The 144,179-nt window shown below is 43.2% G+C and overlaps 2 protein-coding genes and 1 long non-coding RNA gene across 5 annotated transcripts; 2 read left to right on the top strand and 1 right to left on the bottom strand.

Annotated features, from left to right (window-relative positions):
- The first annotated feature begins 10,482 nt into the window (after positions 1–10,482).
- On the top strand, positions 10,483–19,080 carry LOC130144898 (uncharacterized). Its single transcript, XR_008820280.1, has 3 exons — positions 10,483–10,681; positions 11,028–11,199; positions 18,604–19,080. It is a non-coding gene; the product is annotated as an uncharacterized LOC130144898 (long non-coding RNA).
- Positions 19,081–42,421: 23,341 nt separating this feature from the next.
- Positions 42,422–108,576, bottom strand: UMODL1 (uromodulin like 1). Its single transcript, XM_056329097.1, has 23 exons — positions 100,024–108,576; positions 99,267–99,635; positions 93,734–93,976; positions 85,590–85,751; positions 85,095–85,201; positions 82,754–82,946; positions 81,677–81,817; positions 80,747–80,866; positions 78,749–79,003; positions 77,188–77,300; positions 74,844–75,063; positions 71,128–71,265; positions 69,854–70,576; positions 66,552–66,664; positions 59,649–59,862; positions 58,015–58,152; positions 55,856–56,319; positions 55,094–55,236; positions 53,712–53,948; positions 52,760–52,919; positions 49,679–49,763; positions 46,737–46,944; positions 42,422–44,436 (listed from the first exon to the last, which is right to left on the bottom strand). Exons 2-22 carry the CDS (start codon positions 99,325–99,327, stop codon positions 46,757–46,759), a joined length of 4,218 nt encoding a protein of 1,405 aa, XP_056185072.1. The 5' UTR covers positions 99,328–99,635; positions 100,024–108,576; the 3' UTR covers positions 42,422–44,436; positions 46,737–46,756.
- An 11,530-nt stretch (positions 108,577–120,106) lies between these two features.
- On the top strand, positions 120,107–139,935 carry ZBTB21 (zinc finger and BTB domain containing 21). Of its 3 annotated transcripts, none has more exons than XM_056327616.1 (2): positions 120,107–120,142; positions 131,622–139,935. In XM_056327616.1, exon 2 carries the CDS (start codon positions 131,635–131,637, stop codon positions 134,803–134,805), a length of 3,171 nt encoding a protein of 1,056 aa, XP_056183591.1. In that variant the 5' UTR covers positions 120,107–120,142; positions 131,622–131,634; the 3' UTR covers positions 134,806–139,935. The 3 variants fall into 3 exon arrangements, with proteins under 3 accessions (XP_056183591.1, XP_056183590.1, XP_056183592.1); XM_056327615.1 differs by lacking the exon at positions 120,107–120,142 and adding an exon at positions 120,698–120,820; XM_056327617.1 differs by lacking the exon at positions 120,107–120,142 and adding an exon at positions 130,786–130,808.
- Positions 139,936–144,179: the final 4,244 nt, after the last annotated feature.

Genomic DNA, 144,179 nt, shown 5'->3' with positions numbered 1-144,179 from the left:
AGCCGTCATCTCGTGGCTTGACACAGAGGCTGTTGCCGCGTCAGGCAAGGGGCTCCCCATGGAAGATGTAGTGTCCCCCACCTGCACAGTGGCCTGCCCGTGCATGACGACCGTAGAGGCGAACTGTGCTGCTTGCGTCTGCGCACTGCCAGGCGACGTGGGCGAAAGGCTTGTACCAATGGTATCTGAGGTGTCTGCGTTGGGGGACGTGCCGGCAGTGGAATCTGATGGCTGGGGAGTGGTTGTGTCTGAAGCTGGGCTGTGTGTCGCGGAATCTGCTTTCTCAGCGCCCGACCCAGCACTCGTCACAGCGGGAGGGGATGAAGAAGTGGAGGATGCAAGTGCCATGGGTGGGTGGGACGTGATGTCCACGTCCATCCCAGTGATGCCGCTGGCGCTGCTTTGCTGTGGGCTAGGAGTGGCACGTGAGGAGCCCACAGGCAAGGAGGTGGGCCTGAGAGGCAGATTGGCAGCACTGCCACTCGCTGTGCCCACAGCGGTGTCAGTGGTGTCGCGCATCATCGTTGTGACGGCGGGGCTCTGCCCTGCCCTCGCGGCAGTCACTCTGAGGGAGCTCCCATCGCCACTTGGCGTCATGGGCACAGTGTCTGTGCTGCCTTCTCCGCCTGCCATGCTCGACATGGAGGCGGTCACCAAAGCTGTGGCCGGGAGATAAAGGGAGGACTTGGCGTCGGGCTGTGTGCTCGTGCCACTCCCCTGCATTGTGGTCGGACTTTTGCCTTTGCCGGGAGCCGTCATCTCGTGGCTTGACACAGAGGCTGTTGCCGTGTCAGGCAAGGGGCTCCCCATGGAAGATGTAGTGTCCCCCACCTGCACAGTGGCCTGCCCGTGCATGACGACCGTAGAGGCGAACTGTGCTGCTTGCGTCTGCGCACTGCCAGGCGACGTGGGCGAAAGGCTTGTACCAATGGTATCTGAGGTGTCTGCGTTGGGGGACGTGCCGGCAGTGGAATCTGATGGCTGGGGAGTGGTTGTGTCTGAAGCTGGGCTGTGTGTCGCGGAATCTGCTTTCTCAGCGCCCGACCCAGCACTCGTCACAGCGGGAGGGGATGAAGAAGTGGAGGATGCAAGTGCCATGGGTGGGTGGGACGTGATGTCCACGTCCATCCCAGTGATGCCGCTGGCGCTGCTTTGCTGTGGGCTAGGAGTGGCACGTGAGGAGCCCACAGGCAAGGAGGTGGGCCTGAGAGGCAGATTGGCAGCACTGCCACTCGCTGTGCCCACAGCGGTGTCAGTGGTGTCGCGCATCATCGTTGTGACGGCGGGGCTCTGCCCTGCCCTCGCGGCAGTCACTCTGAGGGAGCTCCCATCGCCACTTGGCGTCATGGGCACAGTGTCTGTGCTGCCTTCTCCGCCTGCCATGCTCGACATGGAGGCGGTCACCAAAGCTGTGGCAGGGAGATAAAGGGAGGACTTGGCGTCGGGCTGTGTGCTCGTGCCACTCCCCTGCATTGTGGTCGGACTTTTGCCTTTGCCGGGAGCCGTCATCTCGTGGCTTGACACAGAGGCTGTTGCCGCGTCAGGCAAGGGGCTCCCCATGGAAGATGTAGTGTCCCCCACCTGCACAGTGGCCTGCCCGTGCATGACGACCGTAGAGGCGAACTGTGCTGCTTGCGTCTGCGCACTGCCAGGCGACGTGGGCGAAAGGCTTGTACCAATGGTATCTGAGGTGTCTGCGTTGGGGGACGTGCCGGCAGTGGAATCTGATGGCTGGGGAGTGGTTGTGTCTGAAGCTGGGCTGTGTGTCGCGGAATCTGCTTTCTCAGCGCCCGACCCAGCACTCGTCACAGCGGGAGGGGATGAAGAAGTGGAGGATGCAAGTGCCATGGGTGGGTGGGACGTGATGTCCACGTCCATCCCAGTGATGCCGCTGGCGCTGCTTTGCTGTGGGCTAGGAGTGGCACGTGAGGAGCCCACAGGCAAGGAGGTGGGCCTGAGAGGCAGATTGGCAGCACTGCCACTCGCTGTGCCCACAGCGGTGTCAGTGGTGTCGCGCATCATCGTTGTGACGGCGGGGCTCTGCCCTGCCCTCGCGGCAGTCACTCTGAGGGAGCTCCCATCGCCACTTGGCGTCATGGGCACAGTGTCTGTGCTGCCTTCTCCGCCTGCCATGCTCGACATGGAGGCGGTCACCAAAGCTGTGGCCGGGAGATAAAGGGAGGACTTGGCGTCGGGCTGTGTGCTCGTGCCACTCCCCTGCATTGTGGTCGGACTTTTGCCTTTGCCGGGAGCCGTCATCTCGTGGCTTGACACAGAGGCTGTTGCCGCGTCAGGCAAGGGGCTCCCCATGGAAGATGTAGTGTCCCCCACCTGCACAGTGGCCTGCCCGTGCATGACGACCGTAGAGGCGAACTGTGCTGCTTGCGTCTGCGCACTGCCAGGCGACGTGGGCGAAAGGCTTGTACCAATGGTATCTGAGGTGTCTGCGTTGGGGGACGTGCCGGCAGTGGAATCTGATGGCTGGGGAGTGGTTGTGTCTGAAGCTGGGCTGTGTGTCGCGGAATCTGCTTTCTCAGCGCCCGACCCAGCACTCGTCACAGCGGGAGGGGATGAAGAAGTGGAGGATGCAAGTGCCATGGGTGGGTGGGACGTGATGTCCACGTCCATCCCAGTGATGCCGCTGGCGCTGCTTTGCTGTGGGCTAGGAGTGGCACGTGAGGAGCCCACAGGCAAGGAGGTGGGCCTGAGAGGCAGATTGGCAGCACTGCCACTCGCTGTGCCCACAGCGGTGTCAGTGGTGTCGCGCATCATCGTTGTGACGGCGGGGCTCTGCCCTGCCCTCGCGGCAGTCACTCTGAGGGAGCTCCCATCGCCACTTGGCGTCATGGGCACAGTGTCTGTGCTGCCTTCTCCGCCTGCCATGCTCGACATGGAGGCGGTCACCAAAGCTGTGGCCGGGAGATAAAGGGAGGACTTGGCGTCGGGCTGTGTGCTCGTGCCACTCCCCTGCATTGTGGTCGGACTTTTGCCTTTGCCGGGAGCCGTCATCTCGTGGCTTGACACAGAGGCTGTTGCCGCGTCAGGCAAGGGGCTCCCCATGGAAGATGTAGTGTCCCCCACCTGCACAGTGGCCTGCCCGTGCATGACGACCGTAGAGGCGAACTGTGCTGCTTGCATCTGCGCACTGCCAGGCGACGTGGGCGAAAGGCTTGTACCAATGGTATCTGAGGTGTCTGCGTTGGGGGACGTGCCGGCAGTGGAATCTGATGGCTGGGGAGTGGTTGTGTCTGAAGCTGGGCTGTGTGTCGCGGAATCTGCTTTCTCAGCGCCCGACCCAGCACTCGTCACAGCGGGAGGGGATGAAGAAGTGGAGGATGCAAGTGCCATGGGTGGGTGGGACGTGATGTCCACGTCCATCCCAGTGATGCCGCTGGCGCTGCTTTGCTGTGGGCTAGGAGTGGCACGTGAGGAGCCCACAGGCAAGGAGGTGGGCCTGAGAGGCAGATTGGCAGCACTGCCACTCGCTGTGCCCACAGCGGTGTCAGTGGTGTCGCGCATCATCGTTGTGACGGCGGGGCTCTGCCCTGCCCTCGCGGCAGTCACTCTGAGGGAGCTCCCATCGCCACTTGGCGTCATGGGCACAGTGTCTGTGCTGCCTTCTCCGCCTGCCATGCTCGACATGGAGGCGGTCACCAAAGCTGTGGCAGGGAGATAAAGGGAGGACTTGGCGTCGGGCTGTGTGCTCGTGCCACTCCCCTGCATTGTGGTCGGACTTTTGCCTTTGCCGGGAGCCGTCATCTCGTGGCTTGACACAGAGGCTGTTGCCGCGTCAGGCAAGGGGCTCCCCATGGAAGATGTAGTGTCCCCCACCTGCACAGTGGCCTGCCCGTGCATGACGACCGTAGAGGCGAACTGTGCTGCTTGCGTCTGCGCACTGCCAGGCGACGTGGGCGAAAGGCTTGTACCAATGGTATCTGAGGTGTCTGCGTTGGGGGACGTGCCGGCAGTGGAATCTGATGGCTGGGGAGTGGTTGTGTCTGAAGCTGGGCTGTGTGTCGCGGAATCTGCTTTCTCAGCGCCCGACCCAGCACTCGTCACAGCGGGAGGGGATGAAGAAGTGGAGGATGCAAGTGCCATGGGTGGGTGGGACGTGATGTCCACGTCCATCCCAGTGATGCCGCTGGCGCTGCTTTGCTGTGGGCTAGGAGTGGCACGTGAGGAGCCCACAGGCAAGGAGGTGGGCCTGAGAGGCAGATTGGCAGCACTGCCACTCGCTGTGCCCACAGCGGTGTCAGTGGTGTCGCGCATCATCGTTGTGACGGCGGGGCTCTGCCCTGCCCTCGCGGCAGTCACTCTGAGGGAGCTCCCATCGCCACTTGGCGTCATGGGCACAGTGTCTGTGCTGCCTTCTCCGCCTGCCATGCTCGACATGGAGGCGGTCACCAAAGCTGTGGCCGGGAGATAAAGGGAGGACTTGGCGTCGGGCTGTGTGCTCGTGCCACTCCCCTGCATTGTGGTCGGACTTTTGCCTTTGCCGGGAGCCGTCATCTCGTGGCTTGACACAGAGGCTGTTGCCGCGTCAGGCAAGGGGCTCCCCATGGAAGATGTAGTGTCCCCCACCTGCACAGTGGCCTGCCCGTGCATGACGACCGTAGAGGCGAACTGTGCTGCTTGCGTCTGCGCACTGCCAGGCGACGTGGGCGAAAGGCTTGTACCAATGGTATCTGAGGTGTCTGCGTTGGGGGACGTGCCGGCAGTGGAATCTGATGGCTGGGGAGTGGTTGTGTCTGAAGCTGGGCTGTGTGTCGCGGAATCTGCTTTCTCAGCGCCCGACCCAGCACTCGTCACAGCGGGAGGGGATGAAGAAGTGGAGGATGCAAGTGCCATGGGTGGGTGGGACGTGATGTCCACGTCCATCCCAGTGATGCCGCTGGCGCTGCTTTGCTGTGGGCTAGGAGTGGCACGTGAGGAGCCCACAGGCAAGGAGGTGGGCCTGAGAGGCAGATTGGCAGCACTGCCACTCGCTGTGCCCACAGCGGTGTCAGTGGTGTCGCGCATCATCGTTGTGACGGCGGGGCTCTGCCCTGCCCTCGCGGCAGTCACTCTGAGGGAGCTCCCATCGCCACTTGGCGTCATGGGCACAGTGTCTGTGCTGCCTTCTCCACCTGCCATGCTCGACATGGAGGCGGTCACCAAAGCTGTGGCCGGGAGATAAAGGGAGGACTTGGCGTCGGGCTGTGTGCTCGTGCCACTCCCCTGCATTGTGGTCGGACTTTTGCCTTTGCCGGGAGCCGTCATCTCGTGGCTTGACACAGAGGCTGTTGCCGCGTCAGGCAAGGGGCTCCCCATGGAAGATGTAGTGTCCCCCACCTGCACAGTGGCCTGCCCGTGCATGACGACCGTAGAGGCGAACTGTGCTGCTTGCGTCTGCGCACTGCCAGGCGACGTGGGCGAAAGGCTTGTACCAATGGTATCTGAGGTGTCTGCGTTGGGGGACGTGCCGGCAGTGGAATCTGATGGCTGGGGAGTGGTTGTGTCTGAAGCTGGGCTGTGTGTCGCGGAATCTGCTTTCTCAGCGCCCGACCCAGCACTCGTCACAGCGGGAGGGGATGAAGAAGTGGAGGATGCAAGTGCCATGGGTGGGTGGGACGTGATGTCCACGTCCATCCCAGTGATGCCGCTGGCGCTGCTTTGCTGTGGGCTAGGAGTGGCACGTGAGGAGCCCACAGGCAAGGAGGTGGGCCTGAGAGGCAGATTGGCAGCACTGCCACTCGCTGTGCCCACAGCGGTGTCAGTGGTGTCGCGCATCATCGTTGTGACGGCGGGGCTCTGCCCTGCCCTCGCGGCAGTCACTCTGAGGGAGCTCCCATCGCCACTTGGCGTCATGGGCACAGTGTCTGTGCTGCCTTCTCCGCCTGCCATGCTCGACATGGAGGCGGTCACCAAAGCTGTGGCAGGGAGATAAAGGGAGGACTTGGCGTCGGGCTGTGTGCTCGTGCCACTCCCCTGCATTGTGGTCGGACTTTTGCCTTTGCCGGGAGCCGTCATCTCGTGGCTTGACACAGAGGCTGTTGCCGCGTCAGGCAAGGGGCTCCCCATGGAAGATGTAGTGTCCCCCACCTGCACAGTGGCCTGCCCGTGCATGACGACCGTAGAGGCGAACTGTGCTGCTTGCGTCTGCGCACTGCCAGGCGACGTGGGCGAAAGGCTTGTACCAATGGTATCTGAGGTGTCTGCGTTGGGGGACGTGCCGGCAGTGGAATCTGATGGCTGGGGAGTGGTTGTGTCTGAAGCTGGGCTGTGTGTCGCGGAATCTGCTTTCTCAGCGCCCGACCCAGCACTCGTCACAGCGGGAGGGGATGAAGAAGTGGAGGATGCAAGTGCCATGGGTGGGTGGGACGTGATGTCCACGTCCATCCCAGTGATGCCGCTGGCGCTGCTTTGCTGTGGGCTAGGAGTGGCACGTGAGGAGCCCACAGGCAAGGAGGTGGGCCTGAGAGGCAGATTGGCAGCACTGCCACTCGCTGTGCCCACAGCGGTGTCAGTGGTGTCGCGCATCATCGTTGTGACGGCGGGGCTCTGCCCTGCCCTCGCGGCAGTCACTCTGAGGGAGCTCCCATCGCCACTTGGCGTCATGGGCACAGTGTCTGTGCTGCCTTCTCCGCCTGCCATGCTCGACATGGAGGCGGTCACCAAAGCTGTGGCAGGGAGATAAAGGGAGGACTTGGCGTCGGGCTGTGTGCTCGTGCCACTCCCCTGCATTGTGGTCGGACTTTTGCCTTTGCCGGGAGCCGTCATCTCGTGGCTTGACACAGAGGCTGTTGCCGCGTCAGGCAAGGGGCTCCCCATGGAAGATGTAGTGTCCCCCACCTGCACAGTGGCCTGCCCGTGCATGACGACCGTAGAGGCGAACTGTGCTGCTTGCGTCTGCGCACTGCCAGGCGACGTGGGCGAAAGGCTTGTACCAATGGTATCTGAGGTGTCTGCGTTGGGGGACGTGCCGGCAGTGGAATCTGATGGCTGGGGAGTGGTTGTGTCTGAAGCTGGGCTGTGTGTCGCGGAATCTGCTTTCTCAGCGCCCGACCCAGCACTCGTCACAGCGGGAGGGGATGAAGAAGTGGAGGATGCAAGTGCCATGGGTGGGTGGGACGTGATGTCCACGTCCATCCCAGTGATGCCGCTGGCGCTGCTTTGCTGTGGGCTAGGAGTGGCACGTGAGGAGCCCACAGGCAAGGAGGTGGGCCTGAGAGGCAGATTGGCAGCACTGCCACTCGCTGTGCCCACAGCGGTGTCAGTGGTGTCGCGCATCATCGTTGTGACGGCGGGGCTCTGCCCTGCCCTCGCGGCAGTCACTCTGAGGGAGCTCCCATCGCCACTTGGCGTCATGGGCACAGTGTCTGTGCTGCCTTCTCCGCCTGCCATGCTCGACATGGAGGCGGTCACCAAAGCTGTGGCCGGGAGATAAAGGGAGGACTTGGCGTCGGGCTGTGTGCTCGTGCCACTCCCCTGCATTGTGGTCGGACTTTTGCCTTTGCCGGGAGCCGTCATCTCGTGGCTTGACACAGAGGCTGTTGCCGCGTCAGGCAAGGGGCTCCCCATGGAAGATGTAGTGTCCCCCACCTGCACAGTGGCCTGCCCGTGCATGACGACCGTAGAGGCGAACTGTGCTGCTTGCGTCTGCGCACTGCCAGGCGACGTGGGCGAAAGGCTTGTACCAATGGTATCTGAGGTGTCTGCGTTGGGGGACGTGCCGGCAGTGGAATCTGATGGCTGGGGAGTGGTTGTGTCTGAAGCTGGGCTGTGTGTCGCGGAATCTGCTTTCTCAGCGCCCGACCCAGCACTCGTCACAGCGGGAGGGGATGAAGAAGTGGAGGATGCAAGTGCCATGGGTGGGTGGGACGTGATGTCCACGTCCATCCCAGTGATGCCGCTGGCGCTGCTTTGCTGTGGGCTAGGAGTGGCACGTGAGGAGCCCACAGGCAAGGAGGTGGGCCTGAGAGGCAGATTGGCAGCACTGCCACTCGCTGTGCCCACAGCGGTGTCAGTGGTGTCGCGCATCATCGTTGTGACGGCGGGGCTCTGCCCTGCCCTCGCGGCAGTCACTCTGAGGGAGCTCCCATCGCCACTTGGCGTCATGGGCACAGTGTCTGTGCTGCCTTCTCCGCCTGCCATGCTCGACATGGAGGCGGTCACCAAAGCTGTGGCCGGGAGATAAAGGGAGGACTTGGCGTCGGGCTGTGTGCTCGTGCCACTCCCCTGCATTGTGGTCGGACTTTTGCCTTTGCCGGGAGCCGTCATCTCGTGGCTTGACACAGAGGCTGTTGCCGCGTCAGGCAAGGGGCTCCCCATGGAAGATGTAGTGTCCCCCACCTGCACAGTGGCCTGCCCGTGCATGACGACCGTAGAGGCGAACTGTGCTGCTTGCGTCTGCGCACTGCCAGGCGACGTGGGCGAAAGGCTTGTACCAATGGTATCTGAGGTGTCTGCGTTGGGGGACGTGCCGGCAGTGGAATCTGATGGCTGGGGAGTGGTTGTGTCTGAAGCTGGGCTGTGTGTCGCGGAATCTGCTTTCTCAGCGCCCGACCCAGCACTCGTCACAGCGGGAGGGGATGAAGAAGTGGAGGATGCAAGTGCCATGGGTGGGTGGGACGTGATGTCCACGTCCATCCCAGTGATGCCGCTGGCGCTGCTTTGCTGTGGGCTAGGAGTGGCACGTGAGGAGCCCACAGGCAAGGAGGTGGGCCTGAGAGGCAGATTGGCAGCACTGCCACTCGCTGTGCCCACAGCGGTGTCAGTGGTGTCGCGCATCATCGTTGTGACGGCGGGGCTCTGCCCTGCCCTCGCGGCAGTCACTCTGAGGGAGCTCCCATCGCCACTTGGCGTCATGGGCACAGTGTCTGTGCTGCCTTCTCCGCCTGCCATGCTCGACATGGAGGCGGTCACCAAAGCTGTGGCAGGGAGATAAAGGGAGGACTTGGCGTCGGGCTGTGTGCTCGTGCCACTCCCCTGCATTGTGGTCGGACTTTTGCCTTTGCCGGGAGCCGTCATCTCGTGGCTTGACACAGAGGCTGTTGCCGCGTCAGGCAAGGGGCTCCCCATGGAAGATGTAGTGTCCCCCACCTGCACAGTGGCCTGCCCGTGCATGACGACCGTAGAGGCGAACTGTGCTGCTTGCGTCTGCGCACTGCCAGGCGACGTGGGCGAAAGGCTTGTACCAATGGTATCTGAGGTGTCTGCGTTGGGGGACGTGCCGGCAGTGGAATCTGATGGCTGGGGAGTGGTTGTGTCTGAAGCTGGGCTGTGTGTCGCGGAATCTGCTTTCTCAGCGCCCGACCCAGCACTCGTCACAGCGGGAGGGGATGAAGAAGTGGAGGATGCAAGTGCCATGGGTGGGTGGGACGTGATGTCCACGTCCATCCCAGTGATGCCGCTGGCGCTGCTTTGCTGTGGGCTAGGAGTGGCACGTGAGGAGCCCACAGGCAAGGAGGTGGGCCTGAGAGGCAGATTGGCAGCACTGCCACTCGCTGTGCCCACAGCGGTGTCAGTGGTGTCGCGCATCATCGTTGTGACGGCGGGGCTCTGCCCTGCCCTCGCGGCAGTCACTCTGAGGGAGCTCCCATCGCCACTTGGCGTCATGGGCACAGTGTCTGTGCTGCCTTCTCCGCCTGCCATGCTCGACATGGAGGCGGTCACCAAAGCTGTGGCAGGGAGATAAAGGGAGGACTTGGCGTCGGGCTGTGTGCTCGTGCCACTCCCCTGCATTGTGGTCGGACTTTTGCCTTTGCCGGGAGCCGTCATCTCGTGGCTTGACACAGAGGCTGTTGCCGCGTCAGGCAAGGGGCTCCCCATGGAAGATGTAGTGTCCCCCACCTGCACAGTGGCCTGCCCGTGCATGACGACCGTAGAGGCGAACTGTGCTGCTTGCGTCTGCGCACTGCCAGGCGACGTGGGCGAAAGGCTTGTACCAATGGTATCTGAGGTGTCTGCATTGGGGGACGTGCCGGCAGTGGAATCTGATGGCTGGGGAGTGGTTGTGTCTGAAGCTGGGCTGTGTGTCGCGGAATCTGCTTTCTCAGCGCCCGACCCAGCACTCGTCACAGCGGGAGGGGATGAAGAAGTGGAGGATGCAAGTGCCATGGGTGGGTGGGACGTGATGTCCACGTCCATCCCAGTGATGCCGCTGGCGCTGCTTTGCTGTGGGCTAGGAGTGGCACGTGAGGAGCCCACAGGCAAGGAGGTGGGCCTGAGAGGCAGATTGGCAGCACTGCCACTCGCTGTGCCCACAGCGGTGTCAGTGGTGTCGCGCATCATCGTTGTGACGGCGGGGCTCTGCCCTGCCCTCGCGGCAGTCACTCTGAGGGAGCTCCCATCGCCACTTGGCGTCATGGGCACAGTGTCTGTGCTGCCTTCTCCGCCTGCCATGCTCGACATGGAGGCGGTCACCAAAGCTGTGGCAGGGAGATAAAGGGAGGACTTGGCGTCGGGCTGTGTGCTCGTGCCACTCCCCTGCATTGTGGTCGGACTTTTGCCTTTGCCGGGAGCCGTCATCTCGTGGCTTGACACAGAGGCTGTTGCCGCGTCAGGCAAGGGGCTCCCCATGGAAGATGTAGTGTCCCCCACCTGCACAGTGGCCTGCCCGTGCATGACGACCGTAGAGGCGAACTGTGCTGCTTGCGTCTGCGCACTGCCAGGCGACGTGGGCGAAAGGCTTGTACCAATGGTATCTGAGGTGTCTGCGTTGGGGGACGTGCCGGCAGTGGAATCTGATGGCTGGGGAGTGGTTGTGTCTGAAGCTGGGCTGTGTGTCGCGGAATCTGCTTTCTCAGCGCCCGACCCAGCACTCGTCACAGCGGGAGGGGATGAAGAAGTGGAGGATGCAAGTGCCATGGGTGGGTGGGACGTGATGTCCACGTCCATCCCAGTGATGCCGCTGGCGCTGCTTTGCTGTGGGCTAGGAGTGGTAGTTGGGGATCCATCTTTATAGGGGTAAGGGCTTCTTGATGCTGAGCTGAGGCTTTTGTAGGTTAAGGCAGCACGTCTATTTACTGTGACTTCTTTTTTGGTAGTGGATTCTGGCTTCATTTTTGGAATGGCGGTGTTGTTCACCTGGCTCTTGGCAGACACTTTAATTGAGGTCCCTTTACCACGTTGTGTCATGGTCATAGTCTCTGTGCTCCGTTCTCCATTGAGAGTCCTTGTAGTGGAGGAGGTCACCAGTGATGTTTCAGGGTACGAAAGGTATATCTCCATATTTTGTTCTCTTGTGATTTTATTTGAGCTGTGTGCTACCAGGCTTTTTGTGCCTTCTGGCTCTGTATTCCTAGGTGTATTTACGTAGTTCTGAGTGCTGTTATTTGTTACGCTTGTTGCTTCTGTCAGTGCCATAGTAGTGTTTGTACCTGTTCACATTTTAGAAAGAGGGCTGTGGATATTTGCATTGTAATTATGTGAAGTACTTTATTACTCTCTCAGGTATAATTTTGTTCTTGTTTGAAGATTTCATTAATCTTTCTCATTTTCTTTTCTTTCCTTTTCTTCCTGTTTTCCAGTGACATATATTTTTTTCTATTCCTTAACTACCATGAGATTTCTATTCTATTTTTTTCATCTTCATAGATTTAAGGAGCTCTTTACCTTACTTATTTCCTGATAATATTTTTTTCTGAGTCATTTTAGAGATTTAAATTACCTTATTATATGCTTTACTCTTTCTACTCCAATAACCTTTAATTTTTTTATGTTCTTTTTTTCTTCCTAATGTGATCTCTTGTACACTTAGATATATGTTTTATTGGTGGATGGACTTGGTAGTGTTAGGTTTGTAGTTGAACTCGATGAATTTAAAGGTCTTTTCCAACCCAAATTATTCAATGATTCTATCATCTCTCTAAACTATCTAGAAAATTAATGAGGGAATATAATAATGAATGGGATGCATTTTTTTCAGCATCAATTTCTCCTCAGCTCTTTGTGTGTATTCTATTATTTTTATTTCTGTGTTTTGCAAGGCAGTTATGTCTTTCTTATTTACTAGCTGTCAGGCAGGAGAGAAAGATTTTTCTGTGTGTATCTTTATGTTGATGTTCCAAATCATTATAAACATGTGAGAAAATTAATTGTTTTCCTGTGTTTACCTGTATCTCTAACTATGAATAAATTGTAACTAGTTTATTTCAGAAGTATGAGAATGACAACGTTTCTAACACTCCTGAAGTTTCTTTGAACGTAAAATCAGATCCTTTTCCCTTTGTGGTTATATACTCTGGCTAATTTAGGCTCATTTTATTTACTTCAACAAGCAATCTAACCTTAATTTTGAGGAATGGTTTTGTTCCTACTAAAACCACAAGCATAGTCTTCTGTCTCATGTTAATATTACTCCTCAGCAAGAATTAGTTATAATACTGGGTCTTTAGTTTTGTCTATAAAACTTAAAGTATTCTCAGAGAGGATATACTGGAGTAGCTCTACCAAATTCTTAAGAACTACATTAACATCTTTTGACTCTACTTACCTGTAAAACCAAAGTGGTATTTTTCTGTCATTTGGTGCATACATAAAAGCCTGTAATGTAACAGTACATATTTTGCAAAATTCCTCCTGCAGACTGATACATTTTCTACATCCCAACACAGCTTGAATTGTAAGACCTTGTGCTTGTATCCCTCGGATTATTACAAAAAATACTGATCACTCAAGAAACTTACACTCATCTGCATTGAGTGACGTAAAACTAGACAGTAAGAATGAAATAATGCAGCCCTCTGAATTTCTGCTATTTCAAAAAACTTTTGCAGTACCATGAGAATACAACATAATTAATACAATCTAGTCCGTGCTGTCTTACGAGTCTTTTCCTGGAGAGTCTCTTGGGGAGGGGGGGGTGGGGGGCTGGAAATTGGCAAAGCAGATCTTTCATTGGTTCATTGGTCTCATAACTAAGCCTAAGGGTAAAAAAAACTTAATAAAATCTGGTCAGATACTGCACGTTTCATCTTTTAGATGAGAGCTTTCCAAACATTTTGCTCTAGTTCTTTTGTCTACTTACAGCTTTATGTCCCTACTAAAATATCTGCTGAAATACTACATGTTCAAGAGAGATAATAATAACAAAAAAGTAACTGTAAATATTGCATGTTGTTACATTTTATATTGATTTTTAGCCATCCAGTCCCCCCTGCCCTATTATTGTTTCAAATATATCTCAAGGACATCCTCTAAATATGTATCAATGGTAAATAATCAAATAGATTTTAACTTACACAGAAAAGAAGAGAAAATGAAATGCCAAAGGTAATTCCAAGTCCCCATGTTGAGTTTTCACTCCTTGCAGTACTCTTTCCATTTGTAAACTGACATTTTGAATTGAAGACTTCAGTAATTTAAACAGAGGTGAGGCTGCATTGTTACATCTTGGCCTCAGCTAATCCCTCACGCCAGTGGGATCACAGCCAATGTAAGGAAATTCTCACACCTGACCCGTAGTATAATAATTTCCAAAGTTTTCTGATGAAGTATGCTTGCTTTTCTATAGTGGAAAAAAGTCTGAGTGTGATCCAAGGTCTAGTGAGTCAAAAGGAAAGACAGAATTCAGTGAGTAGTGCATCACACCCGAACATCTTTTTGTTCAGGGTATTCAATAAGCAGAATATTCTAACAACCCTGGGCCTAGGCAATGCATGGCTAAGATACAGAACTGAGAGGCCTTGAGTCCAAAAGTCTTGCCCTAATCAGGAGATACAACTTTTTTCCTCCACATTTTCCTGTACTTTTAGTTATTTAGGAGTAAATACTTAAGTATTCAGTTCTACCTTGTATTTTTATTGTATTAGAATGCCAAATTGCTAGAAACATACCAGACATCAGCCTTTGGTTTTCCAATACTGTAAAGAGCCTGGAGTGGTGATAAATCTCTGCTACTTCACCTCTTTAAACTAGGTAGAAAATACTGGATCAACAGGCCTCTCATTCTTAGCTGAGTTTCTCCACATTTTCTTTAGCAGTTAAGTTCCTCTTAGCCATAGGCAGTTGATGTGGACAGTCACTGCTGGTTGCCTGCTTTGGGTCACAACTTTACCCCAATGATATCACAACCGCCTTCCTTCTTTTCTGTGACAAATCATTACAGAAACCCCAGACCTCTGGGTGCCTGTGGGCTCATCAGTAACTTCAGTATTTACATTATGTCATATTTTTAATGCCCTTCTCTGCCTGAGGTTTATGCTGATAAAAGCCCTTATTAAATTATTTTTGGTGGGATTTTTTTTCAGCCACACTGTGTGCAAAGGAATGCTGCTAAACAGACAGCACTTGTGGTCCTTTGCAAAGGGAAAGGGGTCCCTCTTACTCTGCAGGACACCAGGACTTAATATCTGCCTCTCTGGGGGGTGCTACCAGTGCTGGCACAGCAAGAGCAGTGAATGCACTTAAATTTCCTACCTTCCCTGTCTGGAGTAGAGTGGAGTGGAGCAGGGTAAGGCCTGAAGAAGGAAGACCATTACTTATCTGAACTTTTTGCAAGTTTTTTATAGATATGTCAAGACCTGGCATATCTATAACTACCTAAATTCTAGATTTTGCTCCTGCAGTTAAGTTTTCTGAAAGTGGTTTCATTTTCATTTTAGTTTGACAGGGAAGTAAGATGAAGGCAAATAGTCCTTTAAATGAACCCAGTAAAGGGTACTGTTCTCTGGTATGAGGTAGCAGATTTCAGCTTTGTGCCTTGTTTAATGTAGGAACTCCTGATGCCATCAGATGTTTTCTTAGCAATTGCTTATTTACAGCTTTAGCTGAAATGCTTAAAGAATGCATATAAGCTATTTCCTCTTGTATAAGTAATTGTAATTCCCATCTTCCTTTTATTTAGGAGGTCAATGTCTTCAGGATCCTCCCTCTCTTGGACTCCTATTAGTCTAACACCAGTCTTTAACTCGTACTCAGCTTGGGCACTCTAATGACATTACCATTCCACACACAAGGGTGGTGTTTGGACCTATGATTGTTTGGACAAAAAACGTACAAGCAACAATGCTCCTGCAAACTAGAGCCTTCTGTCCTTATCAAGGAATGGGCAGGATATGCCACTCCCTACCTTTCTTAACCAGGATCTTCTATGAAATGAGAGACATAGAAAATTGGCTGCAAAGTCTATTGTCAGGTTTTAAACTACCTTGGAAGTAGCACCACTGTTTTTTAGTATACAAAGACACTTACCTTGTATGAAAATAAGTCCTTTATGAATGAAAAGAACAAAGCACGTTCAAATTTAGTAGTATAAGCATATTTTCACTAACATACAGCAAATGACATATTAACTAAAAAAAAAATAAATTCTTTTTTCAGGGGAATAGATACAGCAGGGTGACTGGTTGCTTCGTTACAGCCTGTCACCAGAGCTGAGGTTTGGGTAAGCCTCTCTGTTAAGCAGCCTCGATTCCACAGTTTCTCTTTTTACACCTGTAACAATCTATGCCCCAAAAGTAAACTCACTTCTAATTCAGCTTGCTATATATTTTATGATAAAAGTTGCTTTCTGGCAAATACAGAACAAGTTTTACCACATGCCTCAAAGATATGAGAGTTCCCAGTATGAAATTGGTGACCCCTTACAAATTTTTTAAATGCTTGTTGACTGATCTCACCAGCCTATGAACTCAAGACTGGACTGGTCACCTACTTCTTACATATATCTTTCAAAGCTTGTGAGCAAACTCAGGTTACACCTAGAGGCAGGAGATGAAGATAAACAAGGAAATAACAAGATTGCATTGCCATATAGTTCACTTGCTAAAACCTTGGCATTCCTTTGAGATGTTCAGAGACTCTGGACTTTACATTGCAAAAAAACCCTTAAGATATTGATTTCCATCTGCTTAAGAATACGTCATCAGAAACCTATGTTTACCAAGGCCTTAGCTTCTCAAAAAAAGGATGAAGCTAAAAGAAATACCGAGGGCAGCTGAATTGGCAGAGGCAGTGTCTTTTATTAAGTCAAAGAATAAAATGAGGAGAAAAACAAAATTCTTGTGGGCATCTAAGACCCTCAGCCAACTTGAATCACAAGCAGCAAATATTGGGGAGAAACACTAGTTACTTCACAGCTGAAAGATAAACAACCATTTTGAGGTACTCAGTTTTTGAATGCTCCCTTCTGCCAGCTCTCACCAAACACTTCCAAACTCTCACTTGCCCATTTATTACTCAAAGATGAAATTTCTTGGGGAAATCACAGTTCAGGGGAGGAGGATAGTACTGTTTTTAACTTCTTTTATTGCGTTGTAATACCAAACTAACATATCCAAGAACCTCCAAAACTGTGTCAGTACTGTCAGTGAGGATGTGTATTGCTCTGTGGGTGTTGGGAGTGAAAGAAAAAGGGGGTTTTAGGTAAGAACTGTATTTTCTACAGGTATAAGGGTGTCTGTGAAGCCACATAACTGTTAATAATCATAATCTGTTCCACTATGTTCTTATAATAGTACTAAAGGAGCTCTGTAACCAAACTGTTCCCATACAGTAATGCCTGTAAATGAAACAGCCTCAGTCAGAAGCAGAATCTACCTGCACTGTCACAAAGTGCAGCCACAATACGGATTTCAGACAGACAAACCCTCTTGCCTTCTGCAGTCACTCAAGAGGTTTCTGCTGGAGAGATAAATGATTTTTTTTTTTTTAATACTAGCTGTGGTTCAGTGACATTTCCAGCTCACATTCTGTATCATTTTACAAGTACACTTGTCTAAGAATTGCTCTATCATGGAAATTTTTTTTCAGCTATTTAATATGTGAACTTCATTCCAGAGAATTCAGCCCACCTGAACAATGTAAAACTGCATTATTCAGTGGAAATCACTGAGTTTGTTCTAGTATCGGCCTATTATATATTAATTCAAGACTGTCTCTTAGGTTTTTTATTTTATGTTTTCTTTCTCATTAATCATGCATGGAAGTGAGGTTCTTCCCTGTCTAAAACTGCTTCCAGAAGAACTGCCTTCTCATTTTGCAATTTCAGCGCCAGAGAGAATATGGGTTTTTTTTCCAACAACTCTCCTAATTGCAACTGATTCAAGCATTTCTAATTCAGCAAATTTCTAGTTCTTGTGACTCCAAGAAGCACAGATATGATATGTATTTCCTACTGGTCCCAAAAGTCCAAGACCATTCAAAGTGTATAAGTTTAAATGTGCACTCAAACCTTACTGGTCATGAGGCTTTGAAGTGTTCTAGAGAAAAGAATAATGCTGAGGAGCATTAAAAGTTAATCAGATATAAGGAAATTAGATGGTATTAGCACTAGGCATTCAAAGGAAATAAACTGTTTTGACCAGAGATCCGAACAGCACAACATGTTCCAGCAGGGTCCCTGCTCCTACATTATCCATACTGAAGACCTGATTGAAACAAGCTGGATTTCCCCCTTGTGTCTTTACATTTGGTGAGAAAGCAATCTGAGGGAGGTACAGGAGTATTCTTGTCCCTCACCCCAATAGGAAATCAGTGTTCAAGGGGCATTTCGTAGAATATGGGAACCATGTAACTCCCCCACTATAGATATTGTGCACATAGGTACTGATATAACTCTGTGAAGCCACTTGTTTTTTAACACACCATGTGAGCTACGTGTTGTGAGACCTCTTTTTCATAGACAAAGTGAGGGCTGGGGGCATTTATTTACTCACAGCATGATTAAGAGAAAAATTTCCTGTCAGGCTCCTGAACAATCCAGTTGATAAGAAGGAAGGAAATTTTTCTCTTGTGCTACACAGGACTTCCAGATACCTTTAGAAGGTTTCTATTCACTAAGGCTTACCTATACTTCACTAAAGACATGCCTGTGCCTGCAGTCCTCCTGCTCATGTGTGGAGGAACTAAGGAAACCCAAGTCATTTATGGGCCCTGAGGCCATAAACCATGCTACCATTTCTGAAATACTCAGTCAGTACCCCTTGACGATAAATCACAGTGGGCTTTATGCATGTGCATATTACATAGATGGTGAGACAATTCTAAGGTATGCTTCGTGACGACACTGACCCACTAAAAAGCAGCACATTGCATGTATCTTAGTCATTTGGGTCTCAGTACAATATGAAGGGAGGGAAGGGGAAGGATGCTCCCAGGTGGCTAAAATGACTTTGTGGTTCCCTGACCACAAAATCACACAAAAACCCACTTAATTCAGGGAAACAATTCACAGGAGCCTTGAACTCTTTCAGCTTCCATCTCCTCATACCGAACTATTTGAAGCTCAGCCCAATCAGGCTAAGAAAATTCATGATCTTGGCTTGAAAAAAAAATGAGAGAAACCAAAAGGAAACAAACAAGAGCAAGAGGTGGCCCTATTTGCCTTCTAGATTTGGGGAACTTTAAAGTTCATGTCAAGTACTTTTTGCTGCATTATAATTATTGAAAATATAGGACAGCTTGAGGCCTAAAAAAACCCAAGTGTCATCAAACAAGAAGTACCAGTCTTGCAATGAAAGAAAATGGGTTTCCTAGAAAATATTCCTGTTTAAAGTTGGCAAAGCATAGTTACTTTTGTGGAGGGCTAATGAGGCATGGGGCTGAGAGTAGAGAGCCACAGAGGTAATAAGTGTTCTTCAACTAGCTCTGATGAGATGAAATCCACATTTTCCTTTACAGACTTGCATTGGATTATCCCAGAAAGAGCAAATGGAAGAAAAATCAAGTACAAAATACCAAGACAATAGTAAACAGCATAAATAAAGAATCAGAGATACAGCTGAAACAAACCCATACCCAGAGTTCACAATCTAACTCAGAAACTGCGGCTTCCAAACAGGGATCTCATGGACTGGTCAAAATGCTCTACTCCGGAAATAAGAATAGCAGAAAATAGAGAGAAGCTTTCTGTGCAGGAGAGGAGGTATGTCTTCTAGGAGAGAGGAGGTATGTTCTGCATCTGAGCAGGGCACAAAAACAAAACCACACCAACATCAGAGAATATGTCTGCCTCACCCAGTAGCACGGCACAGAAAGATCCTTGAGACAGAACCAGCCAAGGTGGCTCTGGAACCAGAATCAGAAAAGCCCTAGTAATCTTGATGTTCCACCACAGATAATTAGACTAGTTAGAATAATTAGAATAATAGGTAGCACTGTGCTAATGAGACTATGCTGCTTCTGTGATTTCATTAGCAACTTTTCCTGACTTCCTTCTATGATGTGCAGATGCATCAATTTGCTTATAGCTATATCAGGGAATTTGTAACACAGCACTGCATAAAGCTGTGTAGTCCCCAAAAGTCCAGTTCTCCGCCAAGCAGCCTCACTGTCAAAGCTTCAGAACCACATTCAAATCGTCCACTGCCAGACAACAAATATCCATGTTAATCATAAACCACAGATGAAGATTAAGAAATTAGCTGCGGGTTCCAGGGTAGAATTCAAAGGACAGCACTCGGCCAAGGATTATTGGCAGCAATGACAATATAACTTCATTACGTAGAGTAAGCGTCCAAAACTAAAACAGTGATTCCCAAGGAAGATACTCCTGGCTTGGAGGCTTGCTGCATGGCATCTAATGCCTTTCTTACAAACTAACAGATCAGAATTCTCTTAATGTGGCTACTGACGCTCACTACCAGCAGTTCTGTTTCCCTCTTCACGTTTTGCTCTCCTGATTTCAAAATCTTTTCTTTTTTCTCCAAAATAGGGCTTCCTAGCATCGCTGAGATATTTCCCATATATAGAAGATCTACATTCTGTAGCATAACAGTTGTAACTCTATGTAGCATGTCAAACCTCCTACGGATGCAGACATAGGTGTCATGGAGAACCTCAGAACCACTTCTTGATTAAAACATCAAACAGAGCCTCTGTGAAATTAGCTCTTTTTCCAGGTGTGCTACAACCATCTTTTGAAACCCTGAACATATGGTCCCATCCTCTGTCTGCAAAATGAAGATTTACTTTATTTATATGGGCTACTTAAATTGGTATTCTTTGAAGAAAAGATAACTGCTGGGACTACTGCTTCCATGCGTAAACATGTATACATTCTGAGATTGTGACTTCTTATTGGGGGGCAACTGTTTTATGCTGCTAAGATTAGCAGACAGGAGATTTCTTGCATTTAACAGGTGGTTTGAGGCTATAGCAATGCTGAAATTGTTGTTGAGAGGGGCTCTTTGCTCACTCCCCTGCTGTCTGGTTTTGCGTTGGTTGAATAATACAGCCACAAGAGACAGCTGACCAAGTTAGCTCATCTATCAGAAAGCTCTTTTCAACAATTTTTCATCTTCTTTGAAGGATCCATTTTACCAGTATCTGCCAGCCACCAAATCCTGGAATTTGAAACAACTGCTGAGTACATAAGGCATATGGTAAGAGAATAGGGTGGAACAGCTCTTCTTGGCAGCTGCCAGGTATTAGATTGACAGGGTTGTCAAGTCATGTTGCAGCTTCAGTGCTTTCTGTAAAACAAATCCTGGTGCAAAACCAGCAACTGCGTAGAAACATTTTTGTCCCGCCAACATAGTCCAAAACCAGACCTCTGATACAGTATATCTACCGTTATGATCAATTGTTTTATTTCACCTACCACACACTGGAACAAAGAATTCTTTCAATAAGCACCTTTTTCCTACAAATAGTGTTTCGTGATATTTTCAAGAAGCGTATTTTGTAACTCAGTTTCTCCTCTTACCAGCCTTAGTCCATAGAAGTGAGCGACACAATTTTGAAAATTCTTTGGGCTCAGCCTGGGTGCAGCAGGCATGAGAGCCACAGGAATCACTGTGTTCTTTCAAGACTTTAAACTTTTACCTCATATTGACTCAGAACTCAAAATGTCACCACTCTCCAAATAACTTCTGAAACAAAATGTTCTGAAAAAACTTTTCAGTCTTAAGGAAACTTTTGATTGCATTATGACTGAATGGTCTGGTTTTGACTCTTAATCCGAGTCTAAATGCTTTGATTTCCCAACTGTATAAAATTGTAATGTTATCTAAAAATCAAAATTATAAAGGCAAAATAAAACCTATTTGACAGTGTTTTGGAAATAAGTGTTGTGATAACTTCTCCCTGGTAATTTCAGTGAAATTAGTGTGCTTCTCAGAGAGAGTTTCTTTTCACATAAACAAGATTTTTTTCAATAGTGCTGTTCTCAAATCAGCAAAAAAAAAAGTGAAAGACCTTTCAATGGAGCAGTTTTTGTCAAGGATTCCTCTATGTTCATAATTTTCTTTTAAATAATTTAGGTAGTGACTATGCAAGAAAACCTTGCTCCATCTTAGGTTACCCTTTTCCATACCTACAGACCTTTCATTAGAAAGCATTAGCTCTGCTACAAAATGATGCAGAGTATCACCACAGCCAGGATCAGGATTCCATTGCCTTTTTCCTAAAGAGCTATGATTAGCTTCATGTGGCTGCACAGAAGGCACAAGGTCAAGGTTTTATGGAAAAAGAGTGTCTTCATCTAGAAATGGGAAGTGAAAAAGAGGTGCCAGAAGATCATTATCAACACAGATATTGAAAAATAGAAGCTATGCTCCTGGACCCCAAAGCTAGAGACAACAGCTGGCTCAAAATTACAGTGCTTAGAGCTCATCCCTCTAAAGCAGGTGTCTCTTGGAGAGAACCAGAGAGTGAGCTAACAGTTGAGTACTGCAAAAGATCAGAGGTTTAGTGAGTCAGCTCTCTCCCTTATCTCTTTTTGTTCAGAGAAGACATTTGTGGAAGCTTTTCTCTGATTTTTCCATGGAGGCTCCAATCATGCCTTCTCCATTGCCTTACTGACGTGTGCCAGATCTAGAAGATTTCAGGACTAAAATCAGAAGATGAGACCATGAATAAAACATACTTATGCTAAGGGTATGTGGGGATCTCTTTTGGCTGTGGAATAAATGCTAAACATTAATTAGTTGCTGTGGTAAATAAGTGGTTTCTTTCCAAGAATTCACTCTATAACTTTGGCTTAATCAACTGTGTTTAGCAGCTAAATATTCCACATTTGAACATCCTTGGAATACAGCTGAGTTTTTACAGTCTGGGTTGGATCCCCCTGCACAAATAGCACAAGGGCAACGGAACTGCTCCCTGCTAAACGTTCAAGTGACGAACACTGTATATCTCACTAGTCCAGTAGAGGAACACACAGGCTGTTAGTTCAAATATTCTTTCACTAGTTTAAGTTTTCTTTCACAAATAATTATTACTTTTGCTTATTAGCAAGAAGACAGCTACAGCCTTTTTTTCTAGACAGGTAGCCCTTATATGGAATTACCCCAGGGAAAGTCTGTGCTCTTTCCTCCTTAAATACAGTAAGTAAGTGAAGGCATAGGTAAGGTAAATGACAACATAATTAACATCTTCAAAGGACTGAGCATATACAAAAATGAGATAATAAGTGATGCATATAATTATACAAATATAAATATTATATGCATTATAACATGCATTACCCTGAAAGTGTGCACAACATCAATATAAATATACAATATGACTCTCCCACCCCTCTGCCTATCCCCAGCACCACAATAGAATGTCAATGTAAATTACTGCAATTAGTGACAAAGTTAATTCCATGAATATGTGGATTATTGAATGCTTCCAGCTGCTTTTTTACTCCCCATGAAGTAACAGTCCCAAGCTTTGTGGATTTTGAAAAAAAATTAATTACCTGTAATGACTGCCTAATGTACCTGGTATGGCAGCACAATCCCTTTTTGTACTCCAGAGCTACACAAAAATGACCCTGTGCAACACAGGTGTGGGAACAAGGAGCTGGCAGCATTTGTGAATAGGGTACAGATAGCTTAAACAGTCTTGGCTTGCTACCATATCAAGCAGGATAGACAATTTTTTAGTGGTCTGCATAAGTTCATGAAGGACGATTTAGCTTAAGGAATGACTTTTAATTTGCCTGCGATGTTGCTCTGGTGCAATTCAAAACCATCAAGCTCCTTTCTAAGTTAATGTAACTGCAAAGCAAGGGCAGCTAGGCTTCAGCTCTTCATGCCTGTTCCAACGTTATTTATGAGGAAAAATTTTGCAAGTCAGATATTGAAACAGCAAGGGCTTAGCTGAAATGTAAATTACTCTTCTGGAGCCTGCCACAATTAATGGGAGGAGGATGGGACCCATATTCTTGTTTTGTTCAGTTTCAGGATTAAATATAATGGAAAGCTTTGTTTCCTTGTTATTGTCTTCCTCTGGAGACTCCGTTGGGAGATCAAGGACTAAGATTTGTCCCCTAATGTTATTTATTTGAGCCTTAGTTCTTTACAATGCTCTTTTCTTCTCTCACGTTCTTTAATTTGGTCTGATTTGCTCTCTCAAAGTGATATTAATTTAATAAATTCCTAGCCTACCCTCTGACTTTGAAGAACTTCTCCTCCACCAGCCTTATCTGTCCATAGCTTTCAAAATACACATGCAATAAATTAGCATCTTTGTCTAGCAAGGATATTCCCAGAAACAAAGGGATTTATTCTAAGCAAATTTAGCTGAAGATCCTTCTCTAAAACACCAATTCTTTCAAAAAAATTCTTCATGTATGAGCTCTCCAAAGGAAATAAGCCTGAGAAAGTGCAAATTAGACACAACACCTGAAACTTTTCTTCAGATTGTGAATTTGCATCTAGTTATGGCTACAGATCTTCTCTTGAATTCCTCAAGTATTTAAACATTGTTCTGCTTCTTGAAACATTGGTCATTTAGCAGAAATACTGAATGCCCTGTGCTCATTGTTACTGCTATGACTTTGAAAAGTCATACCAGTTTAGTGGTAATGCCATAGTCACTTCAGGGATCTCGATAACTTGCATGGCAGCACATTGCTGATAGTGAGGATCACAGCTTAGCAAGGCACTGGAGTGTTTAAGTACAGAAGAAAGGCCGTAAGTACATGTTTACCATCGAGCAGGTGCTGCTGAATTACAGTTTGAGGCCACACAGATGAGTCAGGAAAGCATTTCAAGTGTAGAATGCACAGGATAACAAGAGTACCTATGATCACTAGCAAATAAAACAATACTACAATCATTAAAAATATTAACAATTAGCAGAGCAAACTCCAAGTCCTCCAAGCCAGCCACTGGCATTGCCAAAGTCATTTGACTTCAACGCCTAAGGACTGTGAAACACACCCTTAAAGTCTGCACCTTTATAGCACCTGTTGTTTGAGATTTTCAGAACGTTTTCCTAGCATGATTTGGCTACATTTCATAAGGCACCTGCCCCAAGGGTTTCTCTAAGCTGTATTTCCCTGATTTTATTAACAGTGAAACTGAGTGGTTAGATACCTGGCTCAAAGTACTTACACAAAAGAGTTCCTGAAGCCTATGAATACCACCACTTAGAAGCTAGAAACCTGTCCGCTTTTGCCAAGGATAGCTTTCAAGTGAGTGCATGCAGCAGAGCAATTGGTACTACAAGAGGTGAAGAACTGGTATGTTGACATTTCAAACACTTGGAAAATTTTCTATTTCCTGGAAGAAAGCTTAAAAGCCAAATAAATTTAAGTGATTAAACAACATGAGGATATGTAACCTGTTTATTTACTTTTACAATAGGAATGCAAGTTGGAGAGAGCTGTAGGTAAAAATTCTTGCTATATGGTAGGTGAACAGAAACAGAGATGCTTTAGGAATAATACTATATTTCTATATTAAGAAAATCCCGTTTGTTTTTGAGAAAAAGGCCGCACCACTTCCTTATGATGTATGTGTCACAGTCATGGTGTGAAATCAGCCGTTCCACTGAACTTATTCAAATTTTGGACATTTCATTAAATGACTGGCAATACAGAAATGGTATTACAGTATGTACTAGAATCTGTCTTTCTCAAACATTTTATGTAAGATGAGGCTGGCATTCCTGTTAGTCCTGGTATGAACCTTGGCTCTACAGGCATCCTGTTGCACTAAGAGTGGACAGAGGAATTCTTTGCAGCACATTGCCTGACATACAAATTCAACTCAAGACCCCACAATTTCTATGTGATGTGATATGGGTAGAGACAAGCCCCTAGACTCCTATTATGAGGTTACAGTGGATGAATCCATAACAAAACTAGCAGTATGTGACCTCTGCCCCTGTACAGGAAGACTGATCACTGAAGCATCTGACATCAGTTTACTCTCAGCAAAGTCTTCCCAAAGGGTAGTGGTAAGGTGGGATTAAAATGAGAGCTCCTAGCTTTCCGAGAGCATTTAACCACTCCCGAATTATTTTTTTTTCTTCTCTTCATGAAGCAACTTTTCTGGGATTTATTTCTCCAACAAGGAATGTAGGGAAAATCCAGATATTTATGGCAGATTCCTCTAAGAGTCATCTTTCAAGCAAGGTTTCCTCGAGGATCTCTTTAAAATTTCAAAAGTTGTACTTGAGCCAGACAGTTCAGTGGTTTGTGCATCCAGAGCCAGGGCATCACTGCAGGCCCTAGATGTTAGAAAATCACTGCCCTTTGGTCACTCAACAGAAACCCACTTGAGGATCTTCATGGTTGTGTCTATGCTAATCCTAATCTCTATATTCATACCGTCAAACTGGGTGATAGATTCTCTTGCCATGAAATCATTAAGATGAACCAATAATCAACAATCATGGCACATTGCAGAAGAGGTCAGGATACTTCTGTGGCCTTCCTGTAGAAGCTCACAACCATCTATAAGTATAGCACATATGCTTAAACTTTTAGTTCACCTTAACCTGGTAGTGCACCATTTCAGTTTTGTGCACCGTTTCACTATATCAGCATGACTTAGTATTTGTTAGAAAGTTCTCACAATCGCCTTTCACTAAAGACTTTGAGATGCACTTCTCCTCTCCAGGCTGACTAAGGAGTGCTGTACCTATAGTATGAATGAATCATAAATGTTCCTTCAAGAAAGGAAGAAACTGTTACCTACTGATAAGTAGAGTACTTCAAGATGCATTGTCCATATACACATTTATTACTGATTCTCCACCGTCTCTCTGATCAACAGGTTTCTGCAGGCGAATGGAAACCACAGTGTATAAAATAGGTTGGGTGTGGAGGGTGGTGTACACCCCTTTGTGTGGAACATAAGGGGAGGTGGGTGCAAAAGCTACTGAAATGAAAGTCTTAGTGCTAAGATCTTTATGACATATGTGTCCTTACACCATACAAGTACATAGAAAATATATAAAAACACATGAAATATAAACAACAAAGAACACTAGCTGTCGATAAGTAACTTCCTTCTTTATGATGTGACACATATTACTGTATGGGAGACATATTACTGTATTACTCAAAAATAAACATAAATCTTTTTTAGATCAGCTATTGGGCATTTCATATGATACTTTATTTCTTTCACTGTCACTTTTTACGCTGAAATCTCTTTGGAGAAAGGACAGCTATGTCCTACAAAGTGTCAGCACCATTCCACAGCCAATCTGGCCTCCCTGCTCTACTGTAACACAAATTATAAAAATATTTGTTTAGCATTTCTATCAACCTCTTCTTCTAGTTACTGTTGAAGACACAAAAGGAACGGTGAGCTCAACCTTAAGAAGTGAAAACTGGCTGCACAAACCAGATGATTCTGAATTAATCTTGCAACAAGCTGCTGACATCTCTCTGTTCAGCTCTGCTAAATAGGATGGGGAAAATTACACTGGTGGGTGAGGTGAAAGGGAATAGGAGACAAGCCAAGGAAGGAGCCACTCCTTCGTTGTATAATCCTCAGTGTTCACCTCACTTTGCAGTGCCAATGGAGAGGTGAAAACTGCCTTTTTAACCTCCACTTATCCTGTTAGTGACTCAAACGGCAGGTGAAAAAAAATAACAGGGAAAGATTTACAGACAAATGTAAAAGAAAAGTACACATTCAGAGTATTTAAAGAAATACAATAATAGAAGTACTCTTGAAGTATAGTTCCTTTTAGGTTTCTTGGTTAACTGCAGGATTTGTTGGGTGAGTGAAAGCATTTTTATAAACCTGACTCCAGTTTTCAGTATAAGAACTGTCCAAATAAATGACACCACCCAAAAGTTAATGTCAAGTCTATAAAATTAACCTACAACAGTCAGAATCTGCATTCATTTAAGGAGAAAAAATGTAACTGCCAGTTCTGATCTTATCAATTGCAGATCTGTGTTTGTTTTTTCTTCAGTACATTCTTTTCTCCTTGCTCCTGGAGCTGAGCTGTGTAAGCACCTCATGGCATAGCTTGACAACAGGATTGTTGAGGGCTTTTCCCATCGTCCATTACTATGGTGGCATGTTGTGGCTGACTGCACTTCGTTGGCACAAGGTACACATGAGGGAGAAAGGAGAGGGCCAGGACTACACTACCTGAGAGGAAGTTTGGTAAGAAACCGTGGCTCAGTCACAGCCCAACTCTTCCAAGCACAAAAGGGTAGATCTTGACTAGGGACAAAACATGCCCCACTGGAGTGTTCAGATGATGTGTGTTCTCTAGAAAGTGATAGACAGCAAGGCAAAGTCATGCTCTATCTCTTCCCTCCAAGTGTTACCAGAGACCAGTCACCAGGCTAAAAGGTATCACAGCACCATACAAGGACAACACCCTGAAGTTATACCCGAGTGCTAACATTTGTCTTTGCTCTAGTCACATTATAAGCACTTTGTTTTGTACTCAGATCTGCAGATAAGATGCACTTAAAAGCATCTTTTCTTTCTCCAAAGTGCTGTTTTGTAAAACTCCTCCTCATTGCTGCACAAGCAGGCAGGAAGCTGTGCTTTGAGTCACTGTCATAGCTGGTTGCAGGGGACGGGTAATCAGATCATTCCCAGGACCAGCAGATCTCTTGGTAAACAAAGCCAATCTCTAGGCTTAAGTAAGCAGCACAGCAGGCCCCTAAAAGGTCAGGCTGGCAAAGAGGCTCAGTGGGCCGAGCATTAAGGAATGAGCTTTGCAACTCTCTGAACAGCAGTGTGCATGCTAGACATACTGCGGGCTGGGCTGACATACTCACACACAAACTTCAGCACTTGCCTCGGAAGTCTCAGACCTTACAGCCACCTCTTTAAGTGAGCAGAAACCTCCGTGGAGAAAATGAAGGAGTCACAACTGCACTGGACTATGCTAAGGGTTTGCATACACCTTTGCCAAATGCTCATCCCACGTCCAGCTTCAGTGTCCTGGACCAACTTTATTAATATTTTATCTCCCTGCCCTCCTGCATCATCACTCCTTCAGATGTAGGTTCTCTGGGAGAGGAGTTATCCGATATTCTCTGCCTAAACTGTGTCTCTACTTTCCATAATGTAATACTCCTTTGGGAGCAGTGGATTGCAGTGTGGTATTGTTACTGTCCTAGCTCATCCAGATAATTACATAAAGAGGGCAGGTAAAGGGGGAGTTTGTGCAATCCTAGATAAGCAGTCTTGAACTGCCAAGACTTAAAAACACAAATGTGAGGCCCCTCTTCAAAAAACAGCAAGGAAGGGGATCCAGAGAACTTCAGGCTGGTCAGCTCCACTTCAGTTTCTGGGAAGTTTATGGAGCAGATCCACCTGGAAATCTGTTATTCCAGACACATGAAGGAAAAGAAAGTGATTGGGAACAGCCAGCATGGATTTATTGATCACAAACTGTGCCTGACCAGCCTGAATGCCTTCTACAATGAAACATCTGGCTCTGCGGACAGGGAGAGTGAATGTCATTAACCTGGGCCTCAACAAGGCTTTTGACAATTTTTTCCACAGCATCCTTGGACCCTTGTGCCCAGCTGGGGGGGACATATGGATGGGATGGGTCAAGACAGGTAACTGTTTCCTCTAATTGGAAGTTGTGAGGCCACAGTGCAAGTCTTGTGTTCAGTTGTAGGACTCCCGAATACAAAAGCGATATTGTGATACCAAAGCAAGGCCAGCAAAGGGTTACCGAGACAGTTAAAAGGCTGTGCACATGACATTCCGGGGCTTGAGAGTGTCCCTGGTCAATAGGCATAAAAAAAAGTCCTCTCAACAGTCTGCCAATAGGTTAGTTCTGAGTATAACATATTTATACAAAGCCCAGGGTGCTTTCCCCACAACTCCGTAGACAGTGCTTTTGTTTGGGTGCTTCAGGCAGGGAAAGGGAGATGGAAACTCTGTCATGCTGTGCTGCTGGAAGACATTGGCCTGGTCTGTGCTTTGTTCTTGTACCGACAAACTATGTCAAGGTTGACTTTTTTAATCAAGAGAGATGTAGCTGCATAGCTTACAGTGCAAGTGTGGTTAGATGAACATGAAGGTGCCTGAAGCTGGAAAAGCTTCTGCCCTTTCCCATACAGCTCACTAATTCTAGTTTGAGTGCATCCTGGACAGGGGACTTTTGCTTTCACAACTCGAATACAAAGAAAGATGACAATACTAGTATACAGAAAAAAGGCATTTTTGTGTTTTGGGGAGCCTTAGTGGGTGTCTTCACTAAGACCATCAAAAGTTCTGGGAAATGGGTCATTGCTTTTCAGAAACAACTACGTGGCCTCTACTCTTTCCCAGATACTATTGTTCTCCAGCTGGATGTGTTTTTTTGGGATCCGCTCTCCCTTCCTTCTTCACTGTTCCCCCATGTTCACCTGTGACCAACGTCAGAGTGGAAGTATGCCTATTCACACAAAGAGCCTACGAGAAGAGATGTCAACAGCACAAAGATTAAGTGTGATCCAGCAAAAAAATTGTCTGTTTTTCTGGATCAGTCAGTGCATGCATGAATCAAACTTACAAATATGTACTCATATTTCTTTTTTGTTTGTTCAGAAACTGTCTATTTGATTTGGTGTGTTAAAACAGATAGCCTAATCCAACTGGCACTGCTTAGTCCATGATGATTTGTGTTCCTGTTTACATAAAAACTTATTCTTTAAAGGACAATTAGCTGTCTATGTCTATGGACAGGTTTCTGGTTTTGCTTGTTTTCTAAATAATAGCACTGGGAAGCAACTCTCTCCCAAACCCTGTTTGACTCACGTTACTTGAAATTATAGCTATTAATATTTCTGCCAGTCCAGAAATAAGGGGGGAGAGGGGAGTTAGAGGTTCATTTTCTGACTGGAGAAGTGTATTTTCTTTCTTAGGCTGATCTTCTCTCTGCCAAGTTATTCATCCAAAGACATCCTCTCATAGGATCCCCAAAAGGACCCCCCCTTCTGCCATGAAGCCTGAGATTTTATTCTTTCTGGTTGGCTCCAAACTGCCTTAACATCCGAAAACTTTTTCCCCTTTCTTCAAGTAAGTAAAATCTTTGCTTCTCCAAGAGTCTCTCTGTGGATAAGAGGACAAAACCAGAAGAGGTCTGGTGAGATTTACCACCCAAACTGTGGTTTCTTTCCACCATGGGTGGGTTCATTTGGCTGTTGTAGTGAATTTACCTGTTACACTGTAGCCTTGCCAGACACTCAGTATTCTAGTTTTTCAAAGTATTTTCAGACAAGCTATTGTTCACTGAATGGCAAGAGGAGTCTGTCCACCCCAAGAGAAAGGAGGGGAAAGGGGAAAGGAGAGAACTTTGAATCACGAATGAAAAAGTAGTTTTCAATAGTGATGCAGTCAAATGGCACAAGACCTCAAAAAAGTAGAACTATTAATGCATTCCAGTTTTAATTGAGAAAGTTCCTGCTCACCTTCTAGCTGGTCAAAACTGGAAAAAAATGAACAGGTGTAGGACAGACCGAACGACACACCTAATCTTGATGTTGGCTCACTCATACCTCTCCTTGGCTTGTTCTTCTAACCTGGGGAAATTCCCTGTAACAATGTGAGTAGACAGTTAACAGCTTTGCTAGATGGTTATCAGCAAAGAAGTGAAACTATAAAATGAGCCATTTCATCATCTTTAAAGATCAGTGACAAATAAATGTTTTATTGCATATAAATATGGGAATGTGCAAATACATGCTCATCCACATATGTGAATGTAGTAGTTGGGAGAGCTAAAATATTGCATACCTGGATAAGGCCTCAAACCCTCTTTAGGTCATGGGATGCTTTCCAGAGAGGTCATGGTCAGATGAAAAGAAAATACATTCAACAGCACACCAGAGGCAAAGCTACATGAAGGAAGGGTCACACTACCCCTGCCCTCCAAAATCTGGGCCTTCACTTCTGCCAGAGGTCATACTGTGTGCTACAGAGTTCTGCGTTTTCTCTTTGATTTCAACCTGTCTGACCATGTAAGTGCTCAAATCATGCCACTGGCTGCAGCAGGAGAAGAGTTATTTGAGTGACTTAAAGATATAGAACAGGATCTGTATTACGGAAGCTATTTACATTTGAAGAAGTGTAGCAATTACTCAGTTTCCAGTTCTGTAAAGGAGTGCTATGGCCCTTGATCTGCATGGCATTGTATAGAATGTGTCATTTGCCGCAGGACAAAAATGTGAAAGCCATAACAGGCATTGTGAATTTATCAGATGAAAGTACACAGGAAACAGCAACAAACTGCTAACACCTAAATTATGATATCTGTTGCTATTTTAAAGGGAGAGGTTGAGAAAGTTGTAGAGGAATGACTGAAAAGCTTTTTACCTGCTCTCAGAACCACCAGCACAGATTTAAGAAGTAGCTACAGATCAGGCAGCTAGGGAAGAAGTTCTTTACATGTTTTGTGTGTGACCTCTGTATCACATACGGATTATCAATAATGAGTTTCTTGTGCATGGCTTCACAAGTCCCTTTGACAGCTAAAACTACACACTGAGAATTCACATATATCTGTGGTACAAACAGATAATATGTGGTTCATATTATTATATGACATATATTACGTGGTAATAAATGCACCCTGCCAAAGCATGCTGTCATTAAGCTTTAAAATCTGCCAGCAAATATAATACTTTAAGTAGTTTATATCAGAAATATTAAACATATTCACAACGGAAAAAACAATTTTTTGTTTACCTGACAATAATATGGTAACCTGTGGTATTCTTAGCATCTATACCTAGCACCTATTCAACAATACAGGAACAAGTATGTAGGGGCTATGCACTTCCTGGGATCTTAGTTAATGTAAAACTTGTGAGAACACTCACAGTTTCCCTGTCAGCAATCACCGAGCAAGCTTTAGAGGCAATTGATTCTGGTTTTGACAGTCGTCTTACATGTATTTTTAAGATTAATTAGCAAATTAGAGTGTGCCCCATTTTTCCAGGCCATACAAAAACAGAGATAATCCCTTTCTAATAAGTATACATGTATCTAGCAGACAGAGCTTTTAGTAGGTGTGCAGCTTTCTCACAAGTGCAAGAATTCTTTCATACTCAGCCTTGGTGATTGTTAGGTGTAATGCAAAAATTAACTCAGAAATAGGAAGATCAACTTCAACAAAGGTCTGCTTTGTTTAGTATTTAGTGTTATGATGTTTATATTAATTCATGTATCCACCATCCATATCCTATAGTCAGAAAATAAAATTAAAACATGCATTGATTGATATATTTGGGGCATGGTTTCAAACTACTTTGAACAGTTAGTTATATGTCTTCTTCTGTTTAGCAGATAAACAGGGATAATGTGCCAAATCACTAGAAAGTTCTCACTGCAGAATGAAATACTGTAGTGAGAATGAAACAATACTTTCATTTCAGATACTGAACAGCTTCCACCTTCTCCTGGGAAGGAAAATTAATCAGTGCAAAATCCATGGCAAAGAAATAATGTGACAAAAGCACTTTTTCCATGCATGACTCATCACTGGCTTACCATAGCATGTGTAGTAGACTGGTTTCCTCCTGGTTTTGTAATTATGAAATCTGAAAAATGAGGCAACTGTCTTCACAATGTTATAAAGTAGAGCAAGAATTAAACACAAGTGTAAGAGATAAACTTTAGGGCTTGTTTATACTCTGCTGATGTGAAAGGGAAATTTAAATGCTTTCCACACCAACCTTTCTCAGCTGAGGAGATTTATCTTGCTAATGCAAGGTTACTACTTTAACAGCCCCCCCAGTCTTTAACTACAACTTTGGGTCAATGCAGCCTCAGAGATGTTCCCTTGCTAACTTCTTTAAACATGCTTATTAGGATATGCTGCAAGTGGAGTTAGTCGCGGTGATTACAATCATCATCACTATCTCCTCCTCCTCATCTGGCCACTTTCTATCAAAAACAGCACACTCAGATTAGAGGTGCCTAGCGACAGTTAGAGACTCCACGGTCTGCATACTGAGTGGACAGAGGATCCTTATATCAAACACTAACACGGATAACCAAGCTGCAGAGAAGGGCAAGAGCTCATACCAGTTTCTTCATATCACTTGGCTGCGGGCTGTAGGCCTGCTCAGGATATCAGCTTCTTGCATTTTCCTCTGAAAAGACTGCAAAGGGCATTTAAGACCTGCCAGAAGTGGTATGGTGCAATTTATCCTGCCAGCAATGTGTATTTAGAAAATTTTAGGACTTGTGGCAATAATGCCAAAGAACTGGGCAATCGACATCTGCTGCTGCATCATAGTGAGCACTGGTGAAACCTGTCCCTGGAATGAAGTTGTTGTCAGAGTAATGTACATAAGATACAGAGTCCCATACTGTAAATTTCACGTTTTTGTGGGCATGACCTTGATAAGGCGCAGCATTCATGGTGACAGTTGAAAAAAGAAACCCTCAAGTCCAGGGGGAACCTCACAGACCACCAAGGCTGCCTCCACCCTGCCTGCAGTCTTAGGCCTCTCCGCATCCCTATCTCTCAGCAAGCTGGGCAATTCCTGCTACAAAACCCTTGCTACACTTTTCCTCCATTGGCCCTGCCTCCTGCAAGGGGGGAGGTCCCCAAAAACATCTCCCAGGTCCTCAGAGGGGAGGCAAAAAAGAGCTTTTCATGTCCATCCTGTCCTGGGCCAACAGCCCCCCAACCCCTCATACTTCAGGCCTCCACAGGCACTTCCCATCCACCTCCCCACCACGGCAAGCAGTGAGCAGACACCCTCCAAGCAAGCTGGAGAGCCACCTGGCCAGCCTCGGCGTCCCCAGCAGCTCACTGACCCTCTCTGCCCGCCTTGGGTGCTACCCCACTGCTGGCACCAGCACACAGCAAAGCGATGACAGGACTGGGTGAAAAAAGCAAAGCCAGCACTGCTGGCAGGAGGAAAAACAAGGTCCATGTAGGAAGGCAGAAGAAGGGTTGCCCTCTCCCTTCAGCAGGAGGAGCCGCTTACCGCCAGCTGAGCACAGGCAGGGGTCAGGGACTGAACCCTCAACCAGGGGATCTCCAAGAGGCTGGAACAGCCCCCGAGTCCTGGGCTAGGAAGGAGGCCACGGTCCCAGCCCCTGCAGCAGGCCCTATGGCTGGTCACTGCAGGAGCAGCCTGAGGACAGAGCTCAGGAGGCACACTGACCCCTACTGCTGTTCACAAGGGCCCCTTGTCAGGGTGAGGCGTCTCCAGCGCCATCTGAGGAAGATGGGCCACCCTGGGCTCAGGGCTGGACCCCAAGGCCATTGACAACCACCAGGGCTCAGGGCAGGTCTGGAAGGCAAATGGGGGCTGAGGAGGCAGCAGGGCGGCTGTTTCACCGTGGGGGTTGGCTTCAGGGTGGGCAACAGGTTGAGGTGAGGCCACAGGCAGGGACACCAGCACAGTGTAAATCCTGTCAGTGCCGGTCCCTGGTTTTCCTCCAGACACAGCGGCGAGAGGAGCAGCAGCACGGCTTGCCTGGCTAGGGAATGGCCCACATCAGGCAAGCTCCTGTCAGCCAGTCTCCTTGTCCTTCTGCTACTTGCCTCGTGACTGGCACCAAACCACTCAGCTCACCTGGCAAGGCGCTTCTCTGTAAAGCAAATCGGGGTTTTCTCTCTCTATTTTCACAGCAAGATGTTGTTATCAGCTGCCAGAATCCTGGTCTATGCCCATTCAAATCCCTCTGTGTATCTTACATACAGAACAGTCACATACAACTGTACAGCTGTGAGGAGCTGCTTCTCACTGCGGTGAAGTCGTCTTGTAGCAAAGCAGAGGCCAAAGACACCACCATGTGTCCCCAGGAGAGAGCACAGAGAAAGGGGAAACAGGTACAAAACATTAACTCACCCAGTTGTGCTGAGAGTATTAGTCAAGGCTGCGTTTACAGGAAAAATGCAGTAAAACTTTCCATGAGATTTTACTTAGACATATTATTAATGTAAGGTTGGTTTTCAAGGACAACATGAAGAACTTCTTAAATACAGCAGCTATAATCACAGATTTCGTGTGTAAATAGATACATGCAAGTAACTAAACACGTGTCACTAAATGTGCAGAGCGTTGCTAAGTGATTCTGTCAGAAGCCAGTTAGTAGGATCCATCTTACTCCCTGAGGAAGCTCTAAAATAAAAGGCAGTTCTGTTTGTGTTTATATGGGGACTGGGGAAGAAAACAATATCCTAGCAAGTGTGCTTAGAGCACAGATACATTTGTTCAGCTGAAAGTCACTAACGTGTTGCTTAACAGGAAAAATAAGCCATACAATCCCAAAAAGAATTTAAGGGCCTGTTCTCTCCTTTATCAGATCTCCTGTTTCATCCACCATCTGCCAAATGCAGCAGGAACTCCAGTAAGAAGCTGACATGCAGATTTTCCTCAAATATCAGGAACTTGCACAAAGGGAGGTTGTATTTTTACTCAGCATCTCACTTTCAAAAAGCCCAGGCACCAATACATTAAGTTCAACTGCATTTTTTACTCTTAATTTCAAATTTCATTTGCCTCCATAAAATAACTGATCAGATGCCTGCATAGGCCTGAATAAAGGCTTCTGTGAGACAATGTATGTCACATTTTGCTCTCAGTGACAACTGGCTGAGGCAGTCACAGCAGTTAATGAATATGAATGCCACTGGTGCTTTGCTGGGGTTTGAAAGCAGTAAAAGAAAAGATGCACTGTACCCACACATGGTATAAATGTCAGTTGCTTGGATCAGCGGGAAGACAGTACTGTTTGTGGTTACAACAAAGGAAGGCGGTAAGTCAGTAGCATAGGCCATCTCAGGTGTTCCTTTCTCTCATGTGTATGGCTTTACTCCATTAAAATGCCAATATCAGTTTAAGAAACAAATTCTGGGGGAAGTGCTAGAAATAATAAACCTGGGAATTACTAAACATACCTTCCCAGGGAAGCCATGCAGCCTCCAAGGGTCTGTATAAGGGAGTACCAGAAGATGGATAGTATTTTATCTTCAGTAGTACTGTCTTAGAAGTCCAGGATATAGGACATCTAGGATACAGGACAAGGACCACAGCCTGGACATCGTGGCATACTGACTTTGGCTTTTATAGAAGTCAGGTGAAAGTTAGATGTCATTTCAGGGGGAAGACTAAAATTTACAAGGTGATGCTTCTCATACACCTGTAAGGCAACAGAGGTGCCTTCCTCCTTTTCAAAAATAAGATGTCACAGCTGTAGCCAAAAAAGTGAAAAGGAGGAGAACAAGTAGTCAAATAAATGCTGAGAAACACAGGAAATCGGCAGCAGTATCTAGTATCTCCTAAGAATAAGTCAGCTGATTTTTAAATAGACTTCAAAATGTAACCTCAAACAAACTATTAGCTGAAAATCTTTCTGGGACATAAAGAAAATGCCTCCAGAAGCCAACAGCATCTTGTTCAACTGTTACTCCTGACTTATGCCTTACTGACATAGTTAAGAGCTGTGGCTTTTGCTTTGGTCCTGTGCTCTGCAAAAGCTGTTCTGTAAAAATTACAGCTGGAGTCAGTAAACACCCCATTCCAATTCCATTTCAACCAAATTTTCACATTCTTTGCTGAGTAACTCAGTGGACAAACACTACATTCTTACTGAGCAGGTATAATACAGTGCACAACTAAGTGTGCTAGACTAAGCTTAAGAAAGCTATTCATATATAACACTCAGTAATTAGTATCTCAAAGTTGGCACTAGAACAAACACAAGACTGTTCTATCTTCATGTACTAGCAATGGCCATATTTGTTCAAAACATTGATGTGAAGCACTTCATCCTTTCAAATTGCCAGATGCCAAAGGCAACTAATAAATGGGAGCATTTTTTGTGGCTGGCATTTCATATCAAAGCTCTAGGCAGTACAAGAGGCAAAGCCAGGCATTTCCTGAGTGGATCTGAATAGTTTTAAGTATTACTGAACATAAGCCATGAAGAACCCACACTGTCAATAGTGTTATTAGCTGCCAGCACATTCCCAGGCATGTAGTGATATTGTTTGCTGGCAAGATTTTTACTAAATGAAAATTCTACCCAAATGCCTCTGTTAAAAAAAGCAGTCTTTGCTTGGAATTCAGTCACCTTCACGCTCCTGGAGTGAGCCAGGTTTCTTGGTGCTTTAGGATGGATTTGCATCAACCTGTTGAGAATACTACTTCCCCATAACCTACTGCACGATGCCTGATCCACTTCCAAATATCAGTGAAAATAGCTCCATAATGACACCATACTTGGTGTTCCCCAACATTTGTCAATGTTTAAATCAAGCTTTCCTATTTTTACCTTGGATTTTCCCAAAGGCTTCATCCAGGTGAGGAAGAAGTAAAATGTTCCATGTAGCAAGGTGCCAAATATGCACTGCACCATCAATAAACTGGGGCATATTTTCTCTTAGGTTTTTATCTTCCTTAGAATTATCTGTAGCAAAAGCAGACACAAAACAGTCAAATAAAAGCAACTGTCAAGAGATTGTGTTCTTCTCAGGATAAAAGAGATTTAAAGAGAATAGTGTGAGTGGACATTCTGGGATCCACTGAAGTACTACATCAGTGATTTATTACTGACACTTCCATACAGCATTTGAACTTCACTGTTTTGGTCCTTTACTGCTTTTTTCCTTGCCGTCTCCAAATGTTCTGACTTTTTCTCAGTTCCTCTTTTATGTTTGTGTTATGATTGTTTTTAGTGTACAAGTCTCCGTTAAGTCTCTGAAACTCTTCTTTCTGTAAATTTCAGAGGAAATAATCTGCTTTGGGAAAGAAAAGCAGAAGAGGCAGAGAGCATTTTCAGGGGAAATTGCTGCATGTGGAAAGGTGCTGCATTGGCAAGTCTTGTGTTACCCTCTGGCAGAGTGTCACACCCAGACATGTACCCAAGAGTGTCTTTAGCACAAGGTTGCAGCTGTCCACACAGCTAGAGGAAGGTGAGTTGAAGAAACAGGCAGAGATTCCTTGAAAACTCTAGGCTGAAGTACTGTCTACACTGGTCCTGCTAGGATCTGGAGATAGCAAGGACAGAAGAGAAATCTGCAAAACAATAGAGAGGGGTCTTGAAGAAAAATAGTACCTCTACAAAGAGGTTACTATTCAGTTCCAGGTTTGCCACAAGCCATGCAGGACAGATCCTCAGGCAGCACAAAAGTTAAGGAGCAAATCAAAGAAGCCATTAGGTGGCTCTGTGCTCTAGGCTTTCTACAAGATTATAGCAAACATCATGTTTTTAAATCAATTGCAGTCAAACATTTCAAGTTCCTTTAACTTGTTTCCTTCCGCAGCCTACAAACTTTCCAAACAGGCATTAAAAAGTCAGCTCTTCTGTATTTTAACGGCCAAGGAAATTTTCCAATTATCTCCGCTTTTTCTCAACCCTTCTGGGACCAGAGTTTGGCAGCATCATAATAGGAAAGGAATAATGATGAGTGTTTTGCATCAGGTATCAGCAGTGTTGTGTTCTCAGTGAACAATAGGGACATTAGGCACGCATATCACTGCTCTGAAGTGCTTCTTAGGAAACAGTGTAAGAGGTCAAAACTAAATCTTCATTTCTACATATTTTTCATCCATTGTCTCAAATAATTATCTAGAGCCAGTGCTTCATTAACAGAACAAAAGGTGGGCAACACCAGACTGGAAACAGGAGATGGTCGATGCTGCTCCTGTACAAGATTTCTCCTTGGTCTCAGAACTACTTGTTAGGTGAGATTGCCTGATCACTGATATGGGGAACTGACCACAGCAGTCTAAAATGAGCCCTCCAAAGCCATCAAAACTTGTCTGAGCAGCAGATGGGGTGAAATGGTAGAGACAGAGGGATCCTACTGCACCTCATATGTTTCCCCCTTCACAGGAAACACCTGTGAAATGCCTCAAAGAAATTAGGGTATATTCCTCTAAAAAGGTGACATGGTCAATAGCCCACCTTCTGTGCCTCTTTTCCAAAGCACACAGCATGGGTAACAAACAGGAGGATTTGGAAGCTGACATGGTGGAACAAATCACATGACTGGAGCACTGCAATCGATGGCTATAAAATGTTCATAAGGGACTGGCAAGGAAGGACGCATGAGGAGGTTGCCTTCTGTAAAAAAATTGATTGACTGCACAGAGCTACCTTTGAAAAACAGCAATGATCAGATCGAGAGTTTATGGGTAAAAATTACAGGCCAGGCCAACAAAGGAAACTTTGTAGCTGGTATTTACTACAGGCTGCTCATTCAAGGGAAATCTGTTGACAAAGCTTCATACTTGCAGGCTTTGGTCCTGCTGGGAGACTTCAACCACCCTGACATCTGCTGGAAAGGCAGCACAGAAAGATGTAAACAATCCAGGAGACTCTGGGAGTGCAAAAAGATAATTTCTTAATCCAGGTGGTAGGCAGCCCAACCAGAGAAGAAGCATTACTAGACCTGCTGCTGGCCAGCATGGATGAACTAAATATAGATGTCAATTCTGTCAGCAACCTGGGCTATAGTGATCATGCCCTGGTGGAACTCAGTCTTGAGGTATATGGGGTAGGTGAAGAGTAGTGTCAGGACACTGAATTGTAGGAGAGCAAACTTTCAGTTGTTTAAGGAATTAGTGGATGGGACCCCCTGGGCAACTGCCCTCAGGGATAAAGGAGCTGAACAGAGCTGGCTGCTCCTTAAGGACATATTTCCTAGAGCACAATACCTCTCAATTCCCATGTGAAAGAAATCAGGAAAGGAAGCCTGGAGACCAGTATGGCTGAGTAAGGACCTCCTCATCACACTAAAGTATAAGAAGGAAATGCACAGGTAGTGGAACCAGGGATGTGTATCCTAGAAATAATATAGGGATGCTGCTCAGATGTGTAAGGATGGGATCAAGAAAGCTAAGGCACAGCTGGAGCCAAATTTGGCAAGGGATGCAAAGAATAGTAACAAGGACTTCAGCAGGTCCATTGGTCAGAAAAGGAAGATTAAAGAAAATGTCATCCCCCCTCCCTGTCCACTGATAAATGAGACAGGAGAACTAGTGACAACCATCATGGAGAAAGTTGAGATACTCAAATATTTTGGCCCAATTTTTAATAGTAATCTCTCTTCCCATATCACTCAAGCCCCTGAAACCTCAAAGCAGGGACTGGGGGAATGAAGTCTCTCCCATTGAAAGTGAAGATCAGGTTTGAGACCACCTGAGGAACCTGAATATACATAAGTCCCCGGGACACAACAAGATGCATTCCAGGGTCCTGAGGAAACTGGCTGATGTAGTTGCCAAGACACTCTTCATCATATTTGAAAAGTCATGGCAACCAGGTCGAAGTCCCTGGTGACTGAAGAAAGAAAAAAGAGGACCCTAGGAACTACCAAAAAGTCAGCCTCACTTCTGTGCCTAGTAAGATCATGGAACAGATCCTCCTGGAAGACATGTTAAAACATAGGGAAGACATTGAGGTAATTAGAGACAGCCAACATGGCTTCACTAAGGGCAAATCATGCCTGGCTGATCTAGTGCCCTTCTATGATGGAGTGACTGCATCAATGGACAAGGGAAGAGCTACAGATGTCATTTACCCAGACTTCTAGAAGGCCTTTGATACAGCCCTCCCCAATATTTTTGCAGTTAAATTGGTGAGATATGGGTTTGTCAGATGGACTGTTGGATAAGGAATTGGCTGGATGGCTGTGTCCAATGAGTTACAATCAATGTCTCAGTGTCTGAGTGGAAACCGGTAATGAGTGGTGTCTCTCAGGGGTCCATACTGGGACCCATACTATTTGTATTTTCATCAATGACATAGTGGGATTGAGGGCACTCTCAGCAAGTTTGCAGTGACACCAAGCTGAGTGGTGTTGCTAATTCAGTAGAGGGAAGAGGTGCCACCCAGAGGAACCTTGACAGGCTTGAGGAGTGGGCCCATGTGAACATCATGAAGTGCAACAAGACCAAGTGCAAGTTTCTACACCTGGGTCAAGACAATCCCCAGTATCAATACAGACTGGGGTATGAATGGATTGAGAGCAGCCCTGCAGAGAATGACTTGGGGATACTGGTGGATGAAAAATTGGATATGAGCTGGCAATGCACTTGCAGCCTAGAAAGCCAGTTGTATCCTGGGTTGCATAAAGAGAAATGTGGCCAGCAGGTCAAGGGAGATGATTCTCTCCCTCTACTCGATTGTCATGAAAACCTGTCTGCAGTGCTGCATTCAGGTCTGGCATCCCCAGTACAAGAAAGACATAGTCCTGTTAGAGCAGGTCCACAGGAAGGCCACAAAAATGGTCAGTGGGCTGGAACATCTCTCCTATGAAGAAATGGTGAGACAGAAGGGGTTGTTCAGCCTGAAGAACACTCCAGGGAGACTTTATTGTAGCCTTTCAATATAAAGAGGGCTTATAAGAAAGATGGAGACTTTTTATGAAGGCCTGTAGTGACAGGACAAGGTAAAATGTTTTTAAAGTGAAGGAGGATTGATTTATATTGAATATAAGAAAGAAATTTTTTATGATGAGGCTGGTGAACCGCTGGAACAGGTTGCCCAGAGAAGCTGTGGATACCTCATCATTGGAAGTGTTTAAGGTCAGGTTGGGTGGGGTCTTGAGCAACCTGATCTAGTGAAAGATTTCCCTGGCCATGGTAGGGAAGTTGGACTAAAAGACCTTTAAAGATCCTTTCCAACCCCAAAAATTGTGTGATTCTTTGATGCCTCAACCGAACAAACTTCTGTGTCTCAGCATGAAAAGGGACACAAAGGGAGACAGCGCTGAGAAAATAGTGACTGCTAGCCACCGAAACATAGCACAGAAAAAAATGACAAAAAAAAAAAAAAATGGGTGGCAGCTGTGCAACACTTTTGCACAGGGATGAGAAAGGAAGCATTTGGAGCAAGTGCTAGTGCTCTTCCTTACTTTTCACACTTGGATCCAGACAAGTCCAGTAATGCCCCCAGGGTAAGCTTCCTTGAGGGTAATCTCTGAATACACTGCTTTTGGAGCAGCTGTCAGAACTGTACAAATCAAATGCCCAGGGAGGCTGGTGTGCCATGAGTTTCAGATTGGATCACCACATTGCTGCAATACTACTATTGGACTGGGAATGTTGAATATTCTTTTGGTTGTCCTTGCTGCAAAGCATGAAACTAAAAATTTATTTGCCCTTTGTAATGTTGAAGAAAGAGATTCTTAGTAAATGTAGGTACATAATTGTTGCTAAGTGCAGTCCATTGGTGTTTGGATAAGGTCATGTGTTTTGAGTGGTGTTTGAACATTATACTGATACTTTAACAGTTCTTCAGAAGCTGTCACATCCACACAATGCACATGTCAATACCTGTGACTAAATCATAAAAGGAAAATATAACAGGACAAAAGTCAACAATAAGTTATAAGAGTGCTTTTATTAAGACATCAGAACTCCAATAAACAGCCTCAGATAGTCACAATAGCAGTTTCTGCCAAGCATGCAAAGTATCAAATACAAGCTACTGTTTTACATTTCTTCCTGAAGACTAGTGCTCAGCCTTTGTAAATGGCATAGCTCCACTGAAACCAATAGGCAGATCTCTAGTCTGTCACTTTCAAGCAGTTCAGACTGTAAGTACTAAAAACTAGAAAAATATTTATAGTAAAATAACTTAACCTTTCACTGTGTGGAGAAGGCAAACACATTAGATATATTTGAGAGTAAATGGAGCAAAAGTTAAAAAACTCCTACATAATAAAAAGCTAGTGGTTATGTTCATCAGACTCTAAGATTGCAAAGATAATTTGTAGTTTCACTAATGAATTGCAACCAAATGGATCATTTTTATGTCAGGATCTGGCAACTGATATTTCAGCAAGCAAAAGACAAGGATTTTTACTCCTTAAAGATCCATTTGACTCAAAAGCAGAATGCAAATGATCATTCCAAAATTTATTGATGCATTTAAAAGGTGTATACATAACCTCTAAGATCGATCAGTATGACCTTTTGCAAAATGTAGAAGTCCTTTACCCAGTGATCTTATTACCTAGCAGAAATTGGACTAGGAGGTTAGAAAAAAAGCTTTCCAATGTTATTCTGTACAAAAAAAAATAGTACCTAAATGCTATGGATACTAAGAGCATTTGCAAGTTCTATTTAATGACCAGTTTCCACTGAGTTATTTGTAATGGTGTCCATTGAGCTTAAAGAGGAGTTAACCTTATTCACTGTAAATTACTGAATTATAAGTGACCTAGATACAGCAGACTCTGTCACTGTGTAGGAGAAGTGCATGCAGCAATCAGAACCAAGGGGTGAGGGGACAAGTTACCACACTTCTTCACTCTCCATCTTCTCACACGTTTACTGAAGTGGAGGTTTGGGGCAGCAGAGTGAAGAGTGCCCTGGGAAAGAGTCCTGCAGGTGATGTTTACTGTATGGAAAATATTTTTGTTCTAGTTTATCCAGCTGAGCAGGCTGTTGTTGTATCCCATGGAGCATGTAAAATAAACCTTTGCTGCTGCACTAATGGTAGGGTCTTGCAGCCAGGCAAAATTCAGCTCAAATTTATAATATTATGTTGCAAATGGAATGCTCTCAGCTAGGTAGGCATCACGCTTTGTGGCTTGACTGCACAATCATTGTGGTCTAATTAAACAGAATACGGAGGTACCAATTGACTTATCTGGAAATCATGGGCTGCCAGTAGCAAAAATAGTTTATTTTTTCCTTTTTCTTTTTTTTGTTTTTTGACTGAGTCCTTGTAGATTAAAGAGTTTACAATCAAATCCCAAAACTCATGCTGAAGAACATTCTGAGTAGGTTAAGCCCCAGATTCACGGTGCCTTTTCTTTATATGGTGGCAAATCCAATACTTGTTCTTCTGCTTCTGTGTACCTAAGGCGTTGCACAATTAGGTCTTCAGTGTTACGGCAGACCAAAGTTTCAACCTCACCTTAAGTAAATAATTAATTACAAACTGAAAAGTAAATCTTTCTAAGGGTCTGCTGATTTACTTCCTGCAAGATTTATAGAAACATGCAACTTGTCAATAGTAATGACACAAATGATGCTACGATGGGCACAGAGCAACATGGTACAGGACAGCCAGATCCTGAAACTTGATTAGAGAACCATGAAGTCTTTCTTTATTCCTCTCTATTTAATCAATGGGAAAAAAATGCCAACATTCACTTCAACCAGGAGCTGTGGTCACAAATAGTTCTTAGGACACTAGGGATGAGCCCAATGATTGCAAAAAAAAAAGGGGGGGGGGGGGGATAGAAGCCTTTTATATGTGACATTAATGTGGAAGAGTGGAACAGTCGGTGTTGCAACTAGTCAAGGCCACCATTGTGAACAGTAATAAAAGCCAAATGCTGAGTGAAGACAAGCTTCAGTTCTCCATGTGATGAAATACGATCCAACTAGAAAAAATAAAAAAAGAACTAATCACAATTGATAAAGATGATTGGTTACCTTCCAAAGAAAGTAAATACATAGGAAAGAAGAGCTGAGTAGTTCTAGCATCTAAAAGGAGCCAATAGCTGAGGCTCCAACATGGCATATAAGCGTTATGAACCTGACAGTATCCCTTATGCTACAACCTCATTGCACAACTCCAGAATTCCCATTACCATCAAATATTGCAATCACTCATGACCACTGATAAGAGTGGCTTCTGTGAGAAGTTGCTAGAAGCTTCCCCTGTGTCCAATGGAGCCAATGGCAGCTGGCTCCAAGATGGACCCACTGCTGGCCAAGGCCAAACCCATAAGCAACAGTGGTAGCACCTCTCTGATAACATATCTAAGGGAGAAAAAAACCTGTGCAACAAAATTGCAGCTGAAGAGAGGTATGTGAAAGTAACAACTCCACAGACACCAAGATCAGTAAAGGAGCGGGAGGAGGTGTCCCATACACCAGAGCAGGATTCCCCTGCAGCCCATGGGGAAGACCATGGTGAGGCAGGCTGTCCCCCTGAAGCCTATGAAGGTCCACGGTGGAGCAGATATCCATGCAGCCCATGGAGGACTCCATGCCAGAGCAGGTGGATGCCTGAAGGAAGCCACAACCCTGCGAGAAGCCGACGCTGGATCGGGCTTCTGGCAGGACCTGTGGACCTGTGGCTGAGGAGCCCATACTAGAGCAGGTTTGCTGGCAGGACTCATGACCCCACAGGGAACCCATGCCAGAGCAGTTCATGAAGAACTGTAGCCCATGGGAAGGACTCATGATGGAGAAGTTCATGGAGAACTGTCTCTTGTGGAAGGGACTTCATGCTGGAGCAGGGGAAGAGTGTGAGGAGTCCTCCCCCTGAGGAGGAAGGAGCAGCAGAGACAACGTGTGATGAACTGACCACAACCCCCATTCCCCAGCCCCCTGCGCTGCAGGGGGATAGGTAGAGAAATTGGGAGTGAAGTTAAGCCTGGGAAGAAGGGAGGGGTGTGGGGAGGTGTTTTTAAGTTTCAGTTTTATTTTTCATTATCCTACTCTGATTTGAATGGTAATAATTTCCCTAAGCTGAGTCGGGTTTGCCTTGACTGTAATTGCTGAGTGATCTGAGAGAGCCCATCTGTATCTTGACCCATGAGCCTTTTGTTATATTTTCTCCCCCCTGCCCAGCTGAGGAGGGAGCAATAGCATGGCTTTGGTGGGCACCTGGCGCCCAGCCAGGGTCAACCCATCACATCTCTGAAATGTAAGACTAGAGGAAGTAGAGCTAAGAGTGACTATTCAAGACTTTAAAAGCAGATAGCTGGGATATAGTGTTCCCTGTCCCTTCGCTGTGATATATATTAAGCATTATTGTACTTAGTGAAACTAAATTATCTGCAAATTCCATCATGGTGAGTCTGGTGAATTTACTGTGGCAGCTGCATTGTCATGTACAAGGCCTCCACCAGGAAAGAGTTATTAACTCTGCTAACAATGTCAAATAAGCTGGTTCCCTGGAACAGAATTGGATCCGCAGTAAACATCCTTGAGCTGTGAATCAATGTTACATGCTCTCTCTCTCTCTTCCTCTTAAAGGGACAAACATACAAATGGTGGTGAGCTGCTAGAACACACTCATTTTACAGAAAAAGTGCTGAATCCTACGGTATTCTGGAAAAGTGTTAAATTCCCAAGTTGCAGAGGCAGAACATGTGGTAGTGGTTAACACTCTTCCGAGCTCTCTTTTCAGGCTCTCTGCAGGTACTTGTAAGCACTGCCTATCCATTATCAATATCTCAAGCTCTTTACGTCTAACATACCACTATTACCTTGAAAAACACCCCCTCAAAAAAAAAAAAAAAAAAAAGAATTCAACCCAAGTTTGGCAGAAGGGGATAACATTTGAAGCAAATCAGCTTATGAAGCAGATTTATAAAGATAACGATAAAGTTTCTGTCTTTTATTATACTAATCCATGATCCAAAACCAAAAGGGATACTTTTTTTCTAGAAATGGTTACTAGTGTCCTTCTAAAGTGGTGTGTCATTTACTTTGACTGAGACCAAAGCCATGAAGGAATATGAAAACTGTCTTCCTCCTCTGTAGTCTGCAGCATTTGAGAACAGGCAAAAGTAGGAATTTCATTGCTACTTCTATAACCTTCACCCACAGCAAACACGGCAGGATGTTCAAATACTCTTAAACAGAGGATGCTCATCTGCAAGTATTTAACCATTCCAGGAAGAAATAAACAACTAAAAAAAGTAACTGATCATAATTCACTACTTACATCTGGTAACCTGGAAATCACTAATCATAGAACACTTGGTAGCTAAAGTTGTCTGACTTGATTCTGAAGTTGTATCTTCTCGTCTTTCGCTGGTACTGGAAAATGAGAAGGCTCACAACTCCCAGCACAAAACCAAACACAGCAAAGGCAATGAGGATGATGTATCCAACTCCCATCCCAGACTCCTTCTCTCTCTCCAGATCAGATGCTAAAAAGAACAAGGGGTGAAAGAAAAAAGTCTTGAAATTACTGAATCTTTTCCTGGGGTAAGAAACAAGCCTTTCTTACAAATTAGCCAACACGCATGTTGAAGCACAAATCTGTGATACAGAAATGCATCAGCCTTTTGGAGAGGGTGATTCTCATGTAAGGTCTGTGAGCCATGGTCCAAGTCCTCTTTTTGCATACAAGTGTATAGTCCCTGCAAACATGAATGTAATATGTCTTTGGAATTTGACACTACAATTTTCTGCAAAAATAAGAATTAAAGCATCAGCACTGGTGACTTTTTGAAATGTTGCCTTACTTCCAGAATAACCCTAGAGGTGAAGCATTCTCCCATCTTTATCCTGTCCCCATTCACCTACAATTAATACAAACAACTTGATTTGCTTTTATCTCATATGTAACACTTCTTTAAACACAAAATATTTGGGGAATGATTCTTTGTGTGTGCTGGGTCTCTAAGCTCCCATTCTAGTCAGCAGAGATCTGGCTGGGACAGTCAGTGGAGGCAGGTAAGTGAATCACACTGAAGTGGTCATCATGGGCTCAACTTTGCAGCCTGAGTGTAGGCATCCAGTGCCACCTGAGAAGCCAAAGGTTCCTACAGTGTCTGCACAAGTCTGGCCGACATGGCATGGGACCTGCAGGACACCTATAGTCTTTTGGAATAGCACTCAGACACTGAGGGGAAGGAAAGAATGGGCACCATGGGTCACGAGCACTAAATGCCTATGTGTGGGCAAGAGTCAAGTCCCTTGTTGCCAGCTATGTCCCTAGGCTCCACTCACCAATGACAGAACATGTTCAGATGGTTCACATGTAGTCACTTCCATGTATTTGTCCAAATCTGCAAGCAGAATTCTCTCTCCCATTAACATTATGCCTCTATTCATGTTTGTACACGTACTCTTGCAGACTTCTAATTCACTCTTGTAAATGCTTGATGCACGTACAAAAACATCTATTTGTCTGCATACATTTTCAGGAAAGCACTTATTTAGCCAAGCACTTGTGCAGCACCTGAGGTGCACAGAAGACAAACACTAACACATACATGCCTGTAGAAACAAGACCTTTGGCCAAAGATCACTGCTGCCAGCCACAGAGGTATGTGATAGTGGTGTCCAAGCTATGCAGTATCCAGGGCATCATTCCAAGACAGGCCAAAGCAGTTTTCCATAATATATTTAGGCTTATTTCTGAATTTCAGTATGAAACAAAGGAATCAAAAAGAAGAATCACAATGGAAATGGCAGCCTGTAGCCAGATGCAGACAGAACGGGCCTTTCTGAGGATGTTACCAGTGGTCTTTGCTATAGCATGTGGCCAAGCAGTATAGGTGGACCAGTTCAAGCTTTTTTCATGTTTCACTGCAGCAGCTTACCTGACATCATAATTCATGTTGCCTCCTTGAACACAAGAGATGTATAGCACTGTCTAGGTCTAGCCTCACACTTAAAATGTGATATGAGTACATAAATTGGAAATAAGAGACAACATCTAGTAGTACCACTTTTGCCTAGGAATCAGGGTATGTCAGCCCAAATAAAGCTGCCCTCACCAGAGTTCCTTTCGTGTAATGACCATTTTTCAATATTAGAAATACACTGGAGTATCCAGTGAAAATGAGAGTGAGATCTACTTGATCTAAGTGCTGTACAAAGAAAGCTGCAGTAATTGTTTTTAAAACAATTTAAACTTTGTTTTATTTAAACAAATTTAAACAAAACTTTAAAAAGTTTTTAAGAAAGAACTAATTCAGAAATGAACTGGAGGCTTATTCTAACAGAATTATACTTGCATATAATGGAATTAAAATACAAAATGCTAAGCCAAAGCCAGTTTTTATCACATCACAACTCAGGAGAAAAATATACCTGGGACCCACTAACAGTCCAGCATTAACTGATCTCCACAGTCATAAAAGCGTTAAGTGACTGGCAGAACAGGCAACTAGCAGGAGGCAAGGGGGTGATTTCTGTCTGTTCACAATAGCTACATGTTAATCTGATATCGATGTGTACAAATACTCTCAGTGAGTGTTTTATGCTAATAAGATATGAATACAAATGACTAGAGGAGGCCAGGTGACTGAAAATGTTAAAAGCTCACAGGCGCCCTTGAAAGCATTACTCAAAATAAATGCAGGAGAGGCAGATGCATAACAAATTAGACCTTGCTTGCACACAGTGCTCATGTTCACTCTCTGTTAACCTGTACTGTACCACTCCACCAGATTAACCAAGGTGCTTTGTATCAGCTGTGCTCTGTCACTTTCCCTCATGGTAGTAATGAAGTCAATAAGGAAACACAACAAGACATTCTCTTATCTCCTCTGATTTTGCACTTCAGAGTTCAATATAATTGCAGTCTAACAACAGCGTAAACACTTGTTAAACTAATTGCAATCTAAAAGATTCAAGCTGCTTTCGCACTTTACAATTGTAATAATTGTTTGATTTTGTGGCTGTTGTACTTGCTACCCTGTGCAAATAGCTACTTTATCCTCTTCCTTTCTACATTCCCTTGACAGTCTGACAGTAACTTCAATGAGGAGGGCACATGCTTTCCCACACTGTCACATGGCTTCAGGAAGAACGCCTGCTCTTCAGAAAAATATGTAGAGGGGCGGGAAAACCTTGAGGTTCCTTTGCCACTGAAGAAGAATCTTGACAGAATCTGTGTCCCCTTTTTGTAAGCGTCTATTCACAACTCACCAGCTGATTTACACAGGGGTCCCCAGGATGTTCTGTGTGTAGCAATGGTTTCACCAGTCTTCAGGAATCGAGCTGCATGGCATCTCTGTAAAATCAATTCAAACTTCAACAAGTAATATCGTTTACTAATTAAAACTACAAAGTCTTCTCATAAGTATGTGAAAGCCCAGTGCTGTTCTCACTCATTGGGGGTTTGGTTTTGTTTTGTTAAACTGAAATGAGCACCAAATGGAAGTTCAAAAATAATGGTATTGGGGAAACATCAGCATAAAATCTGTAATTAGTTATACTGAAAAATACTGCTGTGAACAGACGTTTCACACAGACAATCTTTCTTTTTATTAACTTTCTGTTTTAGAGAACTCTCATGGGAGAATAAAATTCTGATGATTTCTATAAGCCAGGGTTTTGTAAACATTATTGTTTGGGTGCTTACGCTGCCCATGGCAGGCAGCACCAGCAAAAGCAGTGGCAACTTTCAGCCCCTGCCAAGCTGTGTGCCATTTTGGAGCAATGCACAACTTTTCAGTGACATGTAAACTACTCATCTGGGAACTACTAGTTTGAAAGCCCTGCCCTGTGAAATGCTGGGGGTTAGCTGCTTTAGCTTTGTGTGAGCAGCACTTGCAGAATACACAGCACACTCCTCTTCTGCATACTTCCTCTGTAGCACCTTTCAGTGTGTTTGCTGCCTTTTTGTTTTAAGTTGCAATCCATAGCCTGTTAAGATTATTCAAATGATACTGTGGCTCTCCTGGAAGTGCACATAAAAACAGAGAAACTGCAGTACCATACTACAATCAAGCAAAAGAAAGCAGGGTAGTGCAAAGCTGTCTTACCAGCTTGTCTACACAAGAATGTCTCACCAGCGTTACCAGCCTGGGTACGCTGAAAAATCTTTATAAACCACTGTCAGCAAGTGTCTTTAGCTGGGTCAGCCCCCAGAAAAATACCCATGCAGCTATGACTTTGGCCTACCCTCAAATAGCTTTCCCAACTAGGCAGACCCATTAGAGATTATGGTTACGTAGCTGCTCCCTGATGTCAATGATTTTTTGGTTCCATGTGGCCATGGAGCAGCCATGTCCCACTAAACGTATGCATGGCAGTAGCACATCACTCTTCTCCCCGTTCAAAGTCATGTTTCTTACTCATTTCTTACTACATGCTCCCCAGCCTATTTTTTCTGCTCTAAACTTCAGAGCACCTTGCTTTTTTCCACCAGAAAACAAGGAATAAAAAGACTGAGTAAAAAGAAATAATACAACATGTAAGTCTCAAATTTGTGGGCCAACAGATGAAGCAAATCTGCCCTGAAGGAAGTCAGATCAGAAGATCAGATCCCAGACCTGGACACTTTCCCAGCCACCTCATGTTATTTGCAAATATAACCTGTTCTTCCTCCAGTTTTCTTTGATATTTCTACTTCCTGCAGCTCCCCCTCCCTTATTCATAAAAGCCATTGTCATCCTGTGTAGATGTGCCTAGTAATTGTCTTCTCTGCATAGCATTTTAATCTCGATTTGAGATACAGAATTCACTAACTTTTCATAGGGAGTACGTTTTGCACAGGAGAAAGAACAATATACCTCATATAAATGAATAATACAGAAATTAATGGTATAGAATATATGAAAGAAGAGAGCCCCACAGATTAACTTTTCTGTGCTTTGTTTACTGAAGTTGTCAATCTCAACCAAACCTCATCCTGGGCTAGCAGAATTATCCCATCACCGACCCCTGTAGTTAGATCAAAGCCAGACATTTAATTAACGGTGTTACTAACCTTCAACCCGTACAGCTAAAGCCTGCTCTAAAAATAAACCCACTGGCTCCTAGCAAAGCAACTGTTTGACTCCTTGTAGCAGCCATATCAGCCCACTCGGTCCCTGTCCCGCCCATCCTTCTTATTCCCCTGCCTTGCACACACCACAGTGTCCTTCCTCAGCTGTGCGGGACACACGGGGAACTCATGGAGGGCACCACCTCCACTGAAGCACTGATTTTTAACACACAAATTCAGCTGTGGAAACTGGAGCCATCTTTCCATCTGTCAGTTGTGTTTCCTGCCCCAACTTTTTTTTTTAATCTGGAGGAAGCTTTGTACTTTGAGAAAGGAAACAAGTTTCTTCTGCTAGCCATTTTTAATCCTTTAGGAAAAGATCATTTGCTTTATAATGGGGTTAAACTGAGTTATTTAGAGCTAGAGGAAAGTGTTAAACAATGGAGGAACACCAAACTGCTAATGAAAACATCCTTGGTAGAAAAAGAGCCAGGAAGGCTGGCAGAGGGACAGGAGAATTCCTGTGTGTCTGCTACAAAGAAAAAAAAAACCAAACAAACCCTCAACAGCAAAACCTATTTTCTTCTTATTTCTATGGTAGCAATGCACTTTCATATGAAGCAGTGTGCATCACTTACTTAGAAGTAAAAAGAAACAAAGCAATGCTTTGGAACACAGAAAATTAGAATCTGAAGTTGTTATCAGAACATTGCTTGGTTTATTGCTTCAAAAAGCAATACAGCTTTAAAAAATCATAAATTCTATTAGTCACAGCCCTAGAAACTTAATGCCACAAAGCTTCCTTTCTTGCCACCTAGACTCTCACCCGGAGAAGCAAATCTCTAGAGGGGAAAAAAAAAAGCACAGAAAAACATCCCAAATCAATTTACTCAGACTTTCCTGCTGACACTGCCAATATAGGTGCTTGCTTTTTTGTGACATGTCCATCTGAGCTGTCATATTTCTGAACAGCCTATCTCATTGTGACTTCTGTTCATTGCCTTCTAGACATCCCTGTGCAGAGGTGAAAGATTCAGTTCTTATGTTCCCCAACTTTGATTTCCGCATCTTACACGCAAGCTACATGCTTTTAAATACAAGGATGAGGAACGGGAAGAAAAGCAGACACTTCCATATGGTTGCAGTTCTTCCCTGATACTCTCTGCTTTCAGCAGAGAATGAAAGAAAACTTCAAGCGCTATTTTAAACCCTGTTTGGAAACATTACTCCTTCAATTCCATAGCAGGAGTGCATATGGCACGTCGGAGAAAAATAGAATATTGGAGAAAATCACTTACTGTCCTGCAGGTGCTTCCTGGGCTGTCCATACAAATACGAATTTTGCAGTGTAAGTAAACCACAGAATTGTTGACAAAGGAAAAAATTTTCATCTTAAACTGTGCTTTGCTTGAATTCCCATTCTCTAGCAGTGTGGTATACGTATTTGGGACAGAACAGCTGAAAAGGAAGAGAAAAAACATACATAACAGCCAGGGCTATAGAAGGTTATAGCATGTAACTCAGATTGTAAGGCTCCTTTAGCAAGTCACAGCCAGACCCTCCGTGAAGCAGCTCTCCAGCACTGCAGGGGTGATAAGGGGCTATTTGCTGCTTTATTCTTATAGTAACTGAATAGAAAGAGGCTGTAGAGTTTGAAAAGAAGGGAAAGAGCGACAGTAAGGATTTAAAGTTGACTTCACCACACTCAAGTTGAAAGAACATCATCATATTAAAAAGAATAGATTTTGTTACTGAGTGAAAGGAGTATGCTGTATTTTAAGGTGGTAGGTGAGCCCAAAGAACATGACATCAGGGTGATGTTAAGGATCCAGACAGGAACAAGCCTCCTCTTTTACCAGAGGCTGTGTTAATATTGTGTGTGAGACATGACACATAGGAATCAACTAACCTATGTCTTCACTGAGGAGAGGTACATAAGCTCTTGGTAAAGCTGAACCACAGAGAAATAAAGCACACACTTTTCAAATGCTCTTTCGCTACTGATTGCCAAAACCACTATCAGGAAGACAACCAAACTGGAACAACTACCACATTACCCTTTGAAAATATTTTCTTTTCATACCTACCTTACTCATTCAAAGCAGGCATGACCAGTCTAAATGGTAAGGAACCATGTATATAAATGATAAGAACACACATAAAAGGCATTTAAAATACAACACATTAGTAGTTAGCACCACTGGAAGAGCTAAGACATAGCACATGTTATTGCAAGTGGCATTGCTGTACCTGTTGCTAATAAAAACAAACGAGAGGGGATCCACTGAGTTATTAGTTGGAGTTGCCCAGCAGTCAGTGAGGACCACCTTGAGCTTGCTGTCTGCTCTCTGGATCCCCACTTCAATCAGTACGTTGTCACTGGCAGAGATGCTGAAATTTTGGGGTATTGGAGAGTTTCCAATAAACAACTGCATTTCTGTTCTGAAGTGTCCAGATCCATGCAAATCCTCAAAGATGGTGTAAAGCCTGAAACATCAATTAACCTCCTTTAAAGACCACAAATTTGACTGTGTGTTTCTGTAAGTCATAAATCAGTGCCCATTTCTTCATCTCTTGTGCATTTAAGTAGTGAAGAGTTATCTGCAGTCAAAAATGTTAGAACACCATTCAAGAGGAAAGGGTGAAAATGCATCGAGTTTTCAGTTGGAAAGGTGGGGACCATGGAAAGCAAGTGGGAAAATCCAAAGGGTGGAATGTCTTAGCAATACAGATAAAGCAGAAAGAAATATTTGAGTGGAATAGAAGGAGAAGACTATGAGCTGTCTTAAAGTTCAAAATAAGGAGACTAAGAGCTTAGTGCAGAAGAGAAAAGAAAAAAAATGAGAAGGGCTGAAATTGAACAGTAAGTGAGGAACATGAGAAAATTACAGAGGTCAGAGAGGGCCTGACAAAGACTTTGCAGGAGGGGATAGAAAGGAAAATATGATGTCTGAACAGAAAGTGGATTTGGTGATGATAGCTTAAGCATGGTGCTACACAAAGGAGAGGATGTGCACTTGTATGAAGGGAGAACATTCACCATTAGAGCAAAGGTGGTGCTGCCACCTTTTCTCTCTGTGAGTGTGGGCTCGATTTTCTGTGAACAGTGGATTTGATTCCATCTTACTTGAAGATGGGGCCTTCCATAAAAAAGTATTTAGATTACATATCTTCCTTTTTTCCCAACTTAATTAAATAAGGATTTGTGGGGGTTAAAAATTGCCATCCTCAGAACCCACATAGCAGTCTGCATGCCTGCATCACTTGAAAAGATACATCATTTTTATGTTCCAAAAGCAGGAAAATACTGCTATTGCTACATGTGATTGCCCAGGAAGGCAAAGAGAGGTCAGAAATTCTGACTCCTGAACCTGCACCAGTAGCTCCCAAAGGTTTATTTTCACCTATGGTGTAGTCAGGCAATGGCCAAGCTTGTTGGCTGTTGGATCTATTGACAAATGGAGTCGAAGAGAAGCACATAGCAGGGGTCACTTGAGCACAAGACTCACAGGATGGCAGACTACTTATCATAACAAGTAATGTCACTGGATATAGCTAAGGTCCCTGGGGATTTTTCCAATGCAGCATTGCTCAGCCACACAACAGCATTTCAAAGGAGAGAGGGTTGTTACCCTTCCGCAGAGTATCCAGAGGAAGCCAGGAGATCATTTTGAAACACACAGTGAATGGGACTGGCAATTTTTAAGTGGTGAATTACTCTCTGAGCAGAAACATCATTCCGAAGGATGGTTTTCACTACAGTATTAGTCATGTTCTGCAAGACAGGAAGAGGAAAGTGCAACTTGTGAACATCCTCCTGGCTGCAAAAATCAAACAGATTAAACCTCTAGCATCTTAGTTGCTGTACTATGAGGTAATGAAAATCCACCAGCCTTCCTCCTCTTCCTTAGTCTGTTATGATCATTGCTCCATAAGGGAATTCCTGTGCTTTGGTGTGGCCTGAACATAACTTTTGGTTTGGGATCCAAAGACATAACCATCACTCTATGTCCCCACTACTGGTAGCAATTGGAGTATTGTCCAATACGATGATAAAATTGCTTTTAAGAAAAGAGAAGCTTCTGACAGCTGCAAAGGGAACCCAGAGAGGCATGGGAAGTGACTTTCAGTTTGGAGAGGCCCTTGAGTTTTGCTGCCTGACCTCAAAGATTCCCCTTCTCTTTCTTGCTTGACCCTTGTCCCAAACAGAGGTAACTTTCCATCATAAGGAGGGAGTTTCTTTCTCTGAAGAAATTCCTTATCCAACATTTCAGCAACTAATAGGATGGTATACCTAGCTAAGGATCTGCCATTGCCCCTCTCCTCATCACCCCACCCCCTCACAGAAAAATTTTCCCAGGGCTTCTCCACATTCACTGGCTCAGGGGACTTACAGTCTCAACTTCAGTGCCACAGTCACTCCAGCCTGCCTGCAGCACAACGTGAGTGCCATTGCTGATGCTCACATTGCAGCGAGGCTCCCCCAGGTACAGGGAAGTTTCTGGGATAGACTCCTGCTGTAAAAACCTTTTCTGGACAGCAAGGACAATCTTCTCAATTTCACAAAACACTCTCACTGCATCTTTAATGGAAAACTCCTGGGCAGGTTTAACAAGGGGGAGAGGAGATGCTTGAGGAGAAACATCAGGAGTTGACACGGGATCCATGGTGAAAGAAGGCAGCACCACGCTGGAGAATGTGGTGTCCTCAAGAGCTCTTCCTTTGTGTTCAGTAGCAGAAAAGTCCAATAAAGCAGCGGAAGAAACATGAGCTGAAGTTTGCAAAGATGTTGCAGGTAAAACTGTGCTGTATACAGGTTTCTTTTCCATCATTGTTGCCTTCTGGCTGATAGGAAATGCTGAAGAGTGCCAAAAATAAAGGTACTGTTGTAATTTACAGGTTCAGATTGATATCATAAGGTAAAAGCAAACTTTTAGGAGGAAATCACAGTTACTGGCAGGAAACTAGCTTCTTTTGTTTTTTTAACCTACTCTACTTACTGCCAAAGCTGTGGCTTTCTTAAAGAAGAAGCCAAAGAGATACATAAAGTGCCTGTGAGTAAAGCTGAAGTGCTCTGTTTCCTGAGAGCTGCAATAATTAGCATGCTCAAGTAAAACACATATACACAGCTTTTGGAAGATCAGTGATTGCGAGAGATCCCCCCTGTAAGTTGGTCAGCAAGTGTTCATATGTTTTTGCCTAGTACTATAGGAGACTGCACACTTTGGGATGTGAGGTACGAACAGAAGCAGAGCTTGATAAAAAACCTGGCCCTATTTGTGACCAGTTAGTACCCAAAAGATGCGACCCTGAGAGCTTTGGAAAACCCATTTTGGGGAAAGTGCAGGACAAACCTCACAGTTTGCAGGCCCACATTGTACATATGTGTCTTGAGAGACAGAGTAGGGAGTTCAACAAATGTGCTTGAAGAAATCTTTAGTGGTTTCAGGAAGAAAGCAAGCAGGGGGAAAGGGGAAGCAGAGGCTGAGATCAACATCTGTGTGTATGTTGAACACTCAACATCCAGCACAGGCTCTGGGGTTACCCCATGACTCTTTGCTGGTAGAAACCAAAGTGCTCATCCACCACTGACTTAGAGAGCACCAAGATAACAAACTCCATTTGCAGTGGAACACAAAGAATGTGTCTCATTACACAAAAAATCTCTGAAATAATTTCAATGGGTTGTATATACAAATAGCATCTCTTTTCCAAGCAACATATAAACTCTGTACATATATATATATATGTATAACATATACACACACACACACACACACACGCACATACTCCTAGAACTTCCCAGCTTTTGAAAATGCCCCAAATTAAGAGGTTGTTGATTTGAATATAAGAGGAAGAAAAAGAAAAATCTGAGCTCTTTCAGAGCTAAATTTCCCAAATGCTCGTTGTCATAATGCTAAATATCTTGGTTAAACAAAACTGAGGAAATGCTGGTATCAGTTGACAAATCACTGTGACTTCAGCCAGAGAGTAGCTTATCACTGTGGTTACAAAACCAAATATAAATTACTGAAGAAGCCTAAAAGAATTTAGGACCTTAAAGACGTCATACGTCAGCTAACAAATGATTTAAGGAAACAGTGAAGCTAGATGAATTGACTCATACAAAAAAGTAGTTTGTAATACCAACATATCATCCCTGCTGCCATACCGAGGTCAAACCATATACCTAGTGCTTTCTGTTACCTTCTTTATTATCTCTGCTGTCCCCTCTGCTACTGCTAATGAAAATAAGTAACAATCTTGACAATTCTATCTCATTTTAATGGCAAATATGAGAAAACAGAATTGTTAAAAGAATCTTATGAAGACAGCATAAAATATTAATATAGTAAACTTTCATGACAGAGTATTACAGTCAGAAATACTTAAAGTCTGCTGCAAGATTTTTCCCAATAGGATCCAGCTGAAAACAACAAACCAAATTCATCCCTGGCAAAATTTCAAGACCTGTGGCATGTGTGACCATGATCCAGTAAAGATCAGATCACTAAGCATTCAGTTAGCCATTAGATAATAAAACTGTATTTGCCTTCACAGCTTCTTCCAGGCCTTTCTGGATGCACATCAGCAAATCCTTCATTGCAGTTGCACTGGTAAAATCCAAGCATGTTATGGCATGATGCGTCTGGGGAGCAGTCATCGTCTTTGCTTTTGCACTCATCATAATCTGTCAGGTATATTTAAGCAAAAGGCAAAAATGGAAAGAGTATGAAAGAAAATGTGATGGTTCTGAAAATGGAGCACGGTCTTATCTTCATAATACTATGGTGGGATTACACCTCTTAGGTGTGATACTCTACTGTAAGTGTCATGCAGCTGCTGGGTCTAGAAGAGGTGGGATGCTGGAAGCACAGCCTAGAGGGCTAATTGCAAGGCATTGACAAAATCCTCCAGGAGCTGTACTACCGATGGTCCTCGGCAGATACCCACCCTGCTGCAGAGCTCCTATCCTCCTAACCTGAGCAACAGCCTGGTGGGATGCTTCTAACCCCGGGGGCTTCCTCAGTTGCCTCCCCCATTTCACACTCCTGAGGAGATGGTTAGTAAATGCCTAGCATGAGTGAAGCAGGAGGGATGTGCCACTGGTCCAAGTTGCTTTCTTAATTTTTACCTTGCCAAAATTTTCACTTTTAGAAGGAAATTCCCTTTCGCTTCCCAAGGTCTAATTGTAACTGTGCAAGTAAGGATGTACCAGCACAGGTGAGACTCAGAAAGCAGCACTAACTGCCTGCTCTGTGGCGACCTGCCCCTGAAGCAAACTGTTTTAGCACAGGTTTAAGGAGGTCAGGCATTCTACAAAGCGCTGCCACAAGAAGGTCATGATCTAATACTAATTAATGGGATAACTTTCCAAAGTCACAGCTGTGAGGCTAACAGGCAAAGAAAATGTACAGGGCAGATCATAAACATGTTTCTGAAGTCATTTTGCATGAGATTCTAATCGATAGCTTATAACAATATCCTTTAGACAAATGTATCATGTTAAGGATATAGAATTTGGTATGTTTTTCAAAGATGACACATCGACTTGTGAAACACAATTCAACAGCAGTTAGTCAGGAGACTAACATTTCTTTTACTGACATAAAATACATATACAGGAAAAGAAGTTGCACAATCAGCCATGGTACTGGTCTTGTTAAAATGTGGAATTTCACCTAAACTCCCAATTTACAGGTGTGTGAGGAAAACACATACTCCCAGTGCAGAAGAATTTGCATGTTTATTCATTTGTTTGTTGGAGTTTCTACCTCATGCAAAATTATCAGTGCAAAGCAGAGGGTAATGTGTTTCAAAATTATTTTAAACAAAGCTATTTATGTCTGTGTACAGGGACCTGTTTCCACTTGCTAGCTTATAAAATCCTCAGTTTGTTACCACTGTTTCTAATGTCTCTATACTTCTCTATAAAATTAATCTAGCTATAGACCAAAAGACCAATTGGTTTTGTCCTTTTGGATCAGGAGTACCTCACTTCTTATTTCATCTTTTGATGTTCCCTGAAAAAGTTTATTGATGCTTAAGCAGAAGCAGTATAAAGAGAATGGCTTTTCATCCATCTGTTTTACAGACACTTCCACCTCAAAAAAATACAGATTAATAGTAGACTTTATCACCTTTCTAGTTCTGAAGAACTATTGTAGGGCACAAGGTGCTCCTTACCAGTTATGGAGAGACTGCTTTTGTCAACCGTGAAATAGGAGCTGTGTTCAAAGGCATCACGAAAAGTGGTGATGATGTAGTAGATATCCACATCTTCTGCAATCAGTAAATTGAAGCTTACTACTGTGCTCCCATTAGTAATACCTGTTATCAACACTTTAATCAGACCAGCATCCATCTGCTGCAAAGCCTCCAGGGGCAGAGATTTATGTACCTGGAATAAAAACAAAATGCATGTGCAGATAGACACATAGAAGCAATTACATTTTAGGTTTTGTACACTGCCCAGAAAAGAGCATTATTGTCATGGCTTAACCTCAGCCAGCAACTAATTGCAATCGTGCTTCATATTCTGGAGGGAAGCAGCAGAAAACTGACTTTTTGCTTTATAATGTTTCCACTCTACAGCAGCTGAAGAATATGGTATATATTTAACCATTAATATTAAACAAATTAAGCAAGTAAGATTCATCACTAAGAATCATCTGTCATTTGGCACAGGTCCTTGCCTCTGACAATAGAAAGGGAGGAGACTGCAGGGAAGCTCCCATGTTCTGCCTCTCAAAATGCCTCCAGGGAGTGGGGGCAACCCAACATGAGGAGAAGCTGCTGATGGAAGTAGAAATGCCTCCTGACACTCCACGCTGCATATATATCTCAGAGGGGTCCCTCAGCTCAGGTGGGTTACAGCTTAGAGCAGACCACCCTCAAGCCTTTCTTCACAGGTGGTTTCTCACCAAACAAGTGAGCCAAACAAGTAATGCCTTTTTTTAAAATGCCTGGACCAGGGTAAAGAAAACAGAAACGTGTTTCATTTCACCAGCACTGCCACACAGTTCAACCTCCCATCAAACTACTCTTCAATTTGATTTCAGAAATATTTCATTAAAGTCTTCTTTGAGGAGTATTGTATTATTTCTGCAAATTCTGACTGTCATCAGGGCACAGAGCCCTGACTCATGGTCCTCCTCAAGAGTCCAAGAGCCAGGCTAGGATGGGTCTGCACTATTTTAAATAGGAACAGTCACCCTCGGTGTATTGCAGCACCAAATCACAGCTGAACTTAGCCTAGTCTGAAAAATCAATAAAATAAACATTCACAGTCTGTACACAGTAACCTTGGACTTCACTAGCGGTCTAAGAAAGCAAATGCCACCTTTTTCAAAGCACACTGAGCATTAGTCATAACAGCCCCAGAAGAAGCCTCCTTTACCACACTGGAGCGCAGGATGGTCTGCTTCTGTGGGATGGGAAAACACAGCCCTATGTGAGGCTCTACATCACCTGGGCTGCTCAGCTTCTCCACCATCCAGCTCCAATGGAGGCACCAGCCCCTCTTGAAGGGATAAACTGACTGGAGCTGTATGTTCGACCTTTTCCCTTTCCACCCTTCAAGGCAGGGTTGGGTACCTCTGGAGAGCAGCCACCCACGGGAACATCTGCTCCTCCTCCTCCCACAGGAGAGCAGTCCATAGGGTAGGACATCTAGACATATACAGGAGCCCTGGGCGGGGGGGGGGGGGGGCGGGGGGGTGTGTGCATACAACAGCATTTGCGTTTCCAGCACCATTCCCCTTCATCTCCACGCCCAGCACCAGCCACTGGAGGAGCAGACACAGGTCAGATGACATCATCTCATAGGACCAACCCCAGGACAAGACACAGGGCTAATATTAATTTAGCCTTCAAGGCTATGTTGAGAAAACATTATACAGAGAAATACAGCCTATTTCTGAGAAACTCACCACAAAGAGAAACTGGTAAACATCCACAAGTTCTCCCCTCCGTCCTTTTCCTCTGGTCACCCAGACAAAGGGCCCGATTAGACTGCACTGTACTCCCTGCCAATCCGCATGTCCCAAGGGAAAGCAGGGTGCGCACACACACACACATACACACAGATTTACATGCCAGGTCTTACCCCAACATCTAGCCACTATGCAGGAAAAATGCATACCTGAAGACCAGTTGCCAGGGTAAGCCCAGGCTGCGTGATACCATCCATCAATGTCCTGAATTTTTCCATTAGAGCTGTGTATTTTCTTCTCTCCCTTTCTCCAGGAGATGCTCACAGATCCTCTGTGTTTCGTAATATCTTTCATGTTTGTCTGGGAAGTCTTTTTACATTCTTCCATACTTACAAATAGTACAGCAACAGAAAGCGTGGGACATAATTTCAAAGCCTGCATCAGGCAGGTAAGACAGGCTGTCCTGAGCTACTGATATTAAAATTGACTTAGAAATTGCCAGCAACAGTGCAACAGGAGACTGTCCACAGTAAGAGATCAGCTCCCAGCAGCACATGAAGAATAAATCCCATGCCATCCCTGCCAGGCATCCTAAGCCTGAGATACACACAGCTTCCTTGTATGTAACAGCCACTAGCTTCAATACAGGACACAGAGAGATGGAAAGAGCCACAGAAACACCTAAATTTTTGTGATTTCTCAGCGTACTTGCTCTTTGCCTTCGCCTTCCAGCAGCTATCAGGGTCCCAGGAGATACCAGTATAGAGGAAGGCGCAGAGCAGCAGAGCAACCACACCATATGGGCCAGACAAGCAGCACTTGGCCCAGGTAAGATCTGGAATGTTGCTGCCCTGCACAGGAGAGTTGCACCTCTTTCCCAGCACCTCACTTTGGTTTAGGCCCTGTGTTTATGATGTATTCCTCAATTCTCTAGCTCAAATTTCCAGATAATTAAGGGGGCAGGTGGGGGCTATGTTGCAGTCGCCTCCAAACCCTTCTTCCTCTACATGTCTTCTGCAGGAAGTATCTAGAGCAGCAGGGCTGGATTTCAACCATGAGTTTAAGGCAGGGCTTACGTCAGTGATGTAACACTTAGGGATGCAGGCAGAGACTCCTACTAGGGAGACCCTGGGGAAGAGGCAAGGCAAGGGGCAGCGATGGGGACCAACGGGAGAAGCAGCCTCATATCTCTTGCACCCATGCACAGAGCTTGTGCATTTTGTGCTGGATTCTCCCGGGACATCAGAGCTTTTGCACAGCTACATGCCAAGCCTGACTTACCTGTCTGCTGTCTGTTATCCAGCCCTAACTTACTTGCCCGCTACATATTATCCAGCCCTGCAGACCACCCTAGGTTTCGCAGGCGTGCTGCAACCCTTTTCTGAGTTGTCAGAGCTGATGTGTGTTGAATGCACTTGGTGGCAAAGTAACATTGCACGAATCAAACCCCTTATGTGCACCTGGAAAGGGCTCCCATGCACCTGGAAGTCCTAGGCAGCAAATCCTGCCAGTGACCCGTGGGGCACACAGGCAGAGCCAGGAGGATGGGAAGAGCTAACTTCCCTATGGAAGCCTGGGTAGATCGTAGGCTGTCCTTGTCAGCCCAAACATCTCCTGTTTCACCAAGTCAGGGGGCTCTAGGGCCCTTTCTCCTCCCTCTTTCTGCTGTTTCACAAGCATGTAGTGAAAAGTTGGAGGTCAGCCCTATGTTTTCATCCTTCTTAGTTTTTGTCTGAACTTCTAGACATCAAATACACACACCTGTGATGTCCTCTTAGCTCACCCCCTATTTCACCTGGATTCCCTTCTCATCTATCCTGAAGGTTTTATTTTATCAGTGGTTCTTGTTACCTCAGGCTTGGGAAATATTTGTGTCTGGTTTTTTGTTTGTTTGCTTGCTTTTTTTCTGTCCTTGTTCATATTTTTCCTCACAAAGCAGGACTCAGAGCCTGAAGTGTCAGGGGAAATTCACGGTGTTTATGTTTAGCCACTAGATGACACTACAAAACCCTTTTTCCAGAAGGCTACAGGCTTTCACAACAGGTACCACACCCTAGGTTATCAAAATAACGGTTGATACAGAGGGGCTAGAACAAAAGGAAAAGAAAGACTGAACCTTTTTAGAAGGAAACATCCAGTATATAATACCCTTAAAAATAAAGTTCTCTTACTAGACAAATAAATTACCTTGGGATCCATCATTGTATCGACAATTTCTGTAGCACAAAAGGAAACATGAGCAATGCCAGACGAGGACAAATCAGTACGCCAGAAGAAGAGAAACAAGAATGGGAGAGAACATGAGAAAAATTAACACCAGCGTCGAGGGAAGGGAATGCACCTTGCTCAGGCAAGAAAAACGGGAGGCAGATAAAGTCCAACTTCAGGGCCAGATGGAAGCCACACTAAAACCGGTTTAACAGGGTGGAAAAGGCCAATGTTTTTTTGAGCAAAAAGAAAGTGGCAGACCCAGGCAGCCAGGCTAACCCCATGAGTGGCTGTGGTATGTTTGGTGGGTTTTTCTCAGACCACTCCTCTACAGGTCCCAGGTAAACAGCAGTTCATTGGAGCTATTGTGGGTACCCGCACCAGAGCCTGCATGGCCAGCAGAGCAGGGAACGCACTGGCAGTCTGGAAACTGGAAATAAGTAAGTAAAAGGTACATTAATTTGAACAGAACGCTGCATTAAGCCTGGTTTTTTCACTCAAAAATAATCCTCTCCACTGTCTGTGCTTTGCTGCCCCTTCAGGGAGAAGGTACTGGAGCACACATCTGCCCAGCCACCATCACAGCAGCTTTCAAGATGTCCCAAATTGTGGATAAACGCAAATTAACAAAAGGAGTGAAATTACACTGGAATAATGAAACTGCCTTAATCTCTGTATCAACACTTATTCCACATTCAGACAGCTTTAACTGCCATCATTTTAAGTACATTAAGCTACATCAAACAGGCTATGTCACTTCCAGATGAGTGGGTCACCTTGATAAAGCAATGTCAGTTATTAGTTTCACACTTTTTGTCACTCAGATAACTCCAAGACACCCAAATTCAAAACACCCTTTTCACTCAGGAATGTAATGCGCCTCAGTGAATGCATTTTCAGTTCAAACCTTTTATTTTCCTGATTCATTTTCTTGAGGACAAGCCCTAGCTGCCGTGATATTCCTCTAGGCTGTTGCAAAAGACAGATTGAGCATAACCTAAGACGAGTAAAATACTCTTTCACCCTTAGCTATGTTGTTTTCCAGTTGCATTGCAAGGAGGATGGTGAAACTAGCCTGCACAATGACAGTCAAACTGTCACATCAAGTTTTCAACTCATTCTCATCTACACATTATTTAAATGACGGTATTTCCATTTGCTGTACTGCCAATTTAACTACGTGGCACTCAAGCGCTGGGGCAGCTCTACACTAAAGAACTTTATACACATTAGGATTTATAAATCCTCTGAATTGCAGATGATGACTCCAAAGAGGTTTTAAAAAAATCTCTGCCAAAGCCTATTTAACTGGAACTTGACAGTGCTTTTAAAGCCCATGAAACTTTCCTCACTTACTTTAAAGGATCAACTTCTGGCCCTTATAACCTGAAAAGAAAACATGCAGATCTTTCTGTTTTCCTAAACTTCCTTTTCTTTGGCATCTAGAAACACAATGTTTGCAATAAAACACTCGCAACATATTTTGCCATATACAGTAGCTGTGCAACTATAGGCTATTTACTGTGGTACAGAGATAGATGGAATCAACGCTAAAACATCTCACCAGCTGATCCACAAAACCAGTGCACTGGAAAAAGGAGTTAGTTCCTCATAACCACAAGTGATCACTTTCTGCCTGAAACTTTGAGAACCAGGTAAAACTGACACAAAACTTACTTTAGTTCCTTTATGCAATCATTGTACAAATTTTCTGAATATATTCATATCTGTGATGTTCTGGATTAAGATATCTGACTGAACGAAGAAAATATATTCATTTCAGTCCATCTTAATACTATGCTATTCCAAAACAGCCTCAGGCAGAGCGTATTGCTGAATGAGAGTGAGGTCAGTGGAGAATTGCTCCCTTTTCACTTTGCTAATCATGTCACTCTCATTTTGTGACTGTTTTCCTGATGTGACGGCTTGGGGCCAAAAGAACTCTGAGAAAGCTGTGCTCCGCTAACACATCGAGAAACGTGTGAACCAGTAATGACCAGTGGGAAACTTATTTGATACCCAAGAAAACAGCATGCACAGCTAAACAGATTACACTTTGCCATCTTTGCAGTTGACTCTAACAAGACGCTGGCCTGACCTCTGCCCGAACACACGCTGCTGTCAATGCCCCCGCGGTGGACAGCTATATTTCATTGACAGGTCATAACTCTGTAGACAGCGAGAGTTTGGGGACACCTCTGCAGGATTTGAAAATTCATACAATTGTCAGCGATGGATTTATCATCAGAGTTATTGAGGCCTCTAAAAACACAGATAGTTAAGGGAGATAAGGAAGGCAATAAAGCAGCTCAGCGTAAGTGGTTTTACAAGCACAGGTGTGTTTGAGTAAGTAGCAGCAGGAATAAACTTCTGATCAAATCACTAAGACATTTGGAAAATGATACTGTCAAGGCAATGCCTGGGAATTATGAGAGCATTGAAGGCACAGCTATTATCACAGTGTGCTTTGATATCCTGTGCTCTAATTAGAAGTGAGGGCAGAGGTGACTTATCAAGAAACCACTCCCTTTCCAGATACTGAGTTACAAAAACATGGATGGTTATGAGAAATATCAGCCTTAAGATTCTATGACAAAGGGTAATAACAGTCATACAGTTCATCAATATACCGCTGTGCAGAGCAAGGGTATCAGAGCACTTTGAAAATAACCATTAACTTTTCATCACACCCCTGGAGGAAATCAATAAGCCAGTATAACCAGGTAAGAGAAGCAGAGGAAACAGAGGCACCAGAGAATCCCAAAATCCTGATCTCACTCTAAAATACAGCCGCATGCTCATGTTGTAGTTTCCAAAAGTTAGGGGAACTCAGACCTTACAGGTGTGTCAAGGGACACACATGTGGCATATGGCCTTCATGGGAAAAAGAACGTATATGTGGTTTCATTGAGGCTGGTAGCAGGTCACATCCTTCTTAGCTACTTACTTCGTCAACAAAGAGCTGTGCAAAGGTTTGGTATTCCTCACTGCTTGTATTGCTAAAGCGTGGAGAGTATTTCATGTTTGTTATCCGTACTCTGCCGCTAAGTTTCTGGACAGCTGCAAAGTAAGAAAAAGACAATTTAAATGCATGTCCCATGGACTGTAGTCCATAAACAAGTGTGTGACAGTCACTGTCATGCCTCACCACACAGGGTATGCATCAACTCATAACAGCAGAAGGCCAGCCCTCTGAAATGTAGCCAAAACCCTAAATGCCTAAACGTAGCCATCCAACACCTTAGTCTGCCCTCTCTGACCTCCAGATGACTCTCAAGAAGGGCACCAACCTGCTGTAGGTCTTACATCAGCCAGCTCTGTCTTGGATGCTATGTGGCATCTGAAATGCTGCTCTATGGCTATGTTCAGTCACCTGAATAGCTCTCCCAGCTCCCTCTACATGCAACATGGAGACACCAGTCCCTCCAGAGAGCAAATCATTGCAGCACCAAGGTACTCTCTCCACCTTCAGAGGAAGGCTAGACAGCTGCCTGAGATCAGACGCCTACATTTTAGACAACTATTAAAAGACAAGACAGAATCACAGAACCATAGAATCATTTAGGTTGGAAAAGACCCTTACGATCCAGTCCAGCCATTAACCTAACACTGCCAAGCGAACCCCAGCAGGGCGAGTGCTTCCTGGAGCTGTATTTGCTGAATCACATTAAGGCGGTTTCAAATGTTTTAGGTTATTTCTCAACATCACTGGGTTTGGCATTGCTGCTACAGGCACCGAAAGTGATCACAAGCAGGAGAGAAATTGCTTCTCAAGATATGATTCACACCCCTAGTATCCTTTTAGTGGCCAGCCGGGCAAGCTGACTGCTATCACCCAATACCATGACCCTTGCCAGGCCACTGTCTTCACACTGCCTTCCTAACTCCTCGCATAACAAGACCTAAAGTTTCAATGTTTTATATGAATATAGGGTAGTCTTCACCAAAGTCTTCACCAAGAACTCTATCATCTGGCTAAGGATTCAGTTTAAAATTGTTTCTGAATCAAGTTACCAGTTTTTACTTTCTGGTGTACCAGCTTGCTTTCCTCCCTACAGACGTCCTGATTTCAACAGTATATAAGGCACCGGGTTCCAGCTGTGAGACTGTCAGACTCCTATACTGAGTTTTAGTCTCCCATGTTAGTTGTTTTCTCTGAAGCAGCAAGAATTGAAAAGCAGGGCTCTGCGTAAACTCCGTGGACCTTGTTACATCAAAGTCGGTTCTAGTCACGCTGGGAACAATAATCCTTTGAACTGGGGCAAGTACTAGAGGAAAAGAAATAATCAAGTAAAGCTTTGCAGGGGAGAGGAGGAAGTCATGCCTGCTTAAAGCCAGCCACCAAAGCAGGCTTCCTTTATCCTAGCATACTTCTGATCCCAAAGGAACTCTCACAACCACTGATCAGATCAAAGGATTTGGGCTTGCTTTTTGCTATGGCTTGTCCTGTCATGTGAACATAGGTATTTAGGAGATAAACCACATTCAGTTATCTGATGGTGAGAGGGGAAAATGTTCTGAACAGTTTTTAAATGGGGGGAAAAAAAGAATTGGTATTTAAAAGACATGACAGACTATGAAGAGCTGGCTGAGGTTGACCCTCCAGGCCAGAGATGTTGCCACAGGGAGGAGCTATGTATTAAACTTCACTGAACGTGGAATTTTGCTCTCTGAATTTCCTGCCCCTGTTAGTGAGGTACCAGTATGGTGGCTTTTCCTCATGTTCCCTTATTCCTCTTGTTCTTGTCCCAGCAAAAGCACTTGACTGAATATTTGATTCATCAGACGAAGAAAACAAGTTTTTATAAACTGAACTTGTTTGTGTAGAATTTTTCAATTTGTTTTCCAGCTGGAAGAAAACGATCGGGGGGGGGGAGGGGGTGCAGTTTAAATAAGCTATTCTGATATTTTTACAAAAATAACATTTTTTGTTTTCATTTAAAACAAACAAAAATAAACACAGCACTTTTTTTTACTCTTCCCTTCATTGAAAGGGGCAGGGGGAACACAAAGCAAAGCAGTACATGCAGCTTTTCAGTTCAGGTCAGTGTTGTTTGGTCCAAAATTATTTGCTTCCTCCTTTTGGCCACTGAGGTCCCAAATCAGTTATTTGTCTGGCTCTGTTCCCAGGTATCACTCATGCCAGGCAGAGTGAAGAATACAACATGAAAAAGAGAGAACACAAAAGCTGAACAGAGGCATCGTCATGACTGCCCAGAGAGCTTAGCAGGACTGGAGAAGTGGACACTGTGACACTGGTGATCAGGACTGGTGGTACAAGAGAGGCTGGAGAAGCAGCATAGCTGGCCTTACATGGCTAAAAAAGAGGTTTTGCAGGCAAAAAGGAATGAGGGAGAACCAGAGGTAGGGCTGGATGAGTGGAGACCCCCTGGAACAGAAGATCATAGGGGAGAGGAAGAGAAAAGAGCAGAGGGGATTGTGGTTTGGGATCGGAAAGACGCGGAGGGCATGAGAGGCAGAATAATGACAAGTAGAAACAAAACTGAAATAGGTATCACTTATTAACACACTAAAGGAAAAACACATTTAGTGATGGGCAGACACAGCAGCATTCCTATCCCAAACAAAACCATAATTAAAAGACAAAATCTGACTCTAACCTTGAAATATGATTCAGCTGCAATCAACAGAGAAATCACCTAATTAACTGCAACACATCTGCCCAAACCCGAACAGATTAAGCCCTCCCTGTCAGCCTAGTTACTCTCAATTACAGCTCTTGAAAAAGTGGCTCCCAGGTTTCCACGCAGCTCCTGCCCCACAGGGGATTTGTAGGGCTTTGCCTAATCCACCCTACACTGAAAGGAATAGGAAGGCAGGTCATTTGCCTTCCCAGGTCTCTGAGGTAACTCTACAGGTGGCTGCTGCTGTTGTACCCTGGTGCCAGAGCATGCAGGAGAAACGCAGACGTGTGGCAAAAGGACAAGCGGCATATGCTTCAATGAGCCACGCTCAGTGCACTGTGTAGATTTGCGTCATCTGTTTTGAGATGAAGAAACCTAACATTGATAAATCTGTCAAACTACCAGAAAAAGAAATTATTTTGACATGCTGATTTAGGGAAAAGTGCCAATTCTTGCAAAAACATAATTTTGACATAGAAAAACTAATTTCAGACACCTTCATCCCAGACCACCGATTCCAGCTGTGCATCTTTCCTGAGTGAGGCTTTGCTTCTCACGCAGCCTAATTACCACGAGTGCAGGTCCCTGCCAAACGTATACTCACTGTGGTTCATGGTGGGGCCTGGCGTCAGGCTGGGAGCTGGAGAGGCCCCTGGCAAAGCTGGTGACCCCAAGGCACCAGCGTATTTCTCAGACCAAGAGCCGTTGTCTCTTCCCATCTCTACACGTGCTCTGAGAGTGGCATTGCGGGGGGGAGTGCCAGCATCCCCTATGGCCGGCAGAGCTGTACCAGGGCCAGCTTGAGAGCTGGCTTGAGGCACAACAAAATCTGTGTGACTTCTGGTGGTAGCACAGGCTGTTGTGTGCAATGGCAAACTGAGTTGCTCTTGCCCGGCTGTGCCTATGGATGTATTTGTGGGAGCGGCCGTTTGCTGTGGTGCACCAGAGGAAGCTTCTGCCACAGAGCTCTGCTGCGGTGGACTTACGGCTGCCTGCCACTCTGCACTCATGGCCAGTTCCTTGCTGGCTGCAACCCCCGTGGCCATGGTGCTGTTGTCCCTGCTGAAGCCCATCTGTGGTGCAAGGTCTTTTCTCCAAGGGGTTGGAGGAGCACTGGTGGGAGAATGACTGTGGGGTGCTTGCTTGTTACCCAGGGGTAGTGCAGCAAGGAGGTGCACAGTGGTGCCCATCTCAGAGCCTACAGCAGCCACCATCTTAGTGGTGGCAGGGGAAGCAGGGCCTGCAGGGCTCACTTCTTCAGGAGCAAACTCTGTGCTGTTTGTAATTTCAGGAGCCATCGTTTCGCTGAGAGTGTCCACAATCTCACCTGCAACGCAGCAAACACATTGAAATGGGAATTCAAACTGGATGAGGAGGCACCAGGGTCTGACCCGAAAATGGGACTGCGACCACTCAGCCATGCATAACAGCATTACAGAAACTGGTCTTGGGTATGTTGTTAACACATTGTAGGATATGTGATTTTTATGGTGTTGAATCTGGTTTGTGCCTACAAAAACAAGCAGATTTGATTCCCTGGTCTCTTCTCCTGGTTGACAGGCCATGGATCATTACAGTGGGAGGAAATTAGCCACAGTCATACCAAAAGAGGAAAAAATTATGCCTCATGTTGCTCAGCAGTCAGTTATTAGGCTAATCAAGGAGGATCTCAGAGGGATTTCATCTGGAGATATATGTAAGCTTCACCTTTATGTTCAGAGACAGATCATATATAGTCCTTCAGCCAGAGACTGCAAAGGTGCATCTATATACACATTGTGGGCTATATAAGTTGTAATAAAAGCAGAGGTAAAAAAATTTACAACTTATTCCAGCCTTTTATGGCAAAGGGAAACTACATGACAGTCTTTCGCTCACCCTCACAGTTTCTTCCAGGTCGAGATGGATTGGTGTCCATGGTTGTCTTGCATCTGCACAGGTACGAGCCCATCAAATTGACACACTCTGCAAACACAGAGCAGTCATTCTCGGTGGGAGAAGCACATTCATCCCAGTCTGTAAGACCAAAATCACAACATCAATCAGATAGATGGCCTTCTGGCTGCATTAAGCTAGAAATAATCATAAAGTAGTCTTTTCTTCAGTTTTTGAATTTATGAATGTGTCTATCTTTTTCATCATTTACCTGACAGCCAAGCTCTGAGTAGTGCAGAACACTATCTGTGTTGTTAGTCTCTCACATAAAAATCAACTTTTGTCCTTGTAATTTGAAAAATACTTTCTCCGGGTAAAGACTTTTTCTAATATTTTTTTTTAGAATTAAACAATTATTTGAAGTGTAAAAATACTGTAAGTTTGTACTATAGCTATATCAGAAGCATACATTATACCAAGTTTTGTGTACAGTACCTCCAGATACATCAGGTAATGAACAGGTCTTTTATCACTTGCTCCTTGTAGACAGAATATTAAATAGACACTTAAATCAAGTAATCTTCTGCTTCAAATAAAAGGTAAATACAAGTAACTCCCACGAGAAGCACTCTTCAGTTCTTAACAGAGGAAGTGCTAAGGGCAAAAGCTTTTTGTATAAAATATTTTTTTTCAAAGGTAATACTGTAACACTGTGACCCTCTTTCTGGTAGTCTCAGAAAAAAAGATCCTGGTTCATCAAGGCATGAATATGCTCTAAGGGTGTTCCTTATGTTTAATTTCTGTTGCTCTGAATCAGTCAGAGATGCTTCTTTCACAGAGTTATAGACCTATTTTATTGCTGAGTCTCTTCGTTCTTGAGGGATTTAGATCTGGAGTCTTACATTACCATTCACGCCCTGTTCCATCAAACATGCAAAGGCTGAGTTAATGCTTTGGACATGAATAATCTCAGTGAATCCCACATGAGCCCTCCCTGTGTGCACTCCCTTGTGCACGTCTTAACTGCCTCAGGACTGTAAGTGAGGGAGAGCAGAAAACTAGCCTGGAAACTGTGTCTTGGGACAAGTAATTCTGATCAGAGGCTAGAAAATTGTTTTGAATAATGCATTATTCTAAGTGCTTGTTCTGCAAACATGCAGAGATTAATCACTGTGATTATTTCTCCGAAGCAAAGTCCCATTCTAGAAAAAGAAAGCTTGGAGCAGGTGTGTGCATGCGCATACATGTGTTCATCTTTTTGCTTGCAGACAGCCTTCCCCTTTTACTTTCTTCCACCTAATATTTCAATTCTTTTTCCTTTCCTCATCATTAGACAGTGGTTGTATCCGTGATTGTTTCCATTAGACAATTTCATGTGCCTGTGGCCAGCATCTGCCTATTATGTTACAGCCTAAGCCACTTGGAGGGAATACAGAAGTATGCAGGACTGACTAAAGCAACAGCAATGAAAAGTGCTCTCATTAATGACTTACTATGCTATGAAGTAATTGTGACTCTTCATGGCTTCAAACACCATCTGAGAGATGCTCCCATGCTAATTGCCAAATAACTTACATTCACTGGCTCCATTGTCTCTGAGGGTTTCCTTTCTCATCACTCAGCATGGCTTTTTAAGCAAATTTCTTCAACTCTGATGGCCACATTCAGTCATGAATCAGGCCAAAACATTTATGTTGTCTTAGTGCTCACTGGCACTAGTACATCACTCATGCACATAGACACCCATACACACTGCCCTTTTTTCCTCTATAACCATTCCATCTCAGCCAAGGTGTGCTCTGTGCTCTCTTTCTGCACTCTTGGCATCTCTCACCTTTCACATTTGGCGAGCACCTTCCACACACACAACCCTCAATGAACAGTCCTATTCCAAAAATTATTAAAAAAACACCTTTGTGTTCACTATGATTACCCATTATACCTGTAAGAGGTACATGCAATGGGTAAAAGTCTGTGAAATGCCTTACCTAATGATGTTGCAGATACTAAAGGTTTGCATGACTTCACAGAGAACCCTGGAGGAGAAATCCAAAGAAATCACTTTGGATTCAAGGAGTTCTGTAACTGAAGACGGTGGCTAAGAGAGTATTAGTGAGAGGCATCATCTACACTTGCTGTATTATTACACTTCTCCAGGAACTGGCTCCTGGCTGCTACTGAGGACTTGATATTGTGCTAGATGGATCTTGGACCTGACTCAGCACATGTCCCTTTGTCTTTTCTTACCATGCCTCACACAACAGACAGATATTTTAGTGTCTCTGTTCATCATGGCAGTAAGCTTAACAATTTCTGAATCTTCGAAGAGACATGCAATTGCCTCACTCCTTTCAGTTGTGCTATCCCTTCTGACTTCTCACCCTTGCTTTTTTGAAGTTGAATTCCTTGCTCTGCCACTGCCACTAAACCAGGCACACAGCCTTCTGTTGGCCAGGCTCCACAGAGGATCCAGGTTGCGTTTCTCCACTGGTGTAAGAGGATCTGTGCAGGTTTACTGTCAAAGGGCCCATTCCAGGGCTCTCAGGGGTCAGGAAGAAAAACAGCCCATTATACAGAACTTTCCTTTATGTACTTCATTCCTTCGCCTTGTTTTCCACATTTGACTTTAGGAAACTCATGTCAACCAAATGCTTGTTTGGGCAGAACTAAGAAATATCCCCCTTTTCTCTACCCTAAGGAGGAGTGGAGGAGTTGACTGTGCTCCTTGTTAAGAGTGGTGCTACTGGAAGCCATCTGGTCTTCTGATATTAAAGTAACAGTCCAGAGCTATTGCCTTCTTCCTCCCCACTCCTTCAGTCCCAGGATCAATTGCATTTGTAAAGTATTTTGGCAGACATCAGCACCTTGCAATTCAGTATCTGCTACCACTGTGATATTTGTAGGCTTCGGGTGCAATTTGTCTCTTCTTGTTTTTTCTTGTCCTGTTCTGATGAACCCCCACATGCTCTACAAATCCAAAGGGAGTTTTCCCTGATCACAGTAAATAAGCTTCTAAAGGGCTCAATACACTGGGAGAGAAGAATAACCCATTCTGCTACTCTGGCTTTGGCAGCTTTCTGAACTCTGGCTCTGCCAGCTGGGAAAGCTGAAGCCAGAACTTGGCCCTTTGAAGATAAAAATGGTGATTACTGAAGATCAAACAAATGCCTAGTTTAACATAAATTCCATGCGTGCTTCTTTAGTCCTGTTCATTGAGAGGACATTTGGGAATTTCTCTGGCTGGATTTCTATAGTGAAGATGTTAGATTTCTTTTCTTAAACCCTGGCCCAAATACAGCCCCACAGCCCTGAAGTACAAAACTGTGTAGCGGGCATGTGTATCTAAAGGCTACAAATATTCCACAGTAATCCTATCTGCAACTCAGTGTGAGAAAGATATGGCAAACTTCCAACTGCTCGCAAAGAGGAGAGAGAAGAAAATTAATAGGGAAACCACGGGCTTCTCTCCTTCTTAAACACAGTGGAAGGAAGCAGTGTCTGCAGGTACCTGGGCACAGCCAATGTTCCTTCATCTGACCCTTCTGAACTTATGGATAAAAACCCATGGAGGAGTTCTCACATCACAGTTTTCCCTCCAACAAACCACATATGTTGTCTCTCTATAAAGTATTTTCCATGAAGAATGCTGGTGATACCATGAGTGATCAAAATACAGACCCTGTTTTCTTGTTTGAAAAAATAATAACAATAAAAATTACCTTCTACTACAGTGTTTTGCTGATCCACCAACAGCACAGAGCCATTGTGCAGGTAGGAAAGCACTGGGGCAAATGTAGAGGCATCAGCTGGGAACTCGGCGTCCCGCACAGTGATTCTGACCCTCGCAAAGACGCTTCCAGCTTGCAGTGATTCAGTCTGCACTTTCAGCTTCCCAGATTTGTATAAAGCAGAAATGTTGGGTGGAAATGAATTTTCAAGCTGAAAGAAGGGAGAGAAACATCAACAATTAGGAACCCAACAGGAACATCTCCTTTTAAAACTGAACTATGGTGGTACCATTTTAAAAATGTGTGTATGCACAACATAGAAAATGTAAAAAAAAAAGTTTCAAGGTGTTTCAGAAATCTTACTTTTCAGAGCTTACTGAGGCACAGAGGAGTGTGAATCTCCTTGGTGCACCTAGGTACCCTTGAAAATGGTACCCATCTGATCACTGGTCTTACAAACGAAATTCCATTTCGACTCAAGGGGAGTAAAATTCCTTCTGCCCCTGTTTTCCTGCATCAGAGCTGAATTGGCATGGTAAGTCTGCATGCATCAGACCCTTGACGTTAGCTCTGTATGTCACACAAGCTTTTCATCCCAAGCTTTCTATATGCTTACCTCTGCACTCCCAGACACTGGAACTTGGTCATCTCCACTGTCACTGGAGCCGGCTCTGGCTTGATTTTGACTACTACCAACTAGCAGTCCCCCGACAGTCCCCAGGCAGAGTTGGGACACCATGCGCTGGCCAGGGGCCAGCCCCAACAGGCAATCTGTATGTGACCATCGTGCTTTGGAAGACGCAACTGCATGGATGCAGGCTGGTTTGTGGCAGTTGGTGTTCATGCCAGAGAATGGTTCAGGAAATGTTTCATTTACCGGTATGGGCATAGCTTTAGCTGCCAGGGAGTATTTGAAACTAACCAGTCCAAGTCCAGCCTGCAGCCAAGACCAATGATAAAGAAATCTCAGGATGAGAGACAAGAAAAATGGGGGTGGATAACGTCACGAAAATGTGTTTAAGACAGCCCCAGCTTCAAGGGAATATCACAATTACATCATGGTTGATTACCAAACCAGTAAGTAAACACATCAGTTGAACAAATGGTGTTACTTTCAACATTAAAACTGTCATACTGCTGGCAATATTTGAGCTGTGCAGGAGTTGGAAGTTTTATCTTACATCTCTAGAAGGCATCTCCTTGCCTTTTGTTCCTACATACACCTCAAAGCACACCTTTGAGCATGCAATGCAGAGCCACAGATCAACACAGCTTTGTTCCCATTCAGACAAAGTTTGCTCCAAAAATTCCTACAAACAAGCTGTTTAACTGGTCTAAGCTCACATCAGGGTGGAGAGGCGCGAAAGAGAGAGAAGTGAGAGGGGTATGTTGCGCTCCCAAATACCCAAGGAGGCAGAAGCACGCAGATGGGCAACGCTTCTTTTCCCTCCTAACCCCATGATGCCAATTAGGTCTGCAATAGTCTCAGAGAAGGTTCACTCACAAAAATCTTCCTGCACAACAACAGTGAACAATTTGAAGCTATGGGAAATAAAACCATGTCAGGAACTTCAGCTTGCAATTTCTCATGAGCAAATCGCTCTTCCGTGCTGTCTTTGAAAGTATAATTCCATTACTGGTTTTTCGCATCAAATTTATATTCACATATGTTTATGAATCACCCTTTGTTTTGGGAAAGTGTCGGTTTGGATGGAGATCCCAAGTGCTCTCTACGGGCCCTGCTGTCTACAGCAAAACTGCAAGAGATTGCTGTGTCTGAAATGTCCCCCCTGCCTGGGAAGCTGAGAGCTGGTAATAGGCTTCATAACTCAAGTTTCGTTTACGGTTGTTTACACCTGAACATGGACAGTGGCTATATGTGTGCATGCAATGAATGGGGCTGCAGAAGAAAGCCTGACACGGTCACTCTTCCTTAAAGAAGAATGAGCTTTGACAGCAGTCAGACATTTATTGAGGAGACAGCACTGAAATGAATGTCAGCAGCGTCATTTCAACAATCCATTAAAAAGCCTCAAGTCAATTTAGTGTGTGTTTATTGCCTAACTAAAGATCCAGGGAAAGGAGTCCCTGTTGCATGCCTGCATTTTTAGTTCCTTTACTCTTCGGTAAGGGAAAACTCTCATTGGCTCAATTGCTAATAAAGCCAAGGGCTTGATCTGTCTAGTCAGTTGAATTTTGTTTTAGTTATAAAGAAAGGTCACAGGAAATAGTGTGATTTTCAAGGGATATTTCAGCCAGGCATAAAATCCTCTATTACATTAAATAAATTCCAAACTGGAAAAAAATGTATTACCTACAGATATTCTAGCATTACCTCTGTAAGCAATAGTCTTGAAAATTCCTTATATGCTGAGCTGCTGGCATTATGGAAATCATCAGTGAAGTTGTAGTTGAGAATCCTCATAGTAACACCAAATAACTTGGCCTCTATAGGACACAATATTTAAATATTATTTTTATATTAAAAATACAATATTAAAACACACACTGACAAAGCAGAAGAAGAAAGGATTCAGTCAAAATTGATGAACCCAAACCAAAATCTGAGATGATGGAAGGAGAAGGGGGGGAAAGGTCGAGAGAGTTTGGTATTAAACCAAGAAAATAAAGCAAATATTCCACTACAAGCTTGCTATACATAGAGGAGATACACTTACATCAGGTCCATAAAGATATTTAGGTGCCTAACTGCAACTGCACGAGAACTGGGTATACACATATCCCTGTGGACCTGACCCTATGTAACTCCTGCATTTCTGTTACACCCAGGGTTGAATTGCCTGTGAACTCAACTTTGGCCCACCACTTAGAATTACTGGTTTTTTCCTCATCTTGGTAGCATGGATAGTAAATATATTCTTAAACTGAAAACAATAACAAAAAACAGTGCATGCCACTTCTCTGCCTGGTAAACCCTGACAGATAACACACAGAGAACATAAGCCAAATCCAAGAGCCAAGGAATTTATAACCACTTTAACCTGTATAAACAATCTGAAGCTGTTACTCTTTGGACTGATCTTTGGAAAACTTTTCTTTTTCTCAAGGGCTTCAACTTCATACTCTGAAGTTCAGCCCTCTGTTTCCATAACCACTAGACCTCCTACTTACCCTCTACAAAGGGAGTAATTTTCTTCTGCCCTAACCTAGAGTCATCCCTCATCTGATCAAAGCGAAGGCTCTTATGGATAAACATAAACAGCAGCATTCTCACTGTGGCCAGTATTAGATGGTTCACTGCCTGCTTTGCTGAGAAAATGGGGAGATATTTATTTATTTATTTGCATGAGCGTTTAGGAAATAATTTAAGGGTAAAGGAAAAGCAAAATTATGTTTGATTAACACACTAGGGACTCGGGGAGCTAGCATCACTAGCTAATTGAACAACATTATGCAGGTACTCTGCTGGCTTCCTTACACAGCCTTTGTTATTCCCTTTAATCTTGGTCACTCTCAAATATTAGCTGAATCTGGCCTTCCTCTGTGCACTCTTGTTAGCTCAGCTGAACCCTTGACAAATGAGCTGACTGGATTTCTCACTGGCCATGGCCATCAACCAGGAAAAATGGGACCTGATGGGAGATGGGTGGCAGCAGAATGCAGTGGTAGGCACAAAAAAATAAAAAAGTATTAAAGTTTATCCTGGTATCTGTAATAGCGAGTCAGGTCCAGCACTACTTTATGAACTAAAGCCGGAGTTCTGCTGCCTGATAGTCCAGGTTGCGTAAATGCTGGGGTAGAGAAGAGAAGAAGTGCTAAAGGGGTTGGGAAATGGAGTTTGGCAAGGACAGAATGGATCATCGTTGAACTGCAAGGGGATGGGGGAGTGCAGGGAGAGAGAGAGAATGTATATATATTTTAAAGTGACTATTTACCTGTTTTAACATTTTGATGAGAGGTGCTGGTTTTTCCACAGGTTTCATAGCTGATCTCTACTGAATACATCACACCTGCTTCCAGTTGAGACACATTCATTTTCATTTCCTCTGTCTTCAGGTTTTGTACAATCTCTTTACCCTTGAACACTTGGACTTGGAAAGTATGGTTCAGAGTAGAAGTGACATGCCAGGACATTTCAAAACTGTTGCTGGTAACACTGAAGATTCGGTGGTTTGTAAGTGCAGAGGGATCTATTGCAGTCCCAGGAAGAATGGTCACAGAAAAAGGAACATTTCACCTTTAAAGTATTGTGCTATCCTAAATCCATTATAGATAAGCACTTTGACAATCAACAGGGGAAGCTCCTCTTTACATTATGTCAGGACAGCATCTGCCCCTTTGACACTACCAGGTCCCTTCACACATTAACTATCCCATGAAAGTAATTAATTTGGTGTTTATGCTTTTTATTTCTTTTTACTGTACGTATTTGTGTTGAATCTCTAGTAACACTAATAATCAGCCAGTGAGCTACAGGTTCACGCAACAGGAACAAGTTTGCAGTAGTGGATGTGCGTACTCTGCATACACTGACAGCAGCTTCGCCTCTTGTCATTTCAATCATCAAAATGCACCTCTTCAGGAAAAGGCTGCCTTGATTTATGCCTGGAAAAAACCCACAGCCCCCAGTTTACAGAGGCTGGAGGATAAATGGTGGGAAGTGTTTCACCTATTTATGCCACTCTAATCCAGTGCAATCATTGTCATGCCAATGGGAAAAGGCAGGATTCTTCAGAGATGATTCCTCTCCTTAAAGGAGGAGGAGGTGTCTAAATGGGATTAATAGGATTAATTGCCCTCCAGCAAAGCCAGTCTGCCTCCACCAACTAGAGAGAGAGAGCCCAGACTAGACACCTCTCCTGTAGACAGCTGGGGTCAGGTGGGATGAACATCAACCCCCACGCTAACCTAGAGACCATGGTATGCTGCTGCCACAACTTCAATTCTTTCATGCTAAGGGTTAACCTGAGGAAAAGCTTGCTTTCTTAAATTGTTTCAATAGAAAACAATTGTTTCCAGGACTCTGAGCTAGGTGGCTGTCAAACACCCCCAAAGCCACACCACCCCTGCACTACAGGGCCTTCAGTTTAATTCCCCCGGCTGCAGCTCGGATCAGAAGTTGCAGATGAAGGATCAAGAAAATGCAGCCTGTCTCTCTGAACTAGGCAAAGAACTACTCCAAAGATATTTCCTCCCACAAGAGGAACAGAATGTTGTTAGATGGATTGTGATAAATCTTGCCTGAAAGGGCTGAAGTCACCCATACAGAGACAAACCTACCGGGGGCTGCTCCCACTGTGGTCCCTCAGACAGCTATAATGCGTAGCAGGGACAGTATTCACAAAGACTGCGTCCAGTGTAGGGTAGCTGTGGCCAGCCTCCTTGACTCATGTTCCCCCCCCAGCACCTTCACGGACTCGAAAGCAAGAGACCCGCATCCCAGTGGTGTGACCAGGAGGAGCTCCTGTGGTCAGTAACAGAACCTCCCCTACCTTGTTCCAGGACAAGTCTGGGGCATGCAGCTGGGTCCAGAGCAAGTGAGTGGTACTGGCCCCACACCAGCCCTCTCCGGCATGCTGCCCATGCTGGAGGATTATCCAGCACAAGCCCCGTGATGGGATTTGCACTTGAATGGCTCACCAGGCACAAGTGGCTCAAGAAGCCCAGTGCAGCCACCTGTACTGCCAGAAGGCCAGCTCCCTTCAGTAGCCATGGGGATAACAGTGGGGCTTCTGCAGTGGTCACTCAGCACCACAGCTCCTGATCTGAAAGTCCTGCTAGGGAAGTGTCTGTCTTTCCATTTTCATAGGTGGAGATTCACTACCAGCCTTTGTGAAAACCCTCTTGTAACTCAACTAGCCCCAGGAAAAAAGGATCAAAGAGTGGCTGAATTAAAAGCAAGACAAGATTCATTCAAATCCAAGGTTACTCACAGCATCCAGCATCTGCAGATTTGTTAGTTATGGACAAGAGGCTTGAATTACTTTTAGACAGGGAGCTATTGCTAGTGTTAATGGGTTCTAATGCTGAACTTGGAGTAGATGCTGCCATGCCTAGAAGAGAAATAATATTATTGAAGAGTTAAAGTATTCCTAACAAAGAAAACCCAAAATAATACCGTTCATGCTTTCTGCAGCTGAAAAGCGGTAATAGAAGTAATATAAATAGAAATTAAAATAAATGTATTATCATATCATAAAAGCATAAAGTAATACATTATCTTAATTTTTGAGATTAAAGGATTGTGAAATTGTTTTCTAACTAAAGCATTAAATGTGCAAGCACTTATTTATCTCATTAACTTAAAGCTTATTAGCAGGCCCATTGATGGCTGTGGGCTGTAAGTACATGCCTCTATGTTCTGCTGAACTGGTACCACCAAGTATTACTTCCCCTGGTGCCAAACTCCAGCTGCCTCCAGCAGAAGACTCAGAGACAGTGTAGCAGCTCAGGGTGGGATTATACAACCACCGAGTCCTAGCTGCAGTCACGCAATCAGAACGGGAAGGAGGCACTGTGTACAAATAGTGTCATTAATTGTATTTTCCCAGAAGGCTGGGGAGCTGTACTGACAAAGATTTTGCTCTGAGAAGCGGTCAGGGTCTGACACTAGAGGTTTTGGCAGGTGACTGAGGACAGCTGAGGGTGAGACAGGAGAAACAGCAAGGAAATGTGATACAAATAAACTGCATTTTGATCAGAAATAGCTAACAGCTGGCTTACGTGGTGTCTTCTCCCAACAGCAGGAGAAGGGGCACTGCATGCTCCAGAAATCTTTGTCTTGCAGGTGATGTCTGCAATGGACCACAAAGGCCTGCAGAAACTTTCTCAGTATTTCCCAAGGTGAGACCTGCATTTCTTACCTTCCATTCTTCGACTCAGCTGGTGAGGGATGACATCTGCCTGTTCACGCTGAGGGTTACAGCGGTAATAACCCTCCAGATTCACACAGGTGTTTTTCTCAGGACAAGCATTGAATTCAGCATAGGAACATTCATTGACATCTAAGAAGAGAAACACACCTTGTACAGGTATTGATAAAAGCATCAAGCTTGATTTGCAACGTGTATGTAGACCAGGCTCTGGATACGATAAATGCAGTGTAAATCTGCAGTAACTCTGCTGAAGTAACTCTGGATGTATCTGGGTGCAATGAAATCAGAGCACTGCCCTTCCCCGAAACAGTTATAACCCGATCGCTTTTTACTCCAACTCTTTGGAATAAGAGGACAGTTGGTGGCAGCTCCTGCTTACGGTTGCAGGATGTCATCCAAAGCTAAGAGATGTCAGCAGCAGGAGCAAGATTTACCCAGTGATTTCACTGAAAGTTGGACTGAGTTTTCAAATGTAAACACAGAATAAGAAGTAAATGACAGTGGTGTTTATGGATGCATTTCGTGAGTGAAAATGTTCAGATAACTACACAGTACTAAGTCGATTAAAATAATTTAAACCAAATATATTTAAATATTTCACTAATATTTTAAAATAAAGTAGTAATACAATATAGTAATTATTAGGCTAATAGGCTACAAATATGACTTGTTTCATGCAAGTAACACATTTCTATACAAACAGTATATCTGCTTCCCAACAAAACACTCTTTTTATGAGCCTGTTTAATACAACCAATGATTGTGCTACAAATACGGACACCTTTGCTTTTTCATCTGAAGATGGGCTATGATATTAGGAGAAAGAAAATTTAGTTGAGGAATTGGGAGTATCCCCCTCCAAACTATTCACTGCAAAATAATTATTTACTACAACCCTCTCCATCTATAATGGAAACGTTAGGGCCATATTTGGAAAGTTTACAAGGTCTGCTACGGTATTTTTGAAAGCAAATTAGTTCTATAGTCATATAGATGAAATCCCAAGTGAAGAGGGATGAACCCCCTAAAAAAGCTTCCCCCCGTGACAGGATTATAACAAGTAACCTTGCACTTCTGTGTCAATCACTTCATATGTGCGCTTCACAATGTCCTTCAGAGAAGAAGAAACCTCTGCTAGCGGAGCTGGCTGGTACAGTCCGATGAGAACCTGGGAGGCCACTGTCCCAGCATATACTTCTGCACGGTTGCTCTGGATATGGTGCACAGAGGCATTCAAGGGCTGTAATGCACCAGTAATCTGGAAATGGGGAAAAACAATTCAGTATCTCGTTCCTTTCTCAGCACAGCTGTATACCAATGAGGCATATTTTATGCAAAGATTATCATCCTAATCTGAGTGTAGAAAGAACCAATTCAGAAAGCATAGCAAAGTGGCATCATTTAGGTCTGTATTTATGCAAGGTGAGCTCTTCTTACTATCACATTTCACCACAGAGTTATGGTATAATGCTGCCAAGCTAAGGCAGGTGTGGAGCTGCAAGTCGGGTTTCAAAATGCTTAGGCAGGGGTATGCAACCCAGGAAGATATGGGAAAAGTCACTTTGGTTTGTAGTGTTTAATCATTACATAAACAAACCAAACAAACATTACAAAATCACAATAGAAAGAATATACATTAGACATGCTATTACAGTTCTTCTGTAATAAAGCTGTCCAACATTTCTCACTTTAAGCAGCTAAAAAGACTGCTGGCAAAGGAAATAGAAAGAAAAAGAAGAAAAGCAATAGACTGAGGAAGAAGGGACTAAGAGTCACAGAAAGACCCCAGGACTGATCAAGTCATCACAACTGTGAGTCAGGAATGAGGGAAGGGACAGGGTGGTGGGCTGAGCATTACAAGTCAGTGGAGCAGACAGGGCCTGGAAGACATTCCTCTAAACAGCAGCTTATTGCAAAGCTTCCGTTTATATTTCCTATTTCTGGTGTGTCTGACTTTTCCAGAACTTGATTCAGGCCAAGATATAAAAGTCTTGGTACATCATTACCCTCTACTCCTTTATACAACATCAGGACCAGGGTTTCTCGCTTTTTTAGGGTATGAGGAGTTCAGGTAGGAGGAAGAACTACACACATGCAACATCCCCATGCTACTGCTACTATTTCAGTTCCCCTGCATGTCAGTCCTAGCTGATGATGGGAGAAGGATTTTCTGTGCTACTTGCCCACCCCCAGCTTGAAACTGGGGAGAAGTTAGAAATAAAAATGGAGGTATATAGGGACCTGCCCTCTTAGGTATCTTTCAAAGACCACATCCAAGCGTGGTTTTCTCCATGGCATGGTGATATGTACTAGGGAAATGCTTTGGTTTTATGGCCTGGAAGGTCTCTGTCCTAGTTCATCAATCCATTTCTAAAGACCACTGAGAGGACAGAGCAAGCCCTTCTGTGCAAGCATGGCTTTAGTTTGCAGCCTAATTCTTCCTGCAGACACTCCTGTGCCTCATGCCTCTGCTAGGGCTGTTTTTCTTGGTTGCCTTGGACTCTTCCCACCTGCTGTGTTATGGATAGAGAGATGCGCTGCGCTGCTGTTGCACAGCCTTGAATGTGTTGTTTACAGGCTGCCCAGAGAGGTTGTGAAATCTCCTTCTCTGGAGACATTCAGAACCTACCTGGACACAACCCTGTGCAACCTGCTCTAGGAGAACTGCTTTAGCAGGGGGTGGACTAAATGATCTCCAGAGGTACCTTCCAACCCCGACCATTCTGTGATTCTGTGATTCTACTGCTTTGGCCACTGCTAATCTATACACAAGTCAGAGCCTTGGTCCTACAGCAAAAGCAACACCCTGCTGTCTCCCCCAGCCCTGCTCCTCTGGCAAGAATGACCACAAAATGCCCTTGATCCAAGACACAGTCGCCTGCTGTAATCCTGGGTTTTCACAGCAAAACTTCTGGTGTTGCCGAGTCCACCAGCCACATAGGTCCCAGTGCCGTAGATCAGGTTTGTCTCTTGAAAGGTTTAATTCAAAACTCCTTATCATAAAGCATCACACTTTGCAGGTCTTGAAATCTGGACCCAGTCATAGGCCAAAAGCTGAACTGAGACAGAGCTGGAGCAAGCATCATTTAAGCAGGAAAAAGCCCTATACTTCTTGTCTTTAAAAACATATATACTATATGTCTTTAAATTGCCCTTGGAAAAGACCTTAAAAATTTACTAAAGAAGCTGATAAATCAATATTAATTGAGCTGCTTGAAGATCATCTGACATTCAGTAATTAGGAATAAATTAGTGCCATAAAGCATGATCTGACAGAACAAAGAGGGAGCGACTGGCTGGCAAGGTTATGCCCAGCACAGAGGGCTATGAAACAAGTGGTGGTTACTGAGTAACAGGAACATGGATGCAACAAGCAACACACAGGAACGTTTGCGTTTGTACATACCATGGAGTGTAAAAGGCGTGAGTGATTCAGAAGGTGGGAATCCACTCTAATTAATTCATTAAAATCCATTTTCACAAGCACTGTCACATTGTACCAGAATGTCCTTCCTGAAGCGTACAAAATAAAACAGCCAAGTCATCCGAGGTCTGATGCTATAGAAAGTGACAGAGCTATAGGAACACTCTGAAGCTTTAACTTGGCAAGTATGAAGGGCCCACGTACAGCCATCAGTTACAGCCTCATTCGCCATATGCCGCAGGCAGCAGCACCAGTGAAGGAGAAGCAGCCAAGGAAAGTACCTGCAGTATTCACGCACCGTTTAGTTCTCATGGGTGCAAGTGCTGAAGCCGAGTATCCTGGAATTGATCCAGAGCAGATTCCCATATTTGTTTTCTAAAGAGCTATGGTAACAGTTTTCCTGCCCATTCCCACCCTCAGAAGGAAAAACTAAGCATATTTCTATTAGAAGCAGTCTTAAATTTATCAGTAACATACCCTCTGGCATTGGATCCACACAGCCTGCTCCTTTGGATGAGTTGCAGCATTTTTTAAGCCCTGGACATTCAGTATCAAACGTGCAAGGATAATCACATGTTTCCATATTCTCCATTGGACAAATACCAGGTCTTGAGGCAAATACACTGGATCTATTGAGTGCTAAGTAACAAAAACATTTCTGAGAACAAAAATACAGAAAATAGTTTCCAAAAAATTGTGCTATTTAATTTTAGCAAACACCTCCTCCTCATTTTAGAAGCACATCTGTTCTAAGGTTTTCGTGTGGAGAAAATAGGAGCCTAAAATACCATTATTTCATTTTAAGAGTGTAAATATTCTCAGAATTTTCTCTTGTTCATGACATTCTTGTTACAGAAATTTTGAATTTATAATTTTCCATTAATAATTATGGGTGGATGGATAGATAGATAAGTTTCTAAATGTGGAGGTACTGAAGCACTGCAAAACAGAAAATGTGCCTGATGCCAGCTATGACTAATCCAAAGAATATATAATGATCAAAAGAAACAGGTAATGTCTGGGCTAGAAATCGGGAGGTTTTATTTAACCTTTGGTTGTGACAAAGTTAACCTTTAGTTATAGTGATTGAAGATGTCACATGAGAGTGGAGGCACAATGCTGTTCTCAGGTACAGTTAAGGGGGTTGCACAGAGGGACAGCAGAGCAGACCCGAGCCCGCGGTCTGCAGCCTGGCAGCACTTGCTCCGCATCAGCCAGCCGCCCTGGGAGGCCAGCAGCCCACGCCAGGCAGCCCTGAGGGCGCAGCTAAGGCAGAAGGTTACTGCTTCCCAAGCCAGGGGCAGACAGTGGTCCTGGCTCAATGCCCCCACGTACCCTTCTCCGGAGGAAAACAGAAAATACTTCTAAGCTCTACGAACATTACTTTCATCCATGCTCTCAAACGTAACTCTAAGTAAGGCTCAGCTCTGGTCTTCCCAATCAACCTAAAAGATTTCTCTTTTCCATTCATTTTGCACCTACAAACTCTTGATCCATTACTGATCAATTAAGGCCAGCCAGGAGAAAAATAAAAATGATTGTTGCAACAGAAACAGGTTGTTGTGCAGGAAAACCACACTCAGCATGATAAAATCCATAGCAAATGAAAGGTCCATAGCAAACTATAAATCTATCATGAACCATCATTTCTGTGGGTTTACAATTTCCATTATCCCAAGACTCTGAATAATAGTAAATCTGAGGTTTCCAAGAAGCAGAAGGGAATATTGAATCGAGGACTTTTGGCCTCAGCAAAGTAACCTTCTTAAACAGGCAAATGGTCTTGATTAATTAAGATTTAGCCTAAATCTATGTAACTTGCTGCCACATGCACATTCCAGGTCTCCCTCTCTGCCAGTCCGTGGAAGAGTAGAGGCTATTGCAAGCAGAGAGCCTCAGCTTTTCAGCCCACTCCTTAACAAATCTCATTTTTAGTACTCCAGATCCCAAGCTCAATCTACAATCCAGGGACTGGGCTCAAAATATGGCATACAAAACTCAACATGTATAATTCTCAGCCACTTCTGCAACTGGACATACAGTCATATTTGCAAAAAGAAATAGACTGTTAAGACCAGTGGTTTTAAGACTATGGTCTGTGTCTTTTTGGGGGCCCACAGTGTGCTTGTCAAGGGTCTCTGAAAGGTAATTAAGAAAAGTAAGCATAATTTAATGACAGGAGTCCACACCTCCACTGAAAAATCTGCCAAATCCCACAAGCTGGAGAACAGGGAAGGCACTGAATTGAGATCTCTCAGCAGCACACAGGTTACTTGCACGTGTATTTTAAAAGATTTGCATGCAGAATACATGGGACAGCACTTTCCCACACTGATTTTTATAGTATTTGATACAACGTGTGTGTATACTTTGTGTGCACACAGTCACTGAGCACATGCTTTAACAGTGCTGTGAGCATCTTTCAGGTTGGTGTTAGACCCACAGGAGCTCTGGGCAGCAAATTAGGAAACTACCCCCCACTCCCAGCCCCAAAGGATGGCTGGCTGCCTTACAGGGAGCCGGATTTTTTCTGCTGCCTAATGCAGCCTACCTAGTGTGGGCCCCTTCATGCCTGCGAACCAAGGACCCTTGCCCTCCTTAGTCTTCCCCAGGACCAATACTGCCTCCAAAGTTCATTTAGAGTTGTAGACCAAGGTTTACAGTAGGAAGACAAGCAAAGAAAAAAAAATCCAGCCTTGTGCAATCTTACTCAAGTTACTTCTGGGTCCAGAAAGTCCCAGTAGTCCTGTTCTGCTTCCCAGCAGGAACCTCTGCTACTGTCTCTGGGGCTGGCACTACGGGTCATTCCCCCAAATGGGTCCTACTGCTAGAAAACCTCTTCCTGATTTCTAGTCTAAAGCCACAGTAAGGTGTGAAACAGCCTCAGTTGCCCTTAGATGAGTCTCCCACACATTCCCAGTCTCACACGATTGCTCCATCCTGACCTCCTGTGCAGGGAGGCTAAGCAGCCTCTCACACTGGGAGCCTGCACAAACATGAGCGCCAAGGGATTTCCCTGCGTTAGTAGGTCACCAGTGATCCTTACTATTCAAACCAGGTGGATCTTGGTAAGCTGGACCCAAGCATGCAAATGCCCCCAGCTCTGAGATTCAGGTACAGTTCAAGCAGGTTTGAGGTTCAAAGCAGCCTTTTTTTCACCTAGGTCTTTCTTTTTTTGGCATGTTTAACTGCAGTGTAAAAGGTTTAATGAGTCACATGCAATCTCAGAAAGCACTACTGAATCAATGGCCATGCTAGCCATTTGCCAAAAATCAAAAGGTCATAATTTTCGGATCAGCAGAAACAGAGATGGATTCACATCACATTTCTGCCTAATTGTACCAGATGCACTTTGAAAATTCGATTTACACTCTCCACTTCAATCACCTTGGGGACAGTCACCTACCGAGCAACACTGCCAGCACTGGGGAGCAAGCCAGCTAACTCCTCTGTCAGCTGGATAAAGTATAGGCTTTTCTCCTTTGTTATTTGCATAAACATACAGCAGAAGAAATGCAGCACCCAGCGCTTAGCAACAAAAGGTCAGTTACCAGCATGCCCATGAGAGCCACTGTGTCTGCTGTGACCACAGGATGGGGGGATCCCCCAGGACATAGATGCTGAGGGACACCACAAGCTCAGCCATAACCCCCTTCCTCTCCCTCCTTCCACCTGGAGGGGACAGGTTTCATCCAGAGGGTGTGACAGACACAGGGACCAAAATCCTGCATTCATCCCAGGCATCAGGAGGTGGAGACAAATCTATGAGATTATAGAAAGAGCTCCTGGCAAAACCTATTACAAAGGCAGAACAGCAGTTTTCATCATATTACCCTGTTTTCAGGGTCTTTGAGCACTGCTAGACTCTGCTTGCTCAGATGGGTATTGTCCATCCTGACTGCCTGGCCGGGAGTTAATCAGGATGGAGAGCAGCGTCAGGATGTGCTGTTTCCGCATCTGACAAATATTTAACACCCCTCCCTACGAAAAGCCATATCATTCACTAGAACATATTCAGGAGCCATGGACTGAAATTCGGCAAGGAAGGAGCTGTTGGATGATGGAGGAACATGGCCTTCAAAGCACAAAATCAGTCTGTGCATGCTCAGGAGAAACTTAATGAAATATAGGCACTGCCACTTCCAAGGGGTTCATCCTGCCGGCAGCACCGTGACGTGGCCACGCTCTGCCCTGTCGGTGCTCACACCGGCAGTCAGTGGAGGGCCATCAGGGACCCATGGTGAACCCACAGCTCGGACGTGGCCGTAGATACCCCTGCTCCCCCTGGGGCTAATGTGGTCAAGAAAGGCACGAGGTGTGTAACTGAATGGAGCAGATAACTTGCAAGGAAAGACTACTAAAAAGGTTGGGATTTTTTGCTGTGGAGAGAAGTAGGCTGATCAAGGTTTACAAAATCCCAGAGGCAGAGGGTAAGGTGAAAGTGGAGCTGATATCCACCAGAGCCACAGTAATGAAATGGGTAGAAGCACACACTTTACCCAAATGGGTGTGAACTTCTGGAATTTGTCAGTGTGGGGGTGTGAAGGCAGACAGCTTCGGTGGGCTCACACAGGGGCAACTCCCAGACAGGAGTCCATAAGCAGGCACCATGAGGAATGGGCAGGGACATACCCTCCGACACCTGTAATCCCATTTCTGCAGCTGCTGAGGGCACACAAAAGACCCAAACTACAGGGCAGCCAGAGACATCTGCTTGTGGGTGAGGTCCCGTAGGGCATCTTGGCACCTTCCCACCCAGGCTGACACTGCAATGCTGCCCACATGCCCCATGCGGTGACGCTGCTGTCCCATGGCTTTCTGGTGACAGACCATGCAAGGAGGGGCAGCTGTGCCACTGCTCCCCACTGCTCTGGTTGGGCTCAGCAAACAAACATCTGCATGCAGGCTCTGAAAGGTCCCAGCCCTGCGGAGGAGCTACCTGGGCACCTAAAATAAATATGGGGTGGGGGGTGGGGGGGTGGTGTTATTTTACAGTTGTTTTCTGAAAACCTTAGGGAGTTATGCACACAAAGCATACTCTGATTAGAGTGTGGCCTTAACATTGCAAATCAAGCACTCTCAAGTTAAGAAACTCCAGGATTAAAGTTTTGGGGTCTTCTTGTTTCAAGGTATTTTTTGTATATGTCTGCTTAAAAGAAACAGCCTTCATTACATGCTGATGCACTCTTTTGCTCCCTAGCTGGGGATCAAGCAGGGTTAGATGGCAGATAAGGAATCTCTCTGGTTTCATCTTACGCAATAAGGTAGAAGGCAGGCAGCTAACCGGTCACAGGGAGAAGTAACCCAAGTAACCCTACCAGTGCTTCAAGCAGCTGGAAACAAGCCTGGAGAATTGGACCCTGTCTTTACCTTAAAAAAAATACCCTGCAAGATGCTGGGGAAGTTTTGCACAACAAACTTAAAACAACCTTTCAGAGCCGTGGGTTTCACAGGTCCAGGAACATGACCAGCAGCCCTGGGACCTGCTTAGCAACTGGGGGGCTGCTCACAGTCACCATCAAGGACATGGGGCTCTACACTCCAACCACACAAACTGTTAGAGGCAGCACTAAGCACTCTGAAAATCAAAATCAAAATAAATTTAAGAAACAATTAAAACCACGCCCTAGGTGTCTTAGAGTGGGCACACAAAATGGTTTGATCTCATTTTCTCTGCAGTTCGGCTGCCCAGCTCTGAAGAACAGAGAACCTCCTTCCCTTCCCACAGGCTTCAGGAAGACAAATCGCTGTCTGTGAATTGCCCCAGGATTCACCTCAAGAGGTGATAAATAATTCTGTATTCAGAGAGAGGCGCGGCAGGGCACTGCACCACACAGGGAACGCAGAGGCCAGGGTGGCACACTGCTGAGGAGCTCCTTAGAGGGGTTCCATCATCCCTGAGCGCCTCAGGGAAATGTGGTCCTCGGGCAAGGCAGCACTGCATCAGGTAATCAGAAGAGTTTACTACTCGGCATGCATAGGCACAAAGAGAGGAAACAAAGGTTGTTTTATTTAATTCAAACTTTAGAATTAATTCTAGCACGTCCTAACTTTTAGATACTTAATTTTTTTTATTTTATTTTAAAATGTTAAAGTTGTTTGTGTGTGCATGTGTAATACTATCCTCAAGTGATTGACTGGCAACTAGTGAGAACTCCCAGAACAATCTGACTAATGATCTAAACATTTTTTCCCAACAGTAAAAAAATAAGAAAAGCAGGACCTGCCATATCCCTGGCAGGGGTAAATGTTTCCTTCTAGAAAGAAAGGGTGTGGCCAGGAGCAGGTTGCTGTGAAAGGTCATGGAGACCTTTCCACTCCTAGCAGGATGGAGAGCATGCCAGCATGGATAACGTCAAAGAAGAAAATAACAGTAGTTCAACAGTGTGCTGTGCAGTAATTTCAGCATTTCCAGTTTCTCTTCTCATCATTTATTTAAGACTGTGTCTAGACAGTGCATTACCATTCACCGAGTTTATGACTAATGCCCTGAAAAGCAAAGATACCGGAATAATGTAAACACAGAAATCACCTAGAAGCCATACAAATCCTTTTATGGTTTAAAATATTCCCAATTTAACTTTGACAGGAAAAAAGAGTCAAGGTGACCACAGTATTTCATGGGCAAACTTGCCAGGAGTGCCTATCAACAATGTGGCAAGGGCAGAGTAGAAATTCTGTAGCTAAGCTTTACAAGAGATTTACAGATTTGTTAATGTTAGATGAAATAAGCTCATCAAGAGCTCTCAAGCCTAAAATATCCCTAGAGATGCTTTTAAAAGGCATAGAATTATACTGAGAAAAAATATTTAAAGTCTTACCAGGCTGCCTTTCTTTTCCACCCAAGAAGATGGTCTTGATTTTCAGAGGTTCTGAAACACCTTGAAAATCATGATCACTCATAGTTTCTTGTGCAAATAGAGACAACTAGAACTAGCCAGTGACTCTTCAATGTTTAGCTCACACAGCTATTTCCTTGTACTACAGAATTAAAAAAGCAATTTTCTCCAATTGCTTCTCAGTCTTGTAATTTGATAAGTATGTGCACACATGTATGCATATGCATATTTATCAAAAATACCTTACTGAAGTAACTTTTCAACTATAATTAGATCTACTGGAGATTTTCCCATGTGGAACTGATGCTTGGAAAGTACAGATGATCAACAGCAGGTCCTCTGCCCATCTGAGAAGACTGCCTGGACACACCATAACCTGCAGGTCAAGTTTTGCACTGGCTGACACTCCACAACAGCCACAGAGTCAAACAATGGCAGGATACAATAAATTAAGAATTATGTGTATCTAATTATGCTTTCATTTCTCTTCTTTAGCAAATAATTTTAAGAACAAGTGCAACACAATGACCACTTCTGTGTTTCCATCTTTCTGTTAAAAGCATTTTCCTGCTAGACACAATATTCTACTGGTAACTTTTGAGAAAAAAACCTAGCAAAAATTATCTGGAGGTTAATATTCCAATGCTCTGAAGCAACTTAGAATTAGGATGAACACACAGTTCTCAGCAGATCCCATGACAAGACTTATGGCTCATATCCTCTCATGTCATGTTATATCGTCCAAGGCAGGAGCAGGTTCGGGGACATTCCCACAATCTGAGTCACTTAAGTCTTATGACCCAAAGCAAGAGCCAGGGCTGCAGTAGAACCTTTTCTTTTCAATATTCTGTTACAGTGTTGTTCACTATGTAAATTCCCAGGAACATAATTTTATAAAAGGGAAAACGGAGAATATGCAGTATCATACTGAAAATAGGAGACAAATTTTTGTCCTGCAGAACTTTTCTGGATGCTGAAACAGTCCAGTGCTGGCCTAGCTAATCCAAGATGCCTATTCATCTTAAAAGCATGTCTTTATCCATTAAACAAAAAGAAGTTACTTTTACCCAAGGAACCCCTTCCATCTACATCTCAAATTCTGCTAACATAGGGGTTTTCTTGTTGACAAGTGGTAGCCTTGATGTGGGAGGGAAAAAATCTTCCTCTTGAGTCAAAGATGATTTACGTCTTCTGGAGCAGAGTCTTTGAAACTCAGAAGTTAGATTAGATCCACCAAAATGTTCATGAGTTTCCAGACCTCCCTGGAAGGCAGTTAGTACCAACTTGCTCTGAGGCAACAGGTTGTTTTAAATTAACATCAAAATTGAGTTTGTATCCTGGAAACTGACCCTGCTCCATATCAAAGGAGTTGTTATCCTAAGTGCATCCTGAATCACTTTTGAGGAGAAAGCTCCTACTGTAAATGCAAGTACGCTCAGAGCAGGTACAGCATCAGGCAAGGCTACTTGGCCATGGATATTGGCCTGAACCGTGATGAGTAATTAGCCTTTGCAGGGGTACTGAGCAGGTGCTGCCTTCATGCTTACCTGGAACTTTAGTGACTTTTCAATTAGGGGTGGCAAAGAGCAAGGATCATTAGTCTTTCATGTCTACTCCTTACCATGTTGGACCAAGTTCACTGTAGATTTTTGCAGACTCACAGATTTCCATGAACAGGAACCTATTGTCCAGAACCAAATTAAGCCTTTACATGCCTCAGTTTAAGTGAATCCTCTTCTACCAGAAGCATTTATTTGAACTGGTAATCTGACTAAAACTTACCTAAAGAGCAGTAGAGTCCAACTTGTTCGTATCCTTCACAGCAATCTGTAAGAGTGATGGTTTCAGGGACTTCAACGGTATGATACTGCGTCTTGTAGTACGTCCGGGGACACACCATCCACGGTATCCATCCTCCACAGGAAGTGTTTTTCTCATAGGACTTTTGGTAGGCAACCATTTTAAACACAGTTTTGGTCAGGCTATAGTTGCACAGATGGTACCCTAGCAAAGAGAGGCCTTTTTCTAGGGAAAGGGGGGAAAAAAAACAAACAGGAAAGAAAGGGATCAGCACTAACTTGTCACCCCAGAGCATAAGTTCCCTGCAGTATCTCATTAAAAATACCATTATGAGAAAGCAGTGACAGAACCAACACAGATGAATGGTTTCTAGGAAGGCTGATGTTAGGAAGAATGTCACTTTAGAAAACGGACAGAAAAAAGAATTAGTTGTGACTGTCATGGGTAACACTTCAGTCAGAAAAGAATGCAGATTGGCAGAAAATTCAAAGAGCTCTCCATACCTTCAGGTACAAAGCAGAAAAAGGGTAATTTAACTCAAGTAAGTATAAAGGAAATTAATATACATTAGTAGAAATTAACAGTAGAGCAGAATAGGCACTTCCAGGGCAGAGTCATCCAAGTAATTCAGATGTCCACTCCAGGCTCATGCTGCCAAAGTGTTCATCTATCTCTGCTGACTATAAACGGAACAAAGGGTGAGGAACTCATGGGCAGGTGTGTCACAGTAGATGTCTGGAATGAGGCACCCTTCAGACATCGCCCTAGGCTAAAACTGGGTACTCGTACATCATTGGGAAGGACTTTCAGGTATCTGACACAAAAAGTATTCCTGGAGCTCCTATGTTGCCTGTCTGTATTTGTAGCAGACTGTATTAGACCAGGCCTTTTGAGAGCTGCAGTGGTTCATCGCCTTCAATTTAAACAAAGTCAGTGATAAGTTCATTAACCATAATTTCACGCAGGTCTGGGAATGGGAGTCAGTTTCTGGAGTTCTGAAAGCAGCCATGATGAGGAGCAAACTTGTTACATGCTTTACTTAAAACTGAAATACTTGAGCAGGAGCAGGAAAAAAACCCAAACAATACAAAGAAACCCAAAACCAAACAACCGCAACAAAACCAGATGGAATTCAAGAATTAGCAGTAAGCAACCTACAATCATGTCACAGACAGCAAGCTGTCTCCTAAGGAGATGTTACAGAAGCCAGAGGGGCTGTGTCACCCTGTGTCCCATTTGGGAAGCAGATGGGACAGAATTAAAATTCTAGTATCATCCTCTAGACAAGGCAAAAGAAACTTTTATAAGGATAAATACGAATTAGCTGCAGAGATGCAAGTATGGCAAGATTGTTACTTCTGAGACCTCTGAGGGGACCAGGGCCAGTCAACAGACAGACTGAAGCTAACATAGTATACACAACAGGCACACAATTAAAATAATTACAGCTTACCTTTGTTTTGTACAACTTCTATAATATTTATATTTGTACAAATTATCTCCTGCCTGAAAATACAAAATGTAAAAACAATTCAAGAAAAAAAGAACTGTCAGGTTCTTGGGAATCATGTGCTTTTATCATGTTTAAAAGATATATGCACCATTTGAACAGGACTGGTACAAAAAGCTTTGAACAGGACAATACGTTTGTAGTGCAAGGAGAGTCCAGAAGAAAGCATGGGATACCATAAGCCATGATACATCCCTCAAACTGTCTCAACCAAATCACCCGAAATGTCTTCCTCCAGCCCTAAACCTAGCCACTCCTTAAATAAGAACAGCCCGAAAGACATCCCCTGACTTAGATGTTTGAAAGGCCATGAAGAAAAATTTGCTTGGTGCAGTTTGCAGAGGCACAGACACCTCCCTGCAGACAAGGGCACTTTGGAAGAGCAGAAGGAAGGAGAGGTGGCTGGGATTGACCACCCCCAGCATAAATAACCTGTGTTTGACCATACCCAGGGAGAGCATCGGCACCCTGAGAGTCCAGCCCTGCTCTGCCTAACCCACCTGTGCCTTCCTCCTGCAGCACAACGCAAAGTTTGATGCAGGGGAATGCTACAGAGGGCAAGTGTAAGAGCAGGAGATCTCCCAGCAGGCTCCAGGGAGCCCTGTGCTGCTGCTTAGAGTGCGTCAACAGGAAAACATTGAGAGTAAGAGAACATCTGGAAATCCCACTCCCTGCTGCTGCTTCCTCCTCAGCCTCAAGCAGGTCACCTCTCTGCCTGGTACCTGAAGCTAGACAGGAGCTGAAAGGTCTTAATTTTCCTAAAAAACCACAGGGCTGCTCATCCTTAAGAAGAGAATGAAAGGAGATGGTCATGAGGGGCAGGACGACACCCAGTCTGTGTCAAGCTGAGGGGCTGAAACCCATGCCCTGCCTGGCCCAGGAGAGCACCCAGTGGCCAGGATGGAGGTCTGACCAGGACCATGAAAGCCCATAGCCAGCTGTTGCACATAGGTGGCTGTGCAGGAGGGAAAGGAAGGTGAAGTGAGCCAGAGAAAGCAAGGTGGCCTCCCTCCCCTGTTTAACTTTAGGACATGCCTCTGGGAGAGGGGATATGAGAACAAATGTGAGTCCCAGAGCAGAAATCTGAGATTAAGGGCTGCTTTTTATCCAGTGGATTTGATCAATTACCACTTCACATCAGGCAAAAGTGCCTCACAAGAAACTGGTAGCTGTCAAGCATTCCATTGCCATGTGTTAAGAGTCCTCCAAGAATACCTACCCCAGCAAATGCTTCTAGGCACGTAGGCGGGGGGGTGGGGGGTGGGGGGGGGGTGGGGGGGGTGAAGAAAAAAAATATCTTGTTTCAGCTTTTTTTTTTTCGTTACTTTGGGACCTGAATGACTGAATACCCAAAGTGGAATGGAAAGAATACCTAAGTCATTTTGAATCTAGTCTTCATGTGGAGAAAGTGCACAAACATCTGTTGGTGATCATGGTAAGTAGGAGGAGAAAGACAAGTTTTGTTCTATGAAAACAAGAAAAAGAAACTACTGTATTAAAGAATCATACTGTTATAGCATAAAATTAGGTTAGAGAGGGTAGGGGAGGTAAGGAAGAAGAAGAGTTCAGCTTCGTTCCTTGTTACTGTGATCCCTCCACTTCTCTTGAGCTCACAAATTACCATGGATAGAGCAAAGCAGGGAGTGGAAGAGAACAGCCAAGTAAGGTTGTAAATAAGAGCACTGAAGATCCATGTTGTCCATGCAGAGCTGAGGCTGCAGCAAGGACGTAGCACTGGAAAGCTAAAAATTCCAGTGTCAGCTGAGCTGGCTCAGGCTCTACAGCAATGTGCCACATAAATACAGGTATGAAACTGAGAATAAAATGGTGTAGAATTAGACAGTTTATAATTAGAAGCTACAGCTGTCAGAGCAGATATGAAATCATATTTCATACTTAAACATTGATACTAGGTATAGAATGAGGCTGCCAAAGCCAAGAGAGAAAGCTGCAGATACGGCTATGGTGGTACAAAAAGATACCCTCACTGGAACAGGTTAGACTGAAGGTGACAGGGAAAGGTGCCGCACCACCTACCCTACCAACACCCACCACTTCCATACAGTTTAAAACAAGCTTTGACACTCAGAATTCAATTATTTGCTGACAGCAGTTTCCTGCTGAGCAATGTGGCTTAGATCAATTTGGGCTTTTTAGCAAATTGGCTTTCTGTTCTCATTACTCCCATCTTTGCGATTATGGCACCATCAAATGGAATTAAATTGCGCTGGCTGTTGTTTCCAGCAACACAAAGCTGAAGTCAATTGCAAAGTAGAAGGCAGTCACTTGACATTAGTAGGGCTACATTATGCCTATCATCTCAGGACTTCAGGTTTTTATCTTAGCAACCACCAGCTTTCAGCACTGTCAGGGAAAGTATAACATTTATCATCTTAAGCAAGAGCAGAAACAATTAAAGCAAATAATTTATTAATAGAAACAACTACTGAGGGGAAAGGCTGAAAGGAAAGTCTGCACAGGAACAGGCTGCTTATAACTCAAGGTCAAACCCAAATCAGAATTGAGAGCATGATCAAGTAATCAGCAATAAAAAATGCTTGATAGCATTTATGCCAGAGACTTAGCCGCAATGCTGGAAACTTCACTGCTCAAGTGCCAGAAAAAGCCACTGTGAGCTGTGATCTGCAAAATCTTTTCTTGCTGGAGAACAGCAAGAGCCAAAGACAAACCCCTTTCTTCTTGCCTTGACATAACCTTAAAAGTAATCTGTTCAAACAGGTTCCTGGAGGGCAAATTCAAACTCAGCTTTCAAAGATGAAGGCTCCAAAACATGAAGAAAAATGGATCAAGGGCTTGATTTTTCTGGGTATTCCAAATTCTTTCTAAATCAACACCATTTTAAGTGGCAGTAGAAAGGGTATTCTGCTGAATCTCAAACTGTAGAACCTGCTTCTCAGTTCTGAATTTGACTGATAATAACAGAAAAGTCTGCAAGGCTTTAGGAAATATGCTTTGTATTTTAACTCAGACTTGGAAAACCATTTAAGTAAAAAAAAATTAAACAAAAAGCAGCCAAAATTCACAGTCTTTTCTCATCTGAATAAATCAAACCAGAAATTAAGAGCAAATTAGGATTTAATTTAGCAGTTACAGCCTAGCAATTGGGTTAGGTTTTTCCAAATTACAGCCCATACTATAGATGAAAGGTAAACATGCCTTCCACAGCTTCATTTTATGCACCTCTAGGAATTTGCCAGGTACATTACTACACAATTTCCTCCAAAAGTTTATTTTAAAGACTATTTTCATACAATTTTACACATTACTGAATACAAAGCAGTAATTCTACTCATTCATTTCCAGCACAAAGGAAATAACAAGGCTTTTTCCTGGGGATGACGAGTTGGGGACAAAGGTTGTATTTTGGCTTGGTTAGATTTTCTTTGTTTAAGAAACAAACAGAGGATTCTTAAATGGTCGCTTAGACATTGCCAGTTCTCCAGAGAGTGGCCACCTTGGTCAGTATATTTCAAATAAAGAGATATCCCACACCCAAGCTAAGCTGTCCTACATAACAGCCATGGTCCTCTGACCAGGTTTGCATCGCTTACCTGTAATTTCATTCCCGCTACCCTGCTGTGTGGCTGCCCAGAGGATGAGAACAGAAATAATAGTGATCCTGGCCATTGTAGCACCAGTGGATAAGCCCTCCTTATCGCTTCGTTTCCAAGGTGGTAGAACTTGATTGTCCTTGCATGTAGGCTTTTGGATTAGGGGAAAAGGTGCTCTGGTTTTTTACCTTTTGCAGGTGGATGATAACTACTGGCAACAGAAACAAAGAGGCTCCTTTGGGGCTTTCGCAGTTTCTTCCTACTTTGCACTCTCCTGGGGGAGCCTGCCTGCTCAGCTTGCCCCCCCCCCCCCCCGCCTGACTTTGAGAAAAATGCATTTCAAAATTGCTGGTTTAATCCATGTTTATCCTTCTGAGCACTGATTCCCTCTTGCACCTTGAACATCTGACAGATAGGAGCCGGATTTACATACCTCGAATGTCAGGTACATGTATCTTGAATTTAAACTCTGTCCACACATCAGGTGATACCATTTTGTAGGTCTTTCATTCTGTATCTTGAAAACAAACTAGGAGAAAAAGTAAATGTTGATGTTGATGTTTTTTCCTGAATTTAAGCTGTTTCACTAGCTGTTCTCATTGTGCTCCTCATTTCATCGCAATTTCAGCATCACATAAACCAGAGCAATGCTAGGCAAACAAGAACCTTACTAGGCAGGGCATGAATCAGGAAAATTGAGAAATCAAAATCCCTTTCTTTTCATTGTGTAAATCACAAAAGATAGATGTGCTTGCAGCTTTACATCACAGGACAATAACTTCAGTGCAATATCACTTGGCTCCTGCAAAGAAAAGAAATAAATACAATATGATATTTTATGAGGACCTGACACTAAAGTTTGGAAAATCACAGGTACAGTTCTTGGAGCTGAAGCAGTGTGCTCAGACCTGCACTTAAATACGTTTAACACATCACTTTAAAACCATGGAGTTGAAAGTTGCACGATATCAACATTATTCTTCATCTCTTCAGCAAGGTGCTAGAAGTCAGTAAGAAAACTTCCCATTGCCACAAGAAAGAGCAATTTCAGTGTTGTAGGCAATTTCATGTGGATGAAAGAGCCAGACGTAAGGCAGCTGGAACCACAAACTCTCATATGTGTATGTTCAGAATATCAGTAATATCACTTCTGTAAAACACTGTTAGGCAATCACCGTGTTGACACTCACAAGGTTGGAGAGCTGGGGCCTGGAGAACATGTGGGGTCAACAGGATGGTTCAGATCCTGTGGCAGAGGGCAGAGCCAGAGCTCCATGTAGTGTTGAGACACTTGTGAGCTGTTCTTCTGGCTTGGAAAATAAAATACCAAGTGCATCAGCAGAAAAAAAAAAAAAAAAAAGAGAGAGAAGAAAAGAAGAAAAGAAAAAGGGAAATTAAGACTTGCACAGACTTCCAATGAAAAATGTTTCTGCAGAAAATGGGAAAATGAGTAGAGAACATTTCAACAAAACAAAAAAAACACAAAACCAAAAAAAAAAAACCAAAATACATTCTGTTTTGGAAACATTTCTGCTATGTCTAAGGAGAACGTGTACTTTAGTGCTCCTTCTGCATACACCAGGATGTCTAGTCAGGCTGTATCCCTCAGGTGCACCATTTGCATCTACCGTCAGCACAGGGAGGCAACAGGGAGACCCTGGCTGTAGGCTGTACAGAGGATGCCATCTGACTTTAAAACCCTATTAACAAATAAATACAATTTTAAAAAGAGGACTTGAGTCAGTGAAATTAAATTTCAAAATAGAAATATTTATCTTCATGATCTATTTTTTTTTCAGCAGTCTAAATTTTCTGAAAAAAATATCTTCATTAATTTTTTTCTGTTAGCACTCACAAAAAAAAGGTCTTTAGCCCTTACAAATTACTCGGCACCTTCTGTAAGAAGTGTATGCTGGCCAAATTCAAATACAAGTAATGCCAGAGAGGCATCTGAAGTGAATTGCGTCTGGATTCTCCCACTTACAATCCTAAATTGCTGCATAGGTTTGTCACATGTCTTAAACAGCTGCTGCTTTCCAGAGTTAGCTATAAAACAAATGTCATGCTCTCCACTGAGGACTTCTATGACCAAAGTATGATCCTCCAAAGTGCAGTAAAGGACTGGTGTCCTCACTCTGAAAGACTTAAGTATACAAGTTCATCCTCAGGACTATGAAAAAACATCGGATAAAACTGCATATTTATAGGTCCTTAAATGTTCAGAGTGAGGAAGGAACAGTGAGTTGTGACTTTATTGCAGCAGTGAACAAAACAGTTGCTAAATACAGAATATGCAGAACCCCCTTTTCAAACAAAACTGTAAGTAAAGTCAGTGGGTGTTTAATCTAAACAAGAAATGGATACAGAAGTCCTGTGCATTTCAGGATTTACCTTGCAATTTCCAAATTCTTTGAGGTTCTGATTCTTATCTGCATTATTTCTTCAGTTACAATCATTTAGGCACAGCAACTTACTTTTTAGCAATGCAGATACTGGAGGAGACCACTCAGGCAACTAAGCATGCATCCTATGTCCTGTACAACTATTTTTACATCTTCCAGACATATTCTTGAACTTTGTTAACTACAGTAAGTTTAAGATGATGCCCTGCATCCCAGGCAGTAGCATGTGCTCTTTGTATTACTGCAGTTGGTGTAATGAGTTGCACTTACTCAGCACAAGTCAATGCAGAGTCTCCTGCAGGGAAACTAGATAGATTCATTGACCATCTTGGAAAACTGACACCTTGTACCTGCATGGCTGATTACATATAATTACACTTTTAGTAACCATTGGTGTATTTCATAGATAAATTTTTGCTCTTTTTTTCCTTACTTCTTTCAACTAGGCATTATCTTAGGACCCCACTAGAAAATTTGCTTGCTTTTGCTTTGGTGGTGAGGAAGGTCCATGGAGAGAGGAATGGAGAAGGAAATGCTTAGTGGAATAAAAACCCTGGCTGTGTGGTGGTAGTGAGCTGGACTACACTCTGGAAGGAGCTCATCACAGTCCTCCTGGCACAGTCATCTGGAGCTGATCAGTTCTCCCAGCTCTTTTGTCTATACTTTCTGCAGCTACCTTTGTAATGTCTGAATTGATCTAAAGTACACAATTTATACAAAGAAGAGCTGTGTGAATAAAAGCCATGTCAAAATCCATTCATGAATAATTTCACAATATCAAGAAGCAGATAATTAGAGATAGGATTTGACTCTCCTAGACTGTACTATCAGTCATTGGAATATTGCAGCTGTCAGCAGGCTTCCTCATCAAACTTTTTAGGCATTTATTTCTTTAGACAGATTCACTTTTGATTTAATTAATAACTTAGAAGATCCTGATCTTCTTTAGGCTAGAAGTTTGACACAGAAAGGTCAGTTGCTGGAAAATTGCTTTTTGCTTTGCATCATTTTGTCTATGAAGTAATCACTACTTCAGATGCCCAAAATGGTCATTACATTTCAAGACAGACTGGTTTGCATGCAGGAAACAGAACTATGCATTTGGGTTCCACAGGAACCTAACAAAAGCTGTTTGCTCCAGAAGCCAGCATGCCTTCCTGTAGATGTATAGGACCTAAGGCTTAAGAACCATTAAATCATTTAACCTGATCTCTCAAAATCAGCTGTCAGTACATGTCTCCCAGATACCTCTTCCAGACTCCCACCATTTCAATCTGATCACAGCCTGTCAGTCTGAGAAAACCCAGGCTATGGCCACAGCAGGCAGTGGAAATAGATGGAGGTGCCACAGTCCTGAGGATCTTATCGTGGAAATAAACTGATCCAGGTCATCAACACAAAGGCAAAACCATGCTGCTAACTGCCATTGAAGGTGACAAGAAGTTCAGATGAGACCTGATTTCCATCTGCTTTCTGTTCACGACTGTGTTCCCCAGTTCCTGTGACTGTCAGTGAATTTTGTCTCACCATTAGGGCTGTCTTAAAAACTGCCCCTGCTGTGACATTTCAGATGTGTAGTACGGGTTGAGCTCATACCTGTCTCTCCCTTAGTGGGGCATTGCTAAGGTTTCTTTCCTCTTCTCCGCTCCTGGTCTTTGTGAAGCCTGCAGAAACTGCCTTCGAGCCTGCAGCTGATCTGTCAACACTGGCTTAAATCGGTCAGCAAGGCCAAAAGGTGTTAGAAGACAGCAACAGGCTGACTTAGCCAGAAGCAACCTTTTTGCAGCTAAAGACAAAACAAAAAAATCACTCCTGCCATCAGGACACAGACTTATTCCAGCTTCTGAAATTCAGCATATATAATGGACACCTTAACGTCTACTCGCTACAGAGAACTGCTCAGAAATTTTAACTATTTAGCTCTCAGAGTTAAAATGCTGGTCCGTGATTCCAGGGACTTGAATTCCCTGCCCCTGCCATGGGCCTTTTGTGCAGCCACAAGCAAGTCACACAGGTCCGATCTGTCACTGTAATGAAATTGGGGGTGTGCGTGTGGGTGTGTGCAAGTGCAGAAAGCCCAGTATTTCAGACCTCGTGAAAGCCATGGCTACAATACCATAAATATGCTTTTGCTTATGTTACCTGAGAAAAAAAGTAAAATAGAAAAGGCGCTGTTTTGTCAGCATATGCTAGGCCTGTGTTAGGGACAACAGCTAAACTAGCAATTTTTTGAAAGGGTCCTTGTTTTCCTGAGCTTCAGATACATTCAAAAAATGGAATAGTAACACTTGCTTACCTCACTTATGTGTTTCAGAGCAAAATGCATTAAAGATGAAGGGACATACCCAAATGACAGTAAAAAAATATTCACTTAAAGCTCTAAAAGTTGATGAGCTGAACTATGCAGGCAGAACAGTCCCTGACAGTATTCAGTGATTTGTTCTGTCTCACCAACAAACTGTTCCTCAGGCAAATCATCGGGTCTTGTTTTTTTTTTCCCTGAACACGCACACACAGTTTTGAAGTGACTCATGAGGAAAAAGTTCTTATTGGTAACAGGAGGAAAAAATATGAGTCAAGCGGAGGTCATGCTGAACCTCTGCCTGGCCTTGCTCCTCCAACTGAGCGCTGGTTGTGCAATCTCAGCACAGAGAAACTCTTGTTTGCTCCAGTGCTTTGATGGCATGGTCCCATTCCCAATACCGACTTTGGTACCAGATGAGATTGTTGATCATGCCTCGTACGTGATTTAGCAGCACTGCAGGGAAGTAAATCAAGTCCCCTCCTAAGACATTTTGTAAATGCTTCTTGTTTTTAACCCTAAACTCAGGCATTTTTGAAAGAAAGCAGTCTGGGAAGATGGTATTGCCCTTTGATATGAAAGCTTACTTGGAAGAAAAGTCAGAGGGTCTCCTGCTCAGCATCCTCCCAGGGGGTACCAGGACCAAGTCCACCTGAAAGTCCCGTTCAGCAAAGGGTATCATGCCTGGCCTGTATCAGCACTTAGTGACGGGACCAGAGCCCCTCCTTGCTCTGTCTTGCTGGCTGGTCATCAGCTCCCTGTAGCAAAGGGCTGGGAACACAGCGTTGACACCAATCTCACGCTTCCTCGCGTCCACAGGCCTCAAAAACAGGAACTCCTTACAAAAATACCAGTGACCAGCCCATGGATGTGTCCAGGCTTCACTGGTTTGTGCCAGTGCTGCTGCCTGTAACCCATTTTTGACTGAAGGCACCAACTGAGCCTCTTGTAAGGATGACTTCCCATTCCTTATCCCTCCTAAACCCACCCAGCATACAGCCAGGATACAGATGGGAAGGACAGAGAACTGTGCATGCAGCTGGCAATTCCCCTTGTGAATCCATCTCTTGCACACACATGCAAAACCTGCCTCTCTTAAGCAGATGTGAAGCACAACATAAACCAACCAAAACGTATGACCTGTTTTTCGCTGTTAGCATAGGATTTGGCCCTTACTTCCAGATAAGAAATGCAGAGATATACACACAGGTCCAAGTACAAGTTCCTGATGAGAGATTTTTCTAAATTGTTGCAGAAGTTAATCTATAGTCCAAACCCCAGAAAATGTTTCACAATTTCTGTAAAATCTTTTATTGATGCATTAGATTTAAATGCTTTCAGGAAGCTTCTCACTTTGAAGGACCTAAAGAAAAATTGTTTCTGTGTTCTTCTGAGCCAGCTCAATTCAAAGCAGAGAAGCTCATGAAGGAAGAGGAGCCTTTCAAAGCAGAAACACTGGAATAAGAGAACCTACTATACAGACAAGGCAAATGATAGCACCCCGCTCCTATTGTGTGAATACTGAGTAAGGACCTCACGAAAGATTTGCAAAAAACCAGCACATTTGAGCCTGATTAGAAGGTACAAACACTTGAACAGTTTCATTTAGAAGTTGTTTTGGGAAAGTGTCATTTCTTTTTTTTCTCCCTGTTAATACCTGTAATTGTGATTGACCCAGACAAACACTGGATTACTGAGTACAAAGGAGGCAGGGAGCTTTTTAAGTGGGCAGAAAAACACCAAATGACTAAAAGACTAAATGATTAAAAGCAGTATGGAGTGGAAGTTTGGGAGTAAAGAGAAGCTTGGGCTGCAAGAAAAAGAATAAGAGTTTTAATTTTTCTGCCAAAATGTAATAACCAGACAAGTTATGAACCCCTATGTATGTCTCTGTGGGAATCTGAACAAACAGAAAATTTACTGGCAGTTTCAGAGATCTCACTGTATACAGCGAGGAAATGCTTTTTTCTTCTCTTTCTGTTAAAGAATATCCTGGCCTGCTGTCAAGTGTAACTGTTGTTTTGAAATTACCTCTGTTTTGAGATTGATACTAAATCATCAGTGTGATTAAAAACAAAGGATCTATGGGTTTTCCATGCCCTCACTCATACCCTTCCCCTAAATAAAGGTTGCAAACTACTTGTAAGAACGCCTGCACCAGGTGTCTGTGAGAAACAAGCCAAGCCTGAACAAACATTCAGATTTGCCCAGAAGGCACTGCAGGGCTAAACCACCCACTGAATTACTCAGCAGGAGGCTATTAGCATCCTGCTCTGACTCGGCATTTTGACACGTATACATACACCATGGTTTCGCCCACCAAGTGACTTCTGTCATCTGAAGCATCTGTTGAGTTCAAGCTTTGGCTTAAACAGAGGAGAGCAAAGCTCCAGCTTGCACAGTGTTTTCCAGCACACTGGCAGGATTTATTCTGTCAGTACCTATGAATTAAGTAACAGAAGAGTGGAAGTCTAATATTAGTCCACAGGTCTCTTCCAAGCAGGGCACTCTGCAGGACTGTGCAGCCAGAAGGAAGCCTCCATCCTTGGAGTGTGAGTTTTACATTATACTAGGGAATAACTGTGCTCCATCTCAGCAGTTTCTCAGCACTGATGTTTCCACTTCTGATGGCAGGAGAACTGCTGCTCCTTCTACTCCCCCTCCTACATACAGCCCCTGCCTCACTTAGCACCGCCTGCTTCTCCAGGTACTCAAGAAAAGAAAATCATTCCTACCTCCTAACAGCATCAACTGCTGACACAAACATTGGCAGTTTGTCTACAATACTATAGTGCTGAAAGGGGAAGTAGAGATCTAAATGCTTGGTTTGGAATAAAGATCATATTGCATCACTGGCTTGGAAACAATCGATCACCTTCTTTGCAAACATAATCAGGAAAAAGGAGAGATGCCTGGCAAGGAGGTTCAATGTTTGGAGCACAAAGAGACTTCACACCAGCTTTTGCCAAACTCAGGTAAAGAGAAATATGTGGTCATGCACTGTAAAATAGGAGGGAAATAGTTTTCTTGACTTTTCTCTCCCTCCAGTTTTCAGACCACAAAAACCCCCAACTAAAATTATCTCTCTATTTAACTTTGAAAAATTTGCATTTTGCCAGATGTTGAGAGTTGATATTTAAAACTCAAAAGGAGATGCTTTTCAAAATGTTTATTGGCTTGTGAAAACAGTGGGTTATTTATTGAATCTGTTCTGCACCCTTAATTAGTACAAATGCCAGCAGGGAAACTTCCTGTGTGCTTTCTCCCATGCTGACCTTCCGCATAAGAAAAATTCCCTAGTGAAAATAGATTTTAATTCCCTCCTTGAAATCAAACATCTGGCTTTGGTTAAGGAGGCACACAACCCTGTCCTTTGTGATATTTGGACTGCAAGTGCTCTGGGGCAGGGAGTATTTTCTTTGTTATATGCTGCTGAAAATCATAGGGCCTTCAGTTTATAGCTATAATAATGATAATGCTACCGCTGAAGGATGATAAGAACATGTTTGTTGTCATGATTAACATTCAGTTGTCATTCAAATGCCAAGTATAAATATCAGCATGCATATTCCATCACTTTTCATGTTTGCAATTAATTTTTATCATATTCTAAAAACTACTGAATATCATCCTACTCGAGACAGAACTCTGGAGCTCATGAGCTGATTTAATGCCTTAAATTCTCATTGAAAGGTGGGATTCAAGGGTGTCTCCTCCAAAAGGTACTACTGCTGATATAAGGAAGTGCATCAGTTACACTTGTTTAATGAGAGATAAGAGAATGTGTGTGCCCTTCTTAAAAAGTGTGAGGCAAAAGAAATAGGATTGCTTCTAGCACATTTTCATTTAGTTCACTGTTCTTCTCGGAGATCTGGTGGGATGGATGGACCAGGGCCCATGGGCAAAGTCAGAAAAGGCTTTAGGATAGTCTATAAAACTTTCATGACTTAGCTGCAATGGATTTAGGAAAGCAAAAGCTTAGCTGATGATAAATGAATGCTATGCCTATATGCCCCTGATTCTAAGAAATCATGCACCTAGGAGGAAAAACATTGAAGTGTGATGTCATTCCCTGTTTGCTTTTGACAGACCTTGTACTTCCAGAAGCAAAAGGGGCAAGAATACTTAACACACCTTTAGGTACCGGAAGAGTTCACACGATGAGCCCTGAGGGCTTGTAAACAGCACCAACCCTTAATCATCAATCTTAAGAAAATCACCCTGATGTCAGTGCTGGAATTTGATGCTTCCTCCAGGATGCGGTGACTAGGTTTCTTCGCCAGCAAGGTGGAAATCTCATGCCATGGAAGGACACAGAAAAGTATCCTCATGGTAACAAGTGTATCTTTATGATAACAAGGGTCCAGTAAGAAAGCATTTATTATATGGTCCACATGTAAAGCAGTATTTCCATGACAAAAATGGCATGGCTGAAGCAGTTTTGCAGTCTGAAGAGCTGCAATGAGTGACAGAGAGCAGGCAAAAATACAGCAAATTACCTAAGCTTCACTTGGCACAAGGGTGATGTAGGCCTGGAAAAAAGGGCTCTGCATAATGCTCTGGTCCTTGGGGCAGAGAAAAGAAGGGACAGGCAGAAAATTTTTGCTGTAAGATGCTGCTGAAACACTCTCAAAAGGAGATATGACCAAAAAGAGGTAAAAGCAAATTCCAGCAATACTGGTATTCCTTTTCCTTTTGCTGTGCCAAGTACAAAAGCATGAGTTCTAGCTTCTTTTTTTTAAAACAAACATCTGAATGTTGAAGAGTCATGTGCCTACATTATGCAACTACGTAGTCCCTAACAAAATGGGCTGATTTTCAATCTAGAGTTGTCTAAAAATAAATTTGGGAGGGCTGTTTTCCCAGAAGGGTAAGGGTTATGCACATAACTCAATGTCCACTTGTGAAAATCTTTCCTGCATTCCCACAAACAGCCCTAACAATTATCCAAGCAGCAGGGTCTTTTTAAGCTAATTTACTTTTAGATCTTCTTCTGTCTTTCCCCTTTTACATTTCTATTAGTCTGAACAGTAAATGTAGATGAATGTTTTGCTTAGGTTTTTTTCTTACCACGTCTTTGCCATTACACACATTTATTTTTATATACATATATGTTTATATTCACACACAAGCATATGCACACACATATATATAAATAAATACATCCAGGTACATGCATACATATATATGGGTATATATAATAAGTGCAAAGATAGAACCATTGCAAGAGTAATTTATTTGACTCAACACTGCTGATATTTAAATTAAAAATGATGGAACTGTATCAGCTTGTTGAAACTTCGTCTTACATGATTATTACACTCTTTAAGCATCACAATTTATACAGAAAGCAATCGTGACAAGGAAAAACCAGTTCTGGCACAAGTAGATGAGACCAAGGAGAAAAAAAGAAATAGAAACAGTGGTTTGCATTACAGTCTCCAGCAACTGTGTGCAATCAGTGCGGAGGGAAATGCCTCCCTGTGCATTGGATGCTTGAGCTGGAAGTTGTAAACACCCTCTAGAAGCTTTTACTGATCAGTTCAGTTCAAGCCTCTATCCTTAACAAGTCTTTACATGCGCACCACAAAGGCAAGTCCCACAGCACCTTGTTAACTTGTTTATTCTTTCAAGCTCTCTGCATTCAAGCTATATCACATTATGCAATTAGCTGCTATGAAAACAAATGAAACATATGTTGGTTTTGTGTGTTTAAGGATCAGTTCAAAATCTGTTCTCTTCAAAAAGTATTCGACTCATTGACCAAGGATAAGTTTGAAGTCTGTACTATTTTCCTGTATTATGAAAAGAAGCTGCTGCTGAGGTTACATTTAAAACCATTGAGATGGTGCAAAAATATCTGTGACTAACAGTGAATTTTGATGACTTGAACAAGTTTACTACCTTTCCTATAGGAACAAAATAATTCATTATTTTTAGGAGATAGGTGTGACAGGGTGGTCTTGGCATACCACGAAGTTCATCCTGTAGCATATTAATATTTTTTCTGTTGAAAAGTTTTGCCTCTAAATTTCAGTGTTCAAGTGATTCAATTATTTGCAACTTCTTCTGGCAAATAAAAGGCAGCACATCTCAGCTATGCTACATGACATTTATTTGCACGGGAAAAGGAAAGAGGCAGTTACCATGTAAACAAAAGAAAAACAAGAACAAAAATCTCACTCACTCAGTTGAGCTCATCACCAGCCAAGCCTAATTTTGATCAGCTCTCCCATCAACAGCAGGATCCACTGTAATAGAATTTACCGTAAAAGGAGACTTGGGGGGTTACTGTTATCAGAGGGTTGACCAAATGTTAAAATACCAACGGTGAGAATAAACTCAAACTATTTGAAACTGTTGATTTTAGCATGATTTGTTTTCTAAATGTGTAATAGGTCCACTGTGGCTGCCACTGGAATAGCTCTGCAAGATTTATTTCATGACCTTCTTCTTCATGGAGTCTGTTCATACAAGCCTATTTCCAGTGTTAATGTATTCCCCCATAAAATGCAGATTGAAGGCATGTACTGGGTGTATCCCAGGTCATAGGAAAGACTTATCCCAGCCCAAGAAACCATGAAAGTTTTTGTCCTTCTCTTATCAGTCTATTCCAGGAGAACAAAGGCATTCAACTTGCCCTTTTTACTGTTGCAGGCTGAATTCAGTCACAAAAGTATCCCAGTCCTACAAGAGACGGTAAATACTGTTGTTCAGGGGCCTATGTAGCAGCTTACTTGCCTGAAGCCTACTATGACATTAGGGTCTTCACACTCTTCCATCAAGCATAGGGCATTGTGGGTACATGAGGTTCCCTTTAAACTAAATAATGCACACTGTATGGGTAATAAAATGTCATCTAGAGACACATTAGAAAAATTCTTACTCCTCCTTGAAGGGAAAAGATTTTTGTGTGCCATGTGAAGACAGGATTATTAAAAAAAAAAAAGTATTTAAAAATAAACTAAATTTTAATAAGCCATATAGAATAAGTTCAAGCTAATTCCCACTGAAAATAAGTGGGATGAATTTGAGAAAACACAAGGCTGTCTTTCAGTAAATATTTATGGAAAGACAGAAAGAGGAACAGAAACTTGGTCATAAGTTTGCCACGATGAATAGGTGTCATTAACATTTGCTCACTCTGTATGAGCCATGGGTTCTTCCTCTTGGGGGAATCACAGTGGAAAATTGTAAACAATTTTTTCTGCACAGCTTCATAAAATAAATTCCCAGTTCTGTATTCAGTGCCAGAGATATTGCCAGGCAACAGGAAATGATTGCTATATCTTGAGAGAATGCCCTGAATTAATTATTTTTAGGTCATCCGTTAGTGACACAATGCAAAGTTTCGCCCAAGTTTCACTCCAATGAGCCCATACTTGAACCTAAGCAGATGTCCAGAAATTTCAGCAGATGAAAAAACACAAATGAATCTCTTTAGCTCACTAAAATCTGTAGCTATCAAGCAACAACAATCAGCATGCAGTTTGGCAGGAAGGAAGAATTTGGATATGCCCACTCAAAGAAAAAAACTTCAGGCTGCCTCATTTGGAGCTTCAAGACAACCTGCGAGGGCTGATTCTCTGCTGACACTGTCCCACGGGCTCTGGACACACAACCACACCTGTGGGAATAGGCTGGGCACATGCACAGGCTGTGGCACAACTTCTAGACAGGAACCTGGTCTTGATGACAGGGAAGCCACCATAACTCTCAGCAAATTTTTCCAGTGGTTAATAATCCTCACTGTTAAAATAACCCTGCATTTTATTTCTTTCTTGAAGTTACAGCTTCCAGGCCAGGAAACTTGTTAGGTTTTTTGCTATAACATTAATAACCTTTCTTGCTTAAAACATTTTCAGAGGAAATGCTCCTTGCTTTCCAAATTATTTTTTTTTCATTGGAGAGGAGATGATTTTGAAAGGTTCAAGTCTTTCAACCAAGCAGAAAAGAAAAAGCTCTACCAGAAGCTGTAAACTCAGTGCTAGGTTAATGAAGAGCTTTGTGGATTATTTACATGCACAGGTGTGTTACATGATTAGAGGACAACAGTCCTCTTTAATTTCAGAATTTTAAAACCCCAAACAGATAGTGCTGTGTAAGTAGTAATGACAAATGACTTCATTTTCAAATGCTTCCTTTAAAATGTAAATGCATACATCATCTTTGAACACACATCTATTAACAGTTTGGCATCATAGATGGCATTTTTAAATATTAAACACTATGATGTTCACTATTCTTAGTGGTATTTTATTTTGTTTGCCACTGGCTAAAAACACATTTCTAGCCAGATTTTTCAGTTTAGGTGGCAAGTGGTAATCCGTTAAACTATGGTTAACTACAACACTTGCAACAGCCTCTCCAGACCCACTAGCTGCACCCAACTGATAGATGGAGATGCAGTTAGGTTGAGCCCAGGTTTTAGTCACTGTAGACAGAAGCAACTGCTGTCTTTGTGTTGGTATGGGGTGGAGGTCTGTTCGTGGCTGAAGGCACACCTTGGTGGGAAAAGTTCAGAGCAGGAAGAAAAGCAACCATGTCACCCTTCAACAGCAGGGACCTGCTGCTAGAAATGAGTAGCATTAACAGCTGATGTAGTATCTGAAATACTCAGCAAACGTGCTGCTGGTCCAGGACATCTCTTGGCATCCTTTGCCAGCAAGGGGTTTTGTAGATACCTAGCTGCAACTTAAAACAGCATGAAAAGTCTTGAGGACAGGACTCTCCTCTGAGCTAACTTACGGCTAAACAACACAAGTCACATTTTAGCAGCAGAGTGAAACTCTCCAGCTCACTCCTGGAAAAGCTGTAGTGCAGTAAAGACAAGAAGAAAGGAACCAACTGGGACTGAGGAAGGTGAGGAGGGGGAATCAGAGAAGAGAGAGGAATGAAGGAAGGGGACAAATCAGTACGTTGTTAGAAATAGCATTTGCCAATTCCATATAGATTGTATTAACTCCAAAAGACCCAATTAAGGCAATGGAAATGCAGAACCAGTAATGCAGAGATGAATCATCTGACCTAAAATAGAGGGAATGATGAAACACGTAAGGGAAGAAAGCATGTCATTTTAACAGCAAAATATTCCAGATACAATCTCTCAAAACTGTTTGGCCAACCAAAAGCACAAGACCGTGTTGGTTACTAAAGCTTTATCCAGGTACAATAGAGAATTTATCTATTAGAAGCTATAGTTTAAAACGGACAGGTCTGCCCCTCTGCAGCCTCATATACAAAAGCTAGGCAACACCCAAGGTACTACACATGCCAACCAGCCTCCAAGAGCGACACTGCCAATCAAGGATACAAAATAAACAAAGATCAATTTATCAGCTTTTAAAAACAGAATGTGAAATATGTCATGAATTACAGAATCCCCTCTCATTTTCTCTCTTCCAGGTCAGCATTGTACTAATAAATAAAATGAGACCACAGACTACCTCTCATCGCAATGTAGGTCTGCAGCAGTTGTGAAGCAATGGAGAAAAAGTTTCCAATGCAGAAAGCCTGCACATATTCCCAGAACTTTTACAACCATAATTTAAATGAAAAAATGTCCAGCTGAAGGGGGGAAATCATATCCAGGCAGCTCAGCAGCCTGTCAGAGAGGAGAGGACAGAATTTCTGTTCCACATCACACATTTCTGCAGATTCCTGAGAAGAAATATGCCCCTTCAGTAACTCCAGAGTCCACTGACAAGGCTGCAGGGGTCAGATTCCTCAACCACTGATGTCAGGATTTAAGACTAGCTCTAAATCACTCAAACCTACCCTCTCCTCTAGCCTGGAAAATTCTAATCTCTCCTTTGAGTGTGTCAGGTTCCAGTAGCAATTTCCCTGATACAATACCTGGCAGCACAGCACTCTTTTCATGGCCTTTTCCCACATTGACTACCTCCATCATCCACACACAATGGGACATCTGTATTTTCACCACGTTCAACAGGGAACTTCCCTTTTGTGTTTAAAGACAACTTTAATATTCTTTGTGCTACTTCGGAAATAGGGGAAGATCTTGAGAAAGAACAACCACATATGCTGAAACGCAATAGCTAGGTCCTTCTACGCCACTCTGAGACTCAGTATTTTCTGTGCTTTGATTAGCCATCTGGCAAGCACCATGATCTTTTAACCCAGCATCAAAATATACCTGCATAACCTTAAAGCCAATTTCAATCTAAGAGCCAATGCCAACTTAAGATTTCTCTAGTCCTGAGCCATCAGATATCAGAGCTAGTGAAATGACTTCTCGTATGTGCAGTACAGACAATAATGTTTCAAACATACGAACATCACAAAGCACACACACACAAAACCCAAAAAAACCCCAACAAAAAACCCCCGAACAGTTTAAAGCCAGATTTGTGCACATCACTTCATCCTTTTTGCAATGGTTCTGTTTACCTTCATAATTTCTGCAGAAAAATGTCAGATACTCAGTGTCTTTTGGCAACACATCACATGGAGTATAATGCTGAGGCTTTACCGCAGTCTGCCCAGAAGTCTACATTAATAGCGAGGTGGAAGTCCACAGCTGCAGCAAAATTGATGCTTAGATGCAGTGCACTGAGGCATGTGCAGTCCACATGCATTTGCACCACCCTACAACCCTAGCTCAGCCTGAAGAACTGAGGGACACTGCCTGAGGACCTCCTTTCTATCATTTCCATCTCACTGACCCTGACCCTTTCTAACTCTGATGCCAAGTGAGGATTCTTGGTGAGAGACCTGGTGCTTAGCTAGCTGTGTAGGGACATCCCTTAGGTCTTCAAACTTTGATTAAAACCCTGGGTAGTCTGCCCATTTTTAAAAGAAGTTGTGACATTTTCTTTCCTCCAAGAATGCCCATGACAACACCAAGGGAAATGGTGTAAGTCATCAGAATCAGAAAAAGAAAAATCATCAGATTGTGAAGTCTGGCAAACAAAACGGTGCAGTTCATGTGTGTGATTTTACCACCGGAGTTGTTTTCAGTGAGAAACATTTGTCCTGTAGCTCTCCAGTACACATTCTAGTTGTACTGGTCACATGCGGTCTAGAGCTATGACCTCTGCCAACACTACGAGAATGACATTGGAGAAAGTAATGTTTGTAAATTGAGGGAGAGGAAGCCAACTGCGTAATGGCATGGCCAAATTTTGCCTCTTCACATCAGCATTCAAAATGACATGTATACACAGTGCTGTGTAAACAGACATACCTACCAAATCCCTAGAATATAACACGTTACAGCCAGTTAGGCCCCAAGCAAGATGCTTGCACTGGAGAGGCAATCGGCCTCTCTGTTGTCCATATATAATTGGCTCATGTATAATGAACTGCCACAGGGAACTGGGGGGAGGAAGAGCATTAAATTGACAGAAAAGCAGGTCAGGCGAAAATGCCTCTTCCAGAGCACCGCTTCTGTATAGTGAACTGTGAAGTAACATTTACTAAACAAATCCCCATTCTGGTTTTGGGTCTGAACTCATGGTGCAAAGAATGTAATTCGACAGCACAGAATTGACAATAATAAATAGTCAATGGCCTGAACATAAAGACATCAATAATTTGGTTATCTTGGTTATTTTTGTTATGCCACTTGAACTTTCTACTCAGTAATGAATAAATCAGTACAGAGGTGACATCAGTGAGACTGCAGAGGCCATAGATATGCAAAAGTTGACCCACAGTTGTTACAGGGCAGTATTTCTTTATTCATGGCCTGAAAGCAAGTTTCAGTTCCTCATCTCAAATCATAGGCATGTTTTTATAGTGCACACAAAGGCATGAGAATAAGTTTAAAGCTGTTAGAAATTGAAACCTCTCCTTGAAATATACCTTTTGTAGCCTTATAACCAATGTTAACATCATATATGAAATGACTTATTGACACAACAGCACCCTCAGGTATAGTATGTGCACAAAACAAAAACCAGCTTTTTGGCTGCGCAAACTAAAAAATACCATGTAGAAATAACATTTCTGGCACTATTTGATGAAACAAAGGAACGTAGACACAATTTTTCAGCAAGCCAATAGGTTTGCTTCCTAACTTTTGCATTTTTTACTTGAGAACTTAGCACAAATCACCTCCATTTAATTTCATACAATCTTCTGAAAAGAAAAAGAATCTACTCAACACACACCACATTTTTCCAGCATCTTAGCAATGCACAAAGACAAATGTACTTGCTGCAGCTCTGAAAATTGTTATCTGTCTCTGTGTAATCTCTAACCCCAGAAGATTGTTGTTTGAGGCCAAACTGTCTGACTGATCTGAAGAATTAAAGTATCAAGCTGACTTTTAAAATATACAATAGCACTAATAGCTCTTCGGTGCTTTCTCTGATTCACTTATATAAAACTTCCAGAGAACTGAGGCTACAGTGACAGTGCTTTCTGCCAAGAAACTTGATGCCTAAAGCCACATTTACAGGAAAACATGATGATAAACATAATTATTGTACTAATGCAAAATTTTGCATTATCATTCCATTTCTTCTTCGTGAAAATAAATGTCGCTAAACATGAACAAAATCACAAGCCTTCCCTTTTTATAACAAGCACAAGACACTTCATTTTTCTTTGCTTTTCCTTGTTGGAGTTAGCATATGGACAGAATTACAGAATATGCTTGCTATATCAACCATCTTTTCATTTGCTTTTTCCTGAATTTCCTTACATACATTTTGTCTAAAATAAAGGGTCAGGATGTACACACTTGTAACTAGGAAATCAAAGCCACTTTTTAATAGTCTTACATACTTCCACTGTAATCAGAATACCCAGGATTTTATTTTTAGAAGACTCAGACATCGAACGCCAGCTGAAGTTAATCAGAGCTGTGAAAAGTGATAACACGAAATTGTGCCTGATCTGCTGCACTGTGACAGACTTAATTCAGTTGCTCCTGCAACTAGTTATCAACGTGTTGTTTAAAGTACCCACAAATTGCTTACTAGTTGCAAATGAAGATACATTGTTCTTTTAAACAACAATCACAGTACCATGACCCTCTGCCGGCTTAAGAGAATGCATGCCCTAATACTTGCAGCATATTTTTCTCTGAATCATTGTCCGACCTGTGGAACTATCACCTTTTGAAGTCAGTATCTGTTTACTACTACTTAGCAGTTTCCTAGGGTAATGTTACTATCTGGCTGCTTGTTGTCTCACAGTGTTTATCTGAAACTGCCCGATAGGCATGTGGATTCTGAGTGGAAAATACGAACTAGATTGTGCTACTTGCAGAATAATGACGGTGACAGCTAAAAAAGCGCAAGACTTGGCACTCAGAAACTGCAATACCAGGAATGAAGACAGTTTTATATCATACTGTATTATAGTTATTTTCCTGGTAGGAAATTTAAATTTTCAGTCTTGTCTGTGTTCATTGCTTCACGCTGCTTATGGAATCACTGTAATTTCTGTAATATTCTCATTGTGTATCTTACTGCCTGGTTGTCTCTCTGAATACTGGTAAGCATCCATACTTTCCTAACAACGTAAGTGACAGGTTCTAACTAGAAAAAGTAAGATTTCTTTTTACCTGCTAGCATTTGTTATGGGAGGTCTCATACAAACTTCCATGCACAGCTCCCAGCAATGAGAAACTGGTAGAAGACTCTGTGTCTGTATTTTGACAAGTCATTAAGTTACCTGTGTTTTGGCAGAATATTTCAAATTGATAAAGCTAGATCTCCAGTGTTTCCAGAAACATTTGTTACATTCAACAGTGGCTGAAAGGAACCGATTCATTCAAGTGTCTTCTGTGATCACAAGTAACAGCGCTTCGCTTCTCAGAAGTTCTGGGATAGAAGCTTGTATTGGAAGGAACAGGGTAACAGTCATGCCGTGTCCTGCAGCATTAGTTAGCATTTGCTCCACTGGTAAGATTTTCAGGGCCACCTGGGAGAGGAGGCAGCTTCTTAGAGATTAATTATCTCCCTCTGCAACATGTCCTTGGCAATAATAATTCCAGAGTTTTTGGTGGGAAACAAGACAGACATAACACTCTGTCCTTCGGGTACTGCATTCCTGCTATTACAGCAGCTGTGGGAGAAACAAGAGTTTGAAAAGCCACGCTGCCTAGGAGGGGATGTGGCAACAGCAGATACTCCTAAAGCTATCCAAGTACAGAATAGACATAAGACTCAAAGAAAATTTACCAAGATGAAAAATTTTAACACCTATACCTAGCCAGGGTTCCCTCACTGAAATGAAGCAAAATTAAGACTGTATATCCTCCCTTCTGAGGTGCATTCTTCTTTCTTTAACCCCTCTCCTTCCTCAAAACCAAGCTTTTCTCTGCAAAACTCTTTCTCAGCTGCTAATATAGGAATGCCTAAGGGTATCTCAGATACCCTCAGGCTCTCTGAAAGAAAATAACCTGACGTCATTAGTTTTAAATTAATCACATAAGGTCCAAACCTTCACTGAAAAATTTTTAGGGGTCTATACATCAAAAAGGCCTGAAACTAGAGATCCAGAAAAAGGACAGCCTAGCTTCAGGATATTACTTTATTCCTATTGGTTTTATATTGAAAATGAAAACAAATGTTAGTATTAAAAAATCTGAACTATTCAGAGTACACAACTTCGCCCTATAGTACAATATTTGCACCATGAAAAATAGTAATTTCTCGTACACTGCACATAAAACAAAAGCAAGTGTTTTAATTTTTACATGTAAATTTTCTCAAGAAGTCGGTGCATAATCATCCATATTTTTAAAATAGCTTGCTTTACATTCTACATTTTGCAGAGGTTCAGTTTTTAACAAATTTCCAGTGATTAAGCTTGTTGGCAAGTATGACCAAAAGTTCACCTGAGCAGCTATTGGACACTCTGAATGGACAGCAGACGTTATACTCAACAAACAGGCATCTGGTAGTAACAGCTGCAACCACACAGGTACAGATGAAAAATACATCAATGTAGAGTGCTCCATCAAAGCATTTTAAATCAGAAATGTTTGGGAAAAACGTTCATAAACAAGCTATTCTTGAAGAACAAGAAAGTATTCACATAACTGTAAATGGTATATTTGACAAAATTAACCAACTTAATAGACAAACCCCCAAAAATCCTACAGCATGAATTCCTTGCCTAGATTTCAGTAGAATCAAGAAAAATCTGATTTACAGGGAATTAAGGCATCCGTGCAACTTTAATAATATCAAGTCAATCAGACTCAATCATGAAATACAGTAAGATTGAGTCTTATGTCTCTTCTAACGACAAAATCTTTGAGAATTACGTTCAAAATTTTCTCAAAAATCATCTGGTTAAAGTAAGACCTACAGGGAATAACTGCTGTCTGGTGCCAATACTACACAAGCTACTACATGGGCTCTATTCTAATGGCTGCACTAAAGAAACTGACAAATTAAAAATAGCGGTAATAAATACCTGCACAGTAAGACATTCTTAGACACATGCGTGTGTTCACCTTAAAGGACAGTTTTTTCAGCAGAGTAATTCCAGCACAGAGGTTCTCCATCTGTGACACATGCCCTTTTACAGAGGTGTGGAAGAGAAAATATGCAAGACTAGTTTGTTTCTGCTTGGCTGAGAAATAACCGAGTACGTATGAAAAAAGTTATCAGGGCCCAGCTTTGCTAGATTTATGAGCTGTTTAGCTTCACAAATGTTTCACTGGCAGCACAGATAGTGTCACTGCATACACTTGTTCATGTGAACAGATCCAAGTACTTCCCTAGTTGTTTGGTCCCATTACCACAGTAGGCCCCATTATGACAGAGCACTTGTCTGCACACCTGCTCAACAAACGAGGTTGGGGAACTATTCCAGGTGAAACCAAGCAGCTCGCTTCGTTTTCACACCAGCTCATCACAGAGCCACACTCAGGGCAGAAGCAACAGCGGCAGAAGTCTGAAGGAAAAAAAACCCCAACCACTTTTAACAGGCAGCTTAGCAAGTTTGCCTTGAGCCAGCAATGAGAAAAAATACATCCAGGGTGGGGAAAGAGGAGCTAGATCTAGTGAGGTACATCGCCATTTTTCTTGCACCAGGTTTAGTCTGTTTGCAACAAAACCTTGGCAAAAAGGTTTAAACACAGCACTAAACACATTACAGAAATTCTAGTAGCTGCCTCGAGTACTTGTGACTTAGGTGGAATATCTAAAAGCACACTGTTTGAAAACATGTATGCGGATTAGATATTAATCTCTAGAATTCAAGCTGTCCTTAATGAAAAGATAATGCAGCCTTCAACAAAAACACGGCAAATCTCCTAATTCCGATTTCTATTTTAATACTTGTATTTTGACACATAAAGCCCTATTCAAGTATTTAATTCAAAGTGGATAATTTCAACGAGAAGCAAGCCTAAAGCAATGATAACGCCCATTATAACGTTTCAAATCACATCGAGATGAATGAGCACAGCCGTTACAAGGGGTCCGAGCCAAAATCCGCCAGGGCCTGTGCCTGCGCCTCCCTGCCCCCACCAGGGAGCGGTGGGCCAGCTTGCAAGGACGCCACGTGCGCGCCACCAGAAAGGGACCTTCCCCCCTAACGTTTGCGAAAACCACGAATTAAACAAACCCGAGCAAACAAACCAAGCAGGCACCGCGAAGCAGGCCAGTACATCAGGTGAACTGCAAATAAAGCCGCCCTCGGAGGCCTCCCGACCCCCGCCCGCAGCACGGGGGGCCCGGCCCGGCCCGGCGAGGGGGCGCGGCTGCCCGCAGCGGTGCCCCACCGAATCCCACCGCCGCCGACCCCGCAGCGGGGGTGGGGTGGCGCGGCGGAGGGCGGGTCACCCGCCTGTCCGCGTCCCCGCCGGGTGCCGTCCGGTCAGCCCCCGCCCCGCCGCGGCTGCCTCCGGTCCCCCCCCCGCGCGCGCCGCGCCGTTAGCGGGGGGGGGGGGGAGGGGGGGAGAGGGCAGGGCGGGGCGGGAGCCCCCACACGTCCGGCGCCCTCCCCGCCGCGCGAGAGCCGGCCGCGGGAGGCCACGCGCGTGCGTGCGTGAGGGCCGGCGGCCGCCGCGCCGCTCGTGGGGGAGGGGCGGCGGGTGGGGGAACCCCCGTAACCGTCTCCAGCCGCTACCCTCCCCGCCGCGCCAGCGCCTCGCCCCCCGCTCCCCCGCCGGCCAATCGGAGCGCTGCGCACGTGACGAGCGTTCCCTTCGATGACCTCATCCCTGGTGTGGGATGACGTCAAATTCAAGATGGATGGAATCACGGCGGTGGCAGCAGCGCGCGCGGGCGAACCGTGAAAGGAGGCGCCGAGGGGGGCAGCAGGGGGGGGGCGCGGCTGGCGGCGGAGAGGGTGAGTAACGGCCGCGTCTCGCGCCCGTTCCGGGGGCTGCCCGCGCCGTTTGGGTCTCCCCGTGTACAAAGGCGTCTTTTCCTGACGTAACTCTGAGGTGGTTTTTTTTTTTCCCCCACCGAGCGGGGCTGCGGTCCCCGAGCGGCGCACTGCGCATGCGCCGGTTACGAAACGCGCCTCCCTCGGCTCCGCGCATGCTCCCTTCGCTGCGAGGGACCGGCCGCTGCCCGCCGAGCCGGCTCACGCCCGCCACATAGACCTGCCCGGGCTGCCTTCTGCGCATGCCCCGCCCCGCGCCGGGATCCCGCGGAACGGCGCCTGCGCGGCGGCCGCAGCGGGGGCCGCGCCGCCGGTGGCTTGCCTGCACGGCGCATGCGGAGCGGCGCCCTCGCCGGCGGGGGGCGGGGGCGGAGCGGTGCGGAGAGGGGGAGCCGGGGAGCGGGCGCAGGCCCGGGCCTCGCTGGGGCGGTGCGTGGGATGGCGGGAGGGCGCGAGCGGCCGCGCTACCTGCGCTGCTCCCGGCGGGCGGGCGGCGCCGCCTCAGGGGGCCGTGGTGTCGCCCCGCATTGGTGGTACCGACGCTTCGCCCGCCGCCTGCGGGAGCTGCGGCTCACGACTCGCGCCCGGGCGGACACCGGCTCTGATCTGATCCGTACCCATGACAGGTTCCGGGAGGGCTGTGCCTCAGTGTCATAGGGCCTCCCCGGTGTGCCGTGAGGGGAGAGCCACGCTAGCCTGCACACTGCAGGGCGGAAAGCAATCCAGCAAGGTTCCTGCGACCTGTAAGCACATGCAGGTATTAAGTGTAGCTTTACTAGTCCAGGGGCTCTTTGGCTGTATTATTCACGAGTAGGAAAAAGTACATCTCCTAGACCAGTAAAAAAATCCTCTGCAGTGTGTACCAGCGGGTGCTGGGCATTTGCAGAGAGCAGCGGAAGGTATTTTACCTAATCATGGCTGTCCGAGCGAGTTTTACTTTAATGCTCTTTAAAGTCCAGACTCTTCTTATGTCCGCATTGGATGTGGCTCATGTAAAATATCAAATGGCAAGAAAACTTAATTTAAAGGCATTATTACAAGACGGGAAATATTGTGGAATCTCATTGTGTACTGAGTAAGCTCTTCATAATAATTAAACAGCACTTGTTTTAAAACCTGTTCAGTTGTTTTGTTGTTGGACTTGCAGTGGAAGAGGGAAGTAGGCTGTAGGTATAAGAAGAGATTGTGATGAATTACATAATCACGCAACTTCTGGTAAATACAGTGAAGAATCTTAGTTAGCATTTTTATCCATATATGTTAATATGAAAATAGGTAATTTTTTTTTCAGAATGCCTTTTTGTACAACAAGGTTTTTGATATTAAATCAGGAGTGGTAAATTTAGTACTGCTTTGTTTGTATTGCCTGAACACTACCAATTAGAGTGTTCTGTTCTGACTTTGGTCAAACTCGTGAGCTAACGGCTTCAGCTAAAATTTTCCACCAGGGTTATGCTGATGTTCTTAAGGGGAAGTTTTGAGCAAACTTTGGCAACTGTTTTTATAAACCTGGTTTGCAAAAAACAAATTATGTGGCCATCTTTTGGGTGGAAGGGGATCTGACATCCCTTCCTCTCAGAAATTTTATTACCCATGTGCTATACTGTTGTAATCTCATAATCTGTAAGAACATTTGGTTTACACTATGTGTAGAAAACCCACCCAACCTGACTGGATTGTGTACATGTAAAGAATGGTCGTTCACAGGTTCTAAGTAGGGACTTGCAAGGAGATGTCACAAATTACAACCTCTGGAGTTTTCACTTACAACGATGTGTGCCGGACCAGGATTTATTAGGGTTTCTTCAGCTGGGAGCTCCCCTGAGCCTGCTGGAGCCAAGATAACCCCTGGGGATCAGAACTGAGAGTGAGTGATCTTGTCTCTTGCTCTCAGTGGTGCTCTTGTTCCTCCACTAATTTCAACATTGCCCTGTGATCCAAAATAGGATTAAAGGCATTGTGAGTTGGGTGCTTTTTTAACACTTAAGGTAATTTATCCTTTAGTATGTATTGGCAGCCTTACTTAATATAAAAAGGGGCGATAACTTGTAATAAATTCTTGAAGTCCTCTTTGTGCTGTACATTTAATGGTACGAAAGCATGATAAATGTGAACTTTTGTGCTTCCTTTTGCTATTGCGTAGGGTCCAAGTGGCAGGGTGATACTCTCAGCTGACTCAAATTCAGCACGTTTCTCAGGACTGAGAACCCTCCTTTATCACTAGAAGCTTGATAACACAAAGATACTGGGGTTTGTGAGCTCATGTTTTTTGTGTGTGTGATGCTAGAGACACAGAGAATTGAACAGTTGGTGCTCTGCTCATCTTCATAATAATGGCTGACGATGTTTTCCTTAAAAATAGTTACAGGCATGCCAACATTGGGGTTTAAAAGGATGACTTTACAGAAAGCCATGAGATTTCATACTGTATTGAAGTTTCTTTTTGAACTTCAGTAGCTGTGAAGTAGTTATTGTAACAAAAAAAAAAAAAATTAAGTATCTTCCCATTATGGTTTTCAAGGTTTTGAAAGTTGTTTTAACTGCCAAATAGTGATAACTATGGTCTATAAACAAGTGTAGACTTACCGGGTAGAGGAAGGAGGGGTTGGTGGGAGGAAGCTGGGCTGTAGCCACCATATGGTTTGTGCTGCACTGGGAGGTACTTATTGTGAGTCACACACTACAGTTGCAGCTATTTCCAGCTCTCATTAAAAGAAATTGTCAACTTTTGAGCAAGTGAGCTGTTTCATAATGAACTCTGCTACATTTAATGATCTGAGATCCTTGGAAGTGGGGGCTGAAATCTTCAGAGGCAGCAAAATCATTTGTTGAAAGTGGAAAGACTGCAATATGCCCTGCTTTAAAATAGATATTCTATGCAGAGGGAGTTGCTTTCCCCAAATATTTATGGTGTAGATTTAATACTAGTTATTCACTGTAATCTTTCTTCCAGTTTTTTTCCTTACTGGTAATATTTAAGGCAGCAGTTCTGTTTTCTTTAATTCAGCAATGAAATAAAAAACCCCAATTGTCTGTTGTCTTTGCTTATTGGCTACTTTATGTATTATGTTGTTCTAAGATAGTTCAGGCATATTTTATGAACAAGAGAAGTGTTGAACAACTCTTCTACCTTCCTAAACTCTTTCTGCCTCTGCTACTACCACCACCAGTTAGTTCAGCAGCCTTACAGCCCATCAAAATAAAGCTTTAAAATCACCTGGTTGTGATTGTTGAGGGTGAAACACCACACCTCTTTTCTGCAAAATCTTTATGTACAATCTGTGATGAAAAGGCATGAAAAATCCGTTAGTCAAATTTCAAAAAATATTGTGACACTTGGCCTTTCATAGTAATTCATGTATATTTAAATTGCATTCTTCAGGAAAGGAAGAAGTATTTTCCCCTTCTTCGTCTCAGAGCATTAATCTCTTTACCCGTGGTTTATCCTATATCAGCACTTAACATCGTGAGTAATCTTTAGGTTGCAATTCATTCTCAGTAATCTCTCTGATAAATTGTGGCTAGCACAGGGACAGTTCTAACACAGGGGACAGTGAGTGTCCCTGCCAGCCCCTGGCCCCCCCATCCTTTTAACTCACTGATTTCCCTCCAGCACTGTGTGACTTATGCCTAGGCCAGGACCAAGCCTGACATCACAGTATGCTGGAACAAGGAGTGTACCAGCAGTCCCAGTGGGGTGGATGCCCACCAGCTAAAAAGTTCTGGGGTAAACTATTTGGCATTCTGGTCTGAATACATTTATGAGTATCTTTTGGAGAATTTTTTGAGAATAGCGTACCTGGTACAGTAAATATGCTCTACAAAAATAATTTTAAAGTAAATTAAGAAACAGAAGGAAAAGGAGCAGAATTACAGTGATTTCTAATCACTGTTTGCCACAGCTTCATCTACATGTCACAACCAAAAGGAATTTGTTTGTTTTGTGCTAGGACATAACTTTGAGTACAGTCCTTCAGCTATTGAGGTCAATGGCCAAATTCCCTGGAAGTTCAGTGAGAATAGGACCGGCTCCTTTCCCATAAATACTTTTAAGGAATAAAGAAAAAATACATAGTGTTCTTGTTCATGGAGGAAGATTTTTTTAAAGAGTATGTGAGACATTGCCTACGTCCAAATGCAGGTGGACTTTGACTAAGCTGAAAATCTTCCACATGCTATTTATGACCTTGTAAATCTGTTACGTAAAACTCATGTAAAATTGCTTTTGTCTTTCCCCTTTTACAGTATCCTGTATTGCCTTCCCAGTATCTTGCCAATAGTTAATGATGACTGAATGGTGTTTTCTTTGGATCCCTTCAGCGGGTGGAAGATACCTGTACTCCCTGAATCATAAGTTTCTCACTTGGCAACTTTTTAGGGTCAGCTTCTGTATTAGTTCTGCATGTTTCAGATGAAGTGCATGACTTTTCCCCCTATCTCTTGTTTTCTTACAGAAACCTTAGTGCAAACACAATTATGAAAAGTACCTTATATGGGTATAATTGGCTTCTCTTCCCATCTAAAATATACTATGCCTGTAAAAAGCACCTTTATATTAATATAAATATTCTTCTATTTATTATATTATTCTATTAATTATATTAATAGAAATAAAACCCATAATTAGGGTTTGTAATTTTAATTATACCAGCAAAATGAAAAGCAGTATGTAGACAAGATTTTATTGTGAATTGGGCCAGTTAAACAAAGAAAGAGTGGCTCATACAGTAGAGCAGATATCTGAATATTATTTGATTTGGTAAGTATATCTCAGCATTACCAATAAAATAATAAAATCAACCTGTAGAAAGAGTACAAGTGTACACGTTTAGGGGGTATATGTCTCCCTGTCTTCAAATTCTTGTTTTCCTGCATCTCTTACCAAAAAATCACATTAAATATTTCTGGGGGTGAGGTTTTTGTAAGTGCTTAAATTGTATGGCCATCAAGTGTGTTAGTCTTGTCCCATCAGAGAGTTTAATGGCAATGTTACGAAATGTGAGAATGAAAACTGACGAACTCCTTAGGGAAATGGGTTTTAAACTTTTTTTAGTCTCTTGCTTTAGTTTACAGCAATAGGGATGATGAGTTACTTTTCAGTCGAGGCACTGAGGCCAGGACAATTATTTTGTCAAACTGTGTTTGTTGTGTTTCAATCTTCAAGAAGAATCAGAAAAGCTCACGGCCAGTGCTCATTCCTGCCCTCTCCCTCAGATCCAGTAGCTGTACAATCCCATGGTCAGCTGGATCAGTTCACTGATCTGACAGCAAGTTAGTCCGTCCTTAGTGGGGAGGAGATGTGGACTGCTGCTTGCAGGAGTGATCTGTAGTTAGACTGGACTGAGAGCAAGATGAAATTGCACCTTTAGCTGCTGCTTGTTTGTAAACAAGAAAGAGAAGGACAAATAGAGCTTTGTGGTGTTACTCTGACATTTTGTGGTTTGCTGCAAGTCAGGAGGAGCTATTTTGAGTGTCAATTGGTCAAACTATGGGTATGATCTGAATATGAAAAGCAGCCTTTAATTTCTAAGAGAATTTCTAGTCTGTATCAGGATAACTGCTAATTATTTGTCTCTGGCGGAGGGCAAAATAGAGAACTGCACAAATATTACAGAATTTCTTCTTTTCCCTAAAGTTCTACTTCTGTATGTGTGGAGGATAAATAGCTGGAAATTAATACATAAATTTCACACACTAGCAAATATATTCTTAATCTAATTTTATGCCTGTCTTCATACCAGTGAGTCTGTCCTTGCTGCTGACCTATTGGAAATGAAAAACATTTGTCTTCATGGAGAAAGTTCACAGTATTGTCTGCAGTGGTAAACAGCAAGAGCAGTTGAAATCACATTTCATTAAATGCAGGAAGACAGAATCCCCAAACCTGCAGCAAGAGATTACTCAACTATGTAGTTAGAAAAAGATTACAGAAGTGCACACTCTTGCTCTGCAGATTTGGAGCTTTAACACAAAGCTTTTAGGGGGGTGTAAGGGTGTGTATGTCTGTAAATATATGTGTATTGTAGGAGAGTATGTTGCAAATGCAGTTGGTGGGAGAAGAGGCATTTGACAAACTGTTTTCAAACTCAAATAATAAAATCCAGCATAGGATCCTTGAGTAAAAGTTTAAGCAGTGTAGGTTTCTTTTGCATCTGGACTCTTGATGAGTAATGGTACCTTTCCCCCCCTTGTGTCTGAAATGGTGCATGAATTACAAGAACCATCAAATCCTCTGCAAAGCACTCAGCTGAGCATGACATTCTTGCATTTACCTGGCGATACCCCAGAAAGTCACTTGTATTTCTTGGCTGAGTCTTATAATCCATGTTTCTTTGGGATTTTTAGGGGTTTGCCCCCACCACACATCTTATGTATGTTTTCCCTGTTGAAACCCCTGTTCGGTCTCCCTTGTTGCCTGTTACCTCTCTGTATGTTTCCTCCTCCTTCCTTGTATTCTCTCCTAACTGCAGTTTCTCACAGCCCTGGCGCCTCCTTGCTGCAACACTGCATCTTATTAATGTTGCAGAACCTAAGTCTTTCCCACTGCCACCCCCAGCGCGCTCTTAACATGGCTTTAACTGACAGCTGTGTCATTATAAGGGGAGTCAGCAGGCAACATGTTACTTCAGTTGCTTGTGTGTCTGCAAATGTAAGCAGTTACACTGAAACTGTTCACACAAAGATCTGCCTCATTCTATCTGTAAAGTTTTAGCAGTGGTGACCGTTTTTCTGGAGGTGAAGTTTCAGATGGGCAAAGCCGATTGAACAATTTGCTGACAAAGAATGCAGCTCTGATGCTCATCTGACCTCTCAGTGAGCTGATTAAGCTGATAACCTATAAAATAGCAAACAGGTATAAAAAGCTGGATTGCTTTTGTTTGCTTGTTTCCTGCTTCATTTTAGGGAGCTGAATCAACTTACTGGGAGGTCAAATGAGCAGCACAGCTGGTGAAGAGGAGGAGGGTACCACAGGGCTGGGAGGAGATGTGAGAGTAAGGGACAGAGGAAACAAAGTGGAACTGCCACTTCAAAGGCAGGTAGCTGTTGAAGATAATAAACTGCTGGGCTAAAGGTTAAGCTTTTTCATGTTTTCCTGGTGGAGAGCTTCTCCAAGTAAAGATTACGTTTTCGCAGAAAGTAATTTTGAACTAGTAGAGGTGTCCTTTTCTCTCCTTGTTCAAAAAATAAAGTAAAATAAACCTTGTACTAAGCATGGTACTTAGGCTTCTGAAATCTAGTTTGCTGAGATCAGTAGAGGGCTGTTGAAGATTGACACTAAAATCTCTTTTTGGCCTCCTGAAGGCAGGTTGCAGGTGTTCCTGCTGCACTCACCCTTTCTGGAGTGTTGTCATCACTGTTGCTCCTGAGGACCAGCAGCTGCTATAGCATGTGGGGCCTGAACACAGACAATGAGAGAATTTCTGATATGCTCCTACAGTTTCCTTGATGTCACCTGAACATGACGGAAGAAAAGAGGAAAGCTTTTGTTTCCAGTCAGTAGTGAAGATGACTGGAAGAAACGGTTGAAGGGAATAGAAACAGATTCTCTGGAGGAAAGAGCTTAGGTACTCAATGGCAAAATAATCTTCAGCTGGGGAAGTATGAGTCCTCAACGCCTGGAATCAAAGCTAGTATTACAAGAGATTGCCGTGGTCCTGTTATCTACTCAATAGCTAGGCACACCTTTTGTGTCAGGGCTGTGCACTGTCAGCCAAGCATTGACTTTGATGAGAAACTGTTGTAAGGAGTTCTTGTCTTCCTACAGCTGCTCTGCTGCCGCTATCTGCTGCCTATTCAGTTATGCCAATGCAATGGTTCTTGAGATTGTGGTTTAATATTAAAATTGACCGGCATTTGAAAATAAATATTATTTGTTTTTTATTTATTGTCTGATCTGCTGTGTTATAGAGATCTGTGAATATTTGTACTGGCACAGCTGGAGGAGTCAACAGCAGCGTGTAGCTACGATGAACAAAAGAGCAGGAATGTCATGGATCGACTTTGTTACTGAAAAGTGTTCATGTAGTGGAATTTTAATGCCATTTTACATTTACGCTGGTGATCTTTGAGGGGGTTTTACATCCAAGTATTTCAGGCTTTAAGATGATCTGTGTAAATGTCTTGAAATGGTTCTGCAAACCAGTTCTGGTTTTGTTTCTTGAAGTATCATAGCTTTTTTTATTTCTGACTGCTGTGTTTAAAGGCAATTAAGCTGAAAGTCAAGCACTTGTATTAGGAAATAGCAGGATTAAAGCTGCCTTTGCAGGATTAATTTGGTCCCTTGCCATTTGTGTATGTTGCAGCCTTGGTTACTGTTAAAGTGACAATTACCTTCTTCACTGGACAGAAGAGACTGCTCTGAGAATGAAAGGGAGGATTGTAGTGGGATGCTTATCTCTGCCTTGTTTAATGTAATAATTTGAGCGTGTTCTATGAATAAAAAAGGAGAATGTAGAAAGAAGGATGGGAGACTGTTGGATGGTGCTTTAGACATATAGATTTTACACGTCTCTACTAATAGCATTACTGAGGAACACAGAGCAATTAGATGGTGTTTATTCTGAGAATGTATTACACAAAACACAAGGCCTGGGTAAAGCAGATTAAAATTAAAGATTTGAAAATGTTTCAAAACATTTGACTAATATACTCCTTTCCCACAGTGTCCTTGAAGTATGGGTTCTGCAGCAACTTCTGTTGGGTGTCTCTGCAATACTGTTTTAGTTCAAGTTTCCTTCATAAGCACACTGTTGATCTGTTATCTCTATCTAACATGCTGCAACTTGCATCCAGAAGAATCACTTGAGTTTGCAAATTCAGCTTCTTTCAGAGGAAGCTAAAGGAAAAGATGAATTCCTGGAACACTTGTTCTAATAACACTCCCGAGTGTTAATGGGTGCTCAGACCACGAGACTGGATTAGGGCCAGCCAGACTCCACCGCTTTAAATTGCAGTGGCATCCACAAAGGAGAAGGGTAGTGCACTCACACCCTGCTCACCCAGCCCCATACAGTACTTTTAAGCAAAACATAGAAAGCAAACCAAAACAGATTGGCTTGTCAAATTCTTAGAAGCTTGACTGCTCTGCTATTTTTAGATGGAGGTGTGGGGGGATTGTGCATTATAATTATCTGAGGTGAATTAAGGATAAATTAGTGTTTATGAAATGACACTGCAAGACACTGAAACAGTCGGTAAAGACCTGGTGAGGAAACAGAATTCTGCTTTTGCTGTTGCCAAGACACTATTAACTCATTCAGTAGTTTCAGATGAAGAAGTGGTAGCTCAGTCCTGTGTTGTGATCAGTGCTCTGAAACACTGTATGCTGCACCCTTTAAGTTGTTTCTCAATAATACCAATTTAAACTCTGATCACTTATTTATGTCCATTAGTTGTAAGATTTATCACCCTCATCTATTAACCATGGGGTTACAGCTTCTTAATAGTTTTTTATTTTGATAAACTTTTCAGGTTTGCTTGTAAGATGATGAACAGTGAAACCTTTTTGTTGTAGTAGCATACATCATGTGTAAGTTATAAACTAAAGAGTAGTTTTTCAAATCAGCTGTAAAAAGAAGAGAATTGCTTTTACCAGACACATCGACTTGTTTTACTCCCACCATGGAGTAAGGTAGTCTCAAGACTCTTACAGGTTAACTTGAATGGAATTGTAAGGGTGTCCATGAAAAAAAAAAATTGGATATTGCTGATTTCTCTCTGTGTGTACATGTGCACAAATATATACATTCCAATTCATGCCACAGAAGCTCTTTGTTTAAACTAGGTTAAAACCCGATTCTCTTCTTTTGTTAAGATCTAATCAGGAGCAGTCTATTGAGTTATTGAAGCATCCTGTAGTATGCAGTGAGCTGTGTTTTGAAGCATATGGAACATGGAGAGATTTCTACAGTTTAATTTGTGCTTATTGGACTCTTGGATGCATCTGAGGGTAACTGTTCCTCAAGTATATGGCTTATAGGCGTAAAGTGCTTTTATGCTAATAAGTAACATGGAGGTTCAGTTCTGTGATTGCTTTTAAGCTAGAACAAAGCAATGCAGGGATACTTCAATTATAATTGTGACATCTCCAAGAAACTAGATCCTGTCAGTGCAGTTGTGACACATATTTGATAGCTAGAAGTGTATATTAACAACACTTCCTAAGCATAATCAAACATGATGAATTAATCTAGATTACAGACAATAATCCTGCTTCCTTTTCCCTTCCCGGTATTAATGCCCTTTCCATCATCCTATTAAAAATGAAAACAAAACCCTGTTAATTTGTTTAGTCAGCAGGAGACTGTCAGGGTTGCTTAGCCTCAGAAAAGTGACTTGACAGAACTAAACTTTAGATACCTGATTCAAGAGTTTATCAGTGCAGTTGTCAAGGTAGATATTCACAAAGCTAAAGTTGAGAGAAAGATGATCAAGAGTGAAATGACTGAACTGTTCCTTCGTGTGGATAGGTACATTGCAGGCACGGAACACAGCACCCCCACCCCCAAGTTAGTTAGGTGTAATACTGTAATATTCTTGGTGTAAGGTCAGCGATTAACAGTGTATTTGGAAGTGGGCTCTTTTTGTGCCTGTGCATCTATTGCAGGTAACAGTGTTCATTTCCATACCTTTCCTCCAAACAAGATGTTTTCTTCAGCGCTATTGATGGCAGTTTAGCCAGTGTATCGAGTACAGAGGGATTAGGTGTGTTTATCTCTAACAAGGCAACCTACAACTTCTTTTTGTTGTTGTTCTCTTTCAGAAACATCAGAATCATGGAGGGGCTCTTGCATTACATAAATCCAGCACATGCCATTTCGCTTCTAAGCACACTGAATGAGGAGCGTCTAAAGGGACAGCTGTGTGATGTTGTTCTTATAGTAGGAGATCAGAAATTTCGAGCTCATAAAAACGTTCTGGCCGCCAGCAGTGAATACTTCCAGACTCTGTTCACGAATAAGGAGAATGAGTGTCAGTCAGTGTTTCAACTTGACTTCTGTGAGCCAGATGCTTTTGATAACGTGTTAAACTACATTTATTCTTCATCCTTGTTCATTGAGAAAGGCAGTCTTGCAGCTGTGCAAGAACTGGGCTACAGTCTTGGAATATCCTTTCTTACAAACATTGTTTCTAAGAGTCCTCAAGCTCCTTTTCCAGCTTGCCCCATTAAGAAAATAGTGTATCAAGATGAAGACGAAAGCAGTTCTCAGAAGAGAAGTGTCATTGTCTGTCAGAACAGAACTGAAGCACAAGCAAAAAGTATAAATCAAACACATGATTTAAGCCATACTTCTAAACCTTCACCCTCTGTTGCTGTCAAAACTAGCAGTAGACCACAAGTAACAAAACCACCTGAAACCCTTCACAACTTACCACTGACTGAAAGGAGATGGCTAAAAGAAAGCCCTGTGAGCTATACCAAGCTTCACGAAACTTCTGGAACTGTGGAGGATCAGACCAGAGGTGGTTTAGTGAAAAGGAACACAGTACTGCCTCAGATGCCTTTAGCAGAGAAAGAAATTGCGAGCGATGAACCAGGAAGCAGTGGTCAGCTTTTAAGAGGAAAGGCTGCAGAGATGTCATTAAAAAGACTGCGTCCACCAGTCTTGTCTCTGCATGGCACATCAGAATCGACGTTTTTGTTGCGAGAGGCAGGAAAAGGAAATGGTCAAGGTGAAGACAGGAATTTGCTATACTACTCAAAGTTAGGGCTAGTAATCCCATCCAGTGGATCTGGTCCAGAAAACCAAAGTATTGACAGAAGCGGGCCACTTGTAAAAAGTCTCCTTCGAAGGTCACTGTCCATGGACAGCCAAGTTCCTATTTACTCACCTTCTGTTGACCTAAAACCTTCACAGGTATCATCATCCTCCTCACCGGGAACTAACGATTCCCAGAAGACATTTAATGTTGTATCTCAAAAGTCATCCTTGAAAGAGTCATCAGAGAAGTTGCTCTTGGATGAAAAACCACAGGTAATACACCCACATCGCCTTAGGTCTTTCAGTGCCTCTCAGTCAACTGATAGGGAGGTTGCTTCCCCTTTCACAGAGGTACAAATAAAAACTGAACCTAGCAGTCCACTTTCAGATCCTGCCGAAATAATAAGAGTTACAGTGGGTGATGCTTCAGCATCAACAAATAAAGACTTTCCTTTTAAAACTGAGGATAATCATAAGGAACCAAGTAGACTTCCAGCAAAAAGATTTCAAGCTGATAGAAGACTACCATTTAAGAAACTGAAGGCAGATGAGCAGGGTTCTCCTGGGTCAGAAGATAACTTTGAGGAAGGCTCAAGCCCTACGCACCTTGATGCTGATTTTCCTGATTCTGATGTCAGTAAAGATGAATACAGTGAGATGGAAGAAGCAAGACCAAATAAAAAATTCAAATGCAAGCACTGCCTTAAAATTTTCAGATCAACAGCAGGTCTTCATCGTCATGTTAATATGTATCATAATCCAGAGAAGCCCTATGCTTGTGACATATGCCACAAGAGATTTCACACAAATTTCAAAGTGTGGACGCACTGTCAGACACAACATGGAATTGTGAAGAATCCCTCACCAGCTTCCAGTTCCCATGCTGTTTTGGATGAAAAATTCCAAAGAAAACTGATCGATATAGTAAGAGAGAGAGAAATCAAGAAAGCTCTGATTGTTAAACTAAGACGTGGCAAACAAGGTTTTCAGGGACAGTCTGCTTCACAAGCACAACAAGTCATCAAAAGGAATTTAAGATCGAGAACCAAAGGAGCCTATATTTGTAGCTACTGTGGGAAAGCTTATCGTTTCCTTTCGCAATTTAAACAGCACATAAAAATGCACCCAGGGGAGAAACCAATTGGAGGAAATAAGGCTCCTAAGCAGAAAGATCATATTCATATTGAAAGTCCAGTAGAAAACAAAGAGGTTTATCAGTGCCGTCTCTGCAATGCTAAGCTCTCTTCACTTATTGAACAGGGAAATCATGAACGACTCTGTAGAAATGCTACTGTCTGTCCTTACTGCAGCCTTAGATTTTCTTCTCCAGAGCTGAAGCATGAGCATGAAAGCAAGTGTGAATACAAGAAGCTTACCTGTCTTGAGTGCATGCGTACCTTTAAATCATCCTTTAGCATTTGGCGTCATCAAGTTGAAGTTCACAATCAAAACACAATGGCTCCATCAGAGAACTTTTCTTTACCTATCCTGGATCACAATGGAGAAATAACGAGTTCATCAAGATTGCCTCCTCAATCAGAATCCAATAAAATGAACAATTTTGTTGCTGCAAAGGAAGATGGTGTATTCAGCGATTCGTCAGAACAAATAAATTTTGATTCTGAAGATTCCTCATGCCTACCTGAAGACTTAAGTGTTTCCAAGCAGTTTAAAATTCAAATCAAAGAAGAACCAGCAGATGATATAGAGGATGAGGTCACTGAGACAAGCAGAGAACCTAAGGAAGTAGTCTCCAACAAAGATGCTGGTTTGTGGCCCTGTGAAAAGTGTGGGAAGATTTTCACTGTACGCAAACAGCTGGAGCGTCACCAAGAGCTCTTATGCTCTGTGAAGCCATTTATTTGTCATGTGTGTAACAAGGCCTTCCGGACCAATTTCCGGCTGTGGAGTCACTTCCAGTCTCATATGTCACAGGCTGCAGAGGAGTCCACGAATAAGGAGCCTGAGATATGTCCACCAGCGAATTCCCCGTCACCGCCACCCTTACCTCCACCCCCACCCCTCCCCAAAATCCAGCCTTTGGAGCCTGATAGTCCAACAGGCTTGTCTGAAAGCTCCACTACTACTGAAAAATTATTTGTACCGCAGGAGTCGGATACACTCTTCTATCATGCTCCACCACTCTCAGCAATCACATTCAAAAGACAATACATGTGTAAACTCTGTCATAGAACTTTCAAGACAGCTTTTAGTCTTTGGAGCCATGAACAAACACACAATTAGCTTTAATAAGTACCTTAAAAAGCTGGTTCAGTGGAGGCTGTGTTCAGGATCTCAGATGATGCTATATAAACTATGTATAAATTTAAGAGGATCAAAACAACGATAACGATGATGACGACAAATTTGGAATTTGTGGTGCTGCTTGAATTTGAAGATTAAGGTAAATTAACTTCAATAGTAGGCAGAAAGCAGAGTAATTTAAAATACTGTGGCCTGGGATCTAATAGTAACAGAATAATTTTTATTTCATTTAACACTGAAATATGATCACATCTGGATTGTATGCATGGATCTTCATCCTGTGATGTTGGTGTGTGCGTGTGTATTATATATAAAGTTATATATTAAATGAAAGAGCAACAACAATTTGGATTCTAACTGTGAGTTTATAGTAGTGAAATACTGTAACCAACTTCATTAATTTTTTTTAAAAGAAACCAACACGCAAGCTCCATATAAATAGTTGCCATGCACTTGCAGTTAGGGAGGAAGTGGATGGAGTGTCTTGCTGTATTGACTTAGGTCTTAGAAACCTTTAGCAATAACAAATAAACCTCAAGTTTGAGTAATCCTGATGTTATTGGATACGAATGTTTGATATTTTAAGGGAGCATAAATTGTTTTGTTGTTATATGGAACTTGTGCAAATTAAAATAGAATCTAAAGTCAGCAATATTATTACTAAGATTTTATATAAAAAAGTAGCAGCAAGCCTGCTTTCAGCCATTTAATTATAAGTTTCTAAGGGAAATTGGGGGGGGCGGAGGTGTGTGTGGGGGGAGTGTACTTTGCTTTATATAATGTCCCAAAGACTAATTTACTATAGATACTTAGGTAGCTAAAGTCATTGTATTAACAGCCATCATAATGCAAATGGTACCGTTTATAGTATGAACTGAGATTGAATGGATATCAGACAATTTTCGTAATTCTGTTTCCACTGTTTGTACAACTGTTTGTAATTCTAACTACAAAGGAATGTATAACTATTAAATAAAAAGAGAGTTCATTAAGGGACAGAAGATGAGTTGTGTGCCAACACACAGTAATAAGCTTGGCCGTGAGTACAAAGATATGTTTTAACAAAACCTAAAAATGTAAATATTTATATAGACAGCTGTATAAATGAAGAAGTATGTATTTGAAATTTGTATTAAGCATACATATCCAGCTCAAAGCAGAGGAAAAAACATCACACTACAATCACTGCGTTTTATGAATACAATGCATAGAATATTTCTTTCTGCCGCTTTCTATCATATGTGATATACTGTGTTGCAATTTTCTAATTTGTTGAAAAACATGGTAAAGATGGGCTGCAGATATTCTGTGTGGTTCCATTATTTTACCTCAAATCACAGCTGGCGTGTTTAGTGTCAGTAGGATCACAGATACTTACCAGAAGCTACAGTAAGGGTCCCAAATTATTCTGTAAGTAAAAGAAATATTTACCCAGAAATAGGTGGTAAACTAACAGTGAAAAATTCTTCTGCTAGAATTTAAACTTAATGGAGTGGTGACAGATTAAAGTGAACATAAACGATGCAAACAGTATTTATGATCCTGAGTACTTTTAGCCTGTGTGGGCTGGGAGAGAGGGATTGCATTCCACACTACATAGTCAGAACTCAGTCTGTGTTTGTTTGCTGAAAGCAACAGGAGTTTGGTCACCAGTTTAGGGGAAGCAGGAGCGAGGCTTTGATTCTGTATGTAACCATGAATTTTTTTTCAGCATCCCAGACTCAAAAGTAAGAAGAATTGCAAGCTGACACCAAGATTTAGCAAAATTAAGCATAAGTGTATCATATGAGAATCAGGGTGGGCACCCTTAGGCACAGCAGGAATAGATTTTTCTCAGTGAAAGCCCAAGTGTGCCACCATTTTTTCCAACAGATTTTTGTTTTAAATTATTTTTTCTGAAGTTAAGTTTGAAAGAATTAGCTCAGGATGGACCCCTGTTGTTTTTTCAGCTACCAAAAAGTTGCAGTGTTAGTTTCAAGACTCTTATGTTTCATTTTTTATTAAAATCCAGAATTGTTACTAAACACTTCTTATAGTACATGTTGTTCTTTTTTGTCCTCTTTCAGGCAAATTGTAGCTGAATACAATTATGCTAATTTGTTAGAATATCAGTTAAACTCTTTTGGTGATATTGCAGTTAAAACAAAATACTTGTTTAATAGTGACGTTTCTAGTTATCAACTTTTTTACTCCACCTAATAAGACTAAATTTCTTTCTTACCAGAAACAATTTCAAATTAAAGTGGTTATTGCCCTTAACCTGGTTTAACAAAATCAGAAAAACAAAGCTTTGATAAGTATCCTTTAAATGTATTTAAGAAATCTGTGCATATAAAATACGAACATATTTTTGAAGATGGTTCCTGAGTTTTCACCAATTATTCCTCTACACAGCAGTCTGAAAGTTTATATGTAGCCTTTTAAAAATCAGTGCGCTTTCTAAAGGACGATGGCAACTAGTTCAGCTTTGTCATAGTCATCTAACTTCCAACTGGGATTCTGCTATGGAAATATGATGATAAATTCCACATACTTTACATCAAAAGCTTGTGCAACATTTTTGAAGAAACATTGACTTTTTTCCTAGTATACTATGTATTATAAAAAATCCATACAATATTTTTGGTCTAAATAGCCTCCTTCTAAGATTTTCTTTAATTATTCTGTTTTGGGTTTGTTTTTTTCTTTTAAAGTTTTGTTTTTAAATTTGAGTGTGTCTGTGCTTTTTTAAAAATTCAGTTCCTATTGTTTAGTAAAGGAATTCAGGATCTCTGAAGTTTAAATATGAGATGTTTATATAACAGTTCTGGTTTTCTATTAGCTTTTATACAGTATCTTAAAAAGCCCTTGATAGAAGTGTTTATTTTGGAGGATACGGAATAAATATGCTTCCACTTATAAAACTTTAATATATGTTTAAGAAGTTAAATTATGGAAAAAATGTTAGTTGCTTGTTTATAAATAAAGGTCTTTTGAAGAGTGTCTAGTTTGGCCACAGCCAAAATAAAAGGCAAATTTATTGATACGAAAGCCTGTCTTCATCATATTTTGTTTAATTTTGTAGCTGTGACTCAAGTGACACAAAGATAGAGTTCTTATTAAATATAAAAAGTGTTTTGCTTTTTTCCTTAAAATTTGTGACAGGAATGTGCAGATGTTTTAATATATAGATTAGAATCTTTAATTCTTTCTCTTTTTTTGCTATTTTTATAATCTGTCAGATAAATCTCAGAGAACTATCCTGCTTCAATGGAGGTACAGTGGAAACTTCTATTGCATTTAAAAGAAGCAGGGTTGAGCCATGAAATGTATTTTGTTTGGGGACTTCTTTGCCTTTCAGGCACTGTGTTGGCAAAGAGTCTTAAGTGTATGGCTAAGTTCCATTAAGATCAGTCTTAATTTTTTTTAGATGTGCTTAATTTCTTTGCTAAATTGGGACCATAATCAACCTTGAAAGTGAGCAATGGCAGCAAAATACATACAGATTTATTTTTTTTTTTAAGTCCTAGAACCAAATGTTAAAATTAGTTTTCCTCTACATAAAAACTGCATATACAGTTAAGGTGTAGTACTGTAGTTTTACAAAAAACAAAGGACATGAACCAGTAATAATACTGTCTCTAGTTTTGGGGGGGGGGTTGGCAAAGGGGAGTGAAACACCCTGTGACAGTCGATTGAGCAGATAACCTGCTGAAGCAGTGGGTGACACTAGAGTTTGTCTTGTGTATTTCAGAATGGAAATGTGGCCTTATCTGTGAACCAAAACACAGCTGTAAGAGACTTGTTCCTGCATTTCCTATTTAGGCAGGCCTTCTAGTGATACCCAGTAGATTAATTTGTCTGATGTTTGTTTTCCTCCAAGTAGGGCATGCAGGTTTGGTCTAAATCTACATGTATGCTGTTTTTGTTCCAAGCTTCCAGTGATAAAACTAGAAGTTTCTCACATGGAATAAGGACAGACTATGCCTAACTTCTTGGCACTAACAGAGAGGGTGCAAATATCTGGCATGAGCCTGTAATCTGGCATGTGCCTATACTGTTCAATAAAATTGTTTACATTTTCCTACCAGAAGATTTAGATAAAAATCAAAGCAAGCTTAGGGTTTTGTTTGTTAGTTTTGGCTTTTTTTAATGTTGCTGTTAATGAATAATCAGTGTTAAAATCTTTTTTGTTGTTGTTGTTGAACACAGCCTGATAGTATTTTTTAATGTCATTGATTCTTGTTTATTTAAAATGACTTGTGAAAAACTGTACTATAACTATTGTACATAAAGGGACACTATCAAGAGAAAGGTTGTATACAGTAAATGTACTTACCTGTATTAAGAATACTTGATATTAATAAAATCAAAGAATTTTAAACCATTGAGTCATAACACTTGAGCTGCTTGGGCATGACAATGCCTGTTAAAGACATCTTCAATTGTTGCAATGCTGTCTGAAAAATGTATCTGAATTCTGTGGGTTGAGCTTATTTTTCATGTTGCTTTCTCTCTCACTATTCCAAAAGAAAGGACTCGATTCATTTTTCCTTTTCCAGTTTCTCAGCAACATACATTACCTTTTAAAGACAAACTTCCCACTGCTGCAGCAGCATCTTTAATTAAAATATGTACATAAAACCAGGGCAAACTATCTTTTGCAATGTAACATGCAAAATGCATATAAAGTACACATTTTAAGGCTTAATCTTGACAGTGTCCCTTTTTAAAAAGCAGGAAAATGGGATCACTTTTAGTGCTTGGGTACAGGGGAATAGTTTCCTACAGTTTCTAGAAATTGGAATTATCCAGTATATTTGCTATAGAATTTTCCAGTTAGTTACAAAAATCACTTGTCATTTTAAAGGATTATAGAAGTAAGGCAAAAGAAGCTGGCTTTGTAATCCTGTATACCTTATAATCATTCTATATCTGTTCAATACACCAGGATGGGTTTTTACATTTTTTTTTAGGACTGAGACTTAATAGCTTAGGGTAACTTTTTTCTTTAATGTAATGTAAATCCATTGCTGCTTTGTACACCTTTTTCTACTGTGTGGTTTCTTTACTTAGATCTTGCCTAAGAAATGTTGGCGTCCAATAAACTTACACTTTGTTTCTTTTGAATTACTGTGTCTTATACTGGAATCTTTTGGCAAAGTGTGATGTTATTGTACATACCATTGTGTCTGTGGGATAGGAATTTTATTTATAAAAGAGCATCTTTTGATCTCTTTATTGGAGGTAAATTATAGTTTTTACATTGCTAAAATAATGGCTTTTTGTTTGTTTTAGTAAGTGCCCCACTGAACCTTTTACTGGAAAATACAAGATAATAAGCTGCTCTAGGCAATCTCTTGAAAACTTAAGCACAGCCCAAATTCTGATTCCTATGCAGTCAGTGATTAAAATGGGACTTTGTGGAAGCAAGGTTACATCAACTGAATATCTCTTTCATCTAAAACTGGATTGAACCAGATGTTTGAAAATACATGGTCAGGAATGTTTATGGTGTTTTGCAGTGCTCTCATCGAAAGCAGTTTTGCTGCATGTATTTACCTCTTCAGAAACCCCTGACTGGGAACGTAGTGTGTGGAATGCAGAAAATGATCCCTATATCTTTTGGGAACAGGGTCTACTAGACTCCTCTCTTCAAAACAGTTGAGACCTAGCTTTGAAAACTCTTAGGCTGGTTTTCTCAACTTCTGGGACTCCACATTTGCTGTCCTTTGCCATTTTAAATTTGTGCAGTTTGGTTGAACCCATTGACTCACGTTTAATAGAGGAGACAAAGTCTCAAGAGTTAATCTCCAGGAAGTTTCATAAAAATCACTGACCAGGTAGCAAAGAATCTTAGTGGGAAGGATAAGATTTGCAGCAAGAGCATGGTCTGAACAGTTATCTGTGCCTTTTTCCCCAGAGTTTGTCACTGTGTGCATGTGTACTGTCTTGTCAGAGTAAGTGGGGCAATAGGGTTGAAAGGGCACTCCAAGCTCAAGAGGATTTTGGCCTTTGATGCTCTTTAAATCTCTTTGAAAACAGAGGCAAAGGGCTCCTGGCCTGTCCTTCCATGGAGCCCTGGACGTCAGAAGTTAGGTGAGCTGTGGAAAAGGCACAGAGAGAGTGGAGAGCTGCTGTCTGACTTGTTCACAGAGTCATAAATCACCAAAGGTTTGGCTCCCTTTCTCCTTTCAGTGTAAGGAACTCCTCCAGCCCTTTCTGCGTCTCATTAAGATCTAAATACAGTTCTCTCACTGTTTCAGAGCAGATTAACATCTGCTTAAAAGCTTCACAGAAAACGTCTGTTCTAGAGACCATACAACCTATATTTGACATAAAAGTCAAGAAGCAAACCAAAATTATAAAAAGTTATGATAATACCATGAACATTGCACCTGTTTTCATGGCTATTTTTTGTTCTAATTCCAGCTGTCCACTTCTAACACAGTTGCTCTGCAAACAAATCCAGTAACGTTTACTTACTTTTCTGTTCATAGGATGTTTCCAATAATCACTCTTTCTTTAATATAGAAATAAAAACACTAACAGGATATTTTTTTCTATTAGACCTACATGGATAACATTTGTGTTTCCAGTCCTGAAATACTCTAGCAATAAAAATTTTCAAGGTGTTGGCTGCAATGGAGCAACATACACAACTTTTATTTCCTCTTCATTTTACATGTGTTGAAAGAGTACATTGAAAGCAAAGCCAGTTTCTGCTAACAAAGAAATTGCTTTAAATTGCCTCTGCAGTTTTGATACAAGCCTTAATAATTTCTTAATGTCTTGTCAGTCCAGGATCTAGCATGGGTACACCGCTTTGATGTCACGGAGCCCTGGTTGTAGTCGTTAGCTTAAGCTGATACTTGAGGGCACAGGCTTTCATCTGGCAAGATGCATCTCTCCAATGAAGTCCACTGGTGTTAAAAACGAGACAGTGATGAGGCAGTAAGACCTGCTGGGGTTACTAGCATCCAGGGATGCTTCTGGAAGGAAGAGACCATGCTGAAGTTTGCAGGCTCCACAGGCAGGTGTCTGAAGGGCAATGAGCCAGAAGAAGAGGTGGGAGAAAGTAGGATGACAGCAGCAGAAGAACTTAAGATATAGAAGAGAGCATGTTGTGGCCCTGCCAAAAACTAGAAAAAAATCGGCCTCTGTTTTAAAGTGTCATTTGTGATGAATATGGCTCTTGGGTTCCTGCTTTTTCCTTTCTTCCCTAATGAACAGCTAGGCTTTCCTGGGTTTTCACGCCTTTAACCCTTTTTGGCTGACAAAACCAGGATCCATTATGCTATAAAGTCTATGAAAGAGTTAAAGGGAAGAAATACTTCCCAAAAGGTTGTCTAATAGTATTTCCCCTACAGTCTTGCACTGGGGGACGTTTGGGTCCTCTTGAAAGGGGCTTTGAAAACTGCACATCCTGAGGGCTTCACCACGTGTGGCAGCTATCCCTGTGGAGATACGTTCACCGTTTCTCCACCTCGCCACCTGCACCTATGGTTGCTAAAAAGAGGGGGATCTAAAACCAGAGGAAAACCTACAGAACAGTATACACAGCTCTACTGACCACCATCCTACTTACTCCTTCCACAGCTGGCTAGTCCTTGGCTTCATGCACATCTCTTGCTCTGCAGGGCACATTGGGTGGCATCCAGTTTAATGGCAGAACAGACACAGCTGTTCTCACCAATAGGGGAAAAGAGAAAGATTTGCTCTCTGCAGGGCAGCCCAGGGCTGTGATTAACAAGGCTGTGATTATTTGCTGCTGCCTCTTCTTCACTCATCAATCAGCTGAGCAGCCAAATGCCACAAGATGGAAACTTAATTTTATTAGCTTGCATTCAGATTACTCATTTCAGGAGAAATTTGACTGAGGCAGATAAAGGCATGTAAATACAATTTTTAAAATCATGAGGGGGAAAAACTGTCAAAAAACCAGACTCTCACTGAGTCAGTCTGCAGGAGAATCACAGATAATAAAAATGAGACTTGAAATCGGGTAGTTTTTTCGCAAGTATTACTGTAAGGCTGAAGAGGGGGAGAAGCACCTAGAACCTTCATTTTACAGAGGTGATTCTATAACCTATTACATACCTCTAACACTGTATACAGGCCCTAGGAGGAACCAGAAACAAAAGGCTGCCCCATCACATCCACCTGAAGAGCTACACTTGAAAGCATCACTCCGAAGGTGAACCCCTCTCTCTATATATATATATGTATATGTATGGTATGGTATGTACGTATATAAAAATGCATGTGAGTGTGATTAAATATAGCTCAGTTACATGGCAATTGCTGAGTTTCAGGAAAATTCCCTGTTAAGTCAAAGGCATGTTGCAACACACTTTTGTCTAAAAGTTGTTCTCTGGTATTGCTTCACTTAGCAGCATGGTTTCTGCCTAACTGACAGCTAGGAGTGGAGAGATGAGGTGCATCTCCAGACTCTTGAATCCTTGGTGCCCTGTTGGGACTGCCAAGGAGAGGCCAGCCTATCGCAGTGGTTTCTACAGTGCAGACAGTCGTCTAAGGAAATGCAAGAGCATTATTTGTAGCTTAACACCTGTTATGATAACGTGTAGCCAACACACTTGAACAAGGGACAATGGCTTTAAACTAAAAGAGAGTAGATTTAGATTAGATATTAGGAAGAAATTCTTTACTGTGAGGGTGGCGAGACACAGGTTGCCCAGAGAAGTTGTGGCTGTCCCATCCCTGGAATTGTTCAAGGCCAGGCTGGATATGGCCTTGAGCAACCTGGTCCAGTGAGAGCTGTCCCTGCCTATGGCAGGGGGGTTGGAACTACTTGATCTTTAACGTCCCTTCCAACCCAAACCATTCCATGACTTTATAAATAACATGAACTCATGACTGAAGAGTTAAAAACTTTTTACCCTTTGCAGGTGCCATAATACATTGCATTCTCCATCAGGTAACTGGCAGGATTTGCATAACCATCTTGTCCATGAGCCCATACCCGTGTGCTCCAGACTCAAGGTGGTTTAGCCTTAGTGCAGTACCTGCGGGGGTGTGCTCTGGGGTGACGTGCAACACAAAATTGGTACATGCCTTTGGATTTTCTTAGCTGTCTAGCTGAGTTGGAGCCTTTTCACTGTTCTAGAGGAAGGCATGGGTTCTGAGATTTTTCAAAAGCTTTTCTTTTATTTCACACTCTTCCTGTTGATTTCCTACAACATTGCTTCAAATGCCTTTGCTCTCAGTCTAAAATTTGAAGATCTCTGTTGCTACCTACAGAGTCCTTTCTTTTTTCTGATGCCAGACATTCCCAAAGCCAGTTGGTCTTACTGTCCTCAGGCATGTGTCTGAAGGGCATACAAGTATTTGTGCTGCATGGGAGAGGCACCCGT

The sequence above is a fragment of the Falco biarmicus genome, chromosome 2 (assembly GCF_023638135.1).
Source record: "Falco biarmicus isolate bFalBia1 chromosome 2, bFalBia1.pri, whole genome shotgun sequence".
NCBI lineage: Eukaryota > Metazoa > Chordata > Aves > Falconiformes > Falconidae > Falco > Falco biarmicus.
The sequence above is the reverse complement of the archived record's forward strand: the minus strand, read 5'-3'. Positions and strand labels throughout refer to the sequence as shown.

What these genes read in the sequence shown, in the direction of transcription:
- UMODL1 (XM_056329097.1), bottom strand. Translation starts at nt 99,327, where the DNA reads ATGGTATCACCTGATGTGTGGACAGAGTTTAAATTCAAGATACATGTA. An exon ending in TGGACTCTACTGCTCTTTAG is followed by an intron (nt 85,752 to 93,733) that starts GTAAGTTTTAGT and finishes TTTGTTACTTAG; the next exon opens with CACTCAATAGATCCAGTGTA. An exon ending in TCATCAAAATGTTAAAACAG is followed by an intron (nt 77,301 to 78,748) that starts GTAAATAGTCAC and finishes TGTGTCCTATAG; the next exon opens with AGGCCAAGTTATTTGGTGTT.
- ZBTB21 (XM_056327616.1), top strand. Translation starts at nt 131,635, where the DNA reads ATGGAGGGGCTCTTGCATTACATAAATCCAGCACATGCCATTTCGCTT.